The sequence below is a fragment of the Dermacentor variabilis genome, chromosome 8 (assembly GCF_050947875.1).
Source record: "Dermacentor variabilis isolate Ectoservices chromosome 8, ASM5094787v1, whole genome shotgun sequence".
In the NCBI taxonomy this organism is placed as follows: domain Eukaryota; kingdom Metazoa; phylum Arthropoda; class Arachnida; order Ixodida; family Ixodidae; genus Dermacentor; species Dermacentor variabilis.
Window position 1 is genome coordinate 138,910,038 of NC_134575.1, and position 144,179 is coordinate 139,054,216.

Genomic DNA, 144,179 nt, shown 5'->3' on the forward strand with positions numbered 1-144,179 from the left:
CACGCCAACGTGTCACTACTCATGCCAGGTATGGATCTCAAGAAGCCATGGCTCACATTTGCAGCCACTACAATGTGCACGTAGGTGCACGTTGCCTTTCGTTAATTAATGATAGCTCATTTGCATTATGCTTTGAACGAGCGTACAAAGAAAAAAAAAAATCTGAGGACATTTAAGCTTTGCCTTTAAGAGTGGAACACGATAGCATTCGACAGTCCCCGGCTGCTTGTCACACCTCCTGGCAACCACAGCTTTCTTGCAGATGTGCAGAGGCAAGTGCCATCTTCATGGTGTTGTTGCAAGGAACCGAGCAGGCAGCGCCACTCTATGAATAATAGAAATGTTGGAAAAGGCGTTTATGTTTGAGTTGCTACGCAACAGAATTGTTTTCTGGTACTATATATTCAAATTACAATCCGAAGCCATTATGTCTCTAGGTTGTGTTTAGGCCGTACTTTACGATTTTTCTGACACATTTTACTCTGGGGAACTCTATTAGTTCAGTAACACCTCTGCACCACGTGGAGGATCTGCATGGTTTAGGTTCGATATTATTTTTTGAGAAACTATGTACGATGCCGTATTTTTTGCGACACGGGGCCCTTAACGAAAATTGAATCCAGCATGGAACTGTGCGGCCGTTGCTCGCACTGTCGGTACCTCAATGCCCGGATATGTGCTGCATCCTCAAGGCCAATTCTTATCGCTCCATTCAAATACCTATGGAGGACCACAACACTTCATGCAGTCTAAAGGGAAAGACTGATGCAAAGGGAAACTCTGTCTGAATGATTGTGGTTTCGCAGGACCGCATGCAGTTGTTGCCCAGACGATCGAGCTCCTGAGCCAACACACAATGGAGGTATGTAATGCACAACAGTTACCAGCCACGAAGCAAGCACATCTCATTTCTGGCAGACTATGAATTCGCTGTCTCGATTTAGACAAAGCAAATTTGTTATTTGACCTATTTCAATATGCTTGGATCCCTTCAAATTGATGTGTGGTGCTGTAGTGTGGCCTTAGCTCTTTCTACAAGCATTACACTCTAATAAATGCATCTGGGACATGTCCTTTCTCTTTTTCATTGCATTTATTGTTGTCGAGCCCCAGGTTGTAATTGTATTGTAATGTACACCAACCTTTTGTTGCTGGACGGGCTCCACAAGGCTTTTTTAAATTACGAGTATTCAATTTATATTTGACGGTCCTGTTTATTGAATGTTGGTATTTGGTCAATCGATTAGAAAAGTTGACTAACAATGGAAGACCTTATTACTCAGCTCCGATCCGGCGATTCAACTGAAGACCGTCCGACTGGCCGAAACTGCCGCTAGGGTCCAAGGACTCCTGGCCATCGCCTAGGTGGGAAGGCTTAAAGCCTTCCCTACATCTGTTGGACAAATTAAGTTTTACAATCCAAAAAAAAAAATATTCAAATGCCCCTATAAACTTATACTGGGGCCATGGGTCAGTAACACCACTCCTTCCACTTCCTGGCAAAACCTGCACGTGCGTCATGTAGACAAGTCAACAGCACTTTGCAGCATGTTGCCTCCATAGTGCAAGATAAAGCCTACTGTGCTTTTTCGTGAACTATTATAAAATTTTATTTCTCTAAACAGGAACAACATTGCAGCTTGAACCGAAACCGGATCTGAACCACTTTTTCAGTTAAGTAGTACCATGGTTTTAACTAACTTGTGTGCAGAATCAGGCAGTAGATGTTTCAGCGCACATGGGCTGTACGGTCAGCATGTTATCTAAAGGTAAACAAATATCTAAAAACTGAAGAGAACCATGAGAAGGCATTGCATGTGTAATGATTATGCCCTTCCTATGTTGCCGAAAAGAGGCTAAAATGTCACTATTACACTCGTCAAAGGTAAAGTCACTAGCATGGTCAATGTTACTTTTTAGAACAATATCTAATAATATCTAAAAACCTTAAATGTCTTGTCAAAAGTAAATGTCGGGTGCAGGTTCACCGCTCCCTTCTTTGCCCATTGTGTATCATGTCCATTTTCTGAGACACCTCTGTCTTTTCTTGAAAAAAAAAACAAACAAACAAACAAGAGCTTTTTTTTTTTCTTCAAAGGCAATGAAATGGCAGTTTTAATTGCAAGCACAAGACACATGACAACAGGCACATGTGCAAACTAGTCATGCGGCGGTGCTGGTGGTGCCGTGGCTGGCGAGACGTCAGGCACTCCAGTGGCACCAGCCGACGAGTTGAGGCTGGTGTCGGGCGTAGTGATGTTGATCTGGTCGGGGTTCCACTGGACCTGCACCATCTCGGCACCAGTGGACTCCTCGGTCACGGTGGTCTCGCCCGTCAGCAAGTTGGTGCTGGTGACCGTGAGTGTGTGCTGGATCACCGGGCACGTCATGGTGACCACCTCCACCTTGTATGCATGGTGGGGTTCCGTTTGCACTGACTTCACCTGCGCGTCGAGAGGGTCCCACTTGGCATGCTTGTGGTGCCATGCTTGGCTCAGGAGACTCACCTCACTGCTATCGGCAACGTCGTCGCCCATCATCGCCAGCCCAGAAGGGAGAGCTGTATGTTGACATTCGCCAGGGAAGGAAGGAAACAAACGTGTCAGGGGGACCACTATTAGGTGCACAGTACAGCATGCTCTTGAGCAAAGGACAATGGAAGTGTGGGGGGGGCAAGAGAATTGTGGTGAGCCACCACTGGGTAAGCTGAAGCTGATGCCTGCAACATATTTTCAAAGGACCGTGAAAGATCGTTTTCTGCCAGCATCTGTCGGCAAGATGACCACTTTCTCTACTGTAGCTGTCAATGTTAATCCATCTTCTTTGTCACTGTGCGTGCAAAAGATAGCTGCACAAGAGGTCTTGCCAAGGTATTTGTGAGCTTGCTAGCAAAGCGCTGCAAGCCTGATTTCATACAACACTAGTTTCCAAATGTCAGTAGGTACTTGTAAAAACGCACTAAAAGAGCCTTTTATACTGGTGACCAGCAGTGAGCTTTGCAAGAAATGAGCAAATTTATTAGGAGCTTCTGGCCCTGAGCCAGTCAAAATGCTGTTGGGCAATTGCCAAGAACATAAAAGCAGAGGTAGTAGTATGCGACAATCCATTTCATTCTCTTTTAGCCTTATCACATGTCTTGTTGAATGGCTCATCTTGTGGCGATAATGGTAGCATAACTCCATCTGAATAAATGATGATAGGCAGCAAGAATGGAAAATAAAATGGATCATTACAAAATATAATGCGTACATTGCATTGCTTTCTGATGGTGACCGTTTTTCACCAGACTGCCACTTTTATCAATTTGTGGCTCAGCGAAATACGTGCCAACAGTATCCAAAAATTCTTGAATGCTGTTGCGGATTCCATAAGGAAAGTGTCTTGTCTAATAAAATTGCACGTGCAATGTGAACACTGTTGCAGCACATACTTGAATGTAAGCAAGCACAAGCATTATTCTGGAACGCTTGTTTTTCTAGGTATAAGTTCGCCCACTAAAGAGTTAGAGTCGTGACCAGAGTTTTGGCACCGTGTTTCTTCATCACTACAATATGACAACCAGTGTGTCGAACCGGAACGGGTGAAAAAAAAAAAAAAACAATATTTTTCACCAGAACGGAACTTAACCAAACCATTATTTATTATTTTTTTTCAGAGTGAAACTGCAATATTTTTTATTGGTTTTCGGTTCAAGGGGAAATTCGGCAATCTGAAACAACCGACTTCAGGCAACCTCAGAATTAGCGCGTATATCAAGGGAATTCTGCCCGTATCTCGGGCAGGAATAGTGCAAGCGATAGGCAGCCGAGCGCTCCACTAATCTTAAGCCTGCTGCTTGGTGCACTAGCAGATTGGCATCGTAGCAAAACTCGGGGCTTGCGCCCTGAAGAGCGTGTCGTTTTGTTTTCAACGGGTGCAACGCTTTATTACCGAAGCTTTATCGTTTGTTTAAGTTTGTTTTGTCGGAACAGCAGTCTCACATTTTGGCGAGTGCACTCAAGGACGTGCTGCTTCTGAGATCACGCTCGGTGCCTTTGGACTCGAGGCAGTTAGCATGACCTCAGAATTCATAATTCACTTATTGAGAAAAATAAATACCATGTTTTATTGACACTTAGATTCAAAATTTTTTGTGTGAACCAAAACTGTTATGAACTGTTACGGACCATTTTCTTCTTCGTTCCAGAGCAGAACCAGAACGGAACTTTTTTTTTCAGTGGAATGAAACTAACAGCAGAACGAAAAACATTTTGTTCCGACACCCTGATGACAATGTGGTACAAGGATGCGAAAGAGTCCTTGACTGTGCAGCAGTCCGTCACAGCTGTGGTTTGATCGTGCAGCACATGTACAAGCACTCTTCTCTCTTATGTACTGCAAACCATGTAGTCTGCTGCCTGCACTTCATTAAGGTGTAATAGCACCATATTTGCACAAAGATAACCCAACTTTTCTTTGGAAAATATTTGCCTCAAGATGCACATGTTATAGTATTTGGGTTGGTGACATGAACATAACTCTTTTCTTTTCTCTTTCTGTGGCTGCTCCACTTCACCTCGTGCAATAACGGAGAGTTGGGAGTGTCCAGTGTGCATTTTGCTCAGTCTCTGTGCTCCTGATTTAGAATGCTGTTAGTAACTTAGCCAATGTGGTTGGGGCACTTTATTCAAAACCTTGAGCAAAACGGTCGCCACAGTCATGCACACACATCATGCGTGGGGTCTTCGAATGTTGATAACCATGCAATTTGTGAAAGGCTTTGCTGTGTTCGATTGTGTTGTGAGAATTTCCAAAGTGCAGCTGCTGATAAAATAACCTTGGTGGTGTAACGAAGGACGACAACGCTCTTGCGGACAGTGAAAAGATGTCAGCACTCATCCTCTCACTTTATTTTGCAACGGCAGTTTGCAGTAACAATGAATAAAGCCCTGTGAGCATTGGCTTTTAGGCATCGTTTCCGGTTTCTCTGCGGCATCACTTCACGTTAACTCTGTAATTATTATTTTTTTTCTTTTTCAGGGAGACCAAAAGTTCCCCCCCAAACAGTATTCTTGTGGTTGCATATTTTTGTGCAAATACGGTACGTATGTTACCCTCAAGTGCATGTTGTATGCAAAGAGCGCAGAAGTGTATAATCAAGACTGCGTCTGGTATCGGTGGTCATCCAAATGCCAGAAAACACTAAACAGGGTGCTAGGCAATCTGGACTGCGATGAGCACTCAAGCATACATCAATAAATCTTGTGGTGGCCAGGGGGGTATCCTGTACGAGTCCACCTGGTGGACTGTCCATTTTGGATGCTGATGAGGTGTGGACTGGCTGGGCTGGGGCACCAGCGAGCAGGAGGCGCATGCCCCCCCCCAGCCAGTCTCTTCCTCACTGGTACTGTTCCAACCGATGAGCGGCGGCTGAAATGGACACTCCACTAGGCGGACACATCCAGAATAACTACCCAGCTCATCGTGAACAATGAATACTGATCTCAAGCATCAAGCTTTCTTTTTTTTTTTTGACATTGGTCAGTGACCTGTTCTACTAATGAGTGTGCAAGAGCTAGTGGCATTAGTAGATTGCGGTGGTGACGTGGTCAGTGGTAGAATGCAGGCATGGCCTGTGACTTCGCAGCGCAGCTGTTTAGGCACACTGCCAGCTATCTGACATATCTACTGCAGTCTTGAACCGCTGCATCAAATAAGTTACCAGCATTGTTGCACACTGGCAGATTTAGGCCTATTTGGTGTGAAATATCACTATACGTTAGGGGTGGGCGAATATTCAAAGTTGAAAATATGGATCGAATACTACACACTAACTATTAGTATTCGAAAAGAAACTATTCAGTACTTTTAAGTATTAAAAAAAGAAGTTTTTTCCAAGCCCGAAAGAAAGCCTGCAAAACACGAAGAAGTGCCATGCGGCTAGATGTGCGTCAGTTTTCATGGGCTTTTGCGGACTTCTTTCAGGAAAAAAACATTATGTGGCACGTACTCAGCAACAGAAATCTGCATTGGAAATATTTTTTTAGGATTTTGCACAATTTTCTTATTAATACTTTTACTCTCAATATGCTATTTAATTAAGTTGATTAACGATTGCTAACAAATTATGTAATTAGGCAAAATACAAATCTGGCTTGCTCCAAGCGATGGCAAAACCTTATATTTTCAAATTTTGACACAGGAGAAATGGAAAGAGATCGTGCACAAAGCTCACAGAAGTCGGCCACCAGCGTCTTATCCTCCTCTTCAAGCTTCCTGGGCTGTGACGCGGTCTCGGCACACACAGAGCGGCCCACCAGCTCCTTCTGCAATGACGGTTTTCATTGCTTTTAACTGCACCAAAAAAAGTATCCAAGGAGGAAGGTAGCCCATTTGCATACAGCAGCCAGTGCAGTGAGCCATTGTGCGGTCAGCTGTACTGACCTCATTTCAATGGAGGCGACATGCGAGAACGCTCGTGCGCTTATATTTGGGTGCACATTCAAGAATCCAAGGTGGTCAAAATTCTTTAGCACCTTCGCTCTGGCACACCTCGCAGCTCCAGTGCTTCAGAGGTCAAATCCTACCAATCAATAAATCAATTAGTTCCTTGTCAAGTATTCTTAACTGGCCGCATCTGAATTCAAGTTTCCTTTTTCACACACTGCAAGTCTCTTCAAAGTGCATGGGGATTACACTCAATACTTTACAGCACAGTCGGCAACGACCGCTGCTGTGGGAGGGCGGCAGACGAGTGCTGCTGCCAGGTACCCACTGGCAAAATGGGTACAAGCGCGCTAGTGCCTGGCAACTACGAGCATTGCAGACGCTTGGAAGGGCACCCACCTATCGGGAAGTTGGCAGCATGGGGCCCACCTGACTCCTTTTTGAAGTTGCTGGGCATTTTGTCTGTCTTAATTGGTTCTTGCACAGCAAGCATAGCAGTCTGAACAAACCTCTCCCAAGCAACACACTCCTCGAAAGTTGGATGCCTGGCTGGGGGAGAGGGGGGTTGGGCTGCTTTTACCCATCTCATAAGCCGACGGGTGTCCAGTGGTGGAGATCGAACCACACACCTCCCGCAGCCAAGCCACGTGTCCTACTCACTGGGCCACGACTGCGGTCTATGTGAAATCTGTCGGAAGTGACGCTTTAGTGAAGCAGTATATGAAATTCCACACAAATGACAATGCGTACAATTGTCTTTGAAACTCACTATGGTTAGTGGGCCATTTTTTATTCCGTCACCTGTTATAAGCGCAGTTTTGAACTAGCCAGTGGTTGGCCCACGTCACTGGGGCACACGTAGCGTACGGTTTAGCTGCTTGACTGTGCGCCTCCGATGCTCACTATTTTGCTGATATTACTACTGTGTGTGTCAGGGTCAGTGGCAACGTGCTACGTCACCTACATCTATGCGTTAAATTGAAAACGGAATTATGACGACTTTGATCTAAAAGGTGGAAACAGACAAAATTTTGACAATGCAACAATGTTTCAAAAAAAAAAAAAAAAAAAACACCCATGTGAGAATACCAAATAGTAGATCTCGAATTGAAGCAAGAAAAGAATTAAATATAGAATTGAATAATATACCAGAAAACTTATCACAAAATTGAATGCTTACATTTATGCTAGAAAAAAGATGATCATGGGATGGCCATGCTCAAAGCCATTTTGTAGCAATCTTAAAGCAGGTGAAATTTCATTGTGGAGGAGTTTGGAGCAGGCAAATTCTGATTTTGGGGCAATATGGATCATGAAAATTTTATTTACACCATTAAGATAGTTAAGCAGAGTAAAAGCCACAAAAGCTTGCATTCTGCAGCATTAACCCTTTCAGGGTCACTGACGTACTGGTATGTTTTAATATTTCTGCTCTACCATGTCACTGACATCTGATAGGGATGTAACAACCACACTCAGAGAGCATTTGCCATTATCTGTGTAATATTTTCCATTCTGTATAACCAAGAATAAAGCCAATGTGTTTGTTTTATAATATCCTAGAAGAAAAATCGAGGCTGGAGTTGTGTCACCTCTGAAAAAAATCCAACACCTAGAAGGTTAAATATGTAAAGAAGAAGGGCATTTTCCATGCAGTTTTTCGATTACCTTTCCAGTGCTGGTGAAGTGAGTCGAGGTGTTTTTCAGCAGAATGTGCAGAAAAGCTAGGGTTAGTGAACACCACGGTGATTTATTCAGAGATATTTCTAGGCAATGTAACAGCATGGCTAAGAAGCACTTACAATTTGATTGTCGTACGCAACTGTTTCTCCACCTCTCAAACCTTTGCAAGTGCCACCTCAGGGCTCGAGTTACGCTTTGCAAAACTGTGTGGCCTTTCTTAACTTCTACCATGTCTTCATGCTGCTGGATGGAAAAGCAACAACAAAGCATGTGACCTGCATTGTTTTTTGTTTTAGTAGAGCAATGAGTTCAAACATGAGAAATGTTTTGCAAAACAATAACTAGTCTGTCTTAAATTGCTTAGGCAGACACCATGCCAGCAGCAATTCAGTCTTCTATACTACAGGTGCTTGCAATATGCAAAAATCAGCCGCCAAGATTGGTGCATGCGAAATGGGCAATGCAAACTGCCCGTGTGCATATACCGTAGCTACAAAGAATGTGCTGCGAAATTTTCCACATGAAACAACCTAGGCCACTGCTGCACGCGTGCGCGAGCAATTGGGTCCACAGCTCAATTTAAACACTATGCAGGTAAAAAGAGAGAGAAAGAAACATAACCACGTTTTATCTGGAAAAAAGATGTAACAACACAATAAACATCTCATGAAAAAGAAACGTGTTTAAAAAATGTACAGCAACATAGGTTATCCAACCAGTGGGACACGCACAATAAGCAAACATCAAAACAATCAGTGTCAACTTCAAGCACCCATACATAAAGGCATCGCTAAAATTTGTGCTACGAAAGAACAATGCAAAAAGAACTTAGGTACGCTCATCTTCACTGTCCAAGCACAGAATGATGCATAGGCATTGACTAGTGAAAAACTAAACTACAGCGAGCATGAATACATGCACGATGCCCCATGCAGGCAACAAACAATGCAGCTGCAGAGACTGCACCAACAAGACTGCAGAACAGCTACAACCCTACGGTCACGTGACTGACTTCGCTTTTCACTTAGGGTACCTCAATTTGCACCTCCCACCCCGCTCTGTGCAGGGTGGCAACATTCTTTGAAGGGATCAATGCCAACACAACAGCTTCAAAACCAGCTTTTTTGGCACGCTTCACCATTTTCAATCTCGCTTCAGATGGCCGCCTACACGTGCGTGGTCAGCAGCCGTCATCCTGGCCTTGCTGTGAGTACTCAGAATTGACTGGTCGTTGCATCCCTCAGTGCTCTAATCATTCGCAAAATGGCTGGCAAAATGGTTGCCATTTCCTAAAGATAAAAAACGATGCCTATGGATGGTGAATATCAAACAGCAGGCAATGGGCTGCCACGAACACATTGCACCTGGCACTCCTTAGTTTCTACAAATGATAAAACTAGCTAATACACTCAATAGTTCCTTATGGCAAGAGCTTTAACCTCGCGGCAGTTATTGCTGGGAGCAGCTTTCTTCCTTTTACGCAGCCATGTTATGCTCTGATTCTGCATCAAAAATTTAGAAACATATCAAGCGACTGATGCACGCCTCACATTACCATTAATACCGTTGATATGAGCCGCTTGTGGACACCTCTTGTAGACTTGCAGAAAAATATATAGATTTTAAGTAAGATGCAATTCTTCATAGAATTTTACGCTGACGAGAAAGGGCTTACTGCACATTTTTGAATTCCTTGTGAGCAGCCACATTTAGCTGCGCTTGGCGCAAGAAAAAATAAAAGGACATAGTAAAATATTGTAAGATTAAGTCCGCATTCAAACAATGCACGTAAGTGCTTGTTAAAAACTGTTGCTTTCACAAGTACCGCAATTATAAATGTGCTGAAATTTGGCAGTTTTCTCAAACAACTAGATGCTCACTCAGAAATATAGTTTCAAAATGTAAACCACAAATGTACTTATTTTTGCCTGCAAAGCAGTTGTGGCCAAACCTTGTGGCGCTTTATCTCCTAATGGCCCTAGAAATATTTGTTCCCGCTGTGTTGCCATAAGTGCTGCATCCCACAATACACTAGTTGGTGTAACTTCGAATACCCCCCCCCCCTCCACCCCTACACCCCCATAAAGATACAGATACCTTCTTTAATTACACGCACAGAGGTGCACGCTACACTGAGCTAGCACGGTCAATGCTACTAGAGCAGTCGCTTTCCCAACGAGTTCGCTGCTGCTAGAGCCATTGCGTATAAGCCAGGGGCAGTGGAGGCAAACTTCCTAATAAAGATATACTGATTTGTGATTAAGCTTTGAGGCAGGTTCCCAATGAATGGCGAAAATATTATTTGACTGATAATGTGTTCGAGCCTATAGATGGCCTCAAAAAATTAACCTATTTGCTTAATCTGAGACCAAAAGCACAGTAGGTACAGTGATGGCAATATAATAATAATAAAGAAGCAAAACAATTGTTGCTGCTGCGCCCTTTAAACTGTCTTATAAATTCACTCCTGAGTGGGTTACACTGTAGTAGCATTCCCATATTGCTGCGCCACAAAACTTCCAAGAGAGAACACAATCAGAGGGCCGCCTTACGTGGTATCGCTCGCCATCTCCAAGGCCCTCAAGGATGGCGTCATCCACACGGCACACATTGGTACCCCTGATGGAGAGAGATAATGGGTGAGATGTAATCACTCAGTCGTCAAAGCAAACCAACGCGATTTTTACTTAAGAGAAAAAAAGAAAAAAAGAAAGTGTTTCAAAAGCTGACCATTCAACAGAGAAGTTTATGCTGAAACCACAGAAGATGATTATCCAAGTAAGCAAATAGCTTTCTTATCCCACTGAGCTACCTGTGAATGTCCACGGATCATCAAAGTCCCATCGAAGAACCACCAAAACTCCAAAAGACTGTCAGATGTTAAAGCCAAAACATGCTCAACTTTGGAGTCTTGCATCCGCTGGAGATGACGGTCTCATGCGGCACCACATTTCACAGCACACCCACAGCATTCTGGCTCAGCAAATTGCTATCGCCGCTCTTTTCTCTGCCTCAATGAAGATTCATTTAGTGGCATTTCATAATGTTGATTAAATAAACTTTAAAATGTTTACGTATTAAAGAGCCGCCAAAGTGAACGGCACAGCTTCTAGAATGCCAAGTGGCAGCACGACTGGCGGTGAATCTCCCATGCCCACCGTGGCGAATGCCCTCCTCTTCCCCTATCGCTGTCCTTTCCCACTTGGCATTTTTCGCCAACAATAGCGTCTGCGGCCGCTCCTCATGAGTGACATGTGTGATGTGGGCACAGGTGGAGAGGCAGCACTCCCTTCCTACCTGACCTCCTCCTCCCCCCTCACTTTCATACAAGATACTTAGCACCCATACGGGAAATTGCCCTTGTTCGCTTTAAATAAGTATTAGGCAGATGCACATTCCCAACTGGCAGATGAAAGTAAACTGTGGACAAAACACTAATTCCTCTTTTCCTGTCACATTGCACAGACCTGCACATTGTTCCTTTAGCATACTGTAAGCTCACAATGTAAAGGAGATTAAATTAGAGTATGGCGGAACCACATTAATTTGAACCCCAAGGGGACCGGAACTTTATTAGAATATAACTAAGTTCAAACTAAGGAGAGCACCCTTTAAATGTAGAGCCCGATCAATTGTCGGTACAGTGCACATGCAAAACTGTGACACTATAGGCTCGCATAGAAAAAGTCTCATCTTTCCTCCATCAGTGTGTGTTGTGGGTGCGAGGAAAGACGTGTGAGGTTGACCCGAGAAGGATGATGGCTTGACAAGCACCATACTCCCGTATGCCCAATGTTGGAGGTGACATGATTGAGCTCATACTAGGAGAAAAGTGTGAGCGAGTGTGCCGTAACGTGATCAAACATGCGTGGCGGGTTCCTTCCTGCTCCTTCTAAGCCCGGTGTTTGCTCCGGTTCGATCTGAGCTTGCCACGTGTATTTCCTCGTCATTCTTGCGGCACGCGATATTATGGTAGCTAGCGCTGCATTGAACCTTCGTCTTTGGATCGGGTTTGTCCGAAAAGCAGTGCAAGAGAGTGAGAGGTTGTAAAAACCATTAAAATAAGACCTTGCCTTGTCTGTAGGCTCCCAACGGGTGAGCCTTACATTCCTGTTAAGATAACTTACAATCTGTCAGGAACAATCATTTAAAGAATTTCACAATATATGAGTACTTATTATTATTTTCAATGCTGCCAGTCTCTTTCCGAGACCATAGCAGGTGGGCATACAAATTATACATGCCGGTATAATAATACATCAGCACCACACAGCAAAACAGAAACAGGAATCGAGCACAGTGACAGTCATCCCAAAGGTATAAGGGCAAAAGGTATACACAATAACTTTCCTTAATGATAATTAGGAATGAATGCCGAGCTGAAATTCTCTGAGCAACACACTTGTAACGCTTTTCTCCTCGCTCTCGCATTTGGTAGCCATGTAGTGGCGGTTTCGAGTGCTGGCAAGAAAGCTATCTACATCTCATTTTAATGCAATCCAATATACATCAGTCATCTGGAAAGTGTGTACACATGATTTTCTTGCATATTTCCCTTAAGGCACATTCGACAACTGGTCTAGTTAGCATGCATCGCTGAAGAGAGCACACTAATTGGCGCTCATAAAAGTAAATACGAGGAAAAAAAAGAGCAAAATGTCCACAGCTGAAAGATTAATTAAAAAGTAGAAACAGACAAATAAATTAGAATAAACCTCTGGTTTACGCTAGTTGGTACATTATGAAAGTATAGGCAATGCAGGCACAAAGACATGACAAACAGATGCAAACAAGATAAGTGGAGGACTGAGTGCTGCCTATAAAAAAACTCTTCTGCCTACAAAAATCAATGTTTCCATATGGTCTATACGGCGTCCGTGCAAGGCTGCATTCCCACAACGAAGAGAACACTTGGTGTGACAGAATGAATGGTTTAATTTATTAGAAAAAACTTTGTCCTTTATGATACGAGGGCTTGTGTTATTAATTACAATGGCAATGTTTTTGTGTGTCGTGCAAAAAGTGAAAAAACGAAGTCAGACTTTGAGCCATCTTCGTGGCGTGGCCACATGGTCAACACTTTGGTCATGTTCGTGTCCTCAAAGGCACGAGGGAACGGCTAGTACTCTATCCGCCTGGCTTCTGGCCCCTATGAACCACTGCTTACACATGTCAGTCAGGCAAGCTTGCCGGCATTCACTGTCTGGTGGAAATTTGCGGAAGGCAGAGATGAGAATATTTTTACAGTGAAGCTGTTATTGCGACTAGAACTGCTAAGGAATTATCTGCTATGCCAATTTACATGATTAGGAAAATACTAAATCACTCACAGTCTATACTTCGAGGAAATGTGGGGGTGGTTGAGTGCAATAAGCGGGCAAATTTTGAAATGTTTGTTTCAATTAGCCATTTAAAGAAAATTTTTAAGCTCTCGTTAGTGGCCCAGAAATGTTCTATCGAACGCTTAAAATTTTCTCCCTCTTCTGTGGGCAGATCATAAGTGGCAGAGACTTTATATTTTGAAGAAACGGGGCAATTTTATGGGCCACACGTGCCGGAAGTTTGGAGTGCCCAAGGTAATTATGTGCTTTAAAAATAGTTACTGAATACTCGTCTTCTGCCAATCTTTATGCTTTATACACGGGTGTGCAGTTGCTGTTCCTCGGTCTCCTGGATGAATATGCAAGGCTTATATTTCGTTGAAGTAGGAAGCATGTCGTGCATGACAAACAATAAATGTTTCTACTTTGTAGCTTAGTTACAGCCTCTGTAGAAAGTTACTTATCCAAGCATCCCAGAGTGTAACACAGCTGCAATTCGCTAAATTTACCAAAGTACCGTTAAACCTCGATATAACAAACTTCAATATAACAAAATTCTCTATACAACGAAGTATTTAACTTTCCATAACCTCTTGTCCATAGAACACCATGTAATTAGAACCTCAATATAACGAAGTATGCTTATGTGCGATTTCCCCCCCCCCCCCCATGTAACAAAACTTCGCTTCTACGGCAAAGGTATGCTGAGACAATAAATGGAAACTTCTGCGAATGCACATCATCAAATGATTGAATCACAAGCGGCTGTTTGGAAACGCGCCTCCCAAATCGTGCGACAAGAGTGATCGCCAAAGTGAAGCCGCATTATGTTCCGTATGAAGTCCAAGTGCGATAAGCTCATATCGCACCCCATGCACTGTGTGCTTTAAGTGTGAGTGAAAGTGTGCGAGGGTGAGAAAGCAAGATGGTGGCTTCACGAGTGCCTCCTTTCCGCGCGAGCAAAGGCAAAGAGGGGGAGGTGAGCAAACTCGCGGTAACGAGGTCAAGCGCGTGCGAGGGGCATGCACAGCTGCGCACCCTGCTTTAGGGGTAATCTGCCGCGTATGCAAAGAGTGGGCATGCCGAGATGGCTCGACACCATGTAATCTGTCTTCTCGCGCGTTTAGCATTGAACATTGCATAATCGAGTTTCGGTGACTCGGAGCGAGAGACAGACGAAGCATTCGCTCCCCGCTGCCTATGCTTTTCACGATAGCGTCGTCCCAGTGCAGGTTACGCTATCAGCCGCGGGGGTTGAGTGCACGTGAAAGCGTGGCTGGCTTCGCTTAATCCGTACCGCCTAGTGAAGATATTGTCAACGTGGCATGAAATCATACCATTAGTCGCCGACTCCCAAATTTATCAAAACTAATTGTTTTTCCAAATTTGATTTTTTCAATTGCTCGATAATTCGGAAAATTCTGCGGCCCCTTTCCGTGTAAGAAAAATCGATTGGCAACTTTACTTATTTGCATAAAAGGGCGAATTTCGATATAACAAAGCAAACTGCCGATTTTAACTACTTTGTTATATCGAGGTTTAACTGTACTAAAACAACTGCACAAGACACCGACTTCAATTTTGGCGAACTTAGATGGACGTTAAGTGCATGTGTGCGGCAAAACTTTTGTTTTGCTTGTTTAAATAAAAGCATTATAAAGAATCACTGAACCCTCATTTTTTTCCTCTTTCATATGTCACATTTGCAGTTCATTTCTCTAGCATCCTTGATAACCTAGACAAGTCAACTTGTTTAGTTTATTTAACATCTTGGACACTGTGAGTCCTGGCAGTATTTTTTCTAGGGCTTGGAGGTGCTTAATTTAACTAAGAAAGAAAAATAAGATAAAGAAATATGCCAGCACTTCTTTAAGAAAGTGCTGGAAGTATCTAACAATGCTGAGTTTCATACTATCCCAACTTTTTGCACAAGCGATTGCAACAAAACCGAACGTTCTTTCTGGCTACCTCCTTGGTGATGGTTGTGCGCAGTACGTGAAAGTAGTACACATGAGCAAGAACAATTCACCCACCTGGTGGCAAATGAGGTATGCTGACGGTGGCGGGTTTCCACGATGCCCTGACGCACACGCCACTGCTGCTGCTGTTGGTTGGACAGCTGCACAGTTACATCACACAGGGAAGTGTATAAGCATGCTTCTGTGTGTTATGGTGATGGTGTGTGTTGTATCGGGTCGCTGTATGTTTGTCTATGTGTCAAAGCCAGCGATACCACAAAATATAATTGGTGACTGTTAAAAGACTGCACCGTGCTGCCATTTGATATGTGCAACTGCACATTCCAAGCCTCTATAAAATAACATAGTTGTAAAACTGTCTTGTTTGAGATTCACTGTTTCACACATAAACAGCCAGTTAAAACTGCAGAGCAGTGTTACGAATGTACAGTGGGTACAGACTATCATTCATGGCATCATGCATGAGCTAAGCTACTATACAATGGAATCATGCATGAACTACAGCTACTGTACAATGGCACCATGCATGAGCAACAGCTACTACACAATGGCACCATGAATGGGCTACAGCTGCTACACAACAGCATCATGCATGGGCTACATCTACATGTAGCTACAAACAAGGACACAGATGAAAAACATGCACCACAGTACAAGTGCTGATCCTGTCATGTGCATTTTTCTTTGATGCCTTGCTTCAGTCACAGTTCAGCTTACCGTAGTTACTCGCATAATGGACAGACATGTAATGAATGCGCCCCCACTTTCGCAATCAGAAAAGTGTTTTCTTTTTTTTTTTTCATAATGATCACACTCTGAAATTGCTGCTGTGAATTAGGAAATGCACAGTACGATTCAGCGCTCAGCGTGCCATCTGACGTGCTGGAACAGAAGTCGGATCTGAGGAATTTCGCCATGCCGTAGCACCATATTAAATGCTCGTGGCATGCGACGAAAGTAGGACACACACCGAACAATTCGGTGTCCAATACGGTGTCTGACATGCCGGAACAGCAGCCAGATTCAAGGCGTTTTGCCGTGCCATGTCACCAGATCAGACACTGAATTGTACGGGGTGTCTCCTACTTTTTAGGGGCAAAAAAAATTGCTAGAAATTTTACCCCACATAATGAACACACCCCTAAACTTCGCGCAAATTTTATGGAAAAGGAAAGTGTGTTTATGATGTGAGTAAATATGATATATTGCAACAGTGGAGGGCATCGGCATGCAGTAAAACAGAAAATAGATAGAGTCCCACAATAAAATGAAACATATCACGATGCTAAACCCAAGGTTGCTCTTGCGGAACCCTGCTGTAAGGACAAACCGAATTGTACAGAACCCACAAAACATGTTTGCAATGACTTCATTCATTACAATGGAGGGAAAATTCATGCCACCCATGTTGTCGTGACGGCTGAAGACTGCACCACAGACTGTCTTCTGGCAGATGTATGAAACTCTGTCACAATGCAAAATTCAGTCAAGCACTCATTCAAGAAGCTCCATACAGGAAGTGGCCGTTTTTGCCAAATGACCTTTAGCATACAAGCTCATGTGTCACACTTACATTCGGATGCAAATTATGCATTTGCACACTGCAGGATGTGCGAAACACCACAGATGAAAATTCTGTCCAAAATATAATTGTTACTATATTATTTCTAACTAGAAGCAATATTTCCATGCAAAACTGGGCACTTGATCGGTTTCACTAGATTTGTCAAGCTAAACTGACAAATCTCTGTTCTCTATGCACCAATCATTAGCAGCATTTATATAGGTGAATTTGTTGGTGCTGTCATCTGCTGGAGAAGCAAACAACCGAGTACTAAGTGTAACTCTTGTTGTTTTTTCAGCACATTTCAGTGCATTCCGTACTAGTGTTTCGGTTTGCACTTTAGCATGAATGCCCCGTTACTCCCAAAACAACTCTGTTACAACAAATGGGATCTTTCACTGCAGAAGCGGTTTTTATCAATGTTTTCTGCAGATTTTCAAGTGCTACAAAAATCACATCGTCGCCTGGCATACTGGCACCTGCCACACTTCAGGTAGAATGGGCAGCTACTTCTAACTCGTTTGCACCCATCATGGGAAGAATACAGTGCTGCAGACTTTCACTACATTTTATCTATCCTTGGTAGCAATATGTCCGAGTGTTATCTCGACAATCTTTTCGAGATTGGTTCTCAGTATCAAGAGACAAAGTCCTAGTCTATGGTTATACAGACATGGATGTTGTGGTGCCACTGCCAACGAAATGGTGGTGCCATCTGTTGCCGCTACAGCAAAGCACAGCACGCAGTGACAGAGATGGGAGATGGCACCACCATTCCGTTGCAGAGAAATTGTTGCAGACGTGTCACTGCAGACAACGCACACTTGCCATTGACTTGGATTAGAGTTGCTTCAGGCAGGATATGCCAGCATATGTGCTCCTCTTGCATCAATGTTCAGATGCATCGCATTAGTTTTACGTCAGAACTGTTTTTTCTCGGTTTCTCACAGACTTCTGTTTCACAAAAACTGCATCATGCGACATGGCTCAATACACAACAGCACGCATATAGAGAGTCCGCATATAGGTGCAACTATAGGCTTCTGGCACTACTCTAACAGATGCACCAGGTGCTCCAGATGCTCTATTTTCCACGGAAATTACGCAATGAAAAAAAAAAAAAAGAAACTGACAAGCCGAAGGTATCTCGCGCCAGTATTCCTTTACTCCATAAATTTTTGAGTAATCTCTGCAATATACTGTGAAAGTTCCCTCTATCTCCATCGACGTTTCAACAGGAAATGCCTCTCCGAAGGAAAAATTCCCCTGCACACAACATCACTGGACAGTCATATGGCACCCACCTCAGCTTGCGCAGTGTTGTACGTGCTGGTGGACGAGTCCATCGTGGTGCTGCACAAGAGAGCCACAACGGTCACGGACCGTGGTGCGTTATATCAATTATGGACACATTACCGGAATTAGTTTCACAGGCAAAACAATGAGCATAACAAGTCAAAGGAAGCGCAGACACAAGTGTAAGTCCACAATAGCTGCATTGAAAAAATTGTGTGAAAAACTATTTTCACTATTATTCTGTTATATGACAAGTACAGTTACCATCGCTATTAAACGGACATCCTTTAGGTGACTTTTCCCGTCTCCTGTGTAGGGTGCATGCAGAGGCTTACTGTGTGCATAACTTGGATGTGCTAGCTTAAAGGGATCCTGAGTCACTCCTTGGGCTTGGTAAAAAGAAACACATTTCGCGGAAAAAATATGCCGCTGTGAGCATCTCAGCTAAATTTCACAGTTGCGCAAGGCATGTAGAGTTCACAAGTGGAGAGCGAAGTTAGCTTTTTCTCAAGCACACAGTTCTGTAACCCGTTTCGAAGCTGCTAATACTTGCATATGTCATCACATGCAAGATTCTCACAGACAGCGGCTATTGGCCGGTTACCGACATTAATCCAGAAACGTGCTTGAATCAGTGTGCTTCTTCTCACTGTTACTGTCTATATTCATTGACGCTGAAAATTAAACAAGCTCAAGCAAGCCAAAATCTGCATTTCAAATTTTTAGTAACTATTACGCAATTGGGGAAGATACCGGCTATCCTTGGCCGCACCCATTCAAGTAGGAGTGAAACTTTGGCCACACTGCTCGTCGGTGTGGTAGCCGTAAGCCCTCGCTAATTTAATTAGTTTTGAACGCTCAACTAGTCTCGAACCACGCTAAGCTTAAGACTAGCAGTTAGCATCTACAATAGACATGTTTTTTTTTTTTTTATTCAGCATTGATTTAGACACAGTGAAGGTCTTGGATGGCAAGGCTAAAGGCAGTACATTGTCCAACTGACTAAGGCCCTGTCACCCATACATTGCTCAACAGTGCGATAGCATATAACATACAGATAGTATACACACATATCAATAGCGTGGATTAGACATACATAGCATACATTGCAAACATACGTGCATTAAATTCAACAATCACTATACAACTTTCCAAGTAGAGATAGTTTAGGATCAACAGAGTAATATGAACACGAAAAAAACTTTATATATTTACAAGCACAAAATGAAACGCACTTAAAATAATTGTACGTAAAACACACAAAAACCAATTAGCACAAAGTCAATCAGAAAGGGAAAGCAAATATTTTTTCATGGCACTTTTAAAGCAGTTTAATGATCTGAAGTTCTGCGCTATAGTGATCGTGTTAGGATGTGCATTTATGAAGGATGGGACTAAGTATGCTAGTTGTTTTCTACCGTAGTTCGTCCTGCAAAATGGAACTCTAATATGGTCATGCCTGAAATTGTATTGGGTGTAGCTTGAGAGGTGGTTTTGATAAAGAATGAGTGAATTTTTCACGAGTTCGCCTCGTATGTATATAGCGAGCTTAAGTTCGTACAGTTGATTAATTTTTAAAAGTGCATGCTTTGTGAAAAAAGGTGCCGTGTGATCGCGGGGTCCAAGGTTCTCAACACAGCGAACTGCTTGTTTTTGGAGACGTATCAATCGATCCAAGTTTGATTGGAATGTAGTCCCCCATACCAACAGGCAATAAATAAGATGAGACTGAATTAAAGCATAATACAGACGGCGTTTCAACCAAGTAGGAACAAGGTATCTAATTTTGCACAATATGCCTATTGACCTACAAATGCTAGAATGAATCTTCGCTACATGAGGTGTAAAACTCAGGTTCTCATCAAAAAGCACACCTAAAAATTTAAAAGCTGAAGTCCGCTCGATTACACAACTATTGAACTTTACACAAAAAGCACAGTCATCAGGCCTATTTCTAGGCTTAAAAACCACATATTTTGTTTTATTGACGTTTAACTGCAGGTGGTTTGCTGATAACCAAACTAAAAGTTGATCTAACCAATTATTAGCTGTAATTTCTAGCACTCGTAGACTGTCACCTGAGAAAAACAAACTTGTGTCGTCAGCATACAAGACTATGTCTGGAGTAAGCGGTATGTTTACAATATCGTTTACGTATAGAATAAAGAACAGGGGACCCAAAATTGACCCTTGAGGGACACCGAGTGCAATTTCTTTCTTGTGTGAACAAAACCCATTATAACACGTGTATTGCTGTCTGGTAGTGAAGTAATCTTGAATCAGTTTCAGGGCCACTCCGCGAACTCCGTAGTATGACAGTTTAATTATTAAATAGGATAGTGTGTTCAATGGAGTCGAAAGCTTTTCTAATATCCAGGAAAAGACCAACTGTATATAGTTTGTTCTCGATGTTACTAAGGAGTTTTTCTTTGATCTTAACAAGTGCCATTTCAGTAGATCTGCGTTCACGGAAGCCAAACTGTTGGTCCACAAGGGCGTGGTTTTTATCTAGAAATTTAGTTAGTCTGCACTTTATGAGTCGTTCCAACACTTTTGAGAAAAGAGGTAGTATGGATATCGGTCTATAATTATTTAAATCAGCGACAGAGCCTCCCTTATGCAATACAATCACTTTGGCAATTTTCATAGAATTGGGGAAAATACCATTCACGAAAGCACTGTTACAGATATGGCATAATGGAGCCGAGACAACATCAGCAACAGATATGATTGGTCCTGCTCTTATGTCATCAGTCCCTGCTGCAGTATCTTGTTTTAAAGCCTTAAGAACGGAATACACTTCCGTTTCAGTGCAGGGTGATAGGAAGATAGAATTGGAAGTCTCGTGGTTTAGAAATCTTTCAGGTGGCAGTAATGAACCACTAGAATAGGATGACCCACCACCAAGTAAAAAATGATCGTTGAATTTATTGGCCAAGGAAGTTTCACTGTATTCAGTGTCACCAAACGTTAGAGTATTCGGGTTTGTGTTATACTGGGTTCCTTTTAACCTGCGAACTGCATTCCATAATTTCTTTGGATTGTTTGATACCGTAGAAAACATATGTTTGTAATACCTGCTTCTAGCTTTTTTGAGGTCTGAAGTCAACTTGTTTCTTATTTTCTTGTATTCATTTAGTATTGCAAGATCCTTGTACCGAATAAATGTATCAAATAATTTGTCACGTTTCTGCATTCTTTTATACATCTCTCGAGTTACCCACGGCTTCCTAGCTTTCTTGTAGGTCTTTATTTGTTGTAGTGGGAAAGCAGCATCATAACACGATTTTATTATCTGAATAAACGTATCATACGAAATATTCGGATCATTTTCGCTATACACTGTAGACCAGTCTGTATTCTCTATCATGGAGCGAAAGGAAGTCATATTCTCATCGCTAAAGTGGCGACAGAAAGAAAGTTGACTTCGAAAACACCTTCTTTTGTTTTCATGTCGTGGCAAAAAACAAAATACTGGCAAATGATCACTTAAATCAGAGGTGAGAATTCCCGAAAAAACATCATTTGGATCGTGGTTCGTTATACATATATCAATTAATGATTCAGAATCTGGCGTTATTCTGGTTGGCGAACAAATTGTGTTAGTGCAATTATAAGAATGCAGTACGTCAATGAATTGTTGAGTGTGAGCAGTAGGTAATAATAAGTTAATGTTCATATCGCCAACCAAAACAACCGGGAAACTCAGATCAGAAGCATATTCCAATGTTTTGGTAATGAATTCAATGAAATCATCAAGATCACCTGAAGGAGGACGGTACACTGATGCAATAAAATATTTACAACATTTTACAGCAATACACTCATAGGAATCAGTAACGCACGAGAATTCGCACAGCAGCTCGTAGGACAGATCGTTTTTCAAATAAAGTGAAGTACCTCCACCACGGCGGTGTTTACGATAAACACCTTCACATTTATAACCATCAAACTGAACAATATCATCCGCGCTTGTGAACCACGTCTCAGTAAAAGCTAGGACTTCGAATTTATGTTCTAAAGATTCCAAATAAGTTTCTGTTTCCATATGTTTATTTTTCAGGCTCCTAGCATTTAAATGAAAGATGTACCAGCGCATACTCATTCCTGGCTACTCCTGGCTAGATGCCTTGGCCAGCATTGCTTCATTATTCTTGATCACTTCGAATTTTCTTAGCTTCCTGGTTGCTGATGGCATACACTGGTTTACTTTGAACTGAATCAGGGGGCAATCGCCATAACTAACCTTAAAATAATTTTACACAAACTGTTCTCGCAATCATGATCTCTGTGCTAAATGACTCATGATGCAGCGAAACGATAACACCCGGGAGCGCTAGCTTTCGGACGCCAAGGAACAAGCAGACACGATGAGCGGATGATACGCAATTCAGGGCCTCTCGGTAAGCGCTGAAAACCTTTCCCTTTTTTATTTTTACACACAAGTGTTAAGTGCTGTTCAAATTCGGCGAAAATATATTGTGTGCCTAGGCGCGTTCACGATTGCAAGCCTGCTTGAGATTCGGAAAACAAGAGGATTAGGGCCACAGAGAATTGACACTATAGCGTGCAACCTATGATGATCAGCAAAACCCACAAAGGGCGGACAAATCAGCAGATGTCTTATGCATGTAGGGCTCTCTAGGCCGTTCTTTTCAGAGATAAGGCAGCCTAGCTGCTTGCGGGATTATCTTACTGAGCTATGTCGAATGCTTGGTTGCAGTAGTTCTGCGCGATTCCTGCGTGATGCAGATGACAGCACTGCTTTTTCTTGTTGTTTAGACTCTTGGCAGCAACTATTTATTCCTGTGTCAAGAAATAAAACGCTCAGTTGTTAGTGTGCCTACGTGGTTTTCCCGTGTCATCTTCCTTCGTCCGTTGTTTTATTTGGCGCCTTCGTTGTAATCAAATATGGCCGAGAAATGCGACATCAGCCCCATGTCTCTGCTTCGTGGAAACTAACACTTACTGTAGTGACCGACACATCGCACAGATGGCATTTGCGCTTGGGGCTCCACAGAAAGGCAATACACAGGAGCACTAGGGTGCTCCGCCCGGGATTATATTGACTGGCGCCTTTCAGACCAGAAGTATCTTGACCTGGTGTCAGAACTGCGATAGTACTACCGGAATAGCCAGCATCATTATCCCCTCCCAAATGGCTCACTCAATTACCCAATGGCCCTCAGCCCCCAGCAGCTGCGGAGCATCTGACCAAGGCGGCGGTCAGACCTGTAACGCAGCAAAGCGTGCTAAGAATCTCTGGGTCCGGACAGGCCGCCAATGGAAACTGACCCTTGCAACGTTTAACACCCGAACCCTCTCGAGTGAGGCTAGCTTAGCAGGACTCTTTGAGGAATTATCAGACATTGTTTGGTATATTATTGGCCTTAGCGAGATTAGAAGAACTTTGAGGCTTATACATTGCTAAATAACGGCCATGTCCTCTGCTATAGAGGTCTACCTGATAAGAAGCAATACGGGGTAGGATTCCTAATTCATAAAGACATAGCGGGCAACATTGACAAATTCTACAGCATTAATGAGAGGCTAGCAGTAGTTGTAATCAAACTTAATAAGAGGAATAGATTAAAGATAGTACAAGCCTATGCTCCAATATCCAGTCACGATGATGTGAAATGTGAAACAAATCACGAGCAGCTACTATCGTTGCTGCTCATGATTTGTTGCATGCCCACGAGTGCAGATGAGAAGAATCGAAAGGCTCCTTTTTTGTTGTTGTTGTTGTTGAGTACAACCATTATAAAGGCTACAAATAATAAAGCCAAGGCAAGTTTGGTTGTAGCTTCTTTTTTTCATGGAAGTGCGAAAAGTGATGAAAGGAATAAAATGGGGCATCTGCTTAAGAATGTCTGGTGCATGTAGACCGCTTGGTATATCTTGAAGAGTCGTTTGCGTAGCATTCGACAGATGTTAAGCGCAATCATCATTAGTTAAACTTGGCACACGACATATCGCCGCGGCAAGTTCAGGATGCGATAATTACATGGGAAAGGAAAAAATCGAATTTTGACGACAAAATTCAGGGGTGCGATCATTATGCAAGTAAATACAGTAAGTTAGTACAGGTGGGGTATTTTCGTAGGATTCCTCAGGCCTTATTTTGATGCTTTTTTGCTTCTGTGCACTCAGGAGTCGAACAGGGATAGATTTTTTTGCGCATAAGGCTAGATGATTGTGGTATTGCCTTTTCTGCCGCTGAAATTAAAACTGCAGTAAACTTTTCATTAACTTCATTTATGCTTAGTTGATTTGAAAAGACTTTCTTGAGTTTTGCATGTTTCAGGAAAAGCGGCCAGTCACCAAGATGTATTTTCCAGCGATGCAGTTTAAAAAATCCATAACGGGTGGCGATGACGCTGGTTTGATGATGGTGCCATATGGGGCATTCAGGACTTCCCATTTTAAATCAGTAAAAATGCATGGCGAGCAAAAGGCTAAATCCAGGCAACTGAAATTTCGTGAAGTAGATAGATGAGAAGTAGGTTGGCGCACGTGAGTTTAAAATACAAATGCCATTTGATAAAACAAAATCTTCAATAAGCTGCCCCCGTTGGTCAGTTTTATCGCTGCCCCAAAGAGTGCAATAAGCGTTAAAATCTCCAACTGAAACAAAAGGCTCCGGCAACTCGTCAATTAAATTTTCCAAGTCATGAGTAGTGAAATGGCTATGGGGAGGAACGTACAATGAACAGATGGTGACAGTCTTAAATGATAAAACGGTGACAGCTACTGCCTCGTACGGAGTATTTAATATAATGTTTCGTGTGGGGTGCCGCCTTGGAAAACAATAGCGACACCTCCTGATGGACAGCTGGAGCGCTCGTGGTCCTTTCTTACGACAGTAAAACCTTTAAGAAAATGTGTATTTTTGGGGCCTAGGATCATTTTCTGAAGGCAGAATGCTACTGGTGATAACTTATTTATAAGGTCTTTGATGTCCCCTAGAGGACTCGATTTTCCAATGAATGATGAAAGTCATTTTAATGGAATTGGAAAAATTTTACTTATGTGTGTGAGCTTACAAGCTGTAGGTGACATATTAAAAAGTTAATTACTCTCATTAAGGTCACCTGTTTCTTTTTTGGCGCAGTTACAAGAAGTTTTTCCTTCTTGGCGTGCTACAAGGAGCGCAGATCATTTGCCGTCGATGATGCCGGGGTTTTCAGATTGACCTCCATCGCCTTCTCAGAGGCGCTGGATGATCAAGAGCGAGGCGCCGAGACGTGCATCTCGGGCCAAGGAGTTTGGTTCAACTTTGGGCCCTGCGGCACTGCGGTCTGCCAGCCCGTCTTCAATGATGATGGAGCAGCACTGGCTGCAGCCATAGGGGGGACGGTTGGAGTTTCTACAGGAGTACCGGATGTGGACCCTGTTGACTCCTGAAACTGGTGTGGCTCTGCCCCCTGCCGCGTCACACTGGCATAGCTTGCTTGAGGTAAGAGCCCTAACCTTTTCCTCGCTTCATAGAATGATATATTTTCCTTTACTGTGATTGCGATTTCTTTTTCTCTTTTCCAGCAAGGGCAGCTCTGCGAGTAAGCAGGAAGATCGCCCTTGCAATTGACACACAGTGCGGAAGCATTGCAGTTATCAGAAGGATGGTCATTGGCACTACATTTCGTCCATGTTTCTTAGCCTCTGCATGATTGTGATGTGTGCCTGAACCTCTGGCACTTGAAACACCGCCTCGGTTTCGGTATGTACAGTCTGACGTTGATTTTCAAATATCCTGCGTTGAGTGAACTAGGGACAGTGCTACTACCAAATGTCAATATCACATGTTTCGTCGGGATCTGTTGGTCATTTCGTCGTAGTGTGATTCTCTGTACCTTAATAACGTTTTGCTCCTGAAATCCTTTGAGGAACTCTTCATCACTGAGGTTCAGGAAGTCTTCTTCTGATATAACACCCCTTGCTTGTGTTGAGTGAGCGGTGTGGAGAGATGGTCACTTTAATGTCACCGATACTGCTGAGTTCAGCTAGCTTTTCTAGTTGATCTTTCTTGGTCATTTCAAGGAGGAGGTCTCCGCTAGCCATCTTTGAGCCTTTGTAACCAGGTACAATTGTGTTTGCTAGGCATTTAGAAACTACGAATGGTGAGCTTTCTTACAGTTCTGTTGTCTTCACTGTGAAGAACATGGTGTTTCGGAAATGTGTCTTTGCTTGGTTTTAAAAAGAACTGGAAAGTTGCAATGTGGAGGTACCGTATTTACCCTAACCTAACCTAACCTACAGAAGGAACAACAAAAGCAGCATGCGGAAAGCACAAAAGCTTGTGTGAGGATCGTGCCAATTAGCCACCAGAAGGCACGCTGATCACATCGAATGCACAAGTTCAGTGTTCATGCATGCAGATTGGTGCAGTTCGGAGCTTTCTACCAACATGCGAGCACACAGAGGTACTTGGCACACGTGCTCGCGGTAATTGCCATCCAGTCAACCCAAACGCCACTCCTATGGCCGTCAATTTAAGAGGCACGCGTGGTCTTGCGACTACCACTGATCAGCCACCCATAGGAACATATCAGCAATGAGCTTTCCGTGATGGTTTGCAGCCCGTTCTTACATCGGCCGGCGGTGAATTTTGGTCATGGCCACACCACTGGCTACAGTCTAGCCCGTTGGGCCTAATTGGAGACATGTCGTTGGGTTCTGGCAACTAAAGTTATGGTTTCACATCGGATCAATGCAGATCGATTCACAGTGGCTACATGAATCTCGGAAAGCTGACAAACCAGCCCACCAACAAAAGCGAGTGCACGGGATGACTGCTGTTCACGGCCACCATCTTTGCAAAATTCTGTACAGTGGCCGCTTGTTCCCAAGGCTGTTTGTAGAAGCACAACAGTTTCCTTTTGTAGCTTCGAGCGACTCGTCAGAATTAGCTTTGGATGACGGGCTTGAAAATATCATGCGTCAGCATGCTGACCCCTCACTGCAGACACATTTACACATACAGCAGATGGATGTGGACGGAAAAAAAAAAAAAAAAAAAAAGAGGGTGGGGGGCATCGCGCAATCTTGCCGTACTGGGCCTCCTGATTTGCGAATTCTTTACCGTCGGCGCCGACCGCAGTCGACTCATGCGGCACCGATGACCACGTGGAGCGGTGCCAAGTGATGCGATGCATATTGTCTGTCGCGCAGATTCGCCTTCAAGAGCTCACAATAACACACGGAAACCACCTCCTATATAGATAGAAAAGCCCTCCTGTTTTCTGTAAGAAAGCTGGAAAGCAAGACTTTCCAAGTAATAGAAGATTGCCAGTAAGCATAGTATGGTCCACTGTTAAAGTGAAAACCCCATTGGTATTTTGGAAAACTTCGCTATTTCTTCAGCTTCAGAGGGAAAAAAGCACTCGACTCAATTTCACAGACATTCTATCGATAAAAAATATTTTCCAGAAGTTCACATACGAACTGAGTTGTTATCAGTGCTTGCATAATAATTTGGTGTTTCCTTTAATAATTAAGCATAGAGCACACTATACATCTGGATTAATAGGTACCCGAGTCAGCTAAGCAAGCTTCTTGTTAAACAATGTGATTAGCCTCTCGAGCACATGCAGCATGGTGTCTTTTTGCACAAAATTTGAAAGCATAAAGGTTTGTGTTAAATTTTCTGATATTCGATTCTATATTTGGCATTTTTTCTCCTCGATTTGATTCCCTATTCGATTTGAAATCCACTACACTCTAACCTCATTAAACCATGCCCGCTTAAACAGTAGTTTCATTTTAAAAGTGGTAAAGTCAAGTCCCCGACTCAGCGGCCATTGAACATAATGTGTTTCGTATCCGTATAAACCGTACCAGCTTAGTGCGTACGTATCGGTTCACACGTAGTGTTTCCACTTTTCGGCGTGCAAACACGGTGGTGCGTCGTCTCCATCTGGTCACCCCTGGCAGAACAACAAGCCTCTGAGATCAGAACAATGGCATCCAAGCACCCTGTGCATTAGCGCGTGAAGCCCCATCAACAACATCATTTCGGCGCTGTGCCAGGGAGCGTTGTGGCATCGTGCAAGCAAGGTTTCGCGTTATTGCCGAAGCTCGGATAAAGAAGACGCTGGGTGCTCAGCATAGAAGAAAAATTAAACATTGTTCGTGCTATCGAACGTGACACGAAGAAGTAGGCGCTGGCATGTGACAGGGATTTACCGATGACTACGGTGTGTGGCATTTGGAATGCGAAGCAGTTCCTCGGCAGCGCTGCTGCGACCGCGAAGAGATGTCGGCTACGAGGTTTTACTTTTCGCCATCGTTGCCTCTGTTGTTGCCGAAGTGTCGCCCAGAGACAGTGACAAGGACGACACGGAAAGCGACAGCACGGGCGATTCAGGCCTGACAGTGGCAGAAGCTTCGCGTTACATCAGCTACATGAATGCAGTCGTCACGACGAGGACAGCAACCCGAAATGAAAAGGGCACCCCGCGACATTTGCAATGCTAACGCGCTCGTGCAGGGAGAATATGCAAGCCCAACGAGGAATCTGCCATCCGTTTGCCGGAATCTGTTTGACTTCTGTTTGAATCTGTTTGGAATCTGTTTGCCGAGAAGAGGGGGCTGGCTGAAAAGCTGGCTCGCAGCTTCAGTAAGCTTTAGGTTGCGGTCGTTGCTATTATGCCGCCGCGGCATCAAATGAAAATAACACTTTTGTCGTGCGAAGTGAATAAATACTGCATGTTTCTTTCCCCCTTTCATCGCACTCTCTCCGAGTTCTGTTTTTGACAGGTAAGCGGGCAATCTCATGCTATTTCAGTTAAGCAGTACTACCGTTTAGTATGTACTTTTTCCGAGCTCCGGCCAACTACGGTTTAATGAGGTTTCACTGTATTCAGTACTCGCACTGTACTAATATTTTCTCCTCTCTCGGGCTTTGCTCACTTGGAAATTTCATTAGAGGCTGCGAAATGCACCCCTACGAGGGTGTGGCTGCAGCGCATGGAGCATGCATGTTCGCAAATGGGACGGGTAGCTCTTTGACTTTGTGCACCGCCACAGTGGCGATTCTACGTTGAAATATTTGTGTCGTAGCACTAGGTCACCACTCTTGCATGTTTCTGCCATCTGTCCTATGTTCATACAAGATGTTTCCTTTTTTTCCTTTCTTTTTCACTCGTCTCCTGCTATCTCCACTACGGCACGCCCCCTTTCCAGTGATGACGGTGCTCCTTTCGTTGGTGTGCTTTATCCAGGATGTCTCTGCCCTCTGTCATATCCCTTTCATCTGTTACTCTCTCTGCTTTGTCTGGCCGTTCCAATAAACAAGAGAGATTCTTCCTTTAGCAATTGGCTGTGTGATCGCTTTAAAAAGGCTGCTCGTGCGGCATCTTCAACTGTTGATCGGGGTACTGCCGCTTCCGACTCTGATTACAAGCAACGCTCCGACTCAGACGATGACAGCTAGTCGCATGTGTGCGAAACAGGCGACTTCAATTGCATCAGATTATAGCCCCAACACTAAGAAAAAGTACTCAAAATGATGGTGCTATTGATAATGCAGCGCATTTTATTCCTCTTGTCAGATGGGAAGATGTGGATTATACCAAGACAGCAATTGCCATTATCCAAATAAACTTTTATGCATAGCCAAAATAAACCATTGTGTTCATTTTATAATAGCCAAGAAAAAAAAGCTAATGCTGGGGGAGCATCACTTCCAAAACAACCCGCCACTGAAAGGGTCAAAGCCTTGTATCCTTATAGCATGGTGCAACAAATTCTATGTGTGCATGCATCAATTGAATGAACAGTAATTTTCTTGCTGGCAAACTTCCTCCATCTTCTAAAGTTCCACATCATTTAAACTGAATATTGATGCCTGGCCTCAAAATTTTCTATCTTGGAGTTGCTCGAAGTGCACAAGCAGTTTTGCACCCATCAATGTGGGACAGCACCAGGCGGATATATCAGCAAGACAGGCAGTGCCACACGATGCTCACCGGTGCTGCTGGGTGCTTGCAGAGGAGATTATCCGGCTGGTGCCTCCCTGCACAAATGGCGACACCCCGTACGAGTGGCTGGCCGGCTTGCAGGGGCGCACCGTTCGCCGCACGCCGATCACGCTCTGCTGCAGGGGCTGCTGTTGTGCCGTCACAGCAGCTGGCTGCTGGACGACCTTTGCCGAGGATGCCTGCATACGGCACCTGCTCCGTCGTCTTTCGTTCGGGCCATTCATGCACTCTGTTCATGCATGAGCCTCAAGGAAGTGAGAAAAAAAAAAAAAGATTGAGGGAAGCCATGCTCAATTTTTTTTCCTTTGATGGTTGCACAAACAACACAGAAGTTCAAAGAAATCATGCAAATGCTATGTAATTTTATGCACTTCTCTGTAGCCAGCTTCTTCATATTTTCTTTCGTTGAATTCTTAATTTCTTGCCTCTTGTTATGCCTCTCTATCCAGGCAGCTACCCAGTGGCATGCACCCATTCTAGAGGATAGGCTAAGAATGCTCACATACCCAGTGGCCAAAGTTGTACAACACGGCAAGACAGGCAAGCAGGCAGCACCCGCACAGTGGGGGACATACATAAGCAAGAAAAGCTTCATTTTAATAGCCCCGGATGAAGCATGCTCGGGAACCAGCTGTCGCCCATCTGATCCACGAGTTAATGAGACACTTGGACGAACACATTCAGGGAACCTTAAAACATTTGATGACAGAATGGGTGCCGAGAGTGGTAATGCAGCCACGGGTGGCAGAATATTGAGTTATGATATCACCATGTATTTTTGTTGTACAATTAAACCTCGATATAACGAAGTCAGTAAATTTGGCAATTTGCTTCATTCTATCAAAATTTCATTGTATTGAAAGTGAACTTTTTATGCAACTATGTACTGTCACCAACGGATGTTTTTTCATACGGAAGAGGCTGCAAGATTTTCTCAATTATTGGGCAAAAAGAAAAGAAGGGCGAATTTGAATGAGAAAAATATTCACTTTGTTAAATTTCAGAGTCAGCAATGAAAGATACTGTTTCAGGCAGTCTCGACGATATCTTCACGTCGGTGGAACAAACTAAGCAGAGCCATCTATGCTTTCGCATCCACTCTGCCCCTGCAGCTGATATCGCCCACAGTGGGACGATGTTGTCACGATAAATGCCACCAGTGGCGAGCACATGCTTTGTCTGCCTCTAGCTTTAAGGAACCCCCAAAACTTGAGAGTATGCAACCTCCAGTACTAAATGCTGGGGAAGACAGCACACATCGTGCTGTGCAATCCCAGCATGCCCACTCTTTGCACATGCAGAAGGTCACCTCTAAAACAGGATGTGCAGTATATGCGTACGGGCAGCCATGGCCGTGCTAAAGAAGGGGACGCGCATCAACCTCCACCCCCTCCCCCCCCGCACACACTACCGTGAGCTCACTCCCCTCCTCACCTTTCCCCTTGCTCGCACGGGAAGACTGCACTCATCGAGCCACCATCATTATTGGCTCACCCTTGCACACTTTCACTCGCAACCAAAGCACACACCGTGTGTGGTGCGATAGGATCTTATCGCACTTTGACTTTATATGGAACATGACGCTGGCCCACTTTGGCAGTCACTCTTGGTCACATGACTCGCGATTTTAGAGGTGCATTTGCAAGCAGCTGCTCATAATTCAACCGTTTGATCATCTGAATCTGCGTAAGTTTCCATTTGTTGTCTTGGTATCCCTTTGCAGTGGCAGTGAAATTTCGTGATATTGATATTGCGCACAAACACAATTCGTTATACTGAGGTTCTAAATACATGGTGTCTATGGACAAGAAGTTATGAAAAGTGAAATACTTGATTATATCGATAATTTTGCTATATTGAGGCTTAACTGTATTTTGTAACAATGTGCCAAGTTGGTGCTCAGCAGCATACGTGCCTACTGTATCCAAAATTTCACAGCTATCATCAGTTCTACAGTGAAAGAGATGTGCCTATGCAAATCGAACGTGCATCAAAAATAGTGTGGGACACTCCCGAAGGTACGCAAGCACCAGAGACCTTGCATGCTAAAGTGAGGATTGTAGAAGTAGCAAAATGATTTGACCTACGAGATTAGATTTGATGGCTGACTGTGCAAGCCAACGTCGTTGTGGTTTGAGTGTTGCTTGCCTTCTGGGGCAGAAAGTTCACCAAATAAAGAATGAGATTCTTAACTGAAACTTTTGGCAGTGCTTTTGGCTTCTGACCATTATTACAATGGAAGAATACAATAAACCTCATTAAATTAGATTTCGCAGGACCAGAAAAAATGTCTGGATTAAAATGTTGAATTATTGAATGTATCGAGAAAACAATAAAAGAAATACTTGCTATGCTTTGACCTAAGAAATCTGCAGCCATTGTTTCCATTTTTCACGAAACCACCACGGAAGCTGCAACTCAAGTCACCTCCCAATTGATAAGCACTCGCAATGAAGAGTGCCCCTCGACTTCCTCTGGGACTTAGAGAGTCTGCCTGGCGGACTCCGTCCAGACGTGCTTGGGGAGAAGTTCACCAGAGGAGCCCTGGACTGAAGGCTCCCTTAACCTAGTGGCACCTTTGAACACCAACAACAACTCTCTAGAAACTTTCCCCAGTTTGCAGTATGTATGTCTGTCCATGCCTAACCTCTTCCTCACCAACTTGGGTCACTAGGTATACTCTATGGCCAGACTGGTAGAAAATCAGGCTGCTGTGCTGAGGGAACCAGGTTCGAGACCAACTGCTGGACCGGCCTGAATCACGTAACGCTTGGCGTGTGGTGTTGTTCTTCAATGAACCCCGTTCTCGCCAACTTGGGTCACGGGTACGTGCCACCTGGTATGTGCCGCTACTCGATAAGCCTTTTTTGATGCCAACTTGGGTCACTGGGTATGTGCTGCCTTTCATCAAAATCACTATGTAAAACATATTGTCGCAGGTCACAAAGCGCAGGGGCTTTATTGTGGCAAGTAGCAGTACCACGTCGTACTCGAGAAGGACATGCAGGATGCAGGCCAACACAAAAGAATGTTTTTCTTTTCTTCTTTACGGTGCTCGTACTCTCAAGTGACCTGGCCGTCGTCTCTGTCATCGTCGGGGTGTAGTTGGCACAAACAGTGACGCGGCATTACCCTCCCTCCAACGCGAGCATCATCCCGATACTCATCAAATGGTAGTCGTTTGACACGATAAACAGCTTGTCGGTGTCCACATCATTCAGAAACATACGGCTTCATGTGCACCACGTGCACTACCTCAGGCACCTGTTGACGGCATAGAGTTTCTCACTATAACACCTAGTGGGAAATCTGGCGCCATCGTCTCTGGAAATTCTTAAGGGGCGCCGTGCCATCATGGGAATGACGGTATGTGTTTGCGAGGCTGGTGTTGGCTGGTGTTGTAAGAGGCTTAGTCTAGAATGTGGATTTGGGAGCACAAATAATGCATTCTTAAAGTAATATCTTCATGAAATGTTTCAATTCACACATATTACATCTTTACTCACCTACAATGTATGACCAAGTGAAGAAAAGCAAGAACAAACGACAAACTGTTTCAAAGCGAGCGCGAATCTTGTCATCTGTTGTCCAACTTTAGCGGCCCGCTGCTACTTTTTACGTTTTATACAATTGTACATGCAATAACAATTCCTCATAGTTACATGTTTTTGTGCAATAATAAAGCTAAAACCGCTTTTTACATGCAGTTTTAGTAGAAAATGAATCATTGTGACAGACGGAATGGTGCTTGCCTGGCTCTCTGAGAACGATGCCAATCCGAAGTCTCAATATACCGGCATTCCCATGCGTACCACAGCGCAGCAGCACCAGATTTCCCTCTAGGTAACATAGTAAGAAACTCTATGATTGACGGCGATTGGAGCAGCATGAATCGTCAGCCACGACCTCATAATTCCCATCACTAATATGTCACAGAACCTTGTATAGTACGAAGTATTGGCGTAGAAGTTTCTCAGAGAGGCTTCGGCATCGTACCGGATATCAAACCCAGCCTCTTTCACCGGATGTATAAACGACGAATTGGTGGTGGAGATGGTATAGTCAGGCATCACATTCTTGCTGTGTAGTTATCCTCACGTGTGCGACCTGTCAAGCTTCCCCGGTGCGCTCAGTGAATTCTGCGGCATCTTTGTGTGAATCATTATAGTCATAAGGCAGCATAGCATCAAGCATCGTAGTGACTTCGTGACCATGGATCAAGCCAAACGGTGTCATTCTGGTTGTTTCCTGGCGTGCCGTACTGTATGCGAATGTGACGTATGGCAATATTTTGTCCCAGTTCTTGTGCTCCACATCGACGTACATGCAAAGCAAGTCTGCAATAGTCTTGTTGAGGCATTCTGTAAGCCCATTCGTTTGTGGGTGACAGGCTGTCGTCTTCCCATGCGCGGTGCCACTGAGCGTGAGCACAATGCACAAAAGCTCAGCTGTGAATGTGGTTCTTTTGTCGGTTATGACGACCACCGAAGCACCGTGTCTCAGGAAAATGTTCTCGATAAAGAATCGTGCCGCTTCAGCTGCAGTGCCACTGGGAATCGCCTTGGTTTCCACGTATCAAGTGAGATAGTCCATCACGACTATGACCCATCTGTTGCCGCTGTCAGATATTGGAAAGTGGCCAAGAAGATTCATTACAATTTGAGCAAACGGCATTTCCGGTACTGCAATGGTTGCGATAGCCCAGCGGGTTTAGTCGGAGGCACTTTGCGTCGCTGGCACGCAAGACAAGTTCTAACGTAATGTTTCACCTCTGCTGTGAGCCTGGGCCAGTAATACCTTTCTTTGATTTGTTCCAATGTTTGCATGTAACCAAGGTGGCCCAAGGTGGCTTCGTCATGGCAGGCTTGCAAGATTTCATGGCGGAGATTTTCGGGAACTACTAGCAGATAGTACTTCCCTGTTGAAGAGAAGTTCTTCCTGTAGAGAAATCCATTACGCAGACAGAATGATGGTAGACTCCTTGAAAATAATCTTGACACATTCGTAGCTCGCCTTTTCAAGAACTCTATGAGTGAGTTGAGCTCCCAGTCATCTTCCTGTTGCCGAGAGATGGCAGCAGCATCAACAACTTCTAAAAAACCTGCGTATTCATCTGCGTCTGCACTCGGCAGGTCAATCGGGGACTTCGAGAGGCAGTCGGCATCTAAATCCTGCCTTCACGATTTGTAGACTATTGTCAAGCCATAACCTCAAGCATGCCAAACGTCCAGAAGGCTCTTTCATATTGGTCAACCAACAAAAGAAATGGTGGTCGCTTATGACTTGAAAAGCATGGCCGTATAAGTACAGACAAAACATCGCGACTGTCCATATGACAGCTAGACATTCCTTCTCCGTGGCTGATTAGATGGACTCACCACGTGACAATGCTCTGCTCGCATAGGCAACTACTCTCTCAGCACCGTCTTGCCACTGAACGAGAACAGCACCAAGACCAACGTTGCTTGCACCTGTGTGGATCATTGTTGATGCATCCTCATCAAAGTGGGCGAGCACAAGCGGAGTTGGTAGATGCTGCCATGAATTGTTGAATGCTGCTTCTTGCTCCTCTCCCCATACAAATGCAACGTCTTCTTTGTGAGGCGGATGAGTGGAAAGGCGAGGTTCGTAAAATCCGCGATAAATCGCCGGTAGTAGGCGCAGAGACCCAGGAAGCATCTGACTGACATCTTATACGTAGGAATTTTGCAATGGCTGCAATTTTATCCAGGTCAGGCCTAACATAGTCTTGACTGATGACATGACCTAGGAACTGACGTTCTTCAAATCCAAAGTGACATTTCTATGGTTTCAGTGTAAGCCCCGTTGACTGCATGGCTTGAAGAACTGACAGCAGCCATTTTAGATGTTCTTCTAAACTGGCAGAAAAAACAATCGCGTCGTCGAGGTAAACCAGGCAAGTCTTCCACTTTAGATTGTATAGGACAGTGTCCATGAACCATGGAAACGTGGCTGGGGCCGAGCATAAGCTGAAAGGCAGAACCTTAAATTCATAAAGCCCATTGGACATCACAAAAGCAGTCTTCTCTCGATCACACTCATCCACCTCTATTTGCCAGTATCCACTTCTAAGGTCCAGAGAGGAGAAGTAATGTGCATGCTGTAGCCTGTCCAAAGAGTCATTGATCTGGGGCAGTGGATAAACATCTTCCTTTGTAACGTGATTCAACTTGCAATAATCAATGCAGAACCTCAACGTACCATCTTTCTTTTTTATAAGCACTACAGGTGATGCCCAAGGGCTCTTTGATGGCTGGATTTCATCATCCTGCGGCATCTTCTCGACCTGCTGCTGCACTGCCGCACATTCTTTCTGAGCCACACGATACGGGTTCCGTTGAATGGGTCTTGCCGTCTCCTTCGTGATGATGTGGTGCTTTGTCAGCGGCGTTTGACCTACTCGCGATGTAGAGGAGAAGCAGTCCTTAAACTCTTTGAGCAGTTCCATAAGATGGTGTTGTTCCGTTGGCGTTAAGCCCAGACCAATGTCAACAGCGGGTGTACATGGCGTTGTGTGAGCCTGGGCTTCTTCTTGCATGGCAAAACAGTCTTGAGCACGGACAATTTCATCTAGGTATGCGACAGTGGTGCCTTTACTGATGTGCCGACGTTCGTTTGTGAAATGAATCAAAAGCACCTCCGCACGCTGGTCTACTAAGCTGATCATACCACAGGCGATGGCAACACCTTGGCGGAATAGAAGGGCAGTTACGTGTGCCGCTACTGCGTCTTCTTTATATTGTTACGTAGGAAGACGCAGACGAAAAGCTATGTACAAGTATATTTACAAGAAAATACGCTGCGCTTGGCCAAGAGGCAACAGCCCGCGCTAGCTTCTAATCGTAGTCGTCGTCTTCTTACTGCTCGGCTCTTCGTCATTGGAAATACTATCCTGTAGCACTACCCCCGGCGGCAAAAGCACCGTCCCGGAGCGACTAAAGGCTGGAGTCTGAAGCAGTGTAGTAGGTCTTGAGTCTACTGACGTGCACGACATCACTAGATGCCAGAGTAGATGATGAGGTTGAGCTCACAGGAGCAATTTCGTACGTCACAGGCGTCACCTGGCGCAGAGCGTGGTAGGGCCCTGTGTATCGCGAAAGGAGCTTTTCTGAAGGTCCGACGTGACGAGAGGGTGACCACAGGAGCACGATTGCACCAGGCGAAAGTTGTACATCACAGTGGCGGGCATTGTACTGACGCTGCTGCGTGGTTTGCGAGTCCGTAAGTCGAGCACGGGCAAGCTGGCGTGCATGGTTGGCGAGGGCGATGGCGTCGCGCGTATACTCGGTTGTTGAGATCGCAGCAGGAGGAAGTACCGTGTCAAGGGGCAAGGTCGGTTCGCGACCGTAGAGTAGATAAAATGGAGAAAATCCGGCGGTGTCGTGCCGGGAAGAATTATAAGCAAATGTGACGTAAGGAAGGGCAACGTCCCAATCGTGGTGGTCCCTCGAAACGTACCTGGACAGCATGTCGGTAAGAGTACAGTTTAACTGCTCTGTCAGGCCATTGGTTTGAGGATGGTATGAGGTAGTCAGCTTGTGTTGAATAGAGCAGGAACGCACAATGTCGGCGATAACTTTCGAGAGAAAGTTACGACCACGGTCAGTAAGCAGCTGTCGCGGGGCGCCATGCACCAAGATAATGTCACGCAAGAGAAAGTCCGCGACGTCAGTGGCGCAACTGGTAGGGAGAGCCCGCGTGATAGCTTATCGGGTGGCGTAATCAGTTGCGACAGCTACCCATTTGTTCCCAAAGGATGACGTGGGAAAGGGACCAAGGAGGTCTAATCCAACACGACAGAACAGTTCCACAGGGACGGTGATCGGCTGGAGATGACCGGAGGGTAGCACCTGAGGTGTTTTCCGATGCTGGCAGGGATCACAGGCAGCAACATAGCGTCGTCGGAGCAAGCGAGACCAGGCCAATAGAAGCGGCGGCGGACGCGGTCATACGTGCGGGTTACCCTAAGATGTCCTGCAGTGGGTGCGTCATGCATCTCAAAGAGCACAGTCTGTCGTAGATGTTTTGGCACGACAAGAAGATCAGGGCCATCAGGGAGGAAGTTCCTTTGGTACAGAATGCCGCCCTGGAGGACATATCGGCGAACGGATGCGTCGGTAGGTGTAGAGCGCAGACGCTCGATGAGCAATTGCAGCGATAGGTCTCGGTACTGCTCATCGGCGATGTTAGCGAAGGCAGACACAGAGAAAATGCTGTCGGCGGTACTACTGTCGGTGTCGTCAGGCTCATCTACCGGGTAGCGAGACAGGCAGTCAGCGTCCTTGTGTAGTCGGCCAGATTTGTAGGTGACAGAGAACGAATATTCTTGATGGTGTAAGGCCCAGTGACCAAGTCTCCCTGTAGGGTCTTTCAATGAGTATAACCAGCAAAGCGCGTGATGGTCTGTGACAACGGAAAAGGGTCGGCCATATAAGTATGGGCGGAACTTCGCAACCGCCCAAACTAGGGCCAGACACTCATGCTCAGTGATGGAATAGTTGCGCTCCGCGGGCAAGAGGAGCCTGCTGGCGTAAGCGATAACACGGTCGTGGCCACGCTGGCGTTGTGCCAGCACTGCACCAATTCCGTAACTGCTGGCATCAGTACGGACTTCGGTAGGTGCAGAAGGATCGAAATGGGCCAGAACGGGAGGTGTTGTGAGAAGGTCGATTAGAAGCAAGAATGCAGAGGCCTCGTTATCGCCCCACTGGAAAGGGGCGTCTTTTTTCAAAAGCTCGGTTAGTGGTCGAGATGGCCGCGAAATTTTTCACGAAACAGCAGAAGTACGAGCAAAAGCCGATGAAGCTGCGCACATCCTTGACACAGTTTGGAACAGGGAAGTGCGTAACAGCATGAATCTTGCCTGGGTCCGGTTGCACTCCGTTCGCGTCAACGAGATGTCCAAGGACGGTAATATGGCGACAGCCGAATTGGCACTTCGATGCATTGAGCTGCAGACCGGCTCGCCGAAAAATGTCCAGGACTGCTGAGAGGCGCTTGAGGTGCGTAGCGAATGTTGGGGAGAATACTATAACGTCGTCCAAGTAGCACAGGCACGTGGACCATTTGAAACCGTGAAGAAAGGAGTCCATCATGCGTTCAAAAGTGGCAGGAGCGTTACATAGACCGAACGGCATCACTTTGAATTGATAAAGACCGTCGGGTGTTGCAAAGGCAGTCTTCTCGCGGTTGAGATCGTCCACGGCAACCTGCCAATAGCCGGAGCGAAGGTCAATAGAGGAGAAACAGCGAGCACCGTGAAGGCAGTCAAGGGCGTCATCAATACGAGGTAGGGGATACACGTCCTTTTTGGTAACCCTGTTAAGGTGCCGATAATCCATGCAAAAGCGCCATGAGCCATCCTTCTTTTTTACCAGCACAACAGGTGACGCCCATGGACTACAGACGGTTCAATAATGTTCTTCGCAAGCATATTGCGAACTTCGGTGTGAATAACTTGACGCTCAGCCGGTGATACTCGATACGGGCGGCGATGAATAGGAGGGGCATCGTCGGTATTAATGCGATGTTTGACAGCTGTTGTTTGGGCCAAAGGACGATCGTTAAAGTAAAGAATATCTTGGTAGGAAATCAGAACGCGGCAGAGCGCACGAGCGTGCTTGGAAGGCATGCCGGGTGCAATCATTTTCTGTAAGTCGGCGATGGTACAAGTTGCCGACTGCGACGGTAGAGGAGGATCGGTTGAATTGTCGTCTACTGAAATTGATGCTACAGAGTGATCCTCGAATGAGCAAAGTTGGGCCAGAGACATCCCGCGTGGCAGCACTTGTGTCGTCAAGCCAAAATTGACCACTGGCAGGCAGACGCAATTCGCCGTAATAGATAAAACTGTGTGAGGTACTGTGATCCCGTGTGTAAGGAGGACGTCTTGCATAGGAGCCGCGATGTAGTGACCGTCGGGGACTGGTGGGGATGACACGAAGTCAACGTAAGTCAATGCCGAAGGTGGCAAGCGAACGAAGTCGACGGAACTGAGGCGAGTAGGGTGTTGTTCAGTGGGATCCAGAACAGGCAGGTCGAGGCAGAGAGTACTGGCGGAGCAATCGATGAGAGCAGAATGTGCAGAGAGGAAGTCTAAGCCGAGGATGACGTCGTGGGGACAGTGAGCGATGACTGTGAATAGCACGATTGTTGAGCGATCGGCGAAGGAGACGCGGGCGGTACACATACCAATTACGGGGGCTGTTCCGCCATCGGCGACACGGACAACAGGCGTCGTGGCGGGCGTGATAATTTTCTTGAGCCGGTTACGAAGGTCAGCGCTCATTACGGACAAATGCACCCCAGTGTCTATGAGTGCAGACACAGAAACACCGTCGACTTGCACGTCAAGAAGGCTCAGATGAGTGGGCAACGTCAGTAGAGGATTTGGCGGCGTAGGGAGCAATGCAGCGTCACCTCGAGGCGCTGCATCGTCTAGTTTTCCGGCTGGGAGCGGCGTCCGAAGGGAGTCGGCGAATAGGAGCGACGGGGCTGGGGAGAGCGAGATTGTTGTTGGGGCGAAGGCGAACGAGAATAGGAGCGGTTCGGTGTAGGAGAATCAGCGGCGGCGTTATAGGGACAAGAAGGGCCACCTGGGGGGCGAGAGTAGGCGGTATAAGTAGACCGGGTCGGGGAACTCCAGCGACTGCGACAGTGCCGAGAAATGTGCCCGATTCGATGGCAGTGGAAACAAATGGGCTTGTCGTCAGCAGTGCGCCATTCAGATGGGTTGCGGAAACGTGGTGGGTAAGAAGATGCGGGACGGGGCGGAATCGAAGAAGCCGGGCGGGTATCAGGACGATGGGCTGAGCAGATGGTGTGAAGACCCATGTTTTCGAACTCTTGGCGGACAACTGCCTGGATCAGTGAGACCGTGACTGCAAATGTGTTGGTGGGACTGGAGTCGAAGGCAGCCGGATAGGCGGCCTCAATCTCGCGCCGGACGATCCCGGTAACATCGACAGTGTTGTTGGGACGAGGAGTGTCACCACAGGAAGATGTCGCTGGGGTGTTGGGCAGACGGGCAGAATGCTGGTCAATACGTCGGCTTTTAGCGAGTTCCAGGCGGCGGCACTCTTTTATAACAGCATCCACCGTCGCTACGCTGTTGCAAACGAGCAAGTTGAAGGCGTCATCGGCAATGCCTTTGAGGATGCGGGCAACCTTGTCGGACTCAGTCATGTGGGTGTCAACTTTGCGGCACAGAGCCAAAACGTCCTGAATGTATGTGACATAGGGCTCTGTTGACGTCTGCACACGGCCGGAAAGCGCCTTCTGCGCGGCAAGTTGGTGACCGTAGGGGTTGCCGAACAAGTCTTGAAGCTGTGTCTTAAGTGAATCCCAACTAGCGAGCTCATCTTCGTGCGTGCGATACCAAACTCTAGGTGTGCCACCGAGGTATCTACGTTGGCGAGCATAATAGTAGGGTCCCACCGGTTATTGCGGCTGACGTGTTCATACAGGCTGATCCAGTCATTGACGTCTTCCCCATCTTTGCCCAAGAATACGCCAGGATCCCGGGGAGCGGGGAGAGTGATGTAGGTCGTCGAGGTGGCAGCAGGTGACGGAGCCGGCGGAGTCGGGTTGTCGTCGCCGGGAGCCATGAAGGAAGGCTCGACGTACCGTCCACTGTGAAGCTCTGTGACGAGGTACAGGGAACGTCCACCTCCACCAGATATGTTACGTAGGAAGACACAGACAAAAAGCTATGTACAAGTATATTTACAAGAAAATACGCTGCGCTTGGCCAAGAGGCAACAGCCCGCGCTAGCTTCTAATCATCGTCGTCGTCTTCTTACTGCTCGGCTCTTCGTCATTGGAAATACTATCCCGTAGCAATATTGTGCGCCGCAACTGACGGAAACAAGTCTGCTTGATAGCGGCGGTATGCACATGTCATCGTCAATAACACGTAAGGCTTGGCGATGGCTGTCTTCGAAGGATTCACATTTTAATCAAACAGGCGGCGTGCAGTGGCATGTGGACTTCCCTGGTAGCCAGCTGGACGATGAGGACAAGAACGATAAATGTGTCCTGGCTCTCCACAATTATAACACAGTGGTCGCCGATCTTCAGTGCGCCATATATCGGTCTTGCATAGCTGGGGACACCTTACAAGTTCCCGTTGGGCCCAGGCTGCGACAGGAGGCTCAACGGTACTGCGACGGTACTGTGGTGCCGGTATGGAAAACAAGGGGCGACAAGCAGTGTCGGCATAGCTGTATGCGTTCGGCTGGTATGGCAGCTCGGAAGGCAATGGACGACGAACTGCATCGGCGTAGGTGTAGGCGTTAGGCTGGTATGACATCTTAAGACATGGCTTGGAAGGGTCAAACACCTGTAGGAGTTCCTGGCGCACAACTTCAGTGACGGAGGCAACCGTGAACTCCTGTGGCGGCGGTGCATGTGCTGATGGTGCGTGCCTCGCGTTCTACTTTGCAATTTCCTTGTGCACAATCTGTTGGATCAGTTAGCGTAAGCAGGTCTTAACGCCATGGCGAGTGCTGCGGCTCATTGTCAGTGCCCCAGCGACCAAGCGATCGTACTGTTGGTACCGTTGCTGCAGCGCCTGCTCAATTGCCGTGGCCTACTTAATGAGCTCGTCCATGGTTGTTGGCAAATTGCGCACAAGGCCAGCGAACAGCTGTTCTTTGACATCTCGCATGAGATGGCTCACCTTCTTTGCCTCGGACATGTTGGGATCTGCGCGGCGAATGCCATATCTTCTGCAAACATGGCGACACCTTCATTTGGCTGTTGGATACGTGACTCAAGCAGGCGTTGTGCATTTTCACGTCATTTGTCTTCCCAAATGCATTGAGTAACCAATGGGAAAACTCGTCCCACATCGTCAAACTTCCCTCGGAGTTTTGAAACCAAGTCCTTGCACTGCCTTCAAGGGTGAAATAGACGGTGAAAAGCTTCTGGTCGGGGCACCAGTGATTACATCTAGCTATCCGTTCATATTGCTCAAGCCAGTCTTTTGCATCTTCATGCATGTCACTGTGAAAAGGGTCGGGAACCCGAAGGTTTGGGACCGTTACTTGTGTTGGGCTGCCTGATAGTGCCGTTTCTGGAGTTGGGGTGGCCATTGACAGAGCTGATCCTTGTAAGAGAACAAATTCTTGGCTCAAATGTAGCAGGCGGCTGTTCGTGCGGTGTACAGGTGTCTCGACGTGTGAGTGTCTTGTAGGGCTGGATGCAGGGCTGCTTGAAGGAGTACCGATCATGAGGCGATGGTACCCAGCACCTTCACCAGTGTCGCAGGTCATAAAGCACAGGGGCTTTATTGCAGCAAGTAGCAGTACCGCACTGTACTCGAGAAGGATGTGGGGGATGCAGGCCAGCACAAAAGAACGTCTTTTTTCTATTCTTTATCGTGCTCGTACTCTTGAGCTACCCGGTTGTAGTCTTTGTCGTCGTCAGGGTGTAGTTGGTCCAAATAGTGATGCAGCAATATCAACAATTACACAGTAACCAGCAGATTGTCTGCTAATAGCTATATATTTGCTAATCATCTCTAAAGGATAGATGCGCCGACAATTTTATTTCGTTCATTCCAGCAGTTCATTTCAGTTGGACGTTAGCACTGTTTTTAGCTTTTGTGGTTCAAATTGCAGCACTTTGCTCACACACAACGTCCAAGGAGGTTGTCCGAAATGAGCTATGTGGTGTCAAATGTGCGCAAAATAATGAGACTGGTGCCGTTAAATAATGCTTATACCTGGCAGGATCAGTGGAAGATCCAAAGTTATTTGATTTTTCATATTAGCGGGGGTTATATTAATGTGCCTATAAAATGTGCCTGCACAGGGTAATTGGGGATCACTGCGAGAGGCATTCATCGAGCAGTTGACGAGCATTAAGATAATGGCAGCAAGAGATGTGAGCAGGCACCCTTCCAAAGTAGGGCAATACTCCAGATGATGCACGCCTAGTAAACTTGGAACAGCTTCATAGAGTGCAAATTTCAGGGACATTTGGACAAAACAGCTCATTTTCAACCTAGCCCTTTCCAGAAGTTGTACCCATTTGACCACACACATTTGCAACCAAAAGAGAATGGACAGCGCACGCTAAGACAAGTTTCTTAGCAGCAGTCTAGGCATACAGTCTAATTTGCTGTGCAAGCACTAAAGGGCACACGTCCCCATATGCCATTTAGACAGCAGGCCTCGGTTGCGAGTGTGCTTATTCCTGCATCAGCAGTTTATCAGCAAACAGAGGTAATCTCTCCCTTCAGAGCTTCACTGACAAGGATAATACAAACAGGACTAAGCAGGGGGGGGGCGCTGAGAAGGCGATGCATCAAGTGCTCTGTCTTCCTGCGCATTTAGTACTGGAGGTTCCATAATCTCAAATTTCTGATACGCTCGTTGAAGCAAAAGGCAGATGAAGCATTTGCTCCCCACTGCTTGCGCTTTTCATGATAGCGTTTTCCCAGTGTAGTTGACACCATCAGCCACGGGGGCGGAGTGGATGCGAAACGTGGCTATCTTTACTTCGTACCACCATGAAGGTGTCGTCCAGGCAACGTGAAATCGTATCTGTCGTCGCGTACTCTCTAATTCAACAAAAATTTTACTCATCTGAATTTGCTTTTTCTTATAGCTGATAATTCGGAAAATCTTGCAGGCCCTTCTGTGTAAGAAAAATCCCAAGGCATACAGTTTACGCTTGTTACGACGGACCCACGTACAACAGACTTTCGAATATAACGGACCATATTTCAAACTTAGTTTGGTCTGCCCATTTTATTAATGCAACGAAGTTTGCTTTTAACAGACCGTGCTACAATGGACGATTGGCTACAGCGGATGAAATTAGCGGCAATTTTTGTGAGATTCGGGCATATAAAATGGCGTTTTGCCATGTCTGCACGGGCTATCAACTGATTTGCGAGGGTCAGCTGATGATTGCTGCTCAATATCTTGCGCGCGAGGGAGGAAAGCAAGGTGGAAGTGTGCCGTCTGTCACAAGCGAGGTACGGGGAAAGAGTGGGGGGGTCTACTCCGGTGGCTGCTGTTAATGGCACGGCCGCGTGGGTGCTGTATCTTGAAAGCGATCTGCGATGTGGACAACATGCACCCAGTGCCGGTAGCTTCGCATGTGCTGTGCTTTCGACGTTTAGTTTGCGTTGAGGTGAGAGACAGCACGAAGGTAAATTCGCCCGCTACTGCTGCTGCGCTTATCTTGCCTAATTTGCTACCGCAATCGATGCTTTGCCTTTCGGGCAAAACTGCGACATTTTTGTTTGTTTTTTACTTCGGACGTTCATCACTCACTCTTTGCGATAAAGTTGTTAGACATCGCGACGAAAGTTTTGGAACTGAGGCGTCTCGGATATTACGGACTTCGTATAAAACGGACATTTTTTGTCCAATTATCAGGGTCCATTGCAACGAGTCGACTGTATAATGAAACAAATGGCCCATTTTGCCAACTTTGTTACACTGATGTTTAACCGTATACAAAGCAATTATTTCATAGGAAGCCGTGCAGATCAACCACTGCACTTCAGAACGCTGTCTCTGTGACCACACCACTCGCATAGCTCCCACAGCATTGCCCGGCATGTGTGAAACTGAGTGCAGAATACAGGGACAAGCATGTTTTTTCTTTCTTTTTTTTTTACTCCTTGGGTGCAGTTCTGGGTCCCGTGCAATGTGACACTTTAGTCCATATGCACTAGCTTCATTTTCTAAGCTGTGTGTGGGGTAACGTTCACCGTGTACCTTGTTCTGCACGCTCCCAACCCTCACCTTGGCGGGCACTTCTTCCGCGCCGAGCAGCAGGTTATCCGAGAACTGCGACGAAGCCCTCAGGTTGCCAACCGATGTCGGTCTGGTTCCGGGCACAAAGCCCCTGGTGCGTGGTCGCAGTGTCGGCGGGGTCTCTGGATCTGTCTGAGTGCATGCCTGTGAACACATGACTAGCTCAGTTTGTGCTGTCCTGCCATCTGTTGATGACCAAGTGCCATCAGTTGGGCTGTATGGCAGAGCAGCATGCTAACAAATTCACAGTGTAAAAAGACGAATGCAGAGAAGGAGAGAGAGAAAATAGAGCAAGGATAGGAAAAGGCAGAGAGGCCAATAAGACAGGTATTTGGTTTGCTACCCTACAACAGAATAATGCAAAGGGAGAAATAGAAAAAAGAGCACGGAGGAGGGTGCGCAGGACTGCAAATGGCCATTCATGCCGGTGCACTTCAAAGGCTATACTAGTGCACAAATAACCTTATGCACCAGCAACAGACATGGTCATAATAGTTGGATGAAAGACACGAAAAGTACCGACTCCTAATTGGGGTGCGAATAACTCGTACTCCTTCCTGCATCCGCTTTTTAAGCCTCCTATTGTAACCACAGTTGATTCAGTACCACTCGGGAGCTCCTGTGCCCTCTGCCATGTGGTGTACGCTGGCTTGTGTGTGTGCCCAAATCAATATACCTGGGATTGTGCAACATACACAACCAGCACTGCTTTAGTAGCCATCAAAAACACAGGTGAAGAGAGACGGAAGCAGGCAAAGTAAATCTTTGGGCAGTGCTCCTAAAGGTACTTGTTGCATTGCCAGAGACCGAGCAGATGCCAATTGCACTCAACCCGTGCTGCGCAGGAACTTCCCTTATTCCAATGTATCGTATGTACATATAGTACAGTTAGAATTAGTGCCACCTCTTGGTAAATGTTTGAGGTGGATTATGGCGAGGGCACCTAGTGTTAGTATGGGTTACTACAGTCTAGCCCATATCACAAACATGTGCATTGCTTTCTTATAAAGGTTAGCCTTTTAGCATCATCTTCATCGCCGTATGTCCTCGTGCGTCATATTCACCAGCACTGTGCATGTGCACGTGGCTTGAGGCAGGGAGCGTGCTTTCGTTCTCGATCAGGCTGGCTGCCACAGCCGCCTTACTCGCCACTTTGCCTTCGCTCTTCCTTTAATAAATGTGGGGACGACGGCACAGCTTGTCAGCTGCCGTCATGTCATCCTTGCAGTTTACGTCCTCACATAAGCTAAGCACCAGCGCAGTCTCTCTCTCACACCGCTATTCTGTTCGCACTCACATTTTGCCGTCCATGACACAAACCGAATTGCATAACAGTCTACTTGGGGGATTTGAAATGCTTCGAAGGCCATAACTTGAAAGACAACATAGTGTCGGATGTGGCTGCAATGCCTCCCGTGCAAGTCGTGCCTCGTGGCATATACTGCACAGGACTGTGACCATTATTTATGCCACAAATTGGATTAAATGCATGGCCCACAGTATATGTAGACGCAGCTATGGAAAGCACGCTTCTAGAGTGCTGCTTGTGCACTGTGGTCCAATTTTCGCTGAGCAACACAACAAAATATCTTAGTCATTCTTTGTCAAGAGCTTAAAGGCCAATTGCAACAAAATTTCACTTTAGCCAAATACGTTATAATGAGTACCATGTGCCACTGAATGAATCTTGGCAAAGCCCCGCAGTGCTCATAATTATATATATTGTCTATATATACATATAGAGAGAGATATGTCTATATATAATATAGAGAGAGTACCCTTTAATCAAAGGCAGAGATTTTAGCCGGCATACAGACATCACTGACATGCTGCTCTGCATGGGCAAGGGAATTGGGGAAAGAAAAGGAGGAGAGAGGGCAAAAAAAAAAGTAAAAGAGAATGGGCACTGAGTTTTCCGACTCGTGGGCAACGGCGTGCTACGGTAAAGTCCTTCAGTGTATGCACTGTCCCACAATGAGGTGACAGAATTAGCTGCGTGAAAGGTACATAAGGGTGACAGAGTAGAACTAAAGTTTGTCAAGTTGACCAATGTTTTATAAGCATGTGAATAAAAAGTTCATCACACGCCTCTGTCGTGTGAGGCAGGTTAAAGGGCCTAAGATACAGTCAAACGACAAAGGTCTCTGCGTAAGCGGATGCATGCAATGTTCATAGATTGCAAGCTCGTCGGCACACGCTCGACACTCAAACAGGATATGCTACACGGTTTCCTTTTAGCCACGGTTGTTGCAGTGTCGACTTGTGACTTGACCGAAGCGGTACCGTAACCCATTTCCATAGGCGGTGTTCAGGCAAACACTATGATATAGAGTTTCCAAATGGCAAGGAATGTTGGATGGGAGTCTGGATCTGAGATTTGGGTCGATTGAGTAAAGGAAAGGGTAATGCTGGGTTGGCAAGCTCCACAGCTGGTCCTTTTCTTTGGAAGGAAATCTTTTAGCTAGTCGGGAAGCTTAAGATCTAGTGAAATAAACCCGCTTATAGTTTTGGTGTTGAAGACCTTTGCGTGCCGCTTCACCTGCTTTTTCGTTGGCCGGAATACCTCAATGATCAGGTGTCCATTGAAATTTGATACAGTGGCCTGATGCAATGGCCAAGGGATGTAAGTACGCAATGTCGAAAGAAACAGGCTGATGATTGTTTTTTTTTTTAACAGACTGCACGATGTTTGTAGTGCTCCCTTAGAGTCAGTGAAAATCGCCCATTGATCAAGCGCTTGGCACAGTATATAGAGGACAGCTTCTTTGATACCGTGAAGCTTTGCTGTCGTTGAGGATGTCCTCCGTAGCAGCCGCTAAGAAAGCATTTGTCCTGTTGAGGGCACGTGAAGACCACGGGAGGAAGTCTCCCGAATGGTTGAGGCATCAGTGTTCACACACACACACACACACACACACACACACACACACACACACACACACACACACACACACACACACACACATACATGTATGTATACACATATAGTCTTCTTATTAGAAGCCTTCAAAGAACACCTAAGCAGACAATGGGTGCACCTAGGGGTTGCTGCCAATATTACACAAGTCCTAGCATGCCATCTTTGAGACTTTTCAGCGAATCACAGGCACTGGGCTCGCACCACCGTGCCTGGAAAATGACAGAGACCAATCAGAGTTCGTAGTTATCCGAACGTCTCGACAGCGCTTCGAAGCAGCTGCAGTATTTATGCTAGGCAGCAGACGCAGGTACATGCGATTGCGCACAGCTGTACTGGACTATGCACTCACGCTCAGTCTGACCGTGTTGCGTTGTGCAAGGCTTTGTGCTGCACAGGCTTGACTGACGGACAGTAGCCAAATACAGATTGCGTATTTTGAAGCACTGTCAATAGCAAATGTGTGGTATGGACTTATTTAGGAGGTCATGCCGAGGATCTGCATGTTAGGTCATACGTCACTTTCGGCAAGCGGTAAGGACTGTGTGGTTTCAGCTTCAGTGTCAAAAATGGCTAGTTTTGCTGGCATTTTCGGGACACTTCCGCTCGTATATTAAACATAAAATCTTGCAAAGAGGCTCTTCTATACCTACATTATCTTAAACTACATTTCTTACTCTGCCCAAATTTCATTGAAGTTGGCCTTTAAAGCCGGGTGCACATTCACTTGCTAGCTGTGTTTAATGTCCATAAGGACATAAACATGACAAACAGGCACAATAAAATGGCAGCAATAATAAAGACACTCAAGGCAATCTTTTTCACTAGTGGCTCTGGCAGCTTTGGTTTGTTGGCGCACGTCTCCTTTTCGAGCCTGGCCACGGCTGTGCATCGCTGTCAGCGTGGCAAAGCATATATACACAGACTTAGCCCCGTGTCTTGGAGGTAATTTGCTGCATGCATGCCAAGGGTGGGCATGCCAAGATGGCGTGGCATCGTGCGCACTGTCTTTATGCATGTTTACTACCGGAGACTGCGTAATCTCAAGTTTCGGACATGCACTGAAGTGAAAGGCAGAAAAAAAAATTAGCTTCTCACTGCTGCGCTTTTCATGACGGCGTTGTCCCACTATTGGAACCACTATCACCACTATCAGTCGCAGGAACAGAGTGGAGCGAAAGCGTGGCTGGCTTTGCTTCGAACTGTGATGGGAGGATACCGTCTACACGGCACAAAACTGTACCTTTCATTGCCAACTAAAATTCAACAAAATTGATTTTTTTTAATGATAATTAGGACAATTTTGCAGCCGCTTCTGTGTAAGCAAAATTGATTGGAGACTGTACTTATTAGCGTGAAAGGTGGAATTCTAATATATAAAGAAATTTGAGATAAAGCGAATCGATGATTTTATTGGCTTCATCATATCGAGGTTTAATTGCAGCTGCAACTAACAAAAAACGAGCCCCTCAGTTCACGTTCTCATTCATTATCAGTACAAATATCAGCTAAAGTATTTACGAGTTAAGTTATTACAAAAATGCGAGACTTACAAATTTACACGACAAAAATCAAGATAATTCCACCACTGCACCCTCCATTACGAACTACAATTGAGGAAAACAGACAGTGGAGTTCATGATTCAGGGACACTGCAAACAATAAGGCAGACCTCATAGGAGGGCTTGTCCACAGGCCTTGACGAGAATGTGGGCACCTTGGGCAAGTCCGTACTGCAAGGCAGAAAAAAAATAAGATGGCACTCTCGCAGCGCAATTCCACATTATACAGTCAAACCCGCTTTGAACCGAGAGGCTTACGGGATAAAAATAGCAGCTAATTCCGTGTGCCCAAATTCGCCCTCAACAAACTTTTGCGATGTGGTCGTTATATATGAATTTGTTCTCCAGTCAAGGAAAGAAGCAAGGAAGGATTTCTTCACTGCAAAAGGGAATCAATAGGCCTATCCACCTGACACACACCAGCACATGTGGGAAAACTACAGTTAAACCTCAATATAACGAAATTCTTGAGCGTTTAACTTTTCATAACCTCTTGCCCATAAAACACCATGTATTTAGAATTTCAATATAACTTAGTGTGTTTGTATGCGATTTCAATGTAACGAAATTTCACTGCCGCCGCAAAGGAATGAGGAGACAATAAATGGAGACTTCTGTGGATGCAGATGGTCATATGGTTGAATTTCAAGTGGCTGCTTGCAAACGCACCTCTGAAATTGTGTGCCACGTGACAAGAGCGACTGCTGAAGTGGAGCCACATCATGTTTCGTGTAAAGTCCAAGTGCGATAAGATCCTTTCATGCTCCACACACTGTATGCTTTAGGTGAGAGTGAAAGTGTGTGAGGGTGAGACAAGATGGTGGCTTCATGAATGCCGCCTTCCGATGCGAGCAAAGAGAGGGGTGGAGCTCGTTTGCAGTAATTGATAAAGCACACTTAAGGGGGCGGGGACTAAGTTCTCGCACATATTAATTTCTTGCAGGGCGTTTCGGCCCTGGCTGTGCATGGCTTAAGCGCGGATGCCCGCATACGCAGCCGTGCACCCTGCTTTAGAGGTAATCTGCTGCGTGTCCGAAGAGTGGGCGTGCCGAGACGGCGTGGCATCATGTAAGCTATCTTCGCATGCATTTAACATGGGAGATTGCGTAATATCTAGTTTCGGTGACCCGTTCCAATGAGAGGCAGACAAAGCATTCGCTCCCCACTGCCGGTGCTTTTCGCGACAGCGTCGTCCCAGTGCGGGCAACGCCACCAGCCACAGAGGCAGAGTGCACAAGAAAGCGTGGCCGGCTTCGCTAAATTCGTACCACCGAAAAGATATTGTCGACGTGCATGGCTTGACACCGTACCATTCGTCGCCGACTCCCAAATTTATCAAAATGAATTGTTTTCTCGTTCAAATTTGCTTTTTTACGATTGCCCGATAATTCGGAAAATTCTGCGGCCCCTTTCCATGCAAGAAAAATTGATTGGTGACTGTACTTATTAGCGTAAAAGATCAAATTTCAATGCAATGAAATTTCCAATTCTACCGACTTCGTTATATTAAGGCTTAACCGTAGTTGCACACGTGCAAGTGACCCAACGGCACCTCAATTCAATACGCTTACGATACACTTCTGGCAAGAGTCTGAGCCTTCATCTTGGTAGACAGGCACAGCACAAGATGACACACAAGAGTGCACAACAACAATCTTGCCCTGTCACATGTGCTGTCCACTAGTTCTTATGTGTTGTCTTATTGTGTGCCATTTCCACCATGATGAACCTGTACCAACTAAGCCAGTAACAAGTCCTATACAGAGGATTCGCTCGTGAATGCTCGAAATAAATGCATAAAGAAATAATAAATAATAAATCTCACGAATGCTGCATTTCCAGTATGCAGTAGCTCTGTGATGGTGTCAGCAGATTGCCAGAGTCGATGTATCTACTGTCCAGTTCGTTATGAAGAACTAATATTACATTACAGCCGGCTTCCGTTAATTCGATCCCGATGGGACCGACAAAACTGGTCGAATTAAGCGGCAGGTCAAATTAACCAAAAGGCAAAAAGAAAAAAGAAGAAGCCGTTAACTCAGCAGTATTTCCCTTTCAAATTACCGTATTTACCCGAATGTAACGCGACCCCAAATGTAACGCGAGGGTCGACATTGCGAGGGCGAAACCAGGAAAAAAAAGAACACGATTGTAACGCGAGGGTTGACTTTGCGAACGCACAAGATCAAAGAAGCAAAAACGTGAATGTAACGCAATAAACCGAAGCTATAGAACACGAATGTAACGCAGGAAACAAACTATAGGAAAAGTCGAGAGCAGCTTTATTGAAGTACCTGCAAACTATGCCTAATCTTCATCCTCACTGATGTCGCCGTCGTACTCACAGCTGAACTCCACTTTGTCACTAGTTGTTTCCCACAGCAGATTGTCCTTACTTCCGTCGAGGGCATTTAAAATAGAACTCTTCTTAAAAGCGCGGTAGACTGTTTCATGAGACAGCCCGTACCAAGCAGGTGAAACCCACTGGGCAACAGCAGATGCACTCGGGCGTTTCAGTCTCCCTGCAGGTGTTGAGGTAGATCCACATTCAATCCAGTCCCCATACAGCTGCCGCAAGCGATCCTTAAATGGCTTGTTCAAGCAAACATCCAAGGGCTGAAGAATGGACATCATTCCAGCCGGTATAACAACCAAATGCGTTTGGTCACGCTGCAGCTTTTCTTTCACGCCGGGTGTGGGCTAGGTGACCTCGAAAAGAATCCAGCGCCAATATTGATTCTGGATGCAGCAATGCACCTGTCCTTCGGTCCCAAATGCTGGAAATCCAATCTACGACGAGTTCCGAGTCCATCCAGCCTTTTTCATGGCAGCGTACGACAACATTGTTCAGAAATGTTTCTTTTGGGATAGTCTTCCGGCGAGAAATTATGAAGGGAGGGAGCTTGCGACCATCAGCCAAACATGCGAGCATAACTGTTATCCTATTCTTTTCGTTTCCAGTGCTTCTAATTCGAAGTTCGTGTTCACCAGACTTGTGCACTGTCCTAACCATCGGCATATCAAGGTACACGGGGGTTTGGTCCGTATTCCCGATGCGTCCAAGTGGCATGTTGGTAGAACAGCGGAGATCAATGACATACTGCTGAAACGCGAGAAGTGTCGACTCGAAGTCCTCAGGTAGTTTTTGACAAATTGAGGTAGTGCGTCAAAGGGAAAAACTGGCCCTTCACATGAACGTCTGTATCCAGCTGCGTGATGCCTTGAATTGGTTTGGCGCCAAACCCGCGTCTTGTGCAAGTTCATGTGCTTTGCACTGAAACATTTCAATGCTTACACTAAGAAGCCGGGAGCGTTGTTCACCAACGAAGTCCGTAAGACGACGCTCCAAATCCAGGAACTGGCCTTTTTTGGGCCCACAGAAACCTTATGTATGACTGTTGCAATTGAACAACTCCTGGCGATGCTTCCTCCACCCCATCATGGTCGATTCGTTGATGTCCAGGCTTTTTGTGGCCGCTTAGTTACCAACTTTTTCGGCGAGTAGAATAGCATTGCGTTTGAAGCCAGCAGTATACTGAGTGCGAGAGCACGCCATTTTGGATGTAGGCACATTAAGCAGGCAGGAACAGACCAACATGCCGAAGCGCTGAACAGACAATGCGGCTATGCACTGCCTGAGGAGTCGGTGGCGTAGGTCCTGTGGTACTATCGTGGAAACAAGTGCCCAGGACCCGCTGCCAGTGGCCCAAATGAATCGCTACGTCACTAGAATCACCTAGTGGTGAGAAAAAGGCCCATCCATTTCGCGCACCAATCATTCGACACTCACGCAGGCGTTTGGTCCCTCCAAGGTGACTCGTCCCTGGCGCGCTCTCGTTGGTGTCGTTTGCTCTGCCTTTTTCGCGACTCACCCTGGCCCTGATTCACGTATTGGTTGACCGCTGAATTTGGAGCGCGCGATTTTGAAGGAGCAGGTCAATCGACATACATGTAAATGCGGCACATTAAGCGAGCTTAATAATGAGTGTTTGGTGCCATTCTTAGCATTTTTATACCTGGTATTCGAACGCGGGATGTGACTTTTCACTTTTATTTTTGGTAAAAAAACTCGTATTACGTTCAAGTAAATATGGTAGTTACGCCGCAGTAGAGCCATGAATGAAGCATACCAAGTGGGAAAGTTGCCACTGTTACGGGACATAGCATGTGTTCCTCAATTTAGAGACGCACATGCACCATCCCAGGTTACAGTACAAGTACAAGATGCCTAATAAGTTTGCTGGCATGCCTTCAGAGCTTTAGACAGACCTCCATTCTTTTGTTGGCTTTAAGTATCCCCTTGCCTTTCAATATTTTACATCTTACCACCTCCTTTTCCCTAACTTTCCAGAAACATGGATGGCCTTTCTCCACTTCTCGATGCACTGCACCTGCGTATAATTAAGGAACGCATACTATGTCTTGCAACAGTGGCCCTTTTCTATTCTTGATATGCTTCACCGCATAACATGCTGTATTGAGGCAAAGCTGACCAGTTAATTAGAATGATCTTCCACAGACTGATTTTAAGATGGAAATAACGGAAGCTTGGGTCTGTAGAAATGCATGAGCAGCAGCCGGAATCTACGGTCAAGATCGAATTAACCGTAAAAATCAAATCTGCCGGAGTCGAATTAATGGAAATCTACCGTAGTACTGTCGGTCAGTAAGTTTTGCGCTTTCGATATAAAGGATAATTTGCTTTAACTAGGTTCATTATATTCGGGTTAGACTAAGACATTTGGTCACGGATGTAACTGCGTTCCAGAGCAAGCAAGTGCAATAAGTTTTGCCACAATACATCAGTGTTATGCAGCAAATAATAAGGATGCTGCAAACGCAGTTATATCGATCCACATGTTTTACCAAGGTTCAACTGTAAATAATTCTAAGCTGGAGAGCATCATTCAAGCCAGAGCCTTTTTTTCTCTCTCACGCAAAGTCCATTGGGTCCAGGCTGGAGGAGAGCGATATCTGGTCAAACTTGCTGCCCAGCAAGTCCGCCTGAGCCGACGCCGCAGTGGCAGTAAAGCCTCCCCGCGGTGGCTGCGACCGACTGGGCCGCCGGGGTGGAGTGCGGTGCAGGGGGGCCGCTCTCTCCTCATCCGCAAGGGAGATCAGCTCCTCCACAGTGTCCGACACGTCATCTGCAACGGTGGAGGGCGCACGCAGCCTGCAAGCAATGCACACACTGTTAACACATCGTGTTATGTGCAGTGCTGCACCGCACTGTACTGTGAAGTTGCTGCAACATTGCTTTCTGCAGCGATTATTAAACAGTACTTTGTTTCGCTATGTTTGCAAAGTCACGCTGCCATTTACAACTGTACCCACCATCCACAAGACCCCGAAGAGAGCTTACATTATGATAAGTAAGATTATTTCAGTGGAATATTGTTAGTTCTAACTGTGAGAATTCTGAAGTTTGGTTAAAATAAAGTGAGGTTCCAACTAACAGCAGCTCTTTCAAAGTCTTTGACACAGTTTGTGGGTTAATTACCGCACAACAATCCTGTCAGATGTGCTTGAACACACACAGGCAGAGGCTGCTACAATAAGACACATGATGGCCTTAGCACATTGTGGAAAATTCACCCTTAAAAAATTTGATGTTTAGCAAGGAAAAAAAATTTGTACTGATTGACAATAATTTGTGCGAAACAGGCACTAGCACTGGAAGGCCAAATGTGGTAATAATAGCGCACCATGTACAGGGCTGTCCAGTGTCGGCGTAAAAATGTGTAACATGCCGCTTGTGCTGAGCAATTTGCGAGTCATAAGCACTGCGTAGCACAGACTCGGTGCACTGTGAAAGCACGAACAGCAGCACAAGTGGAGCTTGCGCCAAGTATGCTAGGGTCCAGTACTTTGCAATTTGTGAAATCCTCAGTCATCGTCATTGAGATTTTCATTTTCTGGCACCCATTCTGTAATTTGACACAAAGGATAAAAAGGGAGTACTGAGGCAAAGCCACCACTCTGAATGCTTGTCCCACGACATTCTTGTCACGTGCTTTTATGTTGTTCCCACTGTTGTTCAACAACATATTCTACCGAAGCCATTTGGCGGGCCTTCTCTTCTAGCTGCGCATTCACCTTATCGCGGTCGGCCGGTGAACTAAGGTGGCATGCTCCACTTCGACGGTCGACGCCTGGCGCGACGGAAGTGGCTTGCCAGGCGTCGACTTGATCCGGCATGTGTCGCCTACCTGCTCCAACCGCCCGACGGCAAAGCCCATGTTGCCTTGGCCCTGCATAACACATGCCATGCCAAAGCAAACACCGAGTTTACTAACACGCATACTTCCAATGGACCAAGCAGCAAATTAAAGAGATTGTGCATCGAAAGCTTCCGGGCACTGATCGTACATTGTGCATTGTGACTGGATGAACGCACCATGCTGCAGAAATACAAGCAAATTGTCTCTAATGCCCAACAATCAGATTCCGGGGAATTCGAGCTTTTGTCTCTCCCAGCACTGCATCCGGTCACTTACTTTGTTTTTCCCCATAATGTACATGTTTGAGATTCTACGAGAAGGAGAATGTGTTCCACAGCTACAAAATATCCATCCGTTCACTTTGAAGATTCAAGTTGAAGTATTAAAGACGAAAATTTCAGTTATGACCGCATTTATTTTTGTAAAGTGGTTATCAGTAGCAATTTTGCACGATCTCTGAACCTGAACTGCAAAATATCCATCCGTTCACTTTGAAAAGATTCAAGTTGAAGTATTAAAGGCGAAAATTTCAATTATGACCGCATTTATTTTTGTAACGTGGTTATCAGTAGCAATTTTGCACGACCTCTGAACCTGAACTGCAATATATCCATCCGTTCACTTTGAAAAGATTCAAGTTGAAGAATTAAAGACGAAAATTTCAGTTATGACCGCATTTATTTGTGTAACTTGGTTATCAGTAGCAATTTTGCACTACCTCTGAACGTACTGCTGAATACCGTGCGTCAAAAACCCAAACTTTCAGTTTGAGTTGTGTCATTTTTTTCATACCTACATAAACACTTTCTTTTTCAGTGATATGTTTTAGTACACTCTTAAAAACATGTAATCTTTACCTTGCTGATATATTTGGACAGATTATAAAGAAAAAAGCAAGCTTGAACTTGTAATACCTTTGACTTCACATCGCCACGGATATCAAATCAGCATGTGGCTCGACGCAAGTAACGCAAATGCAGGGTAAAGGGTAATTACTGTGCGCAAGCGACATGAAGCGTGCTTCATTGGTGTGTCTTTTCAACTTATGTTTGGTTGACCATGGCCCAAATACGTATATACTAGGCGGTTGCGTACTGAAATTTAGAGCTGTGCTTCTGACTACTATTCATGCTACGCTTGCTTGCCTTGCAGAGCGCTTATAGAAATGTCCCGAGGGCAACGTTTTGGTCGTTCACTTTCAGACATGCTTGCATTGCTTGGTTTCTAGCACACGTCCTCAAGTGTCAGAGATATTTCTTTTTTGCAATGGTTATCTCGAAACTCTCTAGCGGCATTATGTTTTTGGCACTTTCGTGGTGTGAGAAGCTGCCTGAGCAATTTACCTATCAAGATGAGCAGTCCATCTCGAGATTCTGCTTGTGTGGATTTTCTTTTAGTAAATATATTTAAAGGCAGCTAGAAAGTACTTGCTTTCTATCTTGAATCTCCTGGCCCCAAAAGCAGGTTCTGGCATGCATAGGTCAGCATTGTGGGAGAATACTCACTCACTCGCCATAATTTTTCCAGGCCCTGCACTCACTAGCGCGTTCACACTCCCCTCCGCTCACGCCTTTCAAATGAGTGCGAGCGAATGCGAGCGAGTGTGCTGCCCTCTGCCGCGCGCAATTCGTATATATTCAGACTGAAGCTTCCAGTTTAGCCCCTACTACATCTGTAGTGCGAGAAGGGACTGTCTTCGGGCCAGTTTTATTTTTAATATACATAAACGATTTGTCTTCCCAATTACATGGTAACATCCATCTATTCACTAATGATTATTTTTCGTACCGTGAAATTATTTCCAGCGATGATTACCGTATACAAAATTCTACATTTCTTGGTGTCAGGAGTGGCAGATGACTCTAGATGCCCAAAGTAATGCTAACAGTAAGTAAAAAGAAAGATTTCTGATTTTACTTACGTTATTAATGACACACCTCTCACTTGTGTATTTCAGGGCAAATATTTAGGTGTCACTTTAACATGCACTCTGCGATGGGAAACCCATGTTAACAACATAACCTCAAGTGGAAATCAATGTATATGCTGAGCACCAAAGCGACTCATCTTTCTGAGAAGATGCCGTCGTCTTGCGCCAGGAGATAATCTGCTCGTCTACAAAATGCTTGTTCGACCAGTGCTGGAGTATGCATGTATTGTTTGATTTACGTACACAAATTAACTCATAAGAGGGGATGCAGAGGAAGGCAATGAGGTTCATTTATATTAAATACAAGTTAATGGATTCATCGACTGAATTATTAAAAAGAGCAGATTTAATAACACTGCAAAGTAGAGTAAAACTAGCATGACTAAAGTTTTTGTTTCAATTTATGCATGGTGACAAAACCATTGACACCTCCGTATGAAGTTGTTCTATGTCAACACACCACAAGCACTCTAGAACACCTAATGAATACACCTTTAACTCAAATTGCTTTAAATATTCATGTTTCCTTAAAACAATTAGAGGACGGAATGAACTTAGTCCTTCGATTACTAATGCTTTATATTTAAATAATTCCATGACTTCAAGCAGCCACCAACTTCAACCGCGTTCGCTCGAAGCATTGCCCCTCGTTGTTCACTGAGGAGGGAACAGCACGTAGACATAAAACACACTGATTTATTACATTGCTATGGGCGAGCGAACATTAAGCAGCAGAGCATCGTAGTGTATGCCAGCAACAACAAAAGTTAGAAGCATTCTTATCTACAGAGCAGTGCGTTCTTTTTTATATCCCTTACGGGGTGCTGTCTTCTCAGCACTGAAATCTGGAACAAACAATTCCAATGTGTCTTCATGCTTTGAAGGGCGCATTGGCATTATTTGTGTAGTCGCGCCTGGCATGCCCTCCATTTGGTGTATTTGAATGAAAAAAAAAAAGCTATTGAGCGCCGTAGCACACGTGCATAAAAAATGTGCCACGGGCACAGGCAAAAGCAAAAGCAAAAGCAAAGAAGAACACTGTGCACATGACATGGGGGGTGAGGTGGGGGAAGCGGGTAGTGAGCTGGACAAGTCGCCATAATAATTTTTAAAAAGCTGCTTTGGAGAGAAGGTGCCACACGGCTGCTGTTCCTGTTGCCCTGACGACGCAGACCTGTCCTGTTTACTCGCACGTCCTGTGTTGCACTGTTTTTGTTTTTATTTTAAACAACCATGCGCGCCGCAACTTTCCTAAAGTATTGCCCGCCTGAAAGGGCCTTAACTGAAGGGCGCCTTGGCGCTAGTGTCGAAAAGAACAACTGCATTGACTCGACCAATGGGATCCATGCGGAGATTCACATGATGGTCTGAACACGAGCACGGTTGGAGTGATCTAGAATCATCCATGCCTGGAATACTGGGAGAGTGTCCAGAGCGTCGGCTCCCGCGTAAGGCTTTTGCGGGGAACTGCCGCGCCACTGCTGTGCCGGAGCCGTGGGCTTTCTGCACTAGGGAAGTGGAAAGCAGGGGCGTCTGCTACGCGCTGTAGTTTTCTTGCGTTCAGTTTCTATGCAAGACACTTGGAGGCTATTTAACTTCAACTGTGCGGTACGGTGTGGAACTTATCCACCTGTAAGCGTTGTCTTAGTGCTGGAGCAGCAAGATAATGGAAAAATCATGTGTCGGACAGCATCAGCGCGGCCTAGTTCCGGTGCTAGAGTTTGGAAACGGTAATGTGGGAGCTGTACGTGCATAGAAATACACAATATGAAGTTGCACGCACAAGGAAAGACCGAAAACAAAGTTATTCACATGGGTAATTAAACAAAAGGGTATAATTAAGAGTAATGAAAAAAAAAACTAAATTGCTTGCGCAGTCAGCTGCAGTACATAGGTGCAGTTACAGCTTCACTCACCACTACGAGCTTTCCAGTAACGGTTTCCAGTGGTTTACAGCCATATCCAGATGTCTTCATTCAACAATTTGTTAGCCTCGACTAGTACTTTATTACCCAAAGAGCACCAAAAGAGAGAGTTTACGGGAAACAAGATAAAGAGTAGAGACGGCTGTAGCGCCATAATCAGGTTAGCTTTTTCACTTCAGAGATAGCGTGCAGTGACGACTTTCACCATGCTTAGACAAAGCTTGTATTAAATGCAGAATTTTGAAATAAAGCAATGCCAGGTAAACTTTATTCCACGGTTTTACACAAAAGGAATGCCACAGAAAGAGACTTTACAGATATCCAGAAAAAATTAAATTAAAGGCGTAGGTATACTAGCATTCCTGCTGCATAAATGAAACAACTGCCGAATCAGAAATACAGCAAGCAATGTACAAATGTAAATGTTATTTCACAAAGCTTAGAAAATTGTTCAGGAACATAAACCTGCTCTATATAAACAATAAATACAATCAACAAATATAGAGATCTCCCATGTTCCGCACCTGACAAAAATATAACAGGAGCCAACAAATATTCATTATAGTACACAGTGGACATTTCGGAGTATGCTGGTGTCAGTCATGCATCGGCTTTGTGTCTTTCTACAGGGATCACTGTACATCAATCAAAAATATCCATCCAAGGTGCTGGGATGGCTTCACCATAAAAAGTGCAATAGATGAGAACGTTTAAAACATTAAAATAATCCAGCCTCACATACAGCAGCTTAACTTCAGGTATTTTGAAGGTTCATGATGGTTAGAGTTTGTGCGTTTCAAAGACTGAAAAAAAAAAAAAAAATGGCGAAGAGTAGTTACATAGAAAGCAATAATCTCAGCTGCAAGCGAGTGCCGCGAATGGGGCACCCAACCGCAACTTTCCGCCTTTTCCTGATGAGTTCAATAACATGCATTCATCACACTTTCGTGATGCTCCTGAGTACTGAAACACCTTGTCAAAAGGTTCTCAATATCTCTGATAAATCTGAAGAGATGGCCAGACGGGTACAGCAAGTCCCCCTTGTCCTGCAGCTGGACATGTGTAATCAGCTGCGTTCAGATGACTAACATGTTCTTTCTTGGTTAGTAGAATATCGCGACAGTGTTCACACTCTCTTTTCAGAACAAACTTCCTAGTCACACAGCCGCAAATGTAAAAAATGAGCCTTTCATCACTTTATTGAGACACGCATTCAGCGTGATCCGGTTCTGCACCGGACTGGTTGCCTTCTTCTATCAGCCTTTCGATCAAGCCACATTTTCTGGCTTTGCACCACCTGCATCAGCTTGAAATCATCATTGGCTCTGAATTGATGCAACGATGCAATGCCTAGCGATTCGGCGGAGGCGCGTAACTGCAGAATGAGCGAAGAGAAGAAAGTAAAAAAACATTGGGAGCGATGATGCAATGTGGGGACACCATTATACTGTATGATAGCTCAATATGAGAAGCGAGAAAGGTTACGAGACTGGAAGTGATGATGTAATGTGGAGACAACATTAAGATTATGCCGTATGACTAAAAAGGTGCAGGGGCTTTACTTTACGTATGATAGGTCAACGAGAAGACAGAAAATAAACGAGGTCTGGAGGTGATATGACACGGAGACATCCGGTCAACCCGCCAGAAGCATTGAATCTTACATCTGCGTCATCTGCATTTGTCCGGCGCCTCCTCTTTTTCGGAAATTTTCTATTTATACACAAATTTATTTTTTTCTAGATTGAAATGAATATATAACCATTACTGGCCCAGTTGTTTACGCATTTATTATGCGAAAGTTACATAACCTGCGAGCCTTCTCACAAATCATCAACATGTAAGTTGTCTCATGCAATCATATGCAAATGGACCGTCAGTGGGATAAGCGTTATTGCCTAACGCAGGATTGTTACGCAAACTAGCAAGCACTTATTGTGCGTGACGATGTTTTGTGTGTTTGCATTAAATTACCACCCTTGATTCACTGCAAATATTTCTATTCACTTTAAATATCAGTACTGCTATTGCCTTGAATGGCAGTAATATGTGAAAAGTTTACGACCTTATAATGTGATTACAACTACGTATTAATTGATCAGCAAATATAGTTGCTATGCACGTCATCTTGTGCTTATTCTATTTGCAGCACGTTCACATTCGTCATGCCGCACTTAACTAAATGCCTCCACTCACAATGAAGTGCACGCTGAATGTGTGCCAGAAACAGCTCTGTAAATGCGCACCATTGCGGTGACAAACCTGCAAGCATAGAAGGAAATATAAAAAATCCCCGTATTTAGAGCATACAAACGCATTCTCTGTGTGACGAGTCACTACAGTATTATCTTGTAGTTGTGTCGTATATTATAGGAGCTAAACTATTGCAATGTTGGCTAATAGCAACCAAATATCAGCTCAAAGCAGACGCCCGCCGCTTTGACACAGCTTCCACAGCAGAGAAAGCTCGTGGGTGCGGCAGAGCAGCGCGGCGGCGTGGCAGTTCTCCGAAAAAGCTTCACCCTGCCGGTATTCTAGGTCACCCTAGCACGGTTTGTTCCAATCAGGAACGCAGGTGCAAGATTGGACCATAAATGGGCATAACCGCCTTGTGCATGCACCTGCAAGCACCCGGCGCCAACTTGTCGTGTCGGCAGACGGGGAGAAGGGGATAGCATCCGAAGGAAGAGTAGGCGCCGCTGGTACACACACACACACACACTCACACATACGGCTTGCGTGACTTCCAACAGTCGTGCCTCTGCGGCTCAGTGGAGCGTTTACTCTTCCCGGTCCTATAGCGCCGTCTGCAAAGATCTTCCCACGCCCGATTTTGAATGTCTCTGCGCTTTGCGCCCACACTAACAGCAGCCACACAAACGAAGCGTAACATTAGCTGTGGTGGAAATTAATGAACATGCTGAACAGTTTGTGAACAATCTTTTTTAAAAACTTGTATCAGAATTTTGGTTGAATAATCTGATCGCACCATCGCGCATCCTGTCATTGTATTTTTCGTGATTTCTATTTTTTACTCACACCAAGCGTACTGCTATTAATAATTTCATGTATTAATTCTGCTAGTGTTTTAGTGTTTTCCATTGAATAAATTACTTTATTGTGCTTCTTTTGTATATATATGTATGCCCTCCGTGCAATGATCTCTTGTGAGATCGGCAGTGTTCCTAAAAGAGTAAGTAAACGCTACGCGACTTCCGTTTGCCCGCTTGAGCGCATTCAATCCGCATTCTTTTCGCTGCAGGAAAGGAAATATTTTTGCACCCTTGGCCCGCCTAACAATGAGGATTCAGCGGAAGAGCCATTTGCCCAATAAATGCCTAGAACATGAAAAAACTGTATGAACTACAGCACTGTGGTACGTGGAAGTTTCACAGGGCTGGAGAAGGTGCCCTGGCTTCAAATCACTTCTGACTAGCAGCAGACATCCAACACAACGCGACCAAAAAAAAAAAGAAAAAAAAAAAAAGAAAAAATGAAGAAACAGATATTCTGCCGAAATGCACTAAAATCACTTGCTTTGGGCAGGTTAACAGCGCTCTCTCATTGTTTCTCAAGTATTACAGAATATAAAATACAATAAAAACAAATGCGCAAACAGCAGAACTTACTATTTAATGACTCAACTTGCACAACTCTATGGAAGCTGCTCTACGCCTCCCGAGTGCCGATACTGGGAGGGCGCATGTCAAGCGACGAGAGGAAGCCCGCAAGGCGTTCGGGATGAGGAGACAAGCCTCTACGCTTAGTTTTTTTCAGCCCAGAATAAGCTAGTTCATTGGAACATTTTGCAGATTTTATTTCACTTTGCTACCAAAGCAGTTTTAGGTGGAAATATCACAAACGTGGTGAACAGCCCAAAATACCTGCAATCCTAAAATTTACACCAGTAGGCACGTCGAACTGAGCGTAATAGAATTCGTTGGCTTTTGTGTTTGTGCTTTCGTTTGAGACTATTCTTGTGGTTCTGACAAGTGGCTTTTATTTTAAAGCAGCACTGTTAACCTCGAGGACATGGGTCCGATCACCAGACATGGCAGCCACATTTCGATGGAGGCCGAATACCAGTACCAAAGCATTCAAAGTTAATTCGGAGTCCGCCACTGTGGCATGCCTCTTAATCATATCGCAGATTTGGAAAGTAAAACCCCGAAAATTATCTGAGAAGTTCGCTGAATCATGCGGAATACATACACTATAAAGGCAAAATTTTAAAATACCCACCCCCCACCAGCTAGCCCCCTCTCTTGCTACACCTAAGATCACCGGAAAAGTACTTGGTCGAGTTCTAGTGGCATGCTCATCAGCCTGAGTCGTGAAGATTGCTATTTGTTTTTGTTTCTCGCGGGGCCACAGAAAATCTGGTGTCGGCGTTGTCGGCGTCTGTTGCCCATAAGCGAAAATTTCTGTTTAAAGGCAATGAATAAATAGATGTTAACCTGAAAATAAAATTGCGGGCTGGGGTTTCGACCCCAGGAACTATGGGTTGCGAAACCAGCACGTTAACCCATTACGCCACTGTCGGTCAATGGTGCGCACGTTCCTAAACAGGGTTTTATGTGAAGAAGTAGTTTGGACGCGGAATGTGCACGTGCCTTCGATGCTGCATCCACTTTCTCTTCGATAGGGTCCCGCCAACAACCGCCTCCAATGATTTCCACTGCGAACGCAGCACGTTTACACTATTGCGTCCCACTTTTAAAGGGAATTTTAACATCTTCGATTGTTGTGCTAGCTGTGATATACTCACTCATGTTAATAATCACGTCTACTCATGCTCACCCACTCACCTTCGTACTCACGCCTACTAACACTCACGAGCACTTACATTCATACCGTCAATCACACTCATATCCAAAGTCGCCTCAACTCACAAGCGCTCACTCACATTCACCAGCACTCAATAACTCAGGTTCATGCTCATCTCCTCTCACCCATGTTCACACTCACCAGCACTCATACTCACGCTCACCTCCACTAACTCACGAGCACCACATTCACACTCATTTCCACTCACACTCACAAGCACTCACTCACCTCCACTCAAACTCACTGACACTCACTCGCACTCAGTTCCGCTCTCACTCACTCGCACTCACCTCCGCTCACACTCCGGTACTCACTTGCACTCACACCTTTAAAACTGGTGCGAGTGAGTGTGAGTGAGTGCGCTGACCTATGCTGGCATGCATGTCATACGCTTTTAAAGCAAAAGAAGCTTTACTGGCTGCAAACTTGCGGTTTCGCCGTAGCCGTGCTCCAAGGAGGCGCATCACGTCACACCACGTTCCTCATCGTTGCATTCGCCTCCGCTCGCTTCGCCAGCTGTGTCGCATACCTGATAACATGTTGGGGGATTGAAAAGAAGAGCTCGCATGCGCCACAACCACAGTTGAGGCGGCAGTATGGACAGCGACAATTCTGATAAGCAGGAGAAGGCCTGGAACCAACATCGGAACGAGATGAAGAGGAAACGAATCGTCCATGAAACAGACGAACAGCGTGCCGAACGACTGGCTAAACGCCGCAACATAGCTAGACAACCAGACTAACCTGGACTTGCAATCAAGATTAACCAAGGCTAACCATGCTATGCCTTAGCTTTCGCTACGTATGTCCCGGCATAGTTGAGCTAAGCCACTGCCAATTTATTGGTCATTCGATTTGTAAGTGACATCATTACCTCCTACTAATAATATTTAAGCATAACTGTGGCATTGTGACTGTTAGTCATTTTCTGAGTGTTAACATTTTTTCTTCATTGCTTTTGTTTCAGTGAAGTTGTCTCTACAAGAATTTTTATTGAAGTTCTTTTTTTTTAAGTATCCCCATTAACCTGTTTGCATACAGCTAGAATTTGCAATGAATATTTTCATACATGTGCGTGGCTGAGTAGCAATCATCTTTGCAATAAAGCTTTACCAAGTGTATAAAAACAAAATAATGTTGATAAGATATTGAGCCTCACTTGTGTGCTTTACCTATTGCTTAATGAACTCACTTTCTTCATGTAGCCATTGCACGATGTGTAATAATTCACAAGGATCATAATACAGATATACGATTTTGTGAGCCCCGTTTTTACATTTTGATGAGCGCTAGGACTATACACAAAAGTTGACAGTAACACTAGCATACACTAATGAGGATGAAGGCGAAACCCTGGGCACTCCCAAGACATTCATTAAATTACTTGTCATTATCGTTCGAATGCATTTCCTATTGCTTGTTTTCTCCCACTAAAGGTGGTGGTCTCAATTGTTAATTAACTTCGCCCTAATTAACACCAAATGCAGTGCATTTGACTCCCACCAAAGGTCGAGTTCGAGTGTCTTTAATTCTACCTTAATCAACTGTGCCTTAATTAAGTGCCCTAATTAACACAATATGTTGTGGAAGCTCAACCTTAATTACATATGCCCTAATTAACTTTGCCCTAACACCCATGGTCCTGGGTTCGACTCCCACCAAAGATTGAGAGTCTGAGTGTCTTAATTGACTCTTCTTTAATTAACTACCTTAGTTAATTTGCCCCTATATGCTGTTTTAATTAACTTTACTCTAAATAACACCGGCCATTGTGGGTTCAAATTACTTAACTATCTCTTAAGTAACTTCGCCTTAATTATCACCAAAGATAGTGTTTTCGACTCAACCTTGACCGTGTTTGGTCGTCGGTTCAAGTGCCTTCACTTTGCCTTAACACCAAAGGTCGAGAATCCAACTTCCTTCAAAGGTCATGGGTTCCACTCTCAACCTTCACAATGTCAATTGGAGTCCTACTTGGAGATATTGGTAGTTCGCCCATATCTCCAAGTGGGTTCGACTCCCACCAAAGGTTGTGCATTAGTGCCCTATTTAACTCTACCTTAATGAACTGTGCCTTAATTCACTTTGCCCTATTTAACACCAAAAGTTGAGAGTTCGAGCCCAAAATTTGGTTGCTATTGAATTTTGGTGCCATAATGCCAGACATCAGACTTTTCTATCCATGAGCCATCTAATGATTTCGTTAATAATAAGATACCTCATGAGTGTTGCAATTTATATTTTGACATTTACACATTAACAAAACGTTTCAAACAAGGTCACAAGCTACTTGCCGACAATAGTGGCATTGATGTGCCTCAGCAGATGTGCCATCGAGGACAAATGAAATGCGAACAGTGGAGCGTGTGGCCGAAGGCATAATTATAAAGATACAGTGCATGTCGCTGGCCAGTCATTGTGCACAATGTGGGCATGTGGTTCTCGCACAGAGTGCAGTGCTGCTCGTCATACTGCAACAAACGTCAGCCGCATTTTGTCCGAAAGTTGTTTTCTCATCTCTCCATGGCAGTGCCACTCCCACCTCGCAATACACGGTTATGGTGGCTAGCAACATCGCCGCATCTGTAGCATGATACAGCTGGTGTGCACCCAGTTTCCTATCACCCGTTGCTTTGCTTTTGTTACCACCGTCAAAGCTGCCAGCGTCTAATCATAATTTCAGTAGCACCAAAAATGTCTTGCACTAGAGGAGCAACAACAGTGCTAGCCGCCTTAACAGTAATCGCAGGCAGGAATGGCACTGCAATGGCGGGGTGAGAATACAAGCTTGAAACAAAATAAAGGTGACATAACTGCACTAGGGCAAGTAGCCCCGCATTCCGCGTCGAAACCACAAGCGGATGCACGTGTACGATGATGGCTGGTCGACGCCGCACACTATGTGTTCAGTTATGCTTTGGCTACATGCTCTGCTCTTTGCATTTCATTTGTATTTGATAGTACATCTGCTTTAATGCTTCCAGGTATGCAGCTCATTATAGCCGGAACAGGAAAGATCCATTAGATGTTTTATGAACCTCCTGTATCCCTAAAAGGAACGTCTATTAGAGGTCACTTATGTCCAGCTGCGACATCCTTTTAACGTTACAGCAACGTGATCTGGGTGGGACTTAGATTATCCATAGTGCGTATTTGTAATGTTGTTTGGACAAATATAGACATCTATAGGATAAGTAATGCCTAAAACTGGATGTTTTATGGACATCTATGGGACATAAATGGTTCAGTGGGTAGATGTCAATGCTTCTTCAATGCGTTGACTGCTGCGTTGATTCAGTCTTCATGTTTTACAGCATAGATAGCAGTCATTTCGTCAACAGTGGAGGGCAGGATTTGTCACGGTCTTTGTTTTCTAGACACAGGTGGTAGCACTTTCTCAGTGCTCAAAGGCTGTCATTTTGAAATCACACATTTTTTGCGCCTTTTGGCAGATAAGGAATGATGGCATCTGCCACTGACAGCTCCCATCTGAGTCGCACGTGCAGAGGGAAGCCGCTGCTCGACCGTGACAGTGAAAGTAAGAATTAAAGCGATGTACAAGAGTTTTTTTCTTCGAATGATGAGGATGATCAGAGTCCTCTGGATCGCGATGTTGTAGCGATGCCTTTTCTCGATGCTAATGCCTTTCAGCACCGTTTGCGTTCATTAACGGGGCAGAGCATTGAACGGGGCGAAATACGAAAAGTGCCTAAAAACATTAGCATCGAAAAAGGCATTGCTACAATATAGCGGCCCTGATCATTTTCAGGTTTAGGTGCAAGTGATGTGGCGAACCAGTCTGCCTTGTTCCGTGCTACATAAGGTTTCACACACTTCGTGACCTCCCTTAGAATTGCAAGAATGTATGAAAAACTTTCTTCGGTAAAGAACTTTGCTTTGCAGAATAGGTGATTTTAAAACACGGTAAAATAAAGCATTTTTCCTTGCTTCTAACTGTACCGTTGCGGCAATGACAAGTAATAGATATTGCATAGTGTGGCTGTAAAATGAGGTTCTTGCGCTTAAATCATGAAGCAAATTGGCTGGAAAAGCTTTAGAAGAGTTTTCGATGTAGTGATGTTTGAAAATGAGCAATTAAAAAGAAAGAAAGACAAGACCACTTTTGGTCAAAATAACAAAACACTTAAGGGGTTAAATGTGACACTGAATTCCGTCATAGTGAGTCACTGTGTTTTTTATCATGAAAGTGAGCAGTGAAAGAAAATATCTCTCAAGCATTCATACCATTACGTGCCATCATACCGTTACCTGCTTTCCAGTAGCCAGGTTTAATTGTTATAACAGACAATGCGGCACGGGAGCACTGCAGTAAGCGGTCTATTTTGCAATAGAACAGACACAAAAGTTTATGGTGCATAGGTTGTTCATTCTAATATCCAATATACTGTTAAAACTGGTATCTTTATAAGTGGGTTCGACTGTATTATAAAAATTGGAGGACACTTAAGCTTCGCCTTCAATAGTGGAACGTGATAGCGTTATCGCACCCTGTTCGCACCGCCCACTCATTCGCTCGGCATGCTCTTAAGTCACACAAGGACGAAATGTGCGCCTGAGCAAGCGGAACGAACCAAAGAACTTGGTGTCTCGGAGGGAGAAACGATCTACGCGAGCCAAACGTCGTGATCGGCACGGACAGCCGGGCCGCGACGTGCCATGAAGGCGGCCGCGATCATGGGGCTGACGCCTCAATGGGATCGTCCTCTATCTCGCTTGGGAGCACCACGCAGATGCATGACTCCTCGGAAGCAGCACGGCACATATCGCAGGGGATGCTTTCCCACCAGACGCGCTACGGCGCAGCGATCACGTCAGAGGCATTCCGCATCGGATGCTGCATCTAGGAATCTCGCTGTGAGCGAAAAGAGGAGCCGCGTCGCCTAAACACGATAGTTCGAGTGAGGCACGCTGGAAGTTGGAAGGGGAGAGAGCGAGAAACCTTTAATATTAAACGCAAGGGTATGCAAGGGTCCCCGCACGACCCGAAGGGGAGAAGCGGGCGAGTGGCGCACCACGTGTCGGGGCAGCACCACACATTGCGAGAAGGGGGGTCTTCTGTGTTTGCCACAAGATGGCTCTGCGTGTGCGCAGAGCGCAGAAGAAATGCAGTGGAAACGTACTTCGCTACTCGTGTAACTGCGGCTTCTGTAATTTACATGCTCATAATTACCGATATACACCGAAGTATAACTTTCTACGGCCCATTTCTAAGGCAACAGCGCATTCACTAGAGGAGCTTTTGTCACGCTTTGAACCATCGAACTCGTGGCTGAGTGGTAGCTTCTCCGTCTCACACTCCGGAGATCCTGGTTCAATTCCCACCCAGCCCATCTTGCAAGTTGTTTTTTATTTATGAAGTGCCTTCCGTGATTTATCGCTCATGGCCAACGCTGCCGACACCGGCTTTTCTGTGACACGAGCTCCTTAACGCTATTGCGTTAATAATTCAATGTGAGCTACCATTTTCGCTTTAAAGCTTGTTGCAGCAGGTTGAATACAGGCCCTTTCGATGAAAGGCGACGTGTGTTCCGACACATTCACTGCACCCTAAGCACCACCTGCCGCTACTGTGATCACCGTCGGGGTCACCATTGGGGTAGGGCACGTGTGTGCTGACCACCAAAGTTCAAATTTATCCGATGAAGGCCAATTTCAGTATCGAAATAACTAAAGTTTAGTCCCATAGAATTGTATGGTCGCCGGCTAGGGCATTCTGTTGGGATCGAGGTAACCGAACAATCGAATTAACCAGAGGTAAATTAATGAACATACACTGTTTGTGCAAAGACAGAAACGCAGAGCTTTTGCAATGCACAAGCATCACAGTGCCCACCTCCTGCACAGCTGCAGCCAGCGCCTGGTACACATCCTCGAGGTCGGTGACCCTTTCGGCCGGGTCCAGTGCCAGGGCCGTGTGCACCAAAGTGTCCAGTGGCGGCGGGATCTCCGACCGGTGGGACAGCCCTCGGCGCTCCTGCGTAACTGCGCACTCCACTGCAGCACGCTCGGCCGAGCCCCATGGCACTTCCTCTGCACGCACGCACCATCGGGAATTTTGTTCGCTCTGTACATCGACTTCAGAGCCAACTCACACGATAGGCGGTGCCACTGCCTCCCCAATAGTAGGGAGCCTTCGCATGCACACCTGCTCCCTCTTTTAGGGTGCTGTCAGCCACTGGAAGGGTACTTGCTGCCGCCCACTAAATGCTGGGCAAAGCTTTCTGCGAAATTTAGTGACTTTAGAGACTAAAAAAGGTGGTTTGCACAGAAGCCACTCAGACCATGGTCCAGATAAGACAGTTCCTGCAATCATTGGTACCGTTCAAGTAATCTAGTTTCTTGAATAAACATTGCATCGAGCCACCAAAATAATATAGCACATGTAAGCTCGGCACACGACGCATTCACCTACAGTTAAACAGAATAATACAATACACCTGACTGAAGGTACCGGCCGGCACCTACACATTTCTATGGGCCCAAGCTTCAGTTTTGATTTCAAAATTTGCCTTTGCCAGATAATTCAAACCTTGCTGGTCAGCTTCGCCTCAATACAGCCATGTTGTGCGGTGAAGCATATGCAATTCATTGCGGTGATGTATACCGAGAATGGAAAAGGGCCATTGTCAAGGGTCCTAGTATGCGTTCCTTGATTACATAGGCATGCACGCACCGTCTGCAGTCACAGTACAACCACCTATATGCTTATAAGCATACTGGCAGCCACTCAGAGCTGTTGGTGATGTTGCTGTGACGATTTGAGCCCTTGTTTCGCCCACCATGTGTGTCTCGTAGGTGAGCCCATTAACCGTGCCTTGTACACGTTCCTTAAAGGGAAGCTGAAAGCTTTTCTGGAAAAAATGAGTAAAGAGCAGTACGTCATCGTTCTCAACCCTCTGAATTCGAATATTGCATCGAAATTGAGCAAAAGAAAGTGCAAACAGATTTTACTTCGACGAAAAGTGCAGCAGCAGACTCAGGGCAGCTCGCGCCCCTCGTTTCCGCCTGTGATTGGTCGGGCGCCTCGTGACGTCAAAAATGGTGTTCGTCCGGACCGACTGCTGCTGCTACACACGAAGCACGGTGCAAGGTAGTTTGGTGCTGTTTTGCTGAGACGGTCATGGAAAATTTCGAGAGCTTGCGTTTCTCTGAGGAGTTCGGCGTTAAGTCCAAACCCCACGAGAGCGATATTGCGCGCAACGGAGACGCGCGACGGCTTCGAACGACAAAACAGGCCGTCGCTTGAACAGATCGCTCGGTGTTGTCGCTCAGTCGCTCGTTTCTAGAAATCTAGAACTCGTCACTAGTCGCCCGGAAGTTCTATGAGCGACAAGCCAATAGTGCAAAGCCGGAACTGGATGTACATAACTCAAATACTACTGTTTGTTGCACGGAACGAGCAAACTATCGAATATTACACGTGCAAGAATAACAACCTAGTGCAAGACCTTCAGAAATATTTTATGCTCCTTTTTACAGTAAAATACATCAACTTAAATTGATAAAGCACGCGTCACGCTAGTTTCGCGCATATATTGCTGCCCCCATACCGGGAAGTTGTTGCTCACAGCCATCGCTAGCGTGGAGTTCGGCTTGTAGGCGACGAGTGAATGCGACAGCCATCGCCTCGCTTGTCGCTGTCACGTGCAAGATCACTTGTATGGGGTTTATACTTGTACATGTACTTGTCCCTACATGTACGAGCCTATTACAAAGAGCCAGCCTTTCCGAGAAGCAAAAACTGCTGGTGGAAGCAGTGCTTTCCACACTAACAAGGGTGAAGTGTTAGCATCTCCTTGTGTTGGAAATGTTCTTTGGCGAGTATGTTTTTTGCTAAGCTGCACTCAGCGATCCAGTGGGTACATTTCCGGGCAAACAACTGTAGTGTTATGTTCCTGCATGCGTCCTCGTAGAACGTAAGCGGTGATGCGATCTTCGGCATTTGTGCGCTGCCCCAAAGCTGTCGGCAATCTACACAGACAATCTAAATGCGGTAAAAGTTTTACCAGCTGTTGTAGCACGTGTAGTATAGAACCTTCATCAGCGCGCCGGTTTCTCTATGTGCGCGAGAGAAGGGGGAGCGCAGCGTCCTGGCATGAGCCGGCTTCCCAACACATGCAAACTTCACACTTGCACTGCGTTATGGTAGCTGCATGCAGGCTGTTTCACAACACGTGCGAATAGAAAATTCGCGGTGCTTGGTGATGAAACCTGCGTCATTGGTGGGACATAAACATGCACCTTCCGTTCAGCATGCTAACACGAAGAACCCAAAGCACGCATTATTGATAAACTCTGGTAGTAATCGTCTTCACATAAGTGGTTAGAGCACAGCACTGTTGTTCTTGAGCGCTTGAAGTTCTTTCACTTCACAGCAGCCTCCCACTTAGCTGAAAGCTTTTTGTCTTGCGGGAATTAATGGAACGTCGGAACATCGCCACGGCCGCTGATGCTTGTGCAACCGTAGGCTGCACAGAACGCCGGCATGATCGGCCTACAAGTTCAATTGATGCTGCGCACGTCAACTACCACTCTACATACACACAAACAAAGGAATGTAGGGTCGAGCGAAGCAGATTAGGACAGCACGCACGTAGAAATAAGCACGGTCGCAGAGACTGCAAAGGAACGGAACACCAGTGCTGACGTCACTACGCCGCAGTTTCCGGTCTCCGCTCACATTGTCAGCGTCAGCAGCAGTGCGCGGCGCTCGACGGGGGGGGAGGAGCTACAGCGCAATTTTAACCGACGATTACGTCGCTCCTAAGCGAAAACCCCCCCCCCCCCCCAAAATTTTACCTACATGGTTTATAAGGTTCCCGCATCCGTATGTGAGCGTCTTATTAAATTCGACAGACTCTTCAGCTTCCCTTTAATTATACATACACGCCCTACAATGAGAAGTGCAGAAAAGCCATCTGCGCTCTGGGAAAGCTAGCGAAAAAGAAGGTTGTAAGATGAAAAACGCCGAAAGTCAAGGGGACGCTTTAAGACAACAAAAGAGCAGGGATCTACCTAAACCTCTGTAGGTATGCCAACAAACTTATTAAGCACCTTGGTGCTTATACTGAGACCAGAGATAGCGCATGTGCATATTTAACTTAAGAAACACGTACTATGTACCATACAAAGAAGAATGCTAGGCGTAACATAACATAACAGACAGAAAGAGAGCGGTTTGGAACAGAGAGCAAACAGGTATAGGCCATATTCTAATTGACATTAGGAGAAAAAACATGGTGTTGGGCAGGTCATGTAATTTGCAGATTAGATAACCGGTAGACAATTAGGGTTACAGAATGGGTGCCGGAGAAGGGAAACGGAGTCGAGGATGGCAGAAGCCTATAGGTGGGGTGATGAAATTAGGAAATTCGCGAGTGCTAGTTGAAATTGGTTGGCACAGGACAGGGGCTTTGGAGATTGCAGGGAGAGGCCTTCGTCCTGCAGCGAACATAAAATAGACTGATGGTGATGGTGGTTATGTACCATAAGCGTGGCAACTTTTCCTGTTTAATATGCTTCACTGCATAACAAGGCCGTATTGCGGTGAAGCTAACTTCAAAGGCAATACTGCCATGTAGATCAATGGCATGTTTCGGCATTCTTTCTGCCTTTTTTTTAATTCGACCAACCAGATAATTCGACCAGTCTCGTCAGTCTCGTCCGGATCAAACTTACAGAAGTCAGCTATACTGGCACATTGCTTATTACCGCACAATTCTAAACAAACATTTCTTTTAGATGCAAGTGTGAAAGCAAGAACAGTGCTTAATGTAGATCATGTTATTGATGTGAGATGATGACACTAGGCGCCTGCCACCATGCTTGTTGCTGCCAGTGTTTCGTGGAACATGCAAATGTAAAGAAATAAATTTCCCGATTAATTACAAGAAAAAAGCAAGAGATACAGTTAGACCGCAATATAGCAAAGCCAGTAAGATCAGCACTTCGTAATACCGAATTTTTGTTGTCCAAACAAGTAGTCGCTGAACCTTTCATTTTTTTTTTTACATGGAAGGGGCTGTAATATTTTCAGAATTATCGAGGAATTGGAAGAAACGAATTTCAATGGGAAAAATACGTAATTTTGTTGAATTTGGGAGTCAGCGACCAAAGATATGTCATGCCGACGATATCATTTTTTATTCCTGGGGTGCTGTGCATCTGCTGTGCGTCATGCAATGGACCGTTACGCCATCTACACGGCCCATTTCAAACTGAAATTCGTAGAGCATGCCCTGAGCATAGGAACCATGCAGCTGGATGGCATATCAGCGTCGACACAATGTGTGTGCACTACTGGAGGAAATAAGAGGATGAGCTTAGGACTACAAAAACAGATTAACATGCATTTTGAGGACCAAAACAAGGAGGCAAGTTTCCTCAGGTGGAGGAAAAAGTTTTCAGCTACTGAAGAGGCTCCATAGAGGAGGCTGCGTAGTATCCCACGAGCTGATCTAAAACCATGTGCAGGCCATGTGGAAAAGGTCACTGCGTTCCCGCAAGTGATTTTGAGGCCAGCAGCAGTTCTACACTGTGTTTCATGCCATCTACCGAGCTCTGGGCCGCTCACCTCTTCCTGCTCTGTGTTGCTGCTTCTATTCTGCCACATCAGTCACACTCTACCCGCGAGTGTTCCATCTCAAGGACTCTACCAGTGTCGCCCCTTCCAGGCTTCAACAGCAACCTCATGAGACTGTATAGTTTTTTTCTATTTTCGAACAATTTTGCATGTGTGGATCTAGTTGAAGATGTTCTTCGCGTCTCTATGCCGTCTAATATAACTGTCATGTGCTTCATAACCACACACCATCTCCTCCATCTTCCTCGCATCACGCTCCTTGCAACATGACAATCCTAACCACTACAGCGACACATATGACTATCATCTTGAAAAGCTAGTGGCCGTTGCCACGATAGAAGCATAGGTGTAATTATGGTTTAATAGTTCGAACAGTGGGCTGCTGTGCTGGGGCAAAAGTTCAATCCCACCATCGGGTGCATGATTAAATTCTTTTTTAAAGGGTGAGCTATTCAGCAAGATAGCATCACCGAACAGCCACAGTCAGGAAAGGACGGGAGTATTCGCAAAGAAATCTTCATTTTAAAACAATCACAGTGAAACGAACAAGACCACAAAGGCAATGGGAATTTTAAAGCTGCCTCTAAACTGCTAGTGCATGAGTGCGGTGTGATAAGTTGCTAGACTAGTGGACAAGATCCCTGCTGTCTCCTCAGCCAAGAGGGGATGCTTTGTACTGGTGCAGCAAGGTGTCTCATCCCCCCCCCCCCCCAGCAATGTCTACATCAGTGCCTTTGCCCCAAAAAGGTGCAACATTAATGTCATGTGATGTGCACTCCTTCATGCAAAGTAAGGAATTTCTCCTCAGTGTGATTAATCACTTTAGGATTGAGAGGCTTGCAGACAACCTTTGTGCTGAAGCAAATTGTCTGTGCTATAGATAGGCAACGTCAAAAAACTACAAGGGAAAACTACATATTCTTGCGTAGCTCCAGCTGCCACAGAAAACACCGCAGCTTCTACACTGCAGCATGGAGTTGGTGAGACAGAGTACAGCAGTGAAGACAGCTACAAAGAAAGACGGGAACCCCTTTGTGCGTACCTGTGAAGAGCTCCCACAGGACACCACAGAACTCGTAGAGATCGGCCGTTTTGGTGGGACGAGCGCCAGTGAGCACCTCAGGGGCAAGCCAGTGGCAGTAGAAATCAAGGAAGTCGTCACCAGGTGGACTGTACGAGGCTGCATCACCACCCTCCGCATCCTCACTGCGACCATTTGTACATCAGCACAACTGAACCACTATTCTTGCTTCTTTAAGTAGTGCAGCGGTGCACCTACAACATACAGCCGAACCGCACTTTAACCGAGTCAGCATGAAAATAACTATGTTATATTCTATATTCATCATAAGCATATTAAGTCAACTTCCGTTAATCTACTTTCATGGGACCGATGAAATAGATAGAATTATCTAACAATCCGTTGGATTATTAAACAATATACAGAAAAATGACAAAACCTGCTGCTGATTCATTTGGCAGTACTTGCCCGGTTCTAACACGACCCTGAATTAAATACGCATCCACTTTGTGTGTCAAAAGTAGTAAACTAATATAGAAATGACAATAAAGTGCCTAAACTAAGTAGAAATTCAACGTTCAACCAATTTTTTAGCAAAAAAAGAAAAAAAACTTGCACAAGGCGGCCACTTTCCTTAAGTCAGCTTTGCCACACGGTTTATGATAAAGTCACCTTTGTTGCAGGACATTTGTGTTATGCGGCCAAGCATGCAACATTGCAACGGCTGGTTTAGTTTTGTGTCAAGTTGCACCTTGCAGGAAATCTCCGGCCCAATTTTCTCTATAAAAAGGCACATATTACAAACGGGTAAATACTACTCAGGAAGCTCAAGTTACCTACTCGCTAGCTTGACACAGCTTGACCAGGCTAAAAGCAGTTAGCGCTAAGTCAAGGTATAGTTTAGACATCTTCAAGATGGCTAGCACTTGATGTCTCGAAGCCATACACTTCTAGCCATCATGAAGGCATTTAGTTAGAAAAAAACATACATAAAATATTTTGAAGCCATTGTCACAGAAGATCCAAGGCAGCCTCAGCGTATATACAATTAATATTGTAAGTGTTCTTGTAAGAAATGGTGAACTTGAAGCTGATGCGACACCTGGTTGTATTAAGCAATTTGTGAAATCTCAGCTAAGGCCAGATAAAGCTCATATTAGCAAGCACGCCCAATGGCTTTGGCTTTTCTGTTGCAGCATCTACATGCAAAACTTCATGAAAATTGAAGCTTGTAAAGCAGTAGTTCACAAATATCCGAGACACAGCTGTTCCGAGTGCCAAAAAAAAATATATGTTTACATATTAGCTGAATAAAACTTCCTAGAGCAAGGTTAGAAACTTAGTAGTGTGGCTATTTTCAACGTTAAAGCGTGAAATTTAGAAAACTTACCTCCAAATCACAGTGAACCTTAAATTAACTTTAATTTCATTGATTTCGTTGTATGCATATTTATAAAAAAAAAGTTTTGTTCACATAAGTTACCCTAACCTTCATTCTGTTTTTACTGAATCGTTTCTGCATTGCTCTAGCCCATGTGACTGTCAAGACAGCTGTGTCACTGTAGTGCAGTGTCACCTAGTGTTATCTCAGAGAGCAGTGCTTAATGGAAGCTGATGTATTCTGCTTCTTTTTCCAATTTAGTTTTTTGCTGCATGCCACATATTTTTCTTTTTCAGAGCACCTATCTTCACTCGGAGGCCACACATGAAAGTTCATGTTAGCTATCATTTATTACATCACATTCTGTGCCATGATAGAAGCCTGATGCCCCTTTTTCCCTGCAAGAGGAAAACCAAGGAAAACCTTAAATGAAGCGATGCATAACTGCCATTTAGTGTGAGGTTAAATATATGTAGGCTTCATTTGGACGCACAGAAAAATAAAATGCATGACAATTTTTTTCTTGTGACATGAACAGGGCTAAATTAAGGTGCATTTAGTTTGTAGGATGGTCAGCTATCACATTTGCACTGTTCTCGCGATGTATATCACAAATAGAAGTTGTAGGGGCATGGGATAGGCTTGGTCTTTGCAGTCACTTAGCTGCCACACCCCCCTTACCCTTTCTCCATGCAATCCTCTAAACCATTTAGCAAGACCATCATGGTGCAACTTCATTCACTCCACTGACTAAGATATCAGCCACTAAAGCAAATAAATGTGCTAATACTTTCCAGGTACTCCTTTCAGTTAAAAAAAAATTATTGCACAAGGGCAGATGCAAGTCAAGAGAACGTAGCCATGTGTTGCTATATATTACTCCCAAGCTTGGGTTTAGTAGATGTGCTAATGCCCAAAAGAGTGGATGGAGGAATACATCCACAGCTCAATTTCTAGAGGGGGATTGTCGTGAGGAGATTGCGGGTTAGGCTCTCGCCATATGAGTCTCCTTCCACTTGTAAATAAGCCAGCACAGATTCCACTGGAAACCTGATTACAAATTTGCCCATCTAGTTACGAAGGTGAATTCTACATTGATTCTCCATGAATCCATGTTAGTGCCAGTTTCTTCATTTAAAACCATTTCATGGTGATGTTACTGCTAGGCACTTCGGCTTCCACGAGATTAGACCGTATCTAGTGCGACTACATTATACTGACATGCCCTCTCTACCAGCGTCGCTCTACATCATCTTGTGAGCTTTGCCAGTACCGCAAATCTTAAACACTCTCACTGGGTTACCATCTACTCCACTTGAATTCACTGGCATCGACGTGGGCCTCCATGAGCCACCCATGAGATTACCTCAGCCTCTCTGACTTTCTGGTTGGTGTTCTTTGTTGCTGTGTTGCTCACCCTACAGGCCGCATACTTGCTGGTAAGCTTCCTAGTTCTTTTTCCTCCACTGTGAATCAATGTTTTTTCTGTACAAACACCTGAAAAACTCTTCCAACCCATTTACGTTCTTCCATATTCCTCAGCCGCTCTTCATAATCCATTTTACTGTCATCTTCTCTCACTTACAACGCTTGTCCAGCCCAATCATCCTGCACAGCTTCATTTGTAGTCCTCCCGTGAGCACCCCATGCGAAGCGTCCCACTGACCTTTGGTTGCCATCGAGTCCTGATTTTACCCGATTTCAAGCAAACAACTGCACTTCCAAATTTAAGACCTGGAACCATTACGCCTTTCCACATACCCCGGAGCACGTCATACCTATTGTATCCCCATAGCACTCTGTTTCATTATGGCTGCATTTCTCTTCCCCTTTGCTGTTATTGTTTTTTTCCTGTTTCCACATATCTATTGCCTTCGTTTATCATATACCAAGGTATTTATATTCTTTTACCCAAGGTATTTCCTGGCACTGAACTGACATTGTTCTGTTCACTGTTTTCATTGAATACTATAACACTTAATTCTTTTAATGCTAAATTTCAGACCTAAATTCTCGCCTTCCTGTCCACAGATAATATGTCCAGAGATGTCCACCAGGCCTAGTATATCACTTTGCTTGTCAGCTAGCAACACAATGTCGTCGCATAAAACAAACTTGGGAGCTGCTGCTCTACTACTGTACCTGCCTGTTTGTATGAGCTATTAAACCCAATATTACCATATTTTGCTCGATTGTAACGCGCACCCGTTTTCCATGAAAAAAAAAGGTAAAATACCGTGCACTTTGTGCTTTCATATAGAAATACTATTTTCTCTCATTTGGAAAAATCAGATTTATTCCCAGCACACTAAAGCTGCGATGAATAAGAACACAACTGGAAGCAGCGTACCTTGCCGCCAAGATTTTCACTGCGCCGGTATGAGTCGTGTGGGGCAAGAGACATCACTCGTAGTCGCAATCAGAAAACTGCTTATTGCTATGAACAGAAGCTATTGCTGATGTCGCCGAAGTTTGGAGCGAGCTGCCACAATTTCTGGAAGCCGCTGACGGGTCAACGGTCAACGAGTTTGGTAGTGTGGACGGTGGTGTCACGACCACAGGAGAGCCCGAAAACGAAGACTACATTGCCGACATCGTACCGAACACGAGTGAAAGCAGGCATAACGAGTAAAGCAACGACGATTCTTGGGCCAATCCACCGAGGTTATTGGTGCACTCGCACTAGTCCGGCGCCTCTGCGCGATGTGGAGGTTGCTTCGACTTTTTAGATATTGGAGAAGTGTGCAATGTCGCAGACAGCAAAGTTGCCCAGGCGGAAGAAGATATAGGACTGTTTCATGCGAAACTAAGCTAGTTTCATCAATAAAATGTTTTTATAAATGGTATGTGCTTTTACGACGTCCAGTTCTTTCGCAGGCTTATATCGAATTATGCCCTATAACGAACTGATAGGGGCTTTTTTGCAAGTTCGATATAACTGGGTTTGACTGTATTGAACTGAGCACCTCATTGGTATTCAGTACAGCATAAAGTCACTAATTCGTTAGTTTCAGAGGGGAAAAGCACTTCATTCTATCAACATAAATGTATTTATAATAAAAAGTCTTTCCAGCTGTAATCAATGCTAGCAGACTAATTTGGTGTTCCCTTTAATAAGAGCAGACTGTGCTGTACTGTGTCTTGATTTCTATGCACCCAAGTTGCTGATAGCTTGCTACACTCTTGTTGTGCAATGCCAGGAGACTCCCAAGCATGTGCAGAGCCATGTTTTCTTGTCCAAAATTTGTAAGCATTAACCCGGGAAAAATTTCTGATATTCGATTCGATATTACCTTTTCTTTTCTTGATTCGATATGCGATTCGAAATATACTATTCAGTATTGTCACAACCCTATTAAATACCATAATTAAACATTGTGAGCGACGGTTATTGCATGAAAACCTTCCTAAGGTGGGCTAAAAATAAGCATTTTCGTTGCGAGAAGACATCTGCCTAACACATTCACTGTCCCTTATAAGCTCTACTGAGAGAGATGCTGCCAAAGGGATCGTCATCGGAGTCAGCATAGGGGCCAGGCGCATGCTGACTGCTCAAGTCCAAATTATCCGGTGGTGGTAAATTTTATGATCAAAAGCAAATTTTATGATCAAATTTTATGAAACAAAAGTTTGGGCCCACAGAGATACATGCGTGCCAGCCGGGACCAAATGACTGAAAAGGTTGAATTAGCCCGTGTCAAATTGATGAAATTGCCGATTCATTACATGCTGGCATTTCAGATTCACTTTATGTTTGATAGTTCGTTATATCCAAGTTCGTTACACTGATGTATGACTGTACAGTTGAATCCCTGCATAACCAATATTGGTTCAACAATACTTCTCGCAGAATAATTTCTTTTTATTTGCTATCAATGTCCAATGGAACTTAACGCCACTATGAGCACACTTTTATTTCGATTAGATTTTATAAGCAAGTCTGCACACAGCCACCCATGAAAGAGAAAATATTAGTTATATTTCAATATAAATGAAGTGAGTAAAATTTTCAGTATGCATCATTACTTGAAATTTTGTTATACTGAAATTCAACCATTTATGCAAATTAGCACAGTTGTAGATGGATTTTTCTTACACAGAAGGTGCTGCAAGTTTCCTAATTATTGCGCAATCAGAAAAAGCAAATCTGAATGAGGAAAAAACTTCATTTTGATCTTCACATCGGCATTACAAAGTGAACCCAGCCATGCTTTCGCATCCACTCCGCTCCCGTGACTGATAGTGTCGCCTACAGTGGGACGGTACTCATGAAACATACCGGCAGTGGGGAGCCAATTGGGACGTTCTGCCCGGGTTCATGAATGAGAGAGGCCTTGAGGCACCCTCCGTTAGGCAGACGCTCCGCAGCGTGATGGTGATGGATGATGACTGACCACCGAGCACCTGTGCTTGTCGGTGTTTATTGGGTGAGGTGACCAATGTTGCCTACGGAGCATGGCGGGCCAACGAAGATTATGCCCGAGGAGGCGTCACATGCTTGTTACACCAATGCTTTGTCTACCGCTCACTTCAACAAGTCTCTGAAACTCAAAATTACGCAACCTCGAGTACTAATTGCGCAGGAAGACAGCACACATGATACATGATGCCACGCCATCTTGGTACACTCACTCGTGCCAGCGCGCCAGATTACGTCTAAAACAGGCAGCATATGCACTCAGCCGCTAGAAAAACAGATGTGCACCAACCTGCCCCCCACTTTATCCCCCTCCTTCCAATCGTGTGCGCTTGATCGCATTACCTCAAACTCCCTCCCCTCCTATCATTCCCCCTTGCTCGCATGGGAAAACGGTACTCCTCAAGCTGTCATGCTCCTCGGCTCACCTTCGCACGCTTTCTCTCGTGCCCAAAGCATACAGTGCACTAGGCACAATAGGATATTATCGCACTTGGACTTCATACGGAACACGATGCTGCTCCGCTTCAGTTCACAACTGTTCCTGAACACAGCAGATGCCCTGAACACAAGCAGTATCTTCTGCGACGACACAGCACCAGACAGTTTGTCTAAACAGTGAGCGCCGACTGCGTGCACAGCGTACAGCTGAGCCGGGTATGCGTAAAGGTCAGTGGGCCAATGACATGAGTGTGGTGAGGCACCCAACTATTCCCGTAGCAACACACCATGTACTGCACTGAATTGACCCAAGAGGCATCATCTGCTTTTGTAGAATTTCAGCAACGACCCTGGGCTGGATATGTTGAACTAGTTCCTGCAAAACATTCTGGTTAAGCTTTGGTTTCAAGATGGCAGGAAAATGTAGCTTCGGTTCTGGTACAGCTGAAAATAGTGGCTTAGCTCAGGTTTTCCAGTTTTGCTTTGGTTCAATTCGACACCCTGGCATACAGCTGACCCAGCTCGTTTTTCTCTTAATGTGAACTAGAATATCAGCTACACCCATTTATTCTTCACTCCACACCGCTATCACCCCGTTTCTTAACATTACGAGCAACATGGTACATTACAAGAGAAACCTAAACACCTACCTGCGCTGCACAAACTCAAAGTTTCCGAGCTTTCCAAGGCACGGTGACACCACGTAGATGCAGTGCGAGGACACACATCCGTGCACCCAGTGCCTGCTGTGCAGGAAAAGCAGCGCCTCACATGCCTGCTGCAACACGAGGAGCAGACGACTGTGGTCGAGGGGCCCACGGGCAAGGAGGTGCTGTGCATTGTGCAGGACGTCGAAGAGGCTGCCGAAGTGGACACACTCAAAGACGATCAGCATGTCATCCATGTTCTGCACGGGGCTCACAGCCAGTGGCCACAGCAGGTACGGGTGAAAGCTCAGCCGGCGGATCTTCTCCAGCTCGGTGATGAGGATGTCAGAGCCGGGTCCCCGACTGTGGCTGCCGTTGAGTGAGGATTTCTTCACAGAAACCTTCAGCTTGTCCCAGTACATGCTGGCGTAATAGATGGATGCACAATGGTTAGTACATTTAGATCTTGCATCCAATGCAAAAGTACCTGCATTATATGCAATATTCATTGCAATGAACATGTTATATTTACTTTGTTACACCTGACAATAAACAAGAAAATTGTCATCCACCCGGAATGTAGCGCAGATTTCAAGTAAATCCATACGGTTTGTGCTATGTCAACAATATCTTCACATTGGCGGGAAGACAGCACACTTGAAGCCACGGCCACCTCAGCTCGCTTAAACTTTGCACCCACCACAAGTTACCTCAAAGCTAGGGCACACAGGCTGCATGTGTGTGCAGCTCCACTGACAACCAGATGCAGCTAGAGGAGGAGGTACACATCCACCTTCTTCCCTTAGCATCTGCCAGATCACATTACCTCGCTGCTCCCCCATCCCACCTCCACACAAACGAGAAGTGCGGATCAAGTCACCATCCTTTTCGGCTCACTTTCGCACCCACAGTACATGGCCAAAGCCAGCTGAATGATAGAATGCCTGCACACTCTGCTTTATGATGTCATGTTAACAGCATTGAATCTAATATGAATGCTTCTGTGTAATCCACAGTGGTTTTGACTTCACCACTTTCAGCACACCCAGCTTCGCAGTGAAAACTTCAGCCCTAGGTCACGGAGTAAGACATTTAGGAGGTGAAACTCCCGTCAGTGCGAGCGAGCGTGGGCAACCAGATAAAGTCACAATTGTTGTATGCGCCGACGGAACCGTATACAGTGGCAGCGCCATGCGGCGCGTCGCAGAAGCCGCAGCGAAAAAAAAAAATGCAGCACCCGGGCAGGCGGCTCCGGCCAACTCCGGCGCGCTCTCAACGGCGGTAATATCTTTCCAGGCCGCCAGCACGATAACGGCTCCGCGGGCTTGTGACCTTTTCTGGTCGCCGCAAACAGCGGAGTTTCCACTCCTAAATATTTCTTGCTCCGTGCCCTAGGTGCATTATGCTTTAAGAGCATAATGCACAGGCCTTGTGATATAAAGGTGCTGTTGATATGGTGCTTGGAGCGCAATAGGATCTTGCCAATACAATGCTGTGCTTTGGTAGCCACATTTCGTCGCATGGCACGCGATTTGAGAGATGCGTTTGCAAGCAATGGCATGTAAATTCAACGATTTGACGATCTGCATCTGCAGCACTTTCCATTTATTGCCTCAATATTTCTTTGCAGCAACAGTGAAATTTCATTATATTGAAATCATGTATAAATATATTTTTTTATATTGAGGTTTAAAAGACATGGTGCTCTATGAAAAAGAAGTTCCGAGTTCAAGACTTATATGTATTATATATATCTTAGTTTAACTGCATTTCTCATTTTACTCCAAAAGCTGGCATGGTGATCTGTATGTTCTAATATCATTATCAGCCTATTCTATGAGAACTGCAGCATGAAAGCCTCTCCCAATGATCTCTATAATTACTGCCATTTCACATTAATAACTGTAACTGACATTTTATGTGCACACCAATTAGAACCAGAATCTTTATAAGTCAATCAACACCCTTAATAGTGCAAAAATAAACATGCCACTGCCACACTTTCACTCGCTACAGTACATCTTAGGAGTGCAAATAGTAGTCTTGCCCACTTCAAGTAATCAAACAACACATAAAGGTATTTAAACACAAATATTTCTACATGGATAGTCACTCATTACTTCTTACCAATACATTTCCTTACCATACGGAATTCGACACCACACTTGACCACACTTAAAAATTTTCACACCCTAATTGGGACATCAATCTTGCACAGAGTTCCCTTGCTCTGCTCTAAAGGTATACTTTCTTTTCAGGAAAGCTATGCCATGCTGATAGCTACATGCAATTTGTGACCTGAAACTGCTGGGAAAGCAGCATATAAAACAAAAGAAATGCATGCAATGTAGACCACCATTATTGGGACAAGATGAGCACAATTTACTCTGAATGCACACGGTAATTACAGCAGCTTTGGCCCGCCCATTTAGCATTATACTTCTTGGCCAGCTGGAAGACAGCGACCGACAGTGACCACAGAACAGGTGCCAGATATGAGACATAACCAGAATAATGACAATTTAAGAGAGACGTGCGTGCAGAGAAAGGCCCCTGAAAGGCAAGAACGCCACAATATACGTGTATACTAACGTCTGCATGAGCGACTGTGGCCCACTCCAGGTGATGTTGTTGTCCTCAGAGTTGTACAGGTAGTTGCTTGCTACAAATGGCACAAATGTGGTGACACCAGTCTCACGGGCGGGGCTGCAGTACACCTGAAAAAAGGGTCGAAGCCGCCCTGGGCATCAAGTGCTGATGCATGGCCACACAACATATGAGTACACACATTTTGCCCCCACTTTGATGTTGCTTTTTCCTTCAAATGAGATTACATTACATTAATGAAATTACATTACATGAAATTACATTCGACGTGGCACATCAACCAACTAGCCAATGCTGTCACGATAATGGAAGTATCGGCTCGTTTGTTATTATCCACAGTAGATATCTGCTTCTGCAAGCTTACTGCCAGCAGTAAAATTAACTGACACTGTAAAATTACATTCGTATTGACATGTGATCGAGCATTGTGTGTCTATATCTTGTCACAGCAAGCTGTTAGCCAGTGTGCAAATGACATTTACCATTTCGATGGCTCAACTATTTGTCCCCCTGCTGCTGAGATATTTCATCAAACAGAGGGGAAGTAGGTTAATAAAAAGGATTGCTCTGTTACTCAGTACAGCTGACATGGTCATTTGTGGCAGCGTTTGCTGGCAACAGCCTTCGGAAGCTTTAACACTGAGGAGCCATTTTTGGGAGAGGAACACAGAATGGCTGAGCTGAATAAAAATTGCGCAAATGGCTGCTGTGCTGCATACCAGCTTACTGCCTAGCCTATTGCCTATTATCACATCCAAAACACATGTGCAGATGCCAATACTCTTCAAGGATAATAAAAAGCCTTCGCAACACTTTAAAAGAATGTTTTAGCTAGAGAGGTTACATTAGAAACCATTGGTGGTGATTACCAAAGACAGGGTTAACTCCTTCAAAATAAGCTGGTATTGCACATATTATTCATGGTAATTTCTTTAAATCATGGAATGCAATGCACACTCAACTGAATTACAGCAAATTTCAAACAGAAAATCTATTACTGTCTTTGACCATTATCAATGGTGTCTATCAAAATAGTAAACAAATTCCACATAAGAATGAAGCAAGGACAACCTCACAATACATGTGCAAGACAGTGGCACAATATTCAACGATTACCACCCCAATGCAAGAGAAACTGTGCTAGTGCTGCAGATACTACTAAAAGTGTGCCTCCTATTAACCTTTACTCTCCTTTGCATAAAACTCCCTCTCCCTAGCGATTTGGTTCGAACCATGACCAACCCCACATGCGTGGCATGATAAGCAGTGACTTGTACACTGGTGCAACCACTGAGTTTGCCCTGCTGATCCCCAATGAGCGCTGGCCTCACTGCACACCCCATCACAAACCAATCACTTTGCACTGCCTCACCACACGCCCCATCACAGTCCTATGTACTACTCCAGCCATATTGCTAACTAGAACCGCGAGCAACCATGCGTTCAAGGATCAGGCGTTGAAGAATCGGGTCAATTCAAAGAGTCTAATGCTTAAAATATATCACTCGACATTGGGCTTGCGCGAATTCAATATTTTTTATGCTATTCGATGTTAGCTTCTGCTTGAATTTCTGTACTCGAATTTTTCGAAGTATTCAGAACGAACAAATACACATAATTTTTCGCATATAGGCCACACCTCCAACTAATACACCTTGAAAAAAAAATTAAAAAATATGCGCATGTAACCTACAGGAATAACAGCACACAATGACTACACGCAATTCTTTTTAAAGACAGCCCTCCACTCGCAGATGCACAAATCGTCCATGTCATATCTTAGGCCGGCTCTATCTCCGCCTCCCCCAAACACTCCCCCTCTTCGGCGGAAATGATGGGGAGAACTTTGCCCTGAAGGTATTTTCATGGCAGCATGCGCCACGCTACCGTGAAACCACACCTGAGTTAAAATGCGCGCTGTCAGGAAGACACATACAAGTTGAAATTTGCATCTAACCCGCACCCCGATTTTAAAGCGAAATTTTTAAACATTTTCGATGCAGCGCTAATCAGTAGCCTTGGTGGCCGACGCCCGACAAATCTGCACTGGTTAGGCCACAAGGCCCTTGGATGCTAAATGTTTGTTGCGGGAAGTTTGCTGGTGATCGGGTCAGAGATATGTGCGGGAAAGAGCGAGGACCGCAAAAGCAGCGAGCGTGCCTACCAAGTTCGTACGTGTGCTCACTGGACGGAACGGGTTAGGCTCGCGTGTCGACGGAACACGAAACGCTACCGGGGCCTCAATCGCCCCAGAATTTCGACTAAGCACAACAATGAGCAAGAGCCTGTGAACAAATCTTTTGTACTGCTGCTGCAGTAGTAAGAAATGTTGAACTGCCATGTTTTTGCGTGGAATAATTTTTTATCTGAATAACGGCACTTCGAAAATCAAATTACCTGATTTCAGAGATGAACCGGGTTACTTCTTTTTGGCTTCTTTAGTCAGCATCTGGCACTTGTATCAAGGATTTATGCAAATCCCACAGCTATTCGAACTAATCGCTTTGAAATTATTCCACACTAATTACTATTCGCTTCGAGCCAAAAACTGATATGCGCACAAGCCTACTCGACGTATACAAGTGGTATGGAAAGGCAGGCAGACACAATTCGAATGAGAAGGACAATGCAAACACAGTAACAGTAAAGTTCTGTTAATTCAACTCCGGTCGACCTTTCGGTAATTAATTCTGAGCGAAGGTCCCGGCCGGCGCAGATGCATTTTCCTATGGGGCCAGAGGTTATTTCAACCCTAAAATTGGCCTTGACCGGATAATTCTCACTGGACCAGTCACCCTAAGGTGATTCTAACAGCGGCCCCTTTGGTGGCAGCGCCTATCTCGGCAGGGCTTAGGGGGACAGTGTATGAGTTGAAAACATGTCATCTGCCGTGGGAAATGTCTATTTCAGACTTGCACTAGAATTTTCAAGCGACGACCATAGCTCAATGTCTGTGTTTATCCTATCCTAAAGCAGAGTTTCCTTTCTTTTTTAGAAAAATTGGGCTGAAAATTGCCTGTGCAATGCAATCGGACACGAAACTAAGAACAACTTCTCAGCGTTTGTATGCTTCACTGCATAAAAAAAAAAATACATTGCATCGAAGCAAACGTCAAGTTAGTGTGGCAAAGTTGAGTTTAGGAAACTGGCCACCATTATGCAACACACAGGGCCAATATCTCCTGCAAAAAAAAAAAAAAAAAAGAAAGGAAACGTCAGTGTTTGATTTCGACTTTGTTTGGAAGCTTTAATGGTTACTTTTACGCGTTTTCTACTTTGGACATACAGAAAGCTGGCGCGCATTTGACTCGGGGGCATGTTAGTAGAATCTGGCAAGTACTGTCCAATTAATTTGCAGTGTGTTCTGGCATTCTTTCTGCATTTTGTTTAATTCAACCTGCCGGCTAATTCATCGGTCCTGTCAAGGTCGAATTAACGAAAGTCGACATATCAGCGCCCGGAGGTGAATCGAGAGACTTACCACCCCGAATCCTCCATCAGCGCGGATCCTTTCGCCGTACCAGGGCCTGCGGGGCGCCGTGGGCCGACCGACCAGGCGCCGGCGCAATGAGGCGGCCGCCGCCGCACCCCCTCTGCCAGGCGAGCCATCCACGCCGGTCCCACCACCCGCCGCGTCATCGTCCAGCAGGGCAGCCGCGTCGCCGAACCGGTACGCCAGCGCGCGCCTGCGCAAGTTACCGGTGCAGATGGCAAGATAGTCTGCAGAATCAGTGCAGGCTTCACGGGTTTCAGAATTTTTTTTTTAATACTTGGGAGTAAAAATATTAGAATATTAGTTTATTTAGCAATGACAGGGTAACCCAGCGTTTTCCTTTTTAGCACTTCAATATTTTAAAACAATGAATACTATGAAAAATTATAAACATTCAAATTTTGCTGGATACAAATTATGCTGAGCTCGCAGGCCAACTACGGGAAGTTTATCTGCAGCACCGAAGCGTCTGCCTGTGGTACATGCGCCTGCATGTCCCCGTACTGGAGGTTCGAACCATGGAGTAAGAAAGCATGGACGTCACGCACCAAGCTTTGGGAATCCGGCCTCTTCTAACGCCACCGCTCTCTCCGTCTTCAAGGCCTATCAGGTCAATAAGTGACTATTAGCTGACAGAAAAGTTTCAAGCCCTGTGGATCTATATTGTCCCTATACAATAATGGCCACCTGTCTTGCACGCCTTTTCCTTTGTTTCCAGTTGCACGCATGCTACTCTGAGCTGTAGGTAACAAACAATATTAGCCTGGCATTGCGCTCTTAATTCACAGGAAAGTATCGAGCACAGTGCCTGAACAAAAGCTAACGCACATTGCAATTAAGACAGATTGTATTATTTATTGCTTGGGGACAAGAAATTGAGCCACGAAGTGTGCAAGTTTTTTTTAAAGATTTTAGTATGTTGCAAAAAAAGATAATCAAAATGCCTCGTCTCGTATAATTCACCCAGAGAAAAATATATGTGAAGGCTGACAGTCTTAAATTTAGGTTTTTTCTGGTGCCAGAACTACGCTCTCATTATAGAGTTTTAGCATGTCCGATACTTGAGTAAACGCAAGCTGACTGGGCGTTTTACGTGATGAACGGAGGCGCAAACATGACTGTCTTGCTCGGTGAAGCCATCTGGTGGCGAAGAGCTCAGACAAACGCAGAGCTAATATTGCAGTGATCAAGTGTATTCTACTTCGCTGCTGGTATACATGTTTGGCAACGGCATAATCGTGTTGTTGCCGAAACATTACACCAGCAGCAAAGTATACACTTGGTAACTGCAATATTGGCTGTGTTTGTCTTGTTGAGCTCTTCGCCACCAGGTGGCTGCACTGTGCTGGCGGCTAACGTTCACACCTCCGCCCCTCCAATAAAATGCCCAGCCCGCCTACATTTACTGCAATACTGGACAAGCTGTACACCATGTACACAGTGATCAGAACTTGAGATAAATCTTGACCACCCGAGTTTCTTCAATGTGCACCTAGACCCACAAGCGTTCTCGCCTTTCTCCCCCGTCGAAATGAGGCGGCTTTGAGCTCAGCAACGCAACACTACAGCCACAGGGTTCCCAGGGCGGGTCGTCGCGAGACATCAAGAGAACAGGCATGCCCACGTTGTTACAAATCTCGCTCGCAGGGCACAGATTATACCGTAGAGTCGATGACATTGCGCCCAAGATTGAAAAGTGCTGTTCGTGTGCGTCACCACAAGCAGAGAGAGAGGCAGTGCGCCCGTACTTGGTGTTGATGAAGGCGACCAGCTTGCGCCGGCACTGCGGGTCAGCGTGTCCCAACGCCCAGTCCTGTGGAGTGCGGCCCGAGGCGTCGCGTAGCCGCAGGTCCCCGCCACACTCCAGCAGCTGCTGCAGGAGGCCCCGGCTGCCCCGGCGGCACGCCGCGTGCACTGGAGTGGCGCCCCCACTGCATCGGCTGTGCGCGGATGCATAAATTAACTGCTTCGGCGCTTTTTAGGAAAGTCGCATCGTTCCAGCTGCCAAGAGAAGTAGAAGTGAAAGTACACTCACACAAACAGCACTGCACAGATTAGTCCAGTGCCAATAACATAATAACTTTCCAGCGCAAGCTGAAAGACGGCACACCAATCGACAGACCTTTGCCTAAGATGTCATATTGGCAAGATGTCTTTTATGCAATAACAATTACAGTTAAATTTCGATATAGCAAAGTTGGTGAAATTGGCAATTTACTTTGTTATATCGAAATTTCGTTATATTGAGCTTCAATATTTTATGCAAATTAAGTACAGTCCCTGATGGATATATTTTACAGGGAAGGGGCCGCAATATTTTTTCCAATTACTGTGAAATCTTAAAAAGAAGCAAACCTGAATGAGAAAAAAAATATTTTTGCTGAACTTGAGAGTAGGCGACGAATGATACGGTTTCATGGCCGTGTCGATATCTTCCCACCGGTGGTATGAAGCGATCCAACCACATTTTCGCGCCCACTCTGCCCCCTGCAATGGAACAACACCATCATGAAAAGCACCGGCAATGGGAAGGGAATGCTTCATCTTGTTTTTGCTTCAACGGGTCTCCGAAACTTGAGATTACCCAACGTTCAGTACTAAATGCATGGGAGCAAAGCGCACGACGCCACGCCATCTCAGCTCACACAGGTGGTAGATTACCTCTAAAACAGGGCGCCCGGGCTCGTAGTTCTATTTACGCCCAAGCCCTGTGCTGGACCGCTGTGCCGCCATGCGCCGCCCACACGTACCACCTTTCTAGGTATTTTTCTGCCAAAGCGCCACGGCACGTGCCCAACAACTTTCTAGGAATATGGTTTTGCGTTCCTGGCTGTGCCTGGGTGCGCAGTCTGCTCGGGCCAGCCCGCATTCGCAGAGTTTAGGCGGTGTAGGTAAGTTTAAATTTTAAATGCATAAGCCTTTGTATGCTTACCCAATGGGACAACTGACCCTTCGTCCGTCCCGTAATAAGACAACTGCTTTCGAGATAGCGGCCGTAGTAGCGAGCGAATTTGCCTTTGCGATGCCTCCCGTTTCTACGCCAACAAAGTCGCAAAAACACAGTGCTGATGGCGCTCTCGGCAAACGCCTCACTCTGCTACTTTAGCAGATCCCTTTCAAGTTATCGGCACGCGTGCCTCTTCAACACGTAAGCAGTGAGAACACAGCGCGCTAAGCTATGAGCAGTCTGCACTCTTTGGAGGCATCGCAGGTCACACTCAAGTTGCGGCCCGCACGGCAATGCCAAAAGAAGCCGCCGCCAGAGTATGTTCACGGTTCAATAATGGTTCGGCGCAGATGGATAAGGCATTAAAGAGTGATAACGACTTATAATGATCGAAACATCATAAGCGCACCTAGCGCCTCTACCGGCAGTACTTTGCAAGCGTTATCAATGCTCCTTGCACAGCAGTCGGCAATAGGTCGTGTCGCCACTGAGCTGTCGTTAGAACTGACCTAATCAAGTTTCATAACGTTAGTAATGACACCAGGATGTGGGGAGATGAGCAAGTGGCATAATGCTAAAGCATACTTAGTTTAACTCCCAGGGGAGCTTCTGCGCCTTGCTATTCCGGCGGGAAGGGAGAGTGTGATTTCAAGATCGACGCTTGAGCGCAGCGATGATGCGGCTCATGGTGCAAGAAACCCTCCATTCCCCACGGTTATCCCAACTTTTGTAGATCGAAGGGGCTCGCACACCACGATTAACTTCTTATCACATCCCTTTATCCCCTTATCTAGTGTGAAAAATTTCGTCCAGTGTTATTTCAGTTTCCGCACGCAAATCTTATTTCAAAATGCTTAGGTGGCGTGTTTTCAAAAACATTTTTTCTTAGTGACAGCTGGGTGACTAGATTGTGCGCCCAGGCATAACATCTCCCTAGTCCCACCAAGTACTTACAAGGATCTAGGGCGCTCACCGTGGCGCTTTGGGGAAGAATTACCTAGAAACGTGGTACCCGCGAGAGGCGCATGGTGGCGCAGCGGTCGAGCACTGGGCTTGGGCGTAAATAGAAACACGCCTCCCGGGCTGCGAATGTGCTCAGCCACGCTGACAGCCATGCGCAGTTGCGGCCGTGCTAGAAATGAAGATGCGCGCCACACTGCCCACCACTCTTCGCACCCTTCGGGCGCACTTAATCGCTCGCGAGATACGGCTGGGCGGCGTATTTACAAGTGCTAGTAGGTACAGTGGGGCATGGCACTTGCGGAGATGCTGGACGTGTACGCGCATGCACGAGTAAGAGCAGGTGCGAGAGAGAGAAAATGTGGGGACTTATGTTCCTCAAATATATGACTCTGCCTAGGCACTACGGAGGAGTTTCTTAGCATGTGTTCTATGCGTTTGTCCCTAGGCGTGTTGTCAGTAGTCGCGGGGCGTGGTAGTGCTGAACTTAGCATCGAAAGTTGGTGGCTGGACGTAATTGTACTTATTCAATCGTGTTTTTTTGCTAATTAAAGCCACATTTCATTATTTAGCATTATTGGCAGTGCCTCCAGGACACCAAAGCAGCAACGGGGACATCAAAGATAGAACCCGTACGGATTGGTCCGTGGGTTGGGGCTCACAGACGCCTGCGCATGCCAGGAGGTGTTCGCATAAAAAATTGGCTGCCTGCGATAGCGGACAACCAATTTTTTATACGAACACCCCCTGGCACGCTTCGGCCTCCACGGCCCCAACCCACGGGCCGCCCAGCTTCCAGCTTTGATCCCCCTGCTCCCGCTTGGGTGCCCCGGAGATCCTGCGCCGCCTGCTTTAATATAACCTCAGGTGCTCTACTGAGGCCCCTGTTTGCCGTTTATATGTGCCCTCCTGGAGAGCTAAGTGCTCGTAAAAAATGCAATCTACCGTCTGAACAAAAAAAAGGGACACGCGACTTATACAACACCAATCAGAACCTTGCTCCTTCAAACACAGCTATCACTAAATGGGGCGTCCATGCCCACTGCCTCCCCCGCGGAGGCAGCCAGCGGCGGAGCGTAAACAAACTCGACCGCACTCCGCAATGCCGGTATGTCTAGGGGGCAAAATACAAGACGCGCTAAGAAACCCCCTCCGTAGTGCCTAGGCAGAGTTACATATTCAAGGAGCAAAGGCCCCCAGATTTTCTCGCACCCGCTCTTACTCGCGTCTGTTCAGAAACGTCGAGGGCCGCGAGAAACACCATGCCCTGCTGTGCCTACTAGCAACATGTCTCCTGCCTGTCTGCGCCTAGCGCGCCTGAGAGCATACGCTGCCCGCGCGCCGTATCGGTTGTAACGGTGGTGTCGTTGTTTAAATCTGGTGACATCCATTCTGCGCTAAATAATACGCTAATACCATTAACCAGTGTCCCTAGTAAGATCTTTTGAACATGTCATTTATTCTTACCTGGTTAACTTTCTCGAAGGTAATTCTTTTTTCGCATCTCGTCAGCATGGCTTCAGACAGACATTCTGCTGTGAAACGCAAATAACTTCATTTACTAGTGAACTCTTAGTAGCCCAAGACTTTGGATTTTACATTGATTCTATATTCTTAGATATTTCTAAAGGTTTTGTCCTTGTCTACCATGAACTAGTTTATATTAAGCTCAGTAAACTAAATCATGACCCTAACATTCTTGCATGGATAAAAAAACTTTTTGTTAAACCCGCAGCAATTTGTAACTGCTAATGGCTACGATTCTTCTCTGTCTCCTGTCCTTTCAGGTGTGCGCCAAGGTTCTGTCTTGGGCCCCTTCTACTCTTCTATTAGGTTTTCTGCAGACGACTGCTTTGTATATCGCGTGATTTCCTCGGATATTGACACATCACTACTAGAGTCTGACCTTAAAGATATTTCTCATTTTTATACTAACACATGGAAAGTGAAACTCAACACAACAGAGTGCAAACTTCCAACAGAGTGCAAACATTCCAAAAACTCTTGTAAGTATAACAAACGGTTCCGCTCTCGAAGTGAGCCCTTACAAATACTTAGAGGTCCACATCAACTCTAACCTGCCTTGGCAACCACACATTAATTATGTTGCTAATAATGCTATAACGGCATGCTTGGAGGGTACCTACATGTGCCGTAACTTTTCAATGGCCCGTTCTCGTTAACTCCTTCTTTATGAAACTTCCGTTCCTTCCAAACTAGAATATACATCATCTGTGTGGCATCTATTTACTGAAAGTCTTATTACTCGCCTTGAATCTGTACAAAACCATAGCGCACGCTTCATTTTTTTCTACTACTCCCAACTTTCCAGTGTTTTATCTATGAAAACAGCGTTACGGCTTCCGTCCTTTTCCTCACGCAGGAAAATCTTAAGGTTTACTATCATAGCCCTTGGGCCCTACAACATAAAACTATTCCAATATATTTTTATTCCAATCTCTTGACGTCAAATTTGTGTAACCGCCGACGCAAGCATTGGGCGGTGACCCGCAGGGTTGTCTGAACAGACCAATCAGACGCTCTTCTCATTTATAGAAGGTCACCTTTGTTTGCTTTAAAAAGAAATAACATTGCCTACACTGAGCTGCTTGTCTTGTCTAATTGGCTGACAAGAGGCGAGGAGCACAATCAAGTGGAGAGGCATTCGATCGGGCCGAGCCAGTGGTCTGAAAATCGATAACAGAATGAAGCGGGTGCTGCCGGTGTGTGTGATTGGTCCACTTTCCTTTACTTAGCTTGCGGTGGCTGGTCAAAAATCACGGCAGCATGCAACGAAAAGTTAAGAATGCCGCTAAAACGGATCCTCAGCATAGAAGAGTTGGCAGAGCAAGGCCGTAAACATGCCAAAAGTGCTCGAAAACTTTACACGACCCCACAAATAGTATTATTGCACGGAAATAAACCCATGCTCTCCGGCAGCTGTGAGTAGCTTGCAGTGCCTGAACGATCGGTCGCAGCCATCTTTTATTCCTTTCGCAACGGGGCAGCCTGCGGCTATTCACAAAGAAGTTCAGTTTTGTTCGGCATATTAATGCATCTTTAACGCGTACACGTATCTTTGACGCGGTGAGTTTTCATGGTTTTTTGACGTTTCGTGACAAGCAGGTGAAGTGGGTGCAGCCCGAAAACTTTTGACCAATAGCCGAGGTCTACTGGCAAAAAGGTGTCGAATCAGAAATAACTGTTTTTCTTTCGTTCGATCCAATCATGCATAATCAGTGTGTACATGTCATATCAGATGGGAAGCTATCATGGTTTTCGTGACGTTGTGCAACACAGGCGAAGTGAGGGTGGTCAAAAAAAGTTTTTGACCAATTGCAGAGGTCTGATTGCAGAATTGGAACAGAAAAGTTTGGAATAGCTTTCTGTTATAGCGCCCCTTGTCTTAAGCAAGAATTACTTTCCCATCCTTCATATCATATCGACCACCGTCATAAAGTGTTTGTTCGTCATTGTCACACTGACAGATTCTTTCGTTCCTCAAACTTGTAATGATTGGAACCACTTGCCCCCTCCATTGTATCTGTTACAGATCCTAGTGACTTTAAACATGCACTTGACTGTTTACTGTCACTCGCGTCTGTAAAACCGTATGGGCCCTGAAGGTATTCAAATAAATATTTTTTTAAATATGTAGCGGGTGCAAAGCCGCGAGAACCAAGGTCTCTGGTGCTTTCATATGTACTGTCTTTCAGGGCACCCGGAGTCGGTCGCGTCATCTCAAGTTTCGAAGATGTGTTGAAGTGAGAGGCAGCCTGAATAGTTATTTCACCGCTGCTGTTATTCATCAAGCCAGTATTGCGACAGCGAGTGCTCGCGGTAATCGAGTGAGGTATGGTCATATTTGCCGGCACGAGCTTTAAACCATGCTTGCTAATTGAATTAGTAAGCAAATGTTTAATGCAATCTATACGGCCTATAAAACTACGAACCTTACTTCGTATAGTTATCTAATACTTCGCCATCGCTATAATTAATTCGAACTGAAACTATTTGTTTCACGCGAAGTAAAAAAAAATGTTGCAGCCGTGCTGCAAATGCAGCCGAGTCGTTAATTCAAGCAATGTACGATCGTGACACAAAAAATCGAGCTGTGGTCTGAGACAGCACTGCGCAGATGGAATCAAACAGCTAGCACTACTGACGATGCCAAAGCAGGGTGTCTACCAAGTTGACATTTCCAAGTTCCCTGAGTTTTCCAGGTTTTCCCTGAGTACCTTTGCGAAATTCCCTGAGTGACACAGAACTTCTATTCCTTTTGAAGTAAATATCTAGCACGCTCAACTTTCGTACAGCTTGTAAAATGATACGTGACGAAGGAAAAAAGGTGGTGGGCCGGCTTCTGCTGCTCGCACGGGCTGAGCTGCTCTGTCGTCTGGACCTTCCGTTACATTATCAAGCTTATGAAAGCAACACTAATTTTACAACACAATGATACGGCGTAGTACGTTTATCGTGCCATTATCATTTGATTCACTTTGTTTCACTGAAATTACGTGAAGTCCAGCGGACCAGCCGCCGACACCTTCGTACGTGCGATGTTACGATGTTCGGAGCAGTTATGGTCCCTAGAATATTGTAGAGGCCATAGAGTGGTGAACCGCCCTGCGAAATCACATGTTCGGCGTGGATAGGGATCCAACGAGAAATCCGATCGTCTGGCGCGTCACGATCCTGCCTGATTGCCTTTCTTTTTAAATGCTGTAACGAGTTATAAAAGAAAGCAAATAATATTGACAAAACACATTTGTGCTTTATTTCACATTGTTTTAACTTAAGTGGAATAGATGCAGACCTGCGCCAAGAACATGCGCTCCAAGATGCGAAAACCTGTGCAGCGCCACTGGCCGCGGTCGGTGCCCGTGAAACGGAAAAGCGAAATCTGCACATGCGGAAGAGCCCTTCCACTCGGAATGCACGGCTGGCTCTCAATATTCTCGTCGACTGACATGCCTTCACTCCCTAGCACAGAGTCAACTTTATTGTATTCCCGGGATGGGGTCAATGGAACGGGTGTCAGATCCTCTTCTGTCCCCCTTCATTGAGCGTCTTCAGCCAACCGGACTTGCACTTCCGGATCGGAGCTGAGCAGCGCGGTCTCCCACTGCACCGCAGACCCGATTTCTAAGGAAGAGTGTTCTTTCTGTTGGACGCGACTACGTTTGAGGAGGCACGACCAAACCATGTGCCGAGGGTGCCTCTGCAGATTTTGCATTCCGCTGTATACAGTCCTGGGTAACCACGGCTGTAGGCCACGAAGGCGTTGGTCTGAAGCAAACGCCACGCCACCGATCGCCACTTAGTTTAGGTTACGTGTGCTACAGGATACCTGGCCCTCAGGTGTCTATAATGATCACGGGTGTCCTGATAGGACACCAGCCTGTCCCACCCTACAGAGAACCGGTGAGGAGGAGTGGAGTGTATGTACACTATACCGTATGAGCGCGTACGTAAATAATGCGACCACGAATACAACTCAAGCGGCGATTGATCTCTCAGAAACAGGATATATATATATATATGCTTAGTGCCGCAATACAACAGTAAATGATGCCTAAAATCCGACGTCTGCGGGCTTATAACACCATCTCACAAGCTGGTTGCAGCACAGCCAAAGGTACGAGGCGTATACAAGCAATGTCCTTGAGCAGCAGTATATAGTTCCGGGCGTAAATGGCTGATTATTGGCTACACTGGAAAGTTTTATTTTTTGCTAGCTACATGATACGGAACAGCGATACGTGACATGTTAAGACCTTCGCGCATTCGCGTCATATACCGAGAAATACTTTGGCAGTTACCGTTGGTAACCATAATAGCCACCTTCGCCGTGGCCACACGGCAGCGCCCATACAGCGCCGACAACGATCACAATTCGTGCTTGTTACTGGCTCTACGTGCTGTTATCAAGAAACAAGCGGCAAAATCCGTCATCGCTAAGCCACATCTCAAGCTGAGGTCAAATCATTAGGTATGTTTTGTCATGATTATTGAGATCGGCCGTTTGTTTCCACGCCGCTAGGACTATAGACACAACACCGAGCCATAAAACTGGTTTGATTTCTAGTTAGCAGATGGCACCACAGCATTAGCATTGGTGACGCGTCGACGATGCAGAATGCTATAAAAGCCTAATTGTTCACTGCATCGTTAATTTACTACCCCGCTCTAGCGTGGTACGCATTATGGTCCTGACAGGGTGTCTACCAAGTTGATATTTCTAAATTCCCTGAGTTTTCCAGGTTCTCCCCGAGTACCTTTGCAAAATTCCCTGAATGAGCCAGAACTTTGTTTTATGTTACAGGCTGACAACATGTTGCCCGATGTTGTCACTCTCTAGTAAGCATGTTGAAACGAAAAAATGACAATCCAGTTTAAAAAGTAAGGAGTAATATCTATTTTATTTAAAAAGAGAACAGAAGGAAGGTGTTAGTAAAATGCACAGCGAGAAAAATGGTAAAACTCATTCCAAATTGAGTCAAACATCTTCAAATACGAATGAAAAGGAGATGCATACATAAGTAAATATTTTTGAATATGAGCTATTTCTATCAATTGATAGCAAAGCTCATCGGTATGAGGCCTGAACTTTGTCACAACTAAGATTCTCTCTCAGCAGCAGGGAAGTCAAGCTCAACTGCCCTGACATATACTCTCTGCCAGTACACATCATGTCGGTGTTGGGTTTCACTGCTTTAAAGAGTTTATTTTGGTTTGGATGAGGGACACCTGCATCTCGGCGTCAGCCAACACTGTTTTTTGAGCTCAAGCTCCTTCAAAGAGGTGGTGGCACGCTTTCTTTCCCGTTAATTCCTCAATGCGTCGGTCCTTTCTGTCCTCATCCTCCTTCTGCCACGCATTCTTCCTATGGATCATTTGAAGGATCCTCTTGGTCAGTTGCAGTCAACGTCCGATTTTTCGGACTCCCTAGGGGCCGCAAGGACATCCGAAAAATCGGGCAGTCCGAAAAAAAAAAAAAATGTATGAGTGTCTTTAACTGCCCTTAACGGTTAAAACTGTCACAGACACGTCCGAAAAAGCTCTTAAGGCCTGCCAGTACACTTGTTAGGCATATCGGTCCTCGTACTGTGACAGGAGACGGGGGTGCACGCGTGTATAATTAAGTAATACATACTATGTCCCGTGACAACTGCCCCTTCCCACGCTTGTTATGCTTCACCGCATCACGCTGCTGTACCGAGGCAAAGCTAACTTGCGGAGACTGGCATTACGCAACGCACTGTGCTCTGCGAGCTTCGGAGCCAATTGTGAGCACTACAAAGGCGGAGTCTGTGCCATAGCTGACAGCGGCGAATTCTTTCAATGAAAAACACGGCACCCCACGGCAAGAAGCTTAATAGCGAACGTAGAAGCAGCTAGGCCTAACGTTGCCGCGGTGTTGGTTACGGCTGCCAGCGGATCTGCGTGCGAGAGTGCCGGTTAGAGGCGGCGAGATAATCAAAATGGCGGCGGTGGAGGAGCAGGAGGAAAAAGCTTTATTTTGCAAAGGAATTCGGGACCTCTCAGGCTCCTTGGGTGGTGGCTTTGGTTAATGCCATTTCAGACCTGCAGTCAGGGCAACATACATTGACTGTATGGATTACGTGGTGGTGCCGCAAGGCCGTGCGAATTATCAGGTATGTCCGAAAAATCGGTCGTTAGCTACTCTGGCAATACCTCGTGCCGATGACACGGCGTCAATGGCGATTCGTTGCGATTCCTGTTACTGAAGCCAGCATTAACACGACTTTCGTTCATTTTCAATGAAGTTACAGCTAATTTTCCCTGATACAAGCACAAATTCCCTGAGTTTTCCCTGAGTTTTTCCAGACTATTCAAATTCCCGGAGAATTGCCGGTTTTCCCAGTGTTCCCGGTTGGTAGACACCCTGGGTCCATGATGACGGTAGCGAGCAAACGCCAAGTAGACGTCGAGCAGACGCTGTAGCGCAGATGAACATTTGTAAAGGCATCCGCATTATTTGTTAAACAGGTTGCAAGGTAACCAGAGAGAAAGCACACAGGTAAAGCGAAGTTGTCGCATGCATGTAAACGCAGCTTATGGTTACGGCATCAAAACATTTTTTTTTTCGTCAATCCACCAACTATGGAGCACTTGACAGAATGGCAAGCAGACGCTGAGCAGACGACGGGGTGCGGATGAGCACACTTCGAGGGGCACTCGGCCTTCCTATTGGCTAAGAATTCGTGTAGCTTGCACAGTGCTGCGACCAGCTTGTGAGATGGAGTATATTGTTTTACTGATCGCTGCCGAAAAAACGGACGATTGCGTGCACATTTTACTCCCTGTCACTGCTGACGTCTTTGTCAAGGTCGGCGAAAGCGGCATCGTCCTCCATGACACCAAGGCTCTTATTGGCCAGACAGCAGTTCCATAAAGCTGCTCCATAACGGTAGGCATCGCGGTGGAGCCTATATAGTTAGTGGTTCGGCTTCCGGCGGCTTGAAACGCCAGAAAAAAACAAATTAAAGCAATACATTCGTGTCACGAACTGGAATATAACACGAGAGGCGTTCTTAGGCCGCCAATTCCGAAAGAAAGACGAAAACTGTGGTTATGTTTGTGGAAACGGGGCATGTACAGCTGCTAGCGGATGACGGACCGTGCGCCCACTGCTTTGCATCGGCCACCAATCGCATGCGAGAGATTCTGCGGGACGCACTCACAAGTTCGGGTCAGCGCCAGCCTGCAGCAGGTAAGGGACGGCGCTGACGGGTCCATCGGTGATGGCCACGAACAGCGCCGAGTTGCCGCTAGGGTCCACCGCGTCCACGGGGGTGCCTGCATGCGTCAGGGATACAGTATGTATAGTCACATCCATTTTATGCTTAGAAGAAAAAAAGTATTAAAGGACTTTGGTACAGTTGACGGCTGTGCTTCTGCGGCACAACTTCAGGGACTGATATTGCGCTGTGCAGTAGATGAGGCTATTATAGCACAAGAGCTTCCTGGTGAGATATTTGATGTACTATGGATTAGTGTTCGTGTTTTTAGCGTCTCAAGTGAATACCGAGAGAGACAAGTGCTCCTCATTATAACAACTGAAATTTATGCTGGATAAGCGTGCACTTGTACGGAACACGCGCATGATTTGTGTGTCTGCAAAGGGCCTCACTTACAGCAATGACAAGATGCCGAATGACAACACGGTGTTAATACCTAAAGTACACTCTGCAGTCCACTAAACGCGTGCAATGTTTGATGGAAATGTCACTGATAATTTCTGCTCCCACATTCTTTTTGTTCATTCAATATGTCTCGACGCAATTACGACTACTTGAGGTTTTTAAGAGGCGCAAGAGTGTTGCAGCGCACGAGCCCTTCTCAGGGCGCTTACCCGAGTGGCATTACTCGTTCATCGTCGTCGCATCCGTATAGCTTTACGAAATGGCAGCATACAGTTATAAAGAGCCGTCAGTGCTGCATTTTGCTTCCAAATGTCCGAGTGCAGTGAAACCCCAATATCGAGAAAACTTCAGCTGATCATGCAACAAGATATAGTTTTGTACATAGATGAGTATATAGATGTGGCAATAACCGACCTTAATTTTTTTTTCCTTGGCAAATTGAATGGGAGTTTATTACTCTGGAATAATTCTGAAATAATTGAAATTATTTTAGCCTTATGTTGATTAAGATTTAGGAACTAATTTCTAATTATTCAGAAAATAAAAGTATGGCATAGCAATTATCAAGTTATGTCTAAAATTCTAAAGTTTCTAAAATAAAAAAAATCTAGTGACGTTTCATTTCGTGAGCTACGCGCTGGCGTACGGTTGCTGTTCCGGTGTTTGTAAGCCATGCCGTCTTGCGCGACACACCCGCCTAACACGTTATTCGGTAGTGTCGTGGGCACACGCCTTTCGCCGGTCCCGTTCAGCCCGCGCCGGGTGCTCGCCGACGACTTCGGGGTCGGTCGACTCGCGCTTGGCCGCTCCGTCCTTCCCGCTCGTCGATCGCCAGACGAACCCGGCACACCACGCACAGAGCCCGTAGCAACTGCCGCAGGAGGCGATAACCCAGTGCGCCGCCGTAACCCTTTCGCGTACAGCTTGACCCCGGCGCTGTGTCCACGTGAACACTCGCACCGCGTCACGCCGACGGCTGCCCCCGGCACAGGGCGTTTCACACAACATTCTGCGCGCGCACGTTTCACGTTTGCCAATTTTAGCCCGAATCCAGCACCATAAAACATCAACCGCCAAAGCACATGTGGGTGCCCGCCTAACAACGATGGCTTGGTGTCACATTCAAGGAGGCAAACAGGAAAGAAACAAGCAGCCTGTCGCAGACCTCGAAAGCCCCAGTGCTTTCCATCATGCACGCGACCAGTCTGGCTGGCTGAGCAGATTTGGCATCCCGTTGCCGAGCACGAGGGTGCGGGTTCGACTGCCACCTAGTGGTCGCCCTCTTTGAGGGCGAACGGGAAAAAGGCGGCGTGTTTAGATCTGGTCGCAGGTTATCCAGCTGGTGAAAATAATCTCCAGTCCCACGCTGGTTTTGGAAGGTCAAGCGTCACCAACCGTTGCCTTCTACCGCAGGGTAACGACGAGCTCCAGGTATACCTTTGGACCGAGCTACTGGAATGGATTTGCAAGGCATTCTCTTATTAATTGAGCGATTCCGGTCACGATGTACACAGCACAGCCTCCGTTACTACACACGAGAAATTGCCGCTCCTTCTCAGGAGTCGTCCGCAGCGCTATGGATGCTGCGAGACTCTTAGCCAGCAGGGAGGCCGACCCCTCGAGATGCGTTTATCCGCGCCGCGTCGTCTTCTGGGCGGCTGCTGAATTCGCGGTGTACGATGTGCATGCGCGAAGGTCCTAACATCTCACGCATCGCTGCAGCGTATGGTCACGCTGTTGTGACGGTGAAAGAATATAAAAAAAGTGTGAACTACGAAACTCGTTAGTGGGCGAACCTGTGCCTAGAAAACAGGTTACGCTCAAAGCACAATGATAGCGGCGAGCACAGTCGGCGATCGGCGAAAATCTGATCAGCGGGCAAGCGCGTCGCCTTTTATAGAGGGGTCGTCAAGGTTCCCGAGTAATCGCTGGTGCCCGCGTGTCGTCCGTAAAGTACTGCACAATTCGCGTCGCGCATACAATCAGATTCAGTGACAAGAGACAACGGATAGAACTATCGATAACGATCGAGGAGCTTCCGATACATGCAGGCTGGAAACAAACAGCGAAAAACAAAAGCACCCGTACGTAGTAAACAAAACAAACAACAAGTTCGTCAGCGTGCGTAAAAGGGCTTAAGACGCACCACGTGGACCACTTCAGGTCGTGCGTGGCGCCGCTGTGATAGCGAAATGCCGTCTGGTACGACCTCGTACTCCACTCCGCCAATACGTCGGATGATCTTGTGGGGTCCGAAACAGCGGCGTAACAGTCTCTCGCTAATCGGAGTCCAAACACGGTGGCCGGGCCGGTATTCCGAGCAGCGTCTTCGAAGTTTGTTGCGCCGGCTGTCGACCTGTCCGGCTTCTTCGGGCCCCGCTGGATATAGGTGGCGACGTCGAGATTCTCTTCGTCGCAGACATGCGGCAGCATGGCGTCGAGAGTCATCGTCGGGTTCCTGCCGTAAACCAGCTTGAATGGCGTAATCTGTCTTCTTTCTTGCACCGACGTGTTGTACGCGAAGGTTACGTATGGCAGTACGGCATCCCAGGTCTTGTGTTCAACGTCGACGTACATGGACAACACGAACTGAAGAAGAACGGCAGATCAGGCGAGTAGGTGGTTTTCTATAATGTTTAAAAACAGCGTTAAAGACGTACACCGGACAACAGAAGTGTGTGTCCCATGCTCTATTCTGTTGTCCGGTGTACGTCTTTAGCGCTGTTTCTAAATTATGGATAACATGTCGGAGGGTCTTATCCAGGCGCTTTAGAGCGCAAGGCCATTCGCCTGCGGGCTTTAGGCGGTCGTCCTGCGAATGGCTGGATTAACGCGACAGCGTTGAGGGCCCCATGTCGCAGAAAATCCGGTGTCGGCATCGGCGGAGTTGTCCGCGAGCGACAATATCCGCATGCATCTGGGTATATGGATATGCCACGCTTTGGTATACGACTTGCGGTTAATGCAGGTTATATTGCCACACCATTCTATCACTAAAACTGCTCATACCTTGTCTTGCATTCTTGATAAAGTTATTCCTCAGAATTTTGAGAATGACAGCCCACAGACAAATTGCATGAAAGATAACACCGATAGCGCACAGCTTTTATATTAAATCTTCTCAAACTTAAATATTCAAAGTGCGAAATAATAACAGAAACCTGAACATATTGTAATTTATTTTGAGCAGTTGTGCACTACCTCCGCGATCCAGCCACGCAATAGGCCGCGTTTCTTCCAGGAAGCTCGTCTTCATGCATAGCGTTTGCCGCCAGCGTTTCCCGGTAAACGTTACGGTTACAGTGACGTTGCCGGGAAGCGTGAGAACCAGTCATGCATCTTTGAATGCTATCGCGTTCCACTTTTAAAGGCGAAGCTTAAACGTCCTCAATCTTTTCGCAGGATGGCTTGAGCAATACTCCTGTCAAGCGGGCAAGTTACGTGCACTTGGGGGGAAGGCACTTCGGGACCTTGAGTAAAATACTTCAGGCTACGCCGTTCTAAACGGTAAACAGAGAGCACTCGCACTTAAAAAAAAAATGGCGACAGACTAAAATCATGTTTTTTGAAGATGTAGAATAAAATAAAAAACCTAAAAAGCTATTGCTTTAGCTGCGTTGTAAATAAAAAACAATTTTAATTTATATTCACTCAACAAACAACGAAAATATTTTTACCATAAGAGCGTTACAAGTCAATGAAAAAAGAGAGCGCTACGAAGACAAGGACGAAAGAACAACGAGTACGACAGACAAGCGCCTTGTCTGTCGTACTCGTTGTTCTTTCGTCCTTGTCTTCGTAGCGCTCTCTTTTTTCATTAAGTATGCTCAACCAACTCGCCCACATCAAGCTTCTGCTGCTTCAGATTTCTTCTACATTGGGCTCTTTCCTGTCTTCACAAGTTCAGCGCCTTGTCTGTCGTACTCGTTGTTCTTTCGTCCTTGTCTTCGTAGCGCTCTTTTTTCATTAAGTATGCTCAACCAACTCGCCCACATCAAGCTTCTGCTGCTTCAGATTTCTTCTGCATTGGGCTCTTTCCTGTCTTCACAAGTTCAGCGCCTTGTCTGTCGTACTCGTTGTTCTTTCGTCCTTGTCTTCGTAGCGCTCTCTTTTTTCATTAAGTATGCTCAACCAACTCGCCCACATCAAGCTTCTGCTGTTACAAGTCAAGGCCGGCCAAGACGAATGCTTAGCCAATCCAGAACAAGATGGTGGCGTGCGACGAAGAGGCATTTGATCCTGCTACAACAGAATATCAGCGAGTTCTGTTTTTATTATTTTGTTAAAGGGCCCCTCACCAGGTACGGCCATGTTGAGCTGACAAGCGCAGCGCATACAATGAACGCTAACGATCGTGTTTGCAAAGAATTGCATCGCTACGCGCCGCGGAAAGGCCTGAAATTTCAATCCGAACGCCGTTTCCCTCTTCACTCGCGGCGAATCCGCCCGGAAGGGGACGGTGACGTAGTCGGGCTCCTGCGCCTACGTAATAGTGTCCGCAGTGTGACGTCGCTCATGGTGACACGTGACTTCGAGAATTATTCAAGACAGCATCTGTCATCTGTGCGATCTGTTGCTTGAATTGACGAATTCAAGTTTAGAAAAATAATAAAATACAAGCGGAATGTCCGCGTGTACCTTTTTTGTTTTACTTCGCACCGAAGCAAGAGAGATGTAGTTCCGCTGCGTCTGCTTGTTCCCACGGTCGTGCGGTCACGTGCGCAAGTACCGAAACTATGCCATTTTCTACCGTGTTCCAGCGCGTGATCATGCCCAGAGAACCGCTTGTTCTGCCGCAGTATTCGTGCAGCATTGAATTACACCGCTAGTCATGGTTCCTTGTGCACAGCGCGCAAAATCATGCGCTGCGCGAACGAGACAACAGCCCGCGCGCGGCGCGGTCAGCGGAAATCCGTGGCGCCCCAAAAAAAAAAAAAAACGCGAGGAGAAAAAAAATGAAGGCGGGGCCTGTGACATATGCGTCATGCGATCCTCGAGGTCTGGTGTGGGAGGACGCAGGGAAGGAATTTCGCTTGCGAAGGCTTGACGGGGCGAGTGGAGAGAGCGTCTTGCGTGGCAGTGGAGCCCGCCTGCTGAAATAATGGGTTCGCAGCACTGAAATATTTCTATCTCGGCTATTAATGAGCCGATTTGAAATATTTTTGCGGCAGAACGCTCCCTACAGCACACGTAACAACTTCCAGCGTATAACCAAGATTTGCTATAGGGCCTGGTGAGGGGCCCTCTAAAAGCTGTTCAACAGCCAGAGTCAACTTCTGTGTCCTTTTTCTATGCATTACATTTTATATCCTTGAAACAGCTGGCGACGAGGCTACGCAGTCGACCGGCAAAGTGCGTTCCGTGAACGGACTCCGACCGCAGTGCACTCTTCTGCAAATACACTCCGCTTGCGACGTTTAGATTTGGGAGAGTGCACTTAAAACCGAGTGCACTCTCCGTAAGTGCACTTGCCCGCTTGACAGGGGTATGAGCTCCGACGCGAGAAGTACGAGGAACGCTACCCCGCACCTCCAGACCGTATGTCACGATGTAGTGACGGTGTAAAAAAAATTACCGACGATTACGATACTCCCTCATGCGAATTTTGAGCGCAGCTCTACCCGTGTTTTCATTTCGCGATATACTGGCCGGCGCAGACAATTTGCCTCGTGCCACACGTTGCAAACGAAGTGTGGCGCTACTGCCTCGCCAAACTGGAGATCGCGAGAGGCGTGGGTGACGTGGGGCCACGGTTCACGGCAGCCGCCGCCGCAGGAAAACCTCCGCGCCACTGGTCGGCTCGAGACACTCTGTGCGTATTCGCGCGCTTCTTGCCCGCTTGGAAAAACACTTTTATGCAGCACGTATTGAGCAGCAGAAAGCTGTATCGGGGGTTTTTCCCGTTGCTCTACAATTTTCTCACTGACACTTTTCGTCTAGTTATTTCAAAATTTGATTAATTAATAATAGTTATCTAATCAGGGGGAATGCAAAAAAATGATCTGTATCTCCAAGCGACGGCAGACATTACCTTGGTTCTGTCCAGCTGCGTGGCATTTGCATACTTTTACATCTCGGTGCACGATAGTTGGGACACCCTATATATCGGTCTGTACGGCCAAGGCTGAGCAATCTTTTGTTCTACGTGTACGCTGAGCGCGTAACTTCAATCAAATAGCGAGTTCGGGACAAGCGCCCACCAGCACCACTGCCTCGCACTCGTGTGCACAGTTCCACTTTAACGACGCACGTTCATGCTGTTACGTTGCGGAAATCGAGCGATCACACGTGAAGATGTGTTTGCAATATTCGCGAGAAAGGCAACGATACATGAACGCGATAGCTGCCGAGAACGATTTCACCTTGGCACGTCAAATCGTGGTCTTCTGTCTTTGCCTTCGCTATTTCTCGCGCCGTAACGTATAACCCCTGAGGCGCGGTCTCGGCGATAACTATAAGGGAGTGGAACTCGCGGCAAAGTCAGGCTCGAGCCGTGGAGACACGCGAGTCCAGCGGAGCGATCTCGTAGTTCACATCGCCAGGCTGACGCAATATCATGTAGGGCCCTGTGTGAAGAGGCAGCAGCTTTTCAGACAAGCCGACGCGGCGCCACGGTGTCGCCCACAGGAAGACAACGAAGCCAGGGGAAAAAAATCGAGTGGACGAGCGGTTTCGCCGAGATCCCTCATCAATCGACGGAAACAGGAGCCCAGTCCGACAAAGCTCCTCACATCTGCGGTGAAGACGGAACAGGAAAGCTCTGGAGAGCACGAACCTCGTCCGGGTCAGGTCGAACGCCAGCGTGACTGACGAGATGGCCAAGAACTGTCATTTCAGGAAGTCCAAAGCGCCACTTGGAACGAGTTCAACTGCAGGCCCGCGCGCCGAGAAACGGCACGAGTGATCGACAGACACGTTAGATGACTCGCAAAAGCTGGTGAAGAGACTGTCACACCGTCTGGATAATACAAACGTGTAGACCATTTATAGCTACGACTCAAAACAGCAATGGACATTCCTTGGATGCTTCTCACGGGGCAGCCTTTTCATTGGAACCCGCCCAGACGGATACGGGGCCCCGACATAGACTGTGACGCGCAAACAAAGGAGCTCACTTCGAGGCGACAACAGCCGCCGCCCTCCATGGAAGCGGTAACTACCGCGAAGGCCACTCTCCTGACGCTGACAAGCTGAGTATCACGAAAAGCCCACTACTTGATGCATGGGACCAACGTCGAAGACTTCAACGGGAACTGCGTCGACTCGAGGTTCCCAAACTGCCACGCGGTTGCCTCGTGTGCAGGGGCGATCGCGCAAACCGGCGGCACGGTGTGACGTCGTAGGTGGGATTTGGCGACCGATTCGACGATTGTGATTTGACAGAGACACATTCGTCACAGTGCCTAGTCTAGTCACCTAGGGAAATAAGCTGCCTCAAAAGCGCGCGCGCCTTTGGTGCAGTGGTCTGTCCTGACGTCTGCCGACATGGGTGTCCTTGATGTCCTGTGCGCAGACATGTAGTGAGCTCAGACATTCAAAGTGCTCCTACATAGGGTATAGGCTGCCATATGTGGGGTCAGTGTAAAGAATCAATAATAATCCATTTTCATTTCGCTCCTATCCCCGGACGTACTCATCCGTGAGCCTGGAGGATTCCTGGCCTAAGCTCTATACGCCGATCAGCAACAAGCCGCGAACTGAGGAGTCCATCATTCTTTCAAGCTTGCCAGGGCAATACAAAGGCCGGACGGCGTAAGCTTGAATTGGTAGATGCCGTCATGTGTTACGAAGGCGATTTTCTCACGGTCAATGCCATCTACTGATATTTGCAAATAGCCAGATCAGAGGTATATCACGATAAGTACTTGGCTCCGTGCAGGCAGCCCAAGGCATCATAAGTATGCGGCAAGAGGTAGACATCCTTGCGCGTCACATTATTGAGGTGTCGGTAGTTGATACAAAAGCGCCAGGTGCTGTCCTTCTTGAATAGGACAGCAGAGGACGCCCACAGACTTGAAGGTGGCTCAACGACGCCTTTAAATAGTCAGTCTTATTGACTTAACGTATCACTTGTCGCTGAGCTTGCGAAACACGGTACGGACGGCGGCATATGGGATTGGCGTCTCCGGCTTAAATACGATGGGTGACCACCGACGTCTGGGCAAAAGGGCGGCTGTCAAGGCGAAAATTGCCGGTGAAAAATGTCGCGGTAAGTTAGAAAGAGACGGCGGATGTCTACAGCTTGGGCAGGAAAGAGGTTAGGCGCTACTAAGTTCTTGCTAAGGACTCTTACTAAGTTCCTCTATAACTATAGAGTCGGTGAATCGAAAGAGCCTGTAGAGGGCGAGGAAATTACAGCGTCAAGTGCCGATATATCGCAATCGTTGGCAGGCGAGATGTCGGCCAAAGACATACCCTCTGGAGACATTTGAGTCAAGGAGCTAAAATTAAGAGGTAGCGAGGTCTCATTGCGTGTCAGAGTGAGCATGGTACGGCGAACAGTCAAACTCCCTTCATGCAGTATGTTAGCCGCAAGACATAGTACATGGACTTCGCCAGGAACAGAGGGGAAACATCAGAGTGACGTGCGTAGTTACGTCAGGCGACAGGCGGATGTCCTCGGGAGAGCATAACACCGTGGTTGTGCGACCGGCGGACTATGGCAGCCGTGGGGAAATTCAAGCTGAATGACGCTAGACACCCAGCTAAAAGAAAGTTGAATGGGGCGACAAAGTCTCAGGCGAGTATAAAGCCGATGAGCGACCAACTACGTCGTCGCTATTGGTCGCTCATCACGGATATGTGCGCGCCAGTGTCAGTGAGTCTTGGTACACTGATGCCATCGACTAAAACGTCCATCAAGTTCTGTTTGGTGGCAAAAGCGATGAGGACTTTGCGGTCGAGTCGTCCATGCAGCGTCGCCTCCGGGAGCTGCACCGCTTAGCTTTTCGGAGACGGACGTCGGGACTGCGTCGGGAACGGTGGTGAACGGGGAACTACGCTGCGGCTCTTCGAGCGGGGACCGATAAACGAGAAGGGCTCTGTTCTGGGCGATAACTCGCGGCCGCAGAGGGGACAGTACCGTTATTACAACGACGAGCAACATGACCAACACGCCGGCCGGCAATACGGATTGCCCCATCGTATGCGGTTCGCCATTTAATTGTATTTCGGTAGCGTGCAGGATACCGCTGATCAGTGGAAGGACAAGGATCACTAGAAAGCTGTGAAGCGGCAACGGCACATACGGAACCAACTCCAAGGTTACCAAGTTCATGGCGAGTAGAAATCGCCTGCAGGTATGGTACTGTAGCCAAGTTGTTCGGCTCACTGGGAGGAGAAAGAAGATGCAGGAGACATGGCTTCAAGTTCTCGCCGCATTATCCGCATCAGGTCGTCTGATAATGATGGTCGCTGCATTCTTAGCCTGTCATCGCAAGAGGACGTCGCAGCTGTGTTCGGTGGACGTGCGAACGGCGTTGCAATGCGGCGGCTCTTGGCCTGCTCAAAGCGCTGCAGCACTCTTATATGGTATCCTGTACTGTCTCGCAATTTCTGCAGATGAGCAGGTTGAAAGCACCGTCAGCGATACCCTTCAGTACGCACCCAAGCTGGTCAGATTCTGCCATATCGCTTTCGTGGCCAGCACCTCCTGGATGTAAGAGAGGTACGACTCTTCGGACGCGGATCCTACAGTTCCTTCACAGCGGAATCTGACGCCTGGCGGGACGGCCAAGCAAGTCCGTAAGCTTCTGCCTGCACGTGCCCCAGACGTTAGGCTCTTCTCTATGGTTACCCTGCCACACCTTCGCCGTGCCTTTTAAATAGAGCACCAAGTTAGCCAATTGGCACGGTAGAGATTTCTTTCACCGCAGTCGGTTCCTTAAGGTAGTCAATACACACCGATTCAGGAATGAAAATACGAAGCGTACACTCCGTGTCGCACACACACAAACAATGGTTTATATTAATTCACCGTCATTTAACTGGTAGCAAAGACTAATATGGACCGCTGCTAAGTATGTAGTCTCTAACTAGCCTGCAAACTACAGAATTAGGTCATCAATATTTACACATCACCATGTGATTACGATTACGAGGATTACGAGGAGAAGGCGTTTGATTCAGTCCAAACCTCAGCAGTCACGGAGGCATTACGGAATCAGGGTGTAGACGAGCCGTACGTAAAAATACTGGAAGATATCTATAACGACCCCACAGCCACCGTAGTCCTCCATAAAGAAAGCAACAAGATCCCGATAAAGAAGGGCGTCAGGCAGGGAGATACGTTCTCTCCAGTGCTATTCACAGCGTGTTTACAGGAGATATTAAGAGACCTGGATTGGGAAGAATTGGGGATAAGAGTTAATGGAGAATACCTTAGCAACTTGCGATTCGCTGATGATCTTGCCTTGCTTAGTAACTCAGGGGACCAATTGCAATGCATGCTCACTGACCTGGAGAGGCAAAGCAGAAGGGTGAGTCTAAAAATTAATCTGCGGAAAACTAATGTTTAACAGTTTCGGAAGAGAACAACAGTTTACGACAGGTAGCGAGGCGCTGGAAGTGATAAGGTAATACATGTACTTAGGGCAGGTAGTGACCGCGGATCCGGGTCATGAGACTGAAATAATCACAAGAATAAGAATGGGCTGGGGTGCGTTTGGCAGGCATTCTAAGATCATGAACAGCAGGTCGCCATTATCCCTCAAGAGAAAAGTGTATAATAGCTGTGTCTTAATTACCAGTACTCACCTACGGGGCAGAAACCTGGAGGCTTACGAAAAGGGTTCTACCTAAACGACGCAGCGGGCTATGGAAAGAAGAATGATGGGTGTAACGTTAAGGGATAAGAAAAGAGCAGATTGGGTGAGGGAACAAACGCGAGTTAATGACATCTTAGTTGAAATCAAGAAAAAGAAATGGGCATGGGCAGGACACGTAATGAGGAGGGAAGACAGCCGATGGTCATTAAGGGTTACGGACTGCATTCCAAGGGAAGGGAAGCGTAGCAGGGGGCGGCAGAAAGTTAGGTGGGCGGATGAGATTAAGAAGTTTGCAGGGACAACATGGCCACAATTAGTGCATGAGCGGGGTAGTTGGAGTAGTATGGGAGGGGTCCTTGCGCTGCAGTGGGCGTATCCAGGCTGATGATGACGATGTGATTTGGAGCGGGGCGTCGGGCGAGGTCACGGGCGCAATGGTGCAGACTACGAGTGGACTGCTGCTGAGGTACCCTAGATGGAGTGGGGAGGCTTGACGACGTGGCCCGACGGAGCACGAGCGTAAGCCAGGAGGGAAGGCCGGGAACATAGAAGCTGTAGTCGGTAGTGGACGCGCCGCAGACGAACACCAGGCATAGGCAGAAACCCGTGCCCATGGTCCGAAAGGCTACCGTTGCTGCCTTTTCGCCTCGGCTTCCCCCTTTACAATGGCGCCACTTCCGCGTTCCACGCTCGCGCCAATTGGCTCCTGGGCAATTCTCCGGTTGCCCATTGCCCGACCATGCTCGCGCCTTCATCGTCGTCGTCTTCCGCCTTCTTGTAACACAGCACGTGCACCCGATGACGCCAATACAATCGTTGTGTCCCATTCGTTCTGGGCACTCACGCGCGGCGATCGCCTTCCACGTCGAGGTGGCCGGCGCCGCAAAACATTGCCGGCTCAGGATCCGGGACAACCGTCGGGGTTGTAGGCGTTGACGTGGCCGCCCCGTTTCGGCCGTCACGCGGAGATGCGTTGTTGTCTCTCGCGGGTACCCCGCACCTCCACCAATTCGTTACGTTGCGGAAATCGGGGTATCACAGGTAAATATGTGTTTACAATATTTACAAGAAAGGCAACGATACACAAACGAGGTGGCTGGCGAGACCAATTTCACCTCGACACGTCAAATCGTCGTCTTCTGTATTTGGCGCCATTCTCGGTTGCGCCGCAACAATATTCAGCATTCGCGGATGCTCGAACTTATTCGCACTCAATCAAGTTCGTACTCACGTCCACTCTCGTTCACTGGCAACTAACCCGTTTTCATATTCGCGTCAGCACGCACTCCCCGGTACTCGTCTTAATACTCATGCCAACTCAGAGTGACAAGTACTCACGCTCACGTATACTCGTCGGCACTCGCTCACCCTCGGCGACTGGTACTCGCACCTACTCACCTCTACCAGCATGCGTTCGTACGCCAACTCACTCTCCCCTGCACGCACTCGCTTTCATAAACACGCAGCAGGCCCACTCACACTCGCCGACAGCCACTCGCGTTCGCACCTGCTCACACGCAGCGCCACTCACTCGCGCCCATTCACGCCCTTCGCCACTCGAATCACAATCACGATGTTGAAATGAGTGCGAGGGAATACGAGACTGCACACGTGCATGTGCCGCCCTATGAGGAGCAGCTGGCGCATTTCCAGGCAGACACTGCACGGGCCTGCCAGCGATCGGCGCTTTCATGCACTGCACGCGACACTGCGCCCATTGCTCACGACAATTATCGGCCGGCTGGCCCGAATAAACACCGTGTTCCTTAACCACGACCTACTGTATAAAGAGTAGGTCGTGTTCTTAACACTGCAGTGCCGGCAAACCGGCAAGTCGGACCGCGTCAGCCAAGCCTTCGCCTTGACCAACCTCTCAGTGCGGGGCCAAACATTTTCACAGCTGAAGTGCATGGACAGGAGTTTCCGAGCTGCGGCAGTCGTGTGCAGGCGCCTGGATTTTGGGATTTTGACTCGCTTCAGTTGCACAGAAATTTTAAAATTGTTTATCAGATTACTGCACTAACTCTAATTTCCACAAGCACACGTTTCACGAATCCGAGCACCTTACATTCTGCAGGTATTTTAAAATGTAAGGGGAAACTTATATTAGTGGTCCTCACAAGGATTCTGTGCGCTGTTTGGATCGCACCGCTGGTACGATCCAAACATCTGGTGGCAGCGGTGGGATCGCCTACGACTTCAAACAACTGTCTGCCAGCGGTGCGATCCAAACAGCGCGAACCATGCCGCTCTGCTAGTTTTATTCAGCGACAAGCGGGCGAGACAGGCAGAATTAAGGACGCAGTAAAAAGCTACGAAGATACAATTGCGGCGGCTCATTCGACGCAATCGCGATGAACGGTACAGACCAGTATACGAAAATCAGCTTTAAGACAACGATCAACAAGAGGCGAGGAGAACGTAAACACGCGTTTCCTGTTTACTGAACTCAGAATTACTCATGCACAGATGAACGCACCGACTGAACCAATCGAACACACATGCGTAGCGGCCTCAGCCGTAAGGTGCACACCCGAGGCCCCACAGACGCTGTGACAGGCACAAGCGCGCTCGCCGGACACGTCTCCACGAGCCGCCGCAGAGGTGGGCCAGGCAGACACGTGATATTGCGACAAGTTACTGCGCTGCGACTACAGCTCAATTTGGCACCAAGCGTACCACGCACTGTGATTAGCATGCCACAAACTGTGACAAAAACGCGACCACGTTATGACACTACAGCGCTGCCGCAACCACTTGAAACGAATGAATGACCGGCGCTGGCAACCCCATTCACACGACAAACGAGCTCGCGCGCACGGAAATCGGTACTTTATATCGAAGTAAAGCGTCAAACATCGTCGAAAAACACTACAGCTCCACGTCCCATGCGTGTGACCGTTACACACAAAACCGCGGCGTTTCAGCACGCCGCCATCGCCTACACTTGTTAATGCGAGGCATGGCACTAAAACCTACGTTAATAGCGTTACCTACGAGAGTCAACGCAATGCTGTTGCGGCAGGACGGGTTCACTTTTTCGAATAAGCCCGCTCACCATGATTAAACATTGTGACCGCGTTCGTCTGCACACTTATCACAGAATGCACTGAAAGCAAAAACGAAACACAAAGGGGCTGGCAGCTACAACGCCATAGCCCAACAAGAGGCATTGCCTTAAGCACGACAGATAGCTTAGCGCAAGACGCCGAAGGTGGCCGATCGAGCGAGAACACGCCGACAACAAACCGCGCTTACCTTCGGCGACGAGCCGAGCGATGAGCCGGCATCTGTCGTGGCGCACTGCGTCGTGAAGCTTCGTGCTGCCGGCCATAGTCCACAGAAGCGCGCACCTGCGAAGTAGTAACGGAACAGAAGACTGCCCAACGCCTCGAGGAACACGGGACACAAAGAGGCTCCCTCGGCGTTCGTTCTCGGTGGCTTCTTTCTGCCGTGAACGTGGAAGAGAGAGTTGCGCGCGGACTGCACCAACGCCACGTTGATTCTGCGCTAACGTGTGGAGAGGGAAACGACTCGGGCTAACCGTGGGCCGCGCTCATTGGCGGCGGCTGCTTCGCACGTCAAATTCAAAGCTACTGGCCTACCGAGCCGCACAAGGGACGCTGCGGCTGCCGTAGAAAGGGCGCATTACTTTATTCGTTAGCGGGCGTTCTTTCTGTTGTCGTAGCTCGTCACCTTCCTTGTCTTCGAGCGCACTGCGCTGTGCCAAAAACGTTATTTTATGAGAGCTAGGTGATGTAACGTAGCCATTAATTTCGATCGATTATTTTGCTATTCTCGTCAACCACCGCTCGCGAGCGGCTGATCCTAGTGATAATTGGGCCGTTCGCATCATTGACGAAGCGCAAAATGGCAAGGTTTATAATTGCTACTGTATGAACGTTAACCCCGCCAAGCTGAATCCAAATGGATGAAGATTTTTTTAGGGGACGCGTAACAGGCTGACGCTGAGTAGTCGTTGCCAATCCAAGAAAACGAGACGTTGTTGGAGGAGTACGGTATAACGGGACTCAGAAGCCCGCGTGCAGTTTACGTGGGGGTGGATGTGCGAATACGCAGTCGGCTTGGGCCAAGGAGAGCCCCGGAGCATAAGCAGCCTACGATGCAGTTTGTCTAACTGGAAACCGCTACTGGCGCTGCTTGCAATGTAAAGACGATGATCGCGTGCGATGGCAGTTCTTCTGAAGTGGGAGTTGAGTGTGCTATTACAGACAACCGTCTATGCGCCACGGATGAAAACTCGTTGAGCTACTCGGATCGAAGTCGCGGTTACAGTTCCTGGCTTAGCTGGCGGCATTCTGAGTAGGGCGGAATGCGAAACTGTCAGTGTTTAAGGACGGGATAATGGAACGATTATGCGTAATGTAACGTGATAATGTAATGCAATGAGAGATGTCCTAATGGGAATATGCGGATAACTTTTTGACTATCTGGGGTTCATTAACGTGCATCAGAACCATGGTACGCGAGCGACTTTTAGCGGTCAACGTTTCAGTTGACCAGCTTTCCGAGCCCTACATTAAATATATTGTCAAGAGGCGTTATAGTTCAATTGATGAAACACTCAGATAGCAGAGCACCGCAGCGAGAGGACACAGAGCTTCGGCAACACAGGCCCAAGGCTTCCAGCCACTCGTTGTCGTCGTCTTTCTCGAAGCAGTGCCTGCTGCTCGTCCTTCTCTAGTGCAATTGCCTCCCTGGAGAAGAGGAGCCGTCTCGGCGACCTACGGGCAAGATAGCACACGTGAATCAAAGGACGGCTTGAGCCGCTGAACGTGCACGATTTAGCGCCCTCGGCGGCGCTTATCAGAAGGCGGCTCAAGGGGTTCTACCAAATAGTTCACAGAACACGTTTGATTGACGACACGGTAGGCACCCTGGTACTTGGACACAAGCTTGGGTGAATGTCCAGGGTTCTGCTGGTAGCGGAAACCCAAAGCCAGACTAGTGAGTCAGGGGCATAGGGTGCCGGAGAGGAGGGAATATACCGAAGGTGCTTCTGTCGCTGCTGATCGTCTGAACTAAATGTGCGGGCGAGCTGTCGGCACTTTTCCGCGTGTGCAGCAGCCTCGGACAGGGTAGTAGCCTCTGTTGTGTCAGGGCGATACGGAAGGATGGTGTCCATTATGCAGCAAGGCTCGCGTCCGTAAAGAAGAAAGAACGGGGAACGACAGAAAGCTGAGCTAGTTGGTAGGTATTCATTATGGTATAGTATGGTATGGTATAGTATTCATTATGCAAAATCATTATGCGTTCGTGTTGTCCACTTCTCTACTCTTGTGTCCTGTCTGCACGCATCACTTCTATTTTGCATAAAGAACGGGGAAAATCCTGTAGCGGCCTGTGTGGCGGTATTATAAGCGTCGGTCACGAAGGGTAGAATTAGGTCCCAATTGGTTTGGTGAGATGCGACGTACATGGCTAACATATCGCCAAGAGTGCGGTCAAAGCGCTCAGTCATGCCGTTAGTTTGCGGGTGGTATGCAGTAGTGGTACGGTGAATTACGTTCGGCATTCCTTGAGCAGGGCTTCTATAACATCAGAAAGACGCGGCCTCTGTCGCTCAGCAACTCTCTGGGGTCTCCATGGCGAAGTATGATGTTACGCAGAAGGAACCAGGCAACATCCCGCGCAGATGCGTTAGGCAGAGGCGAAGTTTCCGCGTAGCGCGTGAGATGGTCTATCGTCACTATCACACAGCGGTTGCCATCTTAAGTACTCGGAAGCGACCCATAAAGATCAACTCCGACCCGGTCAAAGGCCCGTCCTGGACAAGGCAATGATTGCAGTGGAGCTTCTGCGGCGTTGGCAAGCGAGGTAGGAGCCGACATGTTCGCGGACGAATCGGTACATCCCGCGCCACTAATAACGAATTCACAGGCGCGGGTATGTTTTTAGTACTCCTGCATGTGCGCATTGCGGGTCATCGTGAAACGCTGCACATATGTCCGAACGTGGATGCCGAGGAACCACGAGTAACCATTTGCGGCCGTCCGAGGGGTAGTTACGGCGGCATAGGAGCTGGCCACGAACAGCGAAGTGGTGTGCTCGACGGCGCAATGCACGGCCAGTAGAAGGCGCTGATAGCATAACAACAATCCATGGATCCTTCTGCTGCTCCGAAAGCATATCCGTGGCGGTGAGGGAGGACTGGCATATTCGTACTTTCTGATAATTGGACACTGGGGAGCGAGACAAGGCATCCGTGTCCGCATGTTTACGGCCAGAGCGGTACAGCACTCGGATATCATACTCTTGGAGGCGAAGCGACCATCGAGTGAGGCGACCTGAAGGATCTTTCCAGGGCGACAGCCAGCAGAGTGCATGGTGGTCCGTGATGACGCGAACGGGCGGCCGTAGAGGTAAGGACGAAACTTAGTTATAGCCCAAATGATAGCCAGGCATTCTTTTTCTGTAATAGAACAGGGAGTGCGCGGCTAGCGAAGGCAACAACGTATTCATCGAAGCCAGTCTTTCGTTGAGCAAGAAGAGCGCCAATGCTGACGCCATTGGCATCCGTGTGTATTTCTGTCGGTGCGCTTGGGTCAAAATGTCGGGTTATGGGGGGTGAGGTTAAAAGACGACGCAGCGTCATGAATGCGGCATCGCAAACTGGCGGCCAGGCCAAGAGGTCGTGGTTACCTGCGAGAAGCTGCGTCAAAGGCGCTATTGTGGTGGCGAAACGACGAAAATAGGAGCATAATTCGATGAAGCTGCGGAGTTCTTTCATGGTCTTCGGTCGTGAAAATTCGGCCACGGCTTTGAGTTTGGTTGGACCTGGGAGCACACCATCTTTTGAAACAACGTGGCCAAGGATGACTAGCTGCCAAGCGGCGAAGCGACACTTCTTTAAGTTGAGCTGGAGTCCAGCATCGGCAAGGCAAGTGAGCACGCGTTTCAGTAGAAACAGGTGAGAAGAAAAGTCCGGGGAAAAGATGACAATGTCATCGAGATAACAAAAGCATGTCTGCCATTTGAGGCCCCGGAGAATGTTATCCATCGTTCTTTCAAGCGTTGCAGGCGCATTGCAGAGGCCAAAGGGCATCACGGTAAATTCATATAAGCCGTCAAGCGTAACAAATGCTGCTTTCGGGCGGTCTGCGTCAGCCACCGGGACCTACCAATAACCGGATCATAAGTCTAAGGACGACAGGAATTCAGCGCCTTGGAGGCAGTCCAGTGCGTCGTCGATACGGGGAAGAGGATAGACATCGTTCCGGGTTATCTTGTTGAGTCGTCGATAGTCCACACAAAAACGAATTGCCCCACCTTTCTTTTTGACTAGGACTACCGGAGAAGCCCAGGGACTGTGTGATGGCTGTATGACGCCGCGTCGGAGCATGTCTCCTACGTGCTCATCGATGACACGGCGCTCCGTCGGGGACACACGATATGGACGTTGGCGTAGAGCCGCGTGGCTGTCGGTGTCGATGGGATGAACGACCGTGGAGGTACGTCCTAAACATTGTTTTTGGAAGTCGAAAGAAGTTCAAAATTGGTTAAGGAGGTCGACGATCTGTGTGCGCTGACTCAGAGTGAGGTCGGGATCAATAAACGGAGCAAACGTTCGGTCACATGCAGGCGCAGGCGCAGAGACAGGGAGAGCCATGGCGTCAACGTGAAGAGGAGTCATCAGACCGATCGTAGACAGACAGAGCTCGTGTCGAATTCAGCAACAAAACCGAGGCACTCGCCATGATGTAAGCTTGATGGACACGAAAACGGATTCTATACGTAACGTGCGCTGGAGCCCTGGCGAAAGGGAACGAGGGCAAAGGGAAGCAAGAAGGGATGACGGCGTGCAGCAAGTAGAGGTGGCGTGAAAAGAACTGTAGAATCGTAGAAAGCAGCACAGGAAGCGGGTACAAGGGCGGAAGAGAAAGGAGGGATATCAGTGTCGGTGGCGACGAACACTCGAGCAGAAGGTGGAGGCGAATCTTCAGAAAGACTGCCGTAAAATGGAGTCAGCGTAAGCTCTGCACGGGCACAATCAATATGATGATGAGATGAGATGAGAGGAATTCCCATTCTAGAATGATGGCATGAGAACAGCGGGGAAGAACAGCAAACTCAATGTGGTATAAACTGTCTTGTATGGCGACACGGACGGCACATGTTCCTAAGGGCTCAATTGGCTCAGCGCTTGCTGTCCATAGCGAAATGGCAGAAGACGGCGTCGTGACTTTTCAGAGTGTACGGCGAAGCTTGTCGGCAATTACGGACACTGCGGCACCTGTGTGGACAAGCGCGTGAACGGGATACCTTTGGCAAAAACTTTAATGACGTTCGTAGGGAATAAACGAGGGCTTGAGCAGTTCGATGAGATCGCAGTTCTTGCCTCCGGAACTGCGCCTTTTAGTTTTACTCCACAGCTGGAGGTCGGCGGACGATGGGGAAGAGGGAACGTCGACGGGGAGGTGGAGATCGACGAGTGTTGAAGCTTTGGGGAACAGGAGATGAATGAGCGAAGTGCGGAACTGGTGGCGAATAGCGGGACTGGGAGTCAGGAGCATTCCCTTGAAATCTCGCAGCATCGGGAGGATACCAACCCCGCCGGCGGCAGAACCGTGCCACGTGGCTAGCAAAGCCACACGCCAAGCAAATCGGTCGGTTGTCTTGGGTACGCCAAGGATTATCAGCAGGGGGCCTAGGTATAGCGGTGCACAGTTCTGAGCTGGGCGTAGGGGCTGCGGAGGCGCGCAGAAGCCGCTTCTGGGCAAGTAGTTCGCAGCTAGAGAAGGGGATGCGTAGAAGCCGCTTGTGGGCGTGTAGTGCGAAACTTCAGGCGGTGGCCTTGGCCTGGCGACGACGGCAGCGTACGTGAGCGGAACCGGCGCTGAGGGTGGCTGATTAGCGAGAGGTAGTGCGTCGCTGACTTCTTCATGTATGACGCGTCGGAGTTCCGGGGACAAAGAGGACTCAGACGATTGGGTAGCAGGCAGCAGTGACGGTTGGCGCGCGACTTCTTCGCGAACGAATTGCTTGATTTGGTAGAGGAACGAAGCGCCGGCGGGAGCAGCACTGGAACTGTCGGTTGAAGCCGAAACCGTGTCGTCGGGCGCGGTAGCTCGGCGCGTAGTAAGGCGTTGTTTGCGGAGCTCATCGTAGCTCTGGCACAGTGTAACGACCTCGTCAATCGTTTGAGGATTTTTCGCAAAGAGCATTTGGAAGGCGTCATCCCCTATGCCCTTCATGACATTCTTGATCTTTTCAGAGTCGGGCTTGGCGGGATTAATGCGCCGGAAAAGGTCAACTACGACTTCAATATTGCTGGTGCAGTTTTCACCCTTTTGCTTAGCGCGACCACGCAAGGTTGTTCTGCGCGAAGCTTGCGCATAGCAGAGAGACCGAAGATTTCTTTGAAACAATGGGTAAATGGTGTCCAGGAGGAAAGGTCGGATTCATGATTCCGGAGCCAGAGATTGGAGACTCCAGAAAGATAGAAGATGACGTTGGTCAGTTTAGCTTTGTCATCCCATTTGTTATTCGCACTCAGGCGATCGCATAACGAGAGCCAATCCACGTCATGGTCGTCGTTGCCACTGAAGACCGGAGGATCTCGTTGGCGTAGAGCACCGGAGCAGACGACAGGAGATGACAGGGGAGGATCGGCTTGCGCGGCGTCCTGAGGCATGGCAGTGTGTAGTGACTTTTGAAGGAGAGGAAGAGAGAAGTGCAGTGCCTGAGGCATGACAGAAACGGTAGGGAGCGTCCGGCTGCGGAGTTCCAGGTTTGTGAAGGGCCCGGCACGTCCACCAAATGTCAAGAGGCGTTATAGTTCAATTGATGAAACGCTCATATTGCAGAGCACCGCAGCGAGAGGACAGAGAGCTTCGGCAACACAGGCACAACTGCTTTTTGCCAACAGTTTCGGATGTTTTTCGATTGTGTACCCCTGAAATTTCTACATTTTCGGATCCGTGAAGTCAAGAGGAACACGCCGATACCCGAATTTTGTGGGTGGGTGGACTTTTGTGACATTTCTTGCCATTTTTCTTTAGACTACGCCGTGACTGTTTGCTGAGCCTAACCGTGTTAGGGTTCGCGAGGCGAGGCATCGCTCGCCCACCTCTTCTCGTCGGAGGCTTTTCCACGGACTTTGTGATGGAGTGTGAGGTGGAAGGGGAGTTTGTTTTTATCCTCCGAGGACTTCACTAAGGACTCCGGGTGGCAGCTCGTTGCTGCCAGACGTTCTTCAATGAGAATGAGAAACGCGGCCAATGCCAGCGCGGCCGACGTTTAGCATAACGCCGGTTTCAACGCTCGGCGTCGCGCCGACCGCGCGGGCATTAAAAGCAAGATCATTCGAGGGGCCAGGATGCCTCCGATGCCCAAGGAAGAGGCAAAGATCGCCGTGCGGCCCAGGGGAGGCCTGTGTATCAGCAAGTGCGGACCTACCGCAGTCGCCGACGCCATATGGCAGACTGCCGGGCTTGATTCGGCGTCGCGGGCACCGACACGATGTGTCCCAACTTTCAACAAAATATAATGGTGATCAGCACACCAAACAGGGACAACGCTGCACGCTACGTCGGCATCGAGGGAATCTCCATCGCCGGTCAACGTATCGAGGTTAGCGCTTACGAGGCCATCCCCCACTACACGTGCAAGGGCGTCATCCGAGGCATCTCCCTTACCGACGGGCCTGCGGCGATCTACAAAAAACTCGTCAACCCGAGAAATCCCAGGTGCGCTTTATTTCGCAAGCAAATGGACGTGTGTTACAGCTGCGGGAGACTCGGGCACCGCTCCGACGTCTGCCCTTCGCCCAACGACGCCGTCTGCAGAGGATGCGGAGAAGCAAACCCCGACGCTCAGCATAGGTGCGATCCCAAATACAAGTTGTGCGGAGGAGAGCACCTTACCGCCGCCAAGGAGTGCAAGCGACGATTTCAGACGCCGTATCTCGTCAGGCGCAGACGGGGGGAACGCTCCCGCGCCCTCAAAGCCGAACATTTACCGCCCATGGAGGGCGCGAATCAAGCCCGACAAACATCGCCTGAACGTCAACACGGTCGCAGCCGCTCCCGGACCAGGGGGACATCCAGGTCTCGAGGCCGCTCCAGGTGTCGCACCAGAAGCCGCTCCGTCTCTAGGGCCAGGTCGATGTCGAGATCCCGACTCCGATCCAGACCCAGATCCGGTTCCAGGGGCGGCCCGGGTTCCAGAACCCAGCCAGCATCTGGACCACAGCCCGCCTCCACACGTTGCGGGAAGCCGGCGGCCCTCGTTTGGGCCGATCTGGCACGTCCCAAGCCCGATGTCAATATAGAAGCTGCTCAGGCACCTCGTAATGACCCGCACCCAGAGCAAGCTAGGGACGCGGAAGTCATTCGCTTACGCAAAGAGAACGACGACCTCAAGAGCATGATCAAGAGGCTAGTTAACGAAATGGCAGAGATCAGGAAACTCGTTTCGAATGTGTCGGATAACGGTGCGCCAGGCAGGGCCACAGAGACTCCAATCCCAGCTCCGGTAGACGGTACTGCGACGTCCTCCAAACGCACAGCAGTAGTCAAACAAACAGGTGAATCGGGAGCGTTGTCCGCAGAAGTAAGCGAGATTAAGCAAACTCTCATTGGGCTGGCAGATGGCCTCAAACAGGTCACCGCTAGCGTCACTTGTCTCACTGATAACGTTCGCCAAATTCAGGTTGCGCTCGGAGACCCCAACAGGGGCCTCGGAGCTCTCGCTGATCGCACCGACGCCATTGAGGCGCGAGTGGCTTCATAGGCCTCCGTCGTACAACCGCTAACCGTTCCCGCCATACTAAAGGAAGCTAGACTTCAGTATTCCATAAGGGCGGCGACAGGAGGTCCCAGTCTTTGCGCAGCCCTAACTGCTCCGTTAGGTGGTAGTCCGTCCAGTCCGCCATAATGGATCGGTCCAAAGAGAGTTTTCGCATTTGGCAATGCAACTGCAGGGGGTATTCTAACAAAAAAGCCCCTCTGCAGCAGTTTTTCAGGTATTTCGCTGTCAAAGCTCAAGTCATTGCTCTCCAGCAAACATTAGTCTCTGCCGCCTCGCTCCAGGGCTACAGGGCCTTGTCGGGCCGGACCGGGGGGCGAGGGATTTGCACCTTGATTTATAAAAGGCTGACTCATCTCACCCAAGACCTCAAGCTGGCGAGTGGTAGAATTGAATATGTCATGGTTGAGATCCTGCTCGATGTACCGCAGCGGAATCAGCTCAGAAACAGCGTGTTCGTCCTCAATATCTACAGCAACCCCAGGGAATCGCGCCAGGAGTTCAAGACCATCCTCAAGAAAGCGACCGACTTGGCCGGCCCTCGACCTTTGGTCGTCGTCGATGACTTCAATGCACCGTACGGCATCTGGGGTTACGTCTACGACACTACCAAGGGTCGCAACCTGTGGCAAGACGCCAATGAGATGGACCTCACTCTGGTCACTGACAAGGATTTTCCTACGCGCATCGGCAACTCCGTCACCCGAGACTCGACACCCGACCTCGCTTTCGACAGGAAGGTTGAGGACGTGGGCTGGGAGAACACCGCCATGGAATTCGGCAGCGACCAATACATTCTCGAGACCAACTTCAAGGTGTCTCGGAGTAGGATCAGGGAATTCACGTTCACCGATTGGGACCACTTTCGCAAGATTCGCGAAGAACCCGGCAGAGCCAGGGCACCCGCCACTCTCGAAGAATGGTGCAAAGGCGTCCGGAAGGACGCTTCCGCGGCTACCAAGAAAGTGGAAATCGATCTCGACGTCGAGCGGATGGACAGCAGACTTGCCCACCTGATCGAGGTCAAAAACGCCCTGCTCCGCCGACGGAAGGGTCAAAGGCTCAATCACAGACTCCGAAAAAAGATGTCGGAGCTCAACAAGGTCATCGATGACCACTGCAAGGCGCTATGCCAGCAGCAGTGGGACGAGCTCTGCGAATCCATCGACGGACAGATGCGCAACGGCAAATCCTGGGGTATGCTGAAGCACCTTCTCGACGAACGCGGCTCGAAGTCAAATCAGAGGCATACGTTGGACCGGGCACTTCACGAAGCCACCAGGTCTCACACGGTCGATCTCTTCTCAAAAATCGTACAGAAGTACTTGCCCGTCAGTCGCGACGGAGATCCGGCGACCCAACACCCGGACTACCGAGGCCCTCCACGCCCCGAGCTGGACGAAGACTTCTCCGTTGCCGAGGTCAGACAGGCCATCTTCGCGCTCAACCGAAAGTCTGTGCCGGGCCCGGACGGAGTCACCAACAGAATGTTGAGAAACCTCGCACGTCGATCGTCTTTCTGACCGACAAGATCAACGAGTGTAGGAATAGCGGCATTGTTCCTGCAGAATGGAAGATGGCCTGCACGGTGCTCATTCCCAAGCCCGGCAAGGCCCCGAACATCGAGAACCTCAGGCCGATTTCTCTAACCTCCTGCGTCGGCAAGGTCATGGAGCGCGTCGTCCTCAACAGGGTCAACGGATACCTCGAAGAACAACGAGGTTTAGACGTACAATATGATCGGCTTCCGCGTCGGACTCTCGACGCAGGATGCAATGAAGCTAATAAACCGTCAGATCGTGGATGGCCGTTCCAGAGACGTCAAGGCTCTGCTCGGTCTGGACCTCGAGAAAGCTTTCGACGACGTGCTCCACAGCTTCATCGTAAAGACCATTTCAGACCTGGGTGTCGGTTCCAGATTGCACAGCTACGTCAGGTCTTTTCTAACGGGCAGAAAGAGCAAGCTTCGCATTGGGGACTTCCGCTCCGACGATGTGCCCCTCGGAGGGCGGGGCATTCCTCAGGGCGCCGTCATCTCACCCACACTGTTAAACATCTGTATGATTGGTCTTTCCGAGAGGTTGGCACGCGTAGAGGGCGTCAAGCACACCATATACACCGACAACATCAGCTTATGGTGCTCCGGCGGCTGCGAGGGCAGAATCAAAAAATCCATGCAGGAGGCGATCGACGTGATCGAGGAGTATCTCCGCCCCACCAGACTTCGATGCTCCCCCGCCAAGTCGGAGCTTCTGCTTTACAGAAAAGAGAAGGGAGGCAGACCCAAAGAAAGCAGCATCAGCCTTCGCATTTGTGACGGGGCGGGGTGAAACCCATGGTCGACGTTATTCGGGTCCTGGGCATATTTGTCGAATTCAACGGCGGGAACGGAACGGCTCTCCGCAAGATCATCGCAAAGACGGACAATGCTTTCTGCCTCGTTCGCAGAATAGCAAACCGGCACCGAGGAATGAAGGAAAACAATCTCCTCAGGCTTATCAATGCATTCGTACTATGCCACTTTATGTACACAATTTCTATGCACAACTGGCTCAGAGCGGTGCGATCCAAGCTCAACGCTCTCATCCGCAAAGTGGTCAAGAGGGCTCTCGGGCTACCCATCAGGACCCACACCGAAGATCTCCTCAAGCTGGGGGTGCATAACACTGCCGAGGAGATTGCCGAAGCCCAAGAACGCGCGCAACTCAATCGTCTGAGCACCACAGTGGCAGGTAAACGCATCCTCGAAGAGCTTGGTTACCACCCTGCGGGATTCCCGATGGTCAGTACCCCGATCTCTAGGTGCATTCGAGAAAAATTCGAAGTGGCCCCTGTGCCTCGAAACGTCCATCCCGTCCATAACGAGGGCAGACGCAAGGCCAGAGCAGCAGCCATCCTCAAACAGATCAATCAACGACACATTAGAGCAAAATACATTTCTTGAAAAGGGACAGAAGAAAGGGAGACAGTGAAGCGCCAAACTACCAACTGTTTAATGACAGCCTGAACAAACGTATAGAAAAAAATACAACTTCCGCTCATGCGCAGGGAGCCAAGGTGTGACAGAACAACATGGTCATGATAACATACTTTGGATGAAGCACATTTCTGCCGAATATAATACGATAGACGTATCGCTGACACAATCAGACCCTTTCTTTTTAATATAAAACGCTTCCAACAACTCGTTAAACAGTGCATTGAGGAAAGTGGTGAAGCTAATTTTGTGTCTAAAATGGAGATGTCGGCTTCGAATTTTGTTTCCCTCTTGGAAGCTTATCTCAACCGCACCTTTGTAACTTTCGAACATGGCATATTTTTGCAGAAAGAGGGCATCTGCATTGGTTCACGTGTAGCACCCATTTTATGTGACATCTTTTTATCCTACTTTGACCACGCACTATAATGTGTTTTTACTTCATCTCATCCTAATGTTCTTAAAGTTTTTAGATACGTTGACGATTATTTAGTTGTTATTGACAATAGATGCCCCTTGCCATGCCATGAAATGGTTGAGCAGCTTTTAGATGTTTTTAGAGCAAATGCAAAAGGACTTACTTTTGCTAACGAGCTTCCGAAGGACAGTTCGTTGCAGTGTTTAGACCTTAACCTAACACTTAAGAGTGACCACGTTTGCTGTGCGTACCTCCCTCGAGGTAAAAAAGAATTGCTATAATATGACTCAGCGCACTCTAAGACTGTGAAGCGTGGAATCGCCTTACTTTGCCTGGAATCGGCTCTGCGCAAGTCATGTGTGCATGTGATGCAGACGAGTTTTTTCCATCAACTTGAGATACTTCTAAAAGCAGGCTACCCTCAGTCTGTCTTAGATGCCGTGGTCGAGTCCCTCCTACAGAAGCTGAAAACTAGCGCTGCGAGTGGGAAAACGCACTCGAAGGAAAGGGAGCGAGTAAAACCAGAAGTAGTGCCTTATGTGCACCGTGTGAGTCATAACCTCAAGAAGGTAGCTACCAGATATGGCATTCCGGTTGTCTTTTCGGCTCCCAAGTTAGCTCAGTTGTGCCCCCGGATCACACGCGAGGGGCCGCGGGGCGGCCAGAAGCAGCACGCCAAACATTTCAGGGACTGCGCTGAAGGGTCTACGAGATACCCGTAGATTGCGGCAAGTCATGCGTCGGACAAACGGGACGTTGTATTAATGACAGACTGAGGGAGCACGCTAATAGCATCGGCAAGTGTGACGACGCGCATCTTCCTGCGCACTGTAAAGCCTGTCGTTGTACGCCATGCTTTGAACAAGCATTGATTCTTGGCAAAAGTAGGGACCAAACTGCAAGGGAGTTGTTGGAAGCGTTTTATATCAAAAAGAAAAGGTCTGATTGTGTCAGCGATACATCTATCGTATTATATTCCTCAGAAATGTGCTTCATCCAAAGTATGTTATCATGACCATGTTGTTCTGTCACACCTTGGCTCCCTGCGCATGAGCGGACGTTGCATTTTCTTCTATACGTTTGTTCAGGTTGTCATTAAACAGTTGGTAGTTTGTCGCTTCACTGCCTCCCTTTCTTCTGTCCCTTTTCAAGAAATGCATTTTGCGCCACAAAGTATACCTAGGAAATCTAAGCACCAACTTGCCGAAGAAGAAGTCCTTTTGGACATTAGAACAAGCTTCGTCGACGCCGCTGAGTACGGCGATGGGAAGACCTTTGCAATCGTTGTGGTCGACTCCAGCGGCAAGATTTCCAATAGCGCCTCCATTCGCACTTCAGACCCCGGAGTCGCCGAGCAAGCCGCTATCGCCCTCGCCCTGCTAGAAGGTCGTGGGACCGAGATATATAGCGATTCCAAAACGGCAGTTAGGGCTTTTCAGAAGTGTTGCATCGCCAAGCAAGCTGCTCGTCTTCTTAGCAGCTCGAGTCGATATGCTCTCACGCATCCTTCAATCCACTGGTTTCCCGCTCACGTAGGGTCGGTCGAGGGTGCTCCCCCGAACCTCAATGAGTCTGCTCACGAGGCTGCGCGTGACCTCACCGACCGCGCTTCCTCTGCAAGAAGCACCGACTCCCCTCCTACCTACGGCCACAGAGGCGCTCCCGCTACTCACGACGAGATTAATAAAATCTTCTACACGTTGTTGGGAACTCGGCGCTGACGCCCGTTGTTGCACCTGGGTCGCAAGCCCCAAGGGTAGCGTTGGCCTGGCGGCCTGGGGCACAACTGGAAGCATCCGAAGGTCCCGGCAAAGCATGAGTCGACTGGTAACAACAAAACAACTTGTTTATTCTAACATCGCAAAGAGTTGGCGGTCAGGTCGACCGAAGTAGAGAGACGGGAGTGCACGTTACTCAACAGAAGAAATCGGAGCCTCTTCTTGGCGTCCGGGGGCAGCTGCTTTTATACTCTCGCAGTTGAGGGCAAGAAGGAACCCCTCTATAGACGAGCACGTGACTGTGCCGCTCGGCCACGTTGGGATGAGAAGGTGGCGCAGCCGTCGTGCCGGCGCTCGGGCACAATGGGAAGAGAAGGTGGCGCATACGCCGGGCCGCGCCGCTCGGGCACAATGGGATGAGAAGGTGGCGCATACGCCGTGTCGGCGCCGGTCAGACCTCCTCGCTTCACAGTTGGGGGAGCTCCTCTCCCCGGCTGCCGCGCTTCGACAAGCGTGGGCACCAACATGCACATACACACACACACGCACATGAAGACACGTGGCATTGGAACATGCCTGGACGCGCTTGGCGGGGAGGCGTAGCGGCGGCGCCGAACGGGCCAAAAATGTCTGCCGCTTTGAACGAAGCCCCAGCGTCCGTTGCATCCGCGCCGGCTATAACGCGCGTCGTAGGCGAAACGTAACAGACCGCCCCGCCGGGGGAAGGAGATCCCGATGGTCAGGGGACTGCATCCGCTGTCCGGAGGGATGTCGCTCGATGATGCTCATAACCGAAGTCGGGCGTCCCTCGACGTTTCTTGAGCGCAGCGCACAGAGAAGGCCTCGTTCTCTCGTTCAGGTTCGCACGGGACACTGCAAAGTGACTTCGGGAGAGTTCACATTTTTGTTCTCGTTCCCGGCAAGCGTTAGAACAACGCTGAAACTCAACCGCTTAGTCAGCAAGCACGGCACAACCCTCACTAAGCCCTGCCAGGCTCTTTCCCCTTCTATACCACTGCCTATTTCCTTACAGTAGTCTAGCAGCACTCAGAACGCGTCCACAAATTGGAAAATTGCACTAGAAAGCATGTCATCACTTTGAAACACTAAACAAAAGCAATATGTTAAAAATCCTGCCTCAGGAAGAAAAACATCAGTAACAAACAATTTTGAGGCTGATTCCTACGTTAGGGGCTTCGACTTAAGCCATCGGCGTTACCGTTGAGACTCCCCTTTTTGTAACGCACCTCAAAGGAATATTGTTGCAAAGCGAGGCTCCAGCGCAGGAGGCGGCCATTTTTGGGAGAGATGGTCTGCAGCCATTGGAGAGGGCAGTGATCCGTCTCAATGATAAACCTTGAGCCGGCTAGATAGCATGACAATTTCTGAACGGCCCACACGAGACACGCACACTCTTTCTCGGTGGCGCTATACGCCTGCTCACGACTGGTCAGCTTACGACTAGCATACAGGACGGGGTGTTCTACTTCTCCATTTTCCCGTTGGCACAGTACAACGCCCATGCCTCGCTCACTAGCATCGCACTGAACAACGAACCCTTTTGTATAGTCTGGCGATCGTAGCACAGGCTGGCTTGTTAGGGCACTCTTTAGGGCGCTAAAAGCTCTTTCCTTTGTCTCGTCCCATACGACTGTTTGGGGCTCTGTTTTTCTTAGAGCATCCGTCAGGGGAGCCGCGATATCAGAGTACCTGGGGATGTACCTCTGATAGTAGCCGGCGACACCTAAGAACGACCGAATATCGGTCTTCGTGCGCGGTTGCGGGAAGTCTCGCACAGCGGCCACCTTTATTTCAGAGGGGCGGCGACGACCCTGACCAATCACGTGACCGAGGTAGACAACCTCGGCCTGTGCTAACTGGCACTTGGGAGCCTTGATTGTCAAGCCCGCTTCGCGCAGGCGGGTTAGCACTGCCCGCAAGTGTGCCATATGCTCAGACCAGGATGCGGAGAATATCGCTACGTCGTCTAGATACGGTAAAGCGAATTCTTGCTGTCCCCGCAACACTTTATCCATGAGGCTTGAAAAGCAGTATGGCGCGTTATTCAAACCAAAACTCAACACTTTAGGACGGAATGTTCCCATTGGTGAAATGAACGCCGCATACATACTAGCCTCTTCTGTGAGTGGAACCTGCCAATAACCCCTGACAAGATCTAGGGTGGAAATAAACTGAGCGCTACTAACTTTCTCAAGGCGCTCCTCGATGTTAGGGATCGGATAAATTTGATCCTTAGTGATGGAATTAAGCCTGCGGTAGTCGACGCAAGGACGAGGTTCCTTGCCCGGTACCTCAACTAAAATCAAAGGGGAGGTAAAATCACTCTCACCTGCCTCAATAACACCGAGCTGTAGCATTTTCTTTACCTCAGCCTCCATAATATCGCTCTGGCGGGGTGACACCCGATACGCCTTGGATCGTACTGGCTCTGGGGAGGTAAGTTCTATATCATGAGTAAGGACAGAAGTCCTACCAGGCCTCTCAGAGAACAGACCTTGAAACTCTTGTAAGAGCTGGTGTAGTTCGGTTTTCTGCTCAGGCGACAGCGGTGCTTTACTGATAAGGTCACTAATGACTTGACCGGTGTCTTCCCTGTTCGTCACTGAGCCTAGTCCCGGAAGCTCGACCGGAAGCTCTTCAGGAACGTTTACCATCATGCACACCACTGCTTCCCTTTGTCTATAAGGTTTGAGCAGATTACAGTGGTAAACTTGCTGTGCTTTCCGCTTTCCTGGCAGACTCACCACGTAGTTGACGTCCGACAGTTTTTGAACAATTCGTGCTGGGCCCTCCCACTGCACGTCTAGTTTGTTTTTTAGCGATGTGCGCAATATCATGACCTCATCGCCCACCTCAAAACGACGGGCCCTGGCTGTCCGATCATAATAAACCTTGGCCCTCTGCTGGGCCTTTGCCATTGCTTCACCTGACAACTCCTGTGCCCTTCTTAAGCGTTCGAGGAGCTTAAGCACGTAATCCACCACGACTGGGTCGTCGCCCCTGCCTTCCCACGATTCTCGAAGCATGCGAAGCGGAGATCGCAGCGAGCGACCGTACACCAGCTCAGCTGGCGAAAACCCCGTAGCCGCATGCGGCGCGGTCCGTAATGCAAACATCACCCCAGGCAGACACAGCTCCCAGTCAGTTTGATGTTCAAAACACAATGCTCTCAACACGCGCTTCATGACGGAGTGGAGCTTCTCAACGGAATTCGACTGTGGGTGGTACACTGAGCTGTGTAACAGCTTTACCCCACACCTTTCGAGAAAAGTTGTCGTCAAAGCGCTAGTAAACACTGTGCCCTGATCTGATTGGATTTCCGCAGGAAAACCAACTCGCGCAAATATGGACAGTAGTGCATTGACTATCTCAACTGAGCTGAGTTCTTTAAGCGGCACTGCTTCAGGGAACTTTGTCGCTGGGCAGATCACAGTCAAAATGTGTCTGTACCCCGTGGCTGTTACCGGCAGAGGTCCCACTGTATCAATAACGAGCCGTCTAAAAGGCTCCGTAATGATAGGTACCAATCTCAACGGCGCCCTCGATTTGTCCCCTGGTTTGCCCACCCGCTGACAGGTGTCACATGTCCTCACGAAATGGTCTGCGTCCCGAAAACACCCTGGCCAATAGTACTCTTGCAAGAGACGGTCCTTAGTTTTCTTAACTCCTAGGTGTCCGGACCACGAACCCCCGTGCGACAAGCGCAACAGATCCTCACGATAGCATTGAGGCACGATCAGCTGATCGAACTCCACTCCCCTGCGGTCTAGATACTTCCGGTACAGGACCCCACCTCTTTCCACAAAGCGAGCATTTTTCTTGGCGATACCTTCCTTGACAATGCAGCGTATGTTTTCTAGGCTGCCATCCTTCTTTTGCTCGGCTATCAAAGCCGACCGGCTGACTTTTAGCAACCTATCAAGTCCGTCTGACGTAGGCGCGATGAGCAAATCTGCAGATAGCTCTTCTAACTTTCCCGCATCGGTAATTTCCTCTCCGGTATCTGGTGCCTTTAACGCTACAGGCTCAATTTTATTCCGTTCGGGCGTGCTCTGAATATCAGCTTGCTGCGCCTCTGACCCTTTTTCATTGTTTGACACCGTCGGCCCCGCAACTACCGCCTTTGCAGCGAGCTCCCGAACCTTCGATCTGGTTAAGGCCTGAACGCTAGCCTCACCAAACAAAAGCCCCTTCTCGCGCAGGAGGTGATCGGACCTGTTCGAAAATAGGTACGGGTACTGAGGGGGCAGCATAGATGACAGTGCGGCCTCCGTCTCAAGCGCTCCGAAAGGTCCTTCAATAAGCACTTTTGCTACGGGCAGAGACACGCTATGAGCTTCCACGGCTTGCTTGATCCATGCGCACTCGCCTGTGAACATATCGGGTTCTACGTAAGACGGGTGAACTACATCCATTGTAGCTGCGGAATCGCGAAGCACTCGGCACTCTTTCCCGTTCACGAGGAGGTCTCGCATGTAAGGCTCGAGAAGCTTCATGTTCTCGTCAGTGCTGCATAATGACAAAAACACAACTTTTGGTGTTGAATCCGGACACTGCGCCGAAAAGCGACCCGGCTTCTGGCACGTATAACAAACGCGCGCTTGCCTCGTCTCGACCCGCTTTCTGCGTTCGGCTTCGGCTGCCGCCGTCTCCTTAGGTTCGGTCGCACTGCTTTCACTCGCATCCGTACTACGTGTGTTCCCCTTTGCTCTCATGGGTGTGAACTTTGGCCTCTGAAACTTGGAGCCAAATTCACCGTTTTGACCGTCCTTAGCTCCGCGAGCCCGACGCGTCACAAACTCCTCGGCTAGCTCAGCGGCTTTAGCCACCGTACAAACGTCTGGCCCAGTACCCAGTACCCAGACCCAGTACCCAGACCCAGTACCGCACGTTCTCAGGTAACCGACTATAAAACTGTTCTAGCCCGAAACACTGCAGAACTTTATCGTGGTCACCAAACGCTTTCTCTTCTTTGAGCCACTCCTGCATGTTTGACATAAGCCTGTACGCAAACTCTGTATATGACTCACTTCTGCCTTTCTCATTTTCCCGAAACTTCCGACGGAACACCTCCGCTGACAGCCTGTACTTCTTTAGCAGACTCGATTTCACTTTGTCGAAATCCTCTGCCTCCTCTCTATTCAAGCGAGCGACTACGTCGGCCGCCTCGCCGGGTAACAAAGTGAGCAAGCGCTGTGGCCACGTTTCCCGAGAGAACCCCTGCTTCTCGCACGTTCGCTCAAAGTTAACCAGGAACAAACCAATGTCCTCTCCAAGCTTAAACGGCCGCATCAGGTCAGTCATTTTGAACAATACTCGTTCTCCTGCACCGTGTGCCTGACTTCCATTACGAGCGCGTTCGATCTCTATCTCGAGACGCTTCATTTCCAAAGCGTAGTCGAGCTCTTCTTTTTCTTTCTCTTTTTGTTCTTTAAGTTCGCGCTCCTGTCTTTTTGCAGTCTCCCTCTCCTCAATGGTCTCAAGGCATTCCGACAGCTCGTCATCCTCAGCTTCTAACTCAAGAATAGCCCTTAGCAGTTCTGGTTTTCTGAGTTTGTCCGAGACATCCAGACCCAACTCTCTTGCAAGCTCCAGCGATTTCGGTTTGCGCAACGACTTCAAATCCATGGCTGCTCTGAATGCTGCTTTCTCTGCTGCCTATTATTGTCTTGCCGCAAACTAACCCGGCAGCAACGACAACCACAATTACCAGCTCTGTTTCTGACACTAACAAAAGCCTGGCAAAACTCAGAAGAAGAAAGTCCCGCACTCACCAAACCTCGTAGCCAAGAATTCAGCGCAGTCGTTCCGCTGCAGGCAACCAGTCATCACACAGGGCTCGTTGCACTGCTCCCGGATGGTCGTTGAGCTGCTCAGCATACAGTCAACTGCATATCCTTGCTGCTGGCCTCCGTTGTCGCGATCTCACCGCTGGCAGACAGTTGTTGGGAACTCGGCGCTGACGCCCGTTGTTGCACCTGGGTCGCAAGCCCCAAGGGTAGCGTTGGCCTGGCGGCCTGGGGCACAACTGGAAGCATCCGAAAGTCCCGGCAAAGCATGAGTCGACTGGTAACAACAAAACAACTTGTTTATTCTAACATCGCAAAGAGTTGGCGGTCAGGTCGACCGAAGTAGAGAGACGGGAGTGCACGTTACTCAACAGAAGAAATCGGAGCCTCTTCTTGGCGTCCGGGGGCAGCTGCTTTTATACTCTCGCAGTTGAGGGCAAGAAGGAACCCCTGTATAGACGAGCACGTGACTGTGCCGCTCGGCCACGTTGGGATGAGAAGGTGGCGCAGCCGTCGTGCCGGCGCTCGGGCACAATGGGAAGAGAAGGTGGCGCATACGCCGGGCCGCGCCGCTCGGGCACAATGGGATGAGAAGGTGGCGCATACGCCGTGTCGGCGCCGGTCAGACCTCCTCGCTTCACAGTTGGGGGAGCTCCTCTCCCCGGCTGCCGCGCTTCGACAAGCGTGGGCACCAACATGCACATACACACACACACGCACATGAAGACACGTGGCATTGGAACATGCCTGGACGCGCTTGGCGGGGAGGCGTAGCGGCGGCGCCGAACGGGCCAAAAATGTCTGCCGCTTTGAACGAAGCCCCAGCGTCCGTTGCATCCGCGCCGGCTATAACGCGCTTCGTAGGCGAAACGTAACAACGTCTAGAAGGGTCTTTCCACCCCCTCACCCCAAGCTAAATAGGGCGCAAGCTGTTTCGCTTAGACTTCTGCAGACCAGCACGTATCCATGTCTGTACGTTCTCCACAAGGCTTACCCCGACGTGTATCGCGACGACGCCTGCCCGTCCTGCGGGCAGACCTCCACTCTAGCGCACATGCTCTGGGAGTGCGGGTCGACATACCCCAAGTTCATCAAGGAGGTGTGGGACTCGCTTCTGCGTAGGCCCGCTCCAGAAAAGCAAATACTGGCTGTCCGGCGTGCCCGCGACCGGGCCGGTGGGCTAGACCTGCCGGTCCCGACGTGGGACTAGCCGGGTGCGCGACGAGTTCGCGCCCTCGCTGGACCTGCAATAAAGTTTCTTCACTCACTTACTCACTCACAGGTACACTCACTCACAACGAGTGGGTGGAAGCCTTGTGCCTGTGTTGCCGAAGCTCTCTGTCCTCTCGCTGCGGATATATAAATTTCTTGCCCTTGAAGAAACTTCGTGTGACCTCCAAGAATTGAGCGCTGAAGTTGAGTATATACAGGACCTCATAGTAGGAGACAGTGCTATTTCACAGCCTCAGTCCTCTCGGTGGTGTAATCTTCCTTCGTACAATTGTTGAATACTTGGCTATCACTAATACTGCTTCACCTTTCCGGCGAAACTGCAGCCTCGATTTCTTTTTCTGTGTAAGCGAGCATAAGCGCTGCTGCGCATGACTGCTGTTGATTCTGATTTCGAGTTAATCCGGCTTGGTCTCATTTCAGTTACTGACTGAATTACACAGTGTTCCCAAATTATCATGCCCAAAGGCAAAAACAGAGCAGTTCTGTCACTCGAAGAAAACTTAGTTTCCAGTACAGTGGAGTAGCCGCCAGTAATTATTTCGTTACTGAGATTTAATTCAGTAATTGCAATTGATTAACTAACTCGAGAAGTACTGTCCTAATTTTCAAAGTGTCAATGAGGCATGTGTAGGCACCCCAAAATGACATTTAAATGCGGTGTCTTTCAAGGCCGACTGATCACATTGATAACAAAAACCCCTCGATAACGCGGCCGCTTGATAACCCATCGACGACTTCACGCCGACGGCGAACGGGTGACCAGCCGTGACATCAAAACTGTCGACGGGCTATAGAGGCCGGTTGGTCGTTCTGTACTCAAGCGAACACAGCGGAGGAGTTAGATTCGGGAGAAAGACAGAAAGAAAAATATTTATGGACTGACAATGACACAAAGATTAAAAGAAACAAAAAACACAAGAACCCTAACCCACATGCACTTAATCTATATCAATGATGAATACAGAAATGCAACGAGCAATTAACAGTGTATATAAACACTAACGCTACACAAGAATACACTTAACGGTTGTCCACTAAACATAGTTCAAAAGAAAACAAATGATGGCACACGCATAGCCGGGCAGCAGCAGCAGCAAGTCCATCAAGCGTGGAGTCGACGGCAGAGCTTTCCCGAAGAACGCTGGCAAGCCAATCTCGTTGCGGTGGATGCGATTGCCTGGATGGGTTTCCCGGGAGCTTAGGTTGAGCTAACTTGAGGGGAACTACCGCGAGCTTCGTTGCAGACGTTGGTTTGTCATCTCTTACACCAAGTGGTAGCTCGCATTTCAGACGCGGCTAGGCGGCCCAGGCGACTCTGGACGGCACTAGCTCCTTGAGGCTTCTCAGCAGATTTCAGGCTCAGCTTCTAGACTATAGACTACTTCGCTGTGTTCGCTTGAGTACAGAACGACCAACCGGCTTGTATACCCCGTAGACCACTTCGCGCCGACGGCGAACGGGTGACAAGCCATGACACCTTATTATCTATGAATTCGTAAGCTCCGTTGAACATCAGCCTAGTGGACGCGTTCGAATAGGTATCCTTTTGCAGCTACGCAGTACTGTGTCCGTTTTATCACATCTTCAATGGCTTTCTTCATGACCGACGCCGGAATTCTACGGCAGACGTCCGTTATCCTCGCCTTGAACTAATCTATCGTCCGTCTCGGTCATGTAAGCACGATCTTTCACATAAACCCAAAGACAGAAATCTAGCGGATAGAGGTCAGGTGACATAGCCGGCCAATTTACAGGCCCGTGCCTTCCAACCTATTGCGCATGAAAAGTCGCAGCCAGTCAGCTTCCTGCTCGGCTGCTGCTGTGTGCATGCTTGCGCTCCATCTTACCCATACCCCAGAAGTGGAAGCCATGACAGCGGGACTTCGCTGAGAAACTCATCCGCCACGCCTTCAAGGATTTCGTTCACGTAACGCTGACCAGTTTTTGTGTATGATCGAAGAAGATGGGACCGATGATAGCATCGGCGTAAATTCCGAATCACACATGGAGCGACCACTGGTACTGGCGCCGATTGCGCTTTACCCAGTGTAGATTGGAGCCCCTTCAATAGTGTGCATTATGCAAATTTATCTAGGCGTTTCTGCAAAAATTGACTGCATCTGTGCACGTGATCTTGCTCAAAAAGCCCGGAGATTCGCCGGCGTTTGTGAGGACCCGATTGAGAAATCTAGACGATTCTACAGGTTCCTGTCTACGAAGCATTGGTGCTGGTTAATGTGGTTTGTGTTAAAGGCCGTCATTTAGAATCCTCCAAACTGATGACCTTGAAATTGGTACCTGGGCGGCCACGTACCGCACGCTATTATGAGGGTTTGAGGCCATGAATGCTAGAACATCCGTGCGTAGGCTGGGACTCAAAGATGGAGTCCTCCGCCGCTGTTTCTTGAAGCTGCCGGTCTGCCAGTCGTTGTGGTGTGAACCTCTCCTCTTGTCCTTTGTGTTTTTTGACTGGTTTTTGCTTAAAGCATGTACCAACTGGCCCGGATTTCAACCCTTCTGCCGTTTTCTCTCTGGTTTTCGTAATTTCTGATGATAGTCGATGCCTTTGGCCTACCGCCACACCTCCATGACTGATATATATATATATATTTGCGGCCTTCCTCTTGTTGCCATTTGCACATCCCAAGGCAAGAATCATGTTTACCTTCTGCTCATCAGAGAAACGCATCGCGACTGGGACGAAAAACAATGCACCTTTAAACCTTTGCACTGAAGTTGTCAATTCCCTTTTGTACTGATAGGTTTTGTAGCAAAAAAAAAAGAAATAATCGTGCACTATATCTACGCTAAGACAAAAGCCATCACAGCTTGTTTCCAACCAACACCAAACGCGACGTATTACTTAGGCCGGCCGCGGCAGATAAAGCACCAGCTCGACCACAATGTTTTCTTTATTTCCTTTATTTCGTTCTGGATAACTCAGAGAGAGCCTGTTCGAGGGCACTGCTTTATGTTCCAGGTGGGAGCGCAGTCGCATGGTATTCTCCATATCTCACGGGGTTTATTTTTCAGTCAGAAAAAAATTAGTCCGGAATTAGTACATTGTTGAAAATACCGCATTTAGATGGCCCTTGGCTATGCCTTCAAATGCCTCATTGACACTTTGATAATTAGGATAGCACGTCTCGTGTTAGATAATAAATAACAATTACCTAATTAAATCTGAGCAACGAAAAAATATACTCGTAGCTACTGCAAAGTACTGTAAACAATATGCACTAGGTTTTCTTCCAGTAACGTGTTGCTCTTTTTTAAAATCTTGGGGCATGATAGTTAATTGGGAAGCCCTATATATATTTATGACCTTTTCATTCAATTGACGATGTTTCCATCCCTAATAAATGTCGTAAAATATTATAGATGTTTTTTTTTCATGAGTCCTTTGCATTATTTACTGGAAAGAGAAGCAATACTGGGACTCACAACATTCACGTGCATTTCACACACCATTGATAAAAGACTGATGAAGGGGTCACTGAAGTCTATAGGTAATTTTCGTGGTCAAAAACGTGCGCAAATAAATTTGAAGCGTGGTGAATATAGAGCAACATATTCATTCTCCAAGCATGGGCTATCCATACCTTTAGAAATAATTTTGAATTGGCTACCTCCATCTCTTTCAAAACTATAATAAACGTTGTCCTGTGTGTATATTTAAATATACTGTGTGTGTGCATGCTGTTTACAGTGTAAATTTAAAACAATGTTCAAGTGAGAAAATACGGATGAGGCAGCTGCCGCCAGTGCTTCTAACGCGCGTGTCCTCCATTTGTTATTATTTGCAGAAATAAAGCGAAAGTATGAAGTCGCATGGTATTCTCCATATCTCACGGGGTTTATTTTTCAGTCAGAAAAAAATTAGTCCGCAATTAGTACATTGTTGAAAATACCGCATTTAGATGGCCCTTGGCTATGCCTTCAAATGCCTCATTGACACTTTGATAATTAGGATAGCACGTCTCGTGTTAGATAATAAATAACAATTACCTAATTAAATCTGAGCAACGAAAAAATATACTCGTAGCTACTGCAAAGTACTGTAAACAATATGCACTAGGTTTTCTTCCAGTAACGTGTTGCTCTTTTTTAAAATCTTGGGGCATGATAGTTAATTGGGAAGCCCTATATATATTTATGACCTTTTCATAAACCTGGAGGCTTGCGAAAAGGGTTCTGCTTAAATTGAGGACGACGCAACGAGCTATGGAGAGAAGAATGATGGGTGTAACTTTAAGGGATAAGAAAAGAGCAGATTGGGTGAGGGAAGAAACGCGAGCTAATGACATCTTAGTTGAAATCAAGAAAAAGAAATGGGCATGGGCAGGACATGTAATGAGGAGGGAAGATAACCGATGGTCATTAAGGGTTACGGACTGGATTCCAAGGGAAGGGAAGTGTAGTAGGTGGCGGCAGAAAGTTAGGTGGGCGGATGAGATTAAGAAGTTTGCAGGGACGACATGGCCACAATTAGTACCTGACCGGGGTAGTTGGAGAAGTATGGGAGAGGCCTCTGCCCTGCAGTGGGCTTAACCAGGCTGCTGCTGCTGATGATGATGATGGGATGTCAACAAGATAGCTGGAAGAGACTGGTTTATGGGCTTTATGGACCGCCATCCAGAGCTATCGTTTCGATCGCCGGAAGCGACCAGTCTAGGTAGGGCAGCGAGCTTCAATGAGAACGTCGAGGCTTTCCTTTCAAATCTGGAAGGCTTCTACGATCAATACAAGCTAACTCCGGACCGCATCTACAATAGTGACGAAACGGGCTTCACAAGTGCGCACAATCAAACAAAGATAGCAGCACTTGGTGAAAGCAAACTGGTCAAGTCACATCAGCAGATCGCGGCGAATTGGTAACCGTTTTGTGCACTGTCAATGCCATAGGAAACGCTCTGCCCCCAGTGTTAATTTTTCCATTGGTGAGATCTAAAGTTTTTTTTCTGAAAGACGCCCCAGCCGGAAGTCTTGGTTTGGCAAACAAGTCGGGATGAATGTCCGGCGAACTGTTTTTACTGGCATTAGAGCACATTGTGAGAAGTGCAAAGTGCTCGAAGGAAGCACCCATTCTACTAAATCTTGACAATCATGAAAGCCATGTCAGCATCAGCACCATCAACAAGGCCAAAGAGAGTGGTTTAATCCTGCGTACCTTTCCCCCATACTGAATCCACCGCCTGCAGCCACTTGGTGTCCATGTATGGACCACTCAAATGTCGGTACAGCGCTGCTTGCAATGATTGTCTCATAAATAGCTCAGGGAAGGCTATCTCCATCTACAATGTTGGAGAACTAGTGGGAACCGCCTACGTATTAACGGTGACACAAAAGAACATAATCTCGGGCTTTCATAAAACGAGCATTTGGCATTTCAATATTGAATCCGTCCCTTCGGATCACTACTCGATGTCATCAGCAACTGACCGACCTGTAACATCCCCAGGTGGAGAGGTGTCACAGCGGGCAGCCACAGTCATCAGGGAAACAAACAACTCAAGTCTTCTGGAAAATGTTTCGAGCTCTGAGACAAACAATTGTTGGCGTAGCCGTCCACGTCTACGCCAACAATGATGCAATAAGCCTTTAGCCCCAGTAAAATTTCAAGTGAAAAGGTCGAGGAAAGTCAAAAGAAACCTCAAATTATGTTGGTGACAAAGCTCTGGTAATGACACTGTAGGTGTGTGTGAGGGGCGGGCTCAGCACCCCCCTCACCCTCCCGCACTCGGCGCCTGTGACCGACGGTGAGTCAAGACGTTTGAAACGTTTGTAAACGTAGCCGACAGCTAATCCTTGAATTTTTTAGTTTTTCTGCGTTTGCATGAGTAACATGAGTAATATGAGTTTGCATGAGTACTGCATACAGCAGAGTTGCCTTGTATCCGGCGGTGAGGAGGTGGCACTTCACTTTTCGCCAATAACTTGCTATATTTTGCATGTCAGCGCCCATGACTGGGTCCACAAAGTTCACGCTGTGGTTTACTGTCTCCCAGTGCAGAATGAGGCTCGCTCCGTTAGCATCCACTACATTTGGGATACAGTGTATGCGGCCCATTCGTCACTGTGAATAGTGGTCACCGGTTGAACATTGGCTGCAATAATGGGGCGTCGCCGCGTCTCGTCGGTCTACCTCAAAAAGTTGCAGCTCCCCTGTGATCGCGCAGACCATGCCGAAGACCCATGTTCCAGGATTTGGCTTCAAGCGCTGTGCTCCCACCGCGCCCCAGTGCCAGGCCGTGTCCGGTGGCGTCATCGGAGCACTGGGCCACCTGCAACGACCTGGGGTTCAAGCCGGACCAACCAACCTGCGAAGGCGAAGTCGTAACATTATATAGGAATATACAGAATGGACGCCGG

General features: G+C 47.3%; 1 protein-coding gene across 1 annotated transcript; it reads right to left on the bottom strand.

Moving 5' to 3' along the window:
* Positions 1 to 2,079: 2,079 nt before the first annotated feature.
* Positions 2,080 to 117,399, bottom strand: LOC142590613 (uncharacterized). Its single transcript, XM_075702932.1, has 19 exons — positions 117,141 to 117,399; positions 102,655 to 102,769; positions 91,788 to 91,979; positions 90,028 to 90,232; positions 86,532 to 86,656; positions 83,943 to 84,362; positions 77,075 to 77,238; positions 71,284 to 71,480; positions 56,623 to 56,777; positions 55,463 to 55,699; positions 50,637 to 50,697; positions 46,036 to 46,191; positions 30,239 to 30,429; positions 18,278 to 18,326; positions 15,464 to 15,549; positions 10,662 to 10,728; positions 6,215 to 6,305; positions 2,508 to 2,560; positions 2,080 to 2,444 (listed from the first exon to the last, which is right to left on the bottom strand). Exons 1-19 carry the CDS (start codon positions 117,214 to 117,216, stop codon positions 2,160 to 2,162), a joined length of 2,925 nt encoding a protein of 974 aa, XP_075559047.1. The 5' UTR covers positions 117,217 to 117,399; the 3' UTR covers positions 2,080 to 2,159.
* Positions 117,400 to 144,179: the final 26,780 nt, after the last annotated feature.

What these genes read in the sequence shown, in the direction of transcription:
- LOC142590613 (XM_075702932.1), bottom strand. Translation starts at nt 117,216, where the DNA reads ATGGCCGGCAGCACGAAGCTTCACGACGCAGTGCGCCACGACAGATGC. An exon ending in CTGGACCCAATGGACTTTGC is followed by an intron (nt 50,698 to 55,462) that starts GTGAGAGAGAAA and finishes TCTGCCTTGCAG; the next exon opens with TACGGACTTGCCCAAGGTGC. An exon ending in ACAACACTGCGCAAGCTGAG is followed by an intron (nt 15,550 to 18,277) that starts GTGGGTGCCATA and finishes GTAACTGTGCAG; the next exon opens with CTGTCCAACCAACAGCAGCA.